The following is a 112,870-nucleotide window of genomic DNA, read 5'->3' as shown; positions in this document are numbered from 1 at the left end:
AATTATATTGTTATTTTGTTCTATCTTGTCGTGTTGCTGCCCTTTATGCATGTTACAGCGAGGTATACAATATAAATTCCACTTTCAAAGGCCGGACTATAAACTGTGGTTGCTTACATCTACATTTTATTGTCTAGCAATGCCAGAGAAAACCAGGCAGGACTGTTCAACTAAAAAAAATTAATTTGGTCAAACTTATATTTTTCCCTTTCAGTATAACATACTGACTGGGAATATATAATTTTTTTTCAATTTTTTGTGAATTTGACATTTTTTTTAATGAAATTCAATATAAGGGCTCAAACCGCTATTTTCCTTTGAAATGTATGGGGAAAAGGCCCGTTTCTTACTGTTTTCAATTATCCGTCATCAGAGAAAAACAATACTTATGACAAAACTACCTATATGAAAGTCAAGTACTATGTTGGTGTAAAAAAAAATGAAAATAAAATTTTTGGTATCTTTTTGATTTTTTTCAAAAAATAAGGTAAAAAAATGCTAAAATAAGGAAAATTGAAAAAATTGAGAAATGCCAGTTGCTAACCGTTTTCAATGAACCATCATTGGAGAAAAACAGCCCTTATGAATAAACTACCTATATGGAAGTTTAGAACTATGTTGGTGTAAAAAATAATGGAAATAAAATTTTTGTTATCTTTTTGATTTTTTTCAAAAAATAAGGTAAAAATATGCTAAAATAAGGAAAATTGAGAAATGCCAGTTTCTAACCATTTTCAATGATCAATCATTGGAGAAAAACAGCCTAAATGACTTAACTACCTCTATGGAAGTCTTGTACTATGTTGGTGTAAAAAATAATAAGAATAAAATTTTTGGTATCTTTTTGATTTTTTTCAAGAAATAAGGTAAAAAAAATGCTAAAATAGGGAAAATTGAGAAAGTTTGAGAAAAGCCGTTTTTTGACCGTTTTCATTTATCCATCACCAGAGGAAAACAACACTAATGAATAAACTATCATATGCAAGTCTAGTACTATTTTGGTGTGAAAAATGATGAAAATGAAATTTTTGGTATCTTTTTGATTTAAAAAAAAAAAATAAGGTAAAAAAATGCTAAAATAAGAAAAATTGAGAAAATTTAAGAAAAGCCAGTTTCTAACCGTTTTCAATTATCCATCACCAGAGGAAAACAACATTTATGACTTACTACTGATATGGAAGTCTAGTACTATGTTGGTTTAAAACAAGAATGTGTCCACAGTACACGGATGCCCCACTCGCACTATCATTTTCTATGTTTAGTGGACCGTGAAATTGGAATAAATTCTCTAATTCGGCATTCAAATTATAATGATGTTATCAAAGGGAACATGTACACTAAGTTTCAAGTTGATTAAATTTCTACTTTATCAATAACTACATTGACCAAAAACTTTAACCTGAAATTTGCACTATCATTTTCTATTTTCAGTGAACCGTAAAATTGGGGTCAAAACTCTAATTTGGAATTTAAATTAGAAAAAACATATCATAGGGCACATGTTACTAAGTTTCAAGTTGATTGGACTTCATCTTCATCAAAAACTACCTTGACCAAAAACTTTAACCTGAAGCGGGACAGACGGACGGACGGACAGACGAATGGAGGCACTATCGTAGGTGGGGCATAAAAATAATGAAAGTACAATTTTTGGTATCTTTTTTACTCTTTTTAAAACAATTCAGTAAAAAAAATGCAAAAAATAAGGAAAATTGTAATATTGAGAAAATTATGCTTTGGCAAACCAAAATGGTATTACATGGATTAAGTGGCAAAATAACATACACTTTTGCAACTTTATTGTATTTATCATGTTTTAGTGAGTTTTTGATGAAAAAAAAAAAGAAAAAAGTTGTAGTCTTGTCGCCACTTTGTTCCTTTGGTTACCATAGCAAGCATAAAATGTACACTATTCATTTCCTGTAGGCCTTTTTTGTACAAATTTTCACCAGGAAAGTACTTAGTTGGAATATGCAAGAAAATTCTCACTGAATTGGCATCTAGATCATAAGTCAATGCCACAGATACCTATAATACAATTTTTTGCTGTACTTTGACCTTTGACCTCAAAGTTAAAAGATGACTTTTGTTTACAATTTTGTGTCGGGAGCATTATCTGTTTGCCCTTTGACAAAATCTTTCGATATTTGGCACATGTGTGCAGCACCTCAAGACAATCTGTTGTGTTCCAAGAACCATCATCCCCAAATTTATCCAAACCTTCCTTTAAGGGAATTGAACCTTATAACAAAATTTCATAGATATCCATTAATTTAAACTGAAGGTATTGTCCGGAAACCAATGTGACTTCAGACAACAACAATGACGACATCATACCATTATACATTCCCAAAAATTGTTTGCGGTCGAATAATAAATGATTAGATCCTCATTTCTCAACCTTATATATTCTGAACTCCCAACTGGCATGACCATCATGACCATGGATCTTTTCCATTTATAATTAATTTTTTTTGGGGGGGGGGATTTCAAATCAAGGACGAAACCACATGAATACATGAGTACATGCACGTATATAATTGATAGTGACAAAATCTATAAATAAGCATGCTATTTGTTTTTGCAAAATCAAATATGATTATGCAGAGTGGTTTAATTCTTTATTGAAGGCTGTACCTATTACTATAAACTTTTACATTGTATGGTCTCTTAATGGAGAGTTGTCTGATTACAATTATGCAGAGGCGGATTTAGGGGGTCATATAGGGAATCACTGAAGAGTGACTGGAGGGGGCCCCCTTAGGTCAGTCAATGGGCCCCCTTATGAAAATTTCTGGACCCGCCACTGTTATACTACATCTTCTGATTTTTATTGTGTTCCATAGCAGTTTCTTCAAAACCTTTGGAAATAGAAGCACCCTTTATCTTCATCACCTGGTTTGTATAAAAGTCAGAATATGACAACAGAGAATTATTTCCATACATCACAATGATTATGGCCTAAAGAGAACTGTGATAGGTTCATGTAGCCTTGAAATTGGCAATCATATCAAACCTCCTTTGTTAATAAGACGGATAACTTGGCCTGATTAAATGTGACATATACTTAGCAACAGTGTTAACATAACAATTAGTTTATTCTGTTTAGTAATTCAATCCATAAATTTTGATCAAGATTCAAATGCATGTACTGCACAAAACAAAAAATAACAAGGGCATACTACATTGATACTTATAAGTTTGTTCTTTTTTGTGTACATATTTCTAAATAGCACAACAATGTTAACACAATTATTTTAAAAAATACAATTTTTGACTTTTCATTCCCTTATAACAGATTTGTTTTAATATAAATTGATCCCATTTTCTGTTACTCTGTAATAATTTGGAACTAATTTTATCAACACATATATATACATCTTTTTAGAAATTCATATAAACCCTTGCATAACATAAATGACATGTATAAATATTTGCCTATATAAACACATGAAACATGATAAATATCTAAATAGTTTCAGAAAATTTTGAAATATTCTTTCAGATACCCAGTAATATTTTAAAAGATAAAGATTCATAAACAACTTAGTTGATATTCTTAAAATTGTCCTCTATCAAAATTGTCATTTTCAACATTGAGGTCTCTCAATTACTAAAGTAACTTCTAAAATATTACCAAAAGTCAAACATATACATAACAAACTTAATAGGTATTGAAATGTTCTGTTGTATGAGTCTCCCAAACTGGTTACAGTTTCATGTGTGATTTTCTTTAAGCTCAGTCACCTGAAAACAAATGAAGGAATAGTCAAGCTATACATTTCTACATCAGTTTTTTGCTTGAAAATGTTTTAAATTAATTATATTAAATAAGATGAATTTTAATATTATATACATATATTCAAGTACACATATTTGAAGTTTAGTATAATTTTTTAGAAGATTTCACATTCAGGAATTCAAATATATTTGTAGTGAGAGATTAAAACCCTTCTTGCATATCTGGAAAATACACACTTGGTCTCATTAATTTTTATGTGTGTGTCATCTGTGTTTTTATTTGTTCTTAAATTAAGCTGACACTGGTCATATTAAAATGTTTAACAATTCATTTGTTATGCATTCTTATTCTGATTTACATTATGTACTGATGTAATGTCTAGTTTATTTACAGGATTTAAGATTTCACATACTTTATCTCATATGGTACTTTATCAAAATATAGATAAACACGTAAAAAATGTACTTTAAGAGATACTGGTACTCACTTATGAATTTTCATATTAATGCAGTAGGTTAACTTCAAAATCAAGTTGATCCATTTCTCTAATTATAGGCTCCTCTATATGTAAGTCTGTCATCTGATGTATCTTTTATCTGTTTAACGAAATAACAGATTATAAGGTGATCAATTATTCTTTGAATTGAATTTGGAAAATTGTATTTAAAATCAAATTAGTTATTTTCTTATCTTAAGAACCAGTGAAAAATATATAATGAGCTGTTAGCATCTTACTACATTAAAACATTCAAAGTTACAAGACTTTTTTGTATGATTAATTCTATTTTTAAATGGACAGGTTAATGAATAAAATGATCTAAATGAACACTTTAAAGCAGAAAGGTAAATTGTGATTAACTTATTACTAAACAACTTTACTTGATTTATTTGAGTCAAATTAACCTGATATGTTATGCGTTTCAGGATCACACATGTACATGTACAAATGTATCTAAATTCTAATGACAAGATCTCAAAATGTGCTAATTTTAAAATATTTTTTTCAGTTTTGAACTAAATGTTAAAAGTTTGAAATCCTTGCAATTGTATCATGTATATATCACATGTCTAAATTAGTTTCTAAGGACACGAAGGACAATAAACAACAATTTTATGATACAAAGGTATTGCTGTCCCAAAAGTTCCCATCTAAATAGTGGATTAAGAATCTAATTATCTTAAGATTTGATATACAAGTTTTATTTTTATAAATAACTATATATGTAATCATGATAACCACTTTTCAATATATGTGTGTCTTTCATATGTCATAAAATATAGGTACACTGTATATGTAGCAATCAAAATTACAGAAAATTTTAATTTGACGTTCCTGATTTTTAACAAATTAAGCTTACTGTTTACATGTATATCTGACATAAACATACATACATGTATGACTATCCTGATAACTGTAGGATTGTCTTTACTTTTATAAATTGTGACTTGGATGGAGAGTTGTATCATGATCTATCATTGACACTCATGCCACATCTGTTTATACATTTATCTATTCTACATGTACATGTACATGCAAATGTATTCAGTTGTACATGTAGTCGCATTTTGCCTACATGTACATTCATTTTGGCACATGGACATACCTTACTGACATGTACATATTAATGATAAGCATAATAAATAAGGTGACAGACATGTATGGTCTGTTTTGTATATGGAGGATAGTTGTACATGTGATTTTCTCATTGGCAATCATAATGATCATAACCAAATCTTCTTTTTTTATGTAATGTTTGAGTCTGATACATGTAGTTTTTTTTGTTTTTTTTTTATTTTAAATTATTATCCTATTCAAATAATGTTTAAACATGATGAATAAAATTGTATAAAATTGCTTTCAGCACAGATCATACATTTGCAGAGAATAATTTCACATTGTAACTAAAAATAAAAGGGAAAGGGGGGATGTATTAAAATTATTGAACGGGCCATATGATTTATCCGAGAAGTAATTTAAAACTTTCATAATTTAAACTATTACCTGTTCCAACTGGTATAACTGTCGCAAAGAATTCTTTTAAACACTATCACTATCATCTGCTTCAAAGTGATCCGCCTTTCCAGTTTTCAAGATGCACAAAATTATGGCATTTAGATCTTTATAGTTTGCTTTTGGTGTCCATGATATACCATGTACTGAGTCTGTTTTAAGGTGGGAGAAAACTGTATAATTTCCAGCATTTGTCCAGCTGAATCATCAAAAACTACTCACGAATGGCTTTAAATTCCTCATATTCCACATTTCCAGCAAATAATACAATAATTTCAGTCTTATAAATAATCTTCATTCCCGTACAGATATAATTTGTAACTACCTCTGTCTGGAAGTGATCACCCGTACATGTATGCAACAATCTCCTGGTGAGGGAAATAAGTTTCCCAACACCACAAAGTTATGTACTTTTCTTAAATCTAATCAAAATGTTCAATTATGTATACAAATATACAACAGAAGTTCATTTTTCTGTCAAAACTATGGGGGTGTTTGGATATACGCCTAAGGCAGACTATGATTACCCATAGGTACCTATGGTTTGATATTTTATATGTAAAATATCAAACCATAGGTACCTATGGGTAACCATAGGCTGCCTCAGGCGTATATCCAAACACACCCATTACCAGCTGGTCACAACCTTTATCGGTTTTTAAATTGAAGAGCATCACTTTTGGTATGTCTAAACACCAAAAAGACGAAAATAAACTGCTGTTTCCTGACAGTTTACTGCATTAGAACATTTACATATCAACAGATACCAAAGATGTTATTATCATTTCCTGTTGTATTCATGGTCATCTTTTAGAATATATATATCAATTGTTATATTGTAGGCTGTTTTTGTTGAGAAATTAATACCCCTATTTCCCTATATAAGCAGTCAAATTTACTGAAAAATCAAATTCATTTTTTTATACATAATAACCCAATATGACTTTTTAAAATGTCATTTCCCAACAAAACAAGGTGGATACATTACAAAAACACATTTATCTCAAAAAGGCTGTTGAACAAAATTTCCAAGTTCTGCCTGGTTTTCTCTGGCATAGCCTCTTAAAATATTACAATAAAAACAATGTCATTCTTAATTTTGTTAGCCCGTCCTTGTAAATGTCGATCTTTCACAAAGAGATTTAACGGCCGTTCGAATGAAAACTATACTAACAAAGTACAATATAATTTACGAGGTATTTTAAGTTCTGTTGTAAATATGGAATACTTACCCATCATCAGGAACATATAGATTATTACCAATAAACACAAATAGTCCATTTCAAAACACTAGGCCGTAAATTACTTATACTTCTGTGAAAATTGTAATGACTAAAGAATCAGGTACAAGTTTTTTGGTAACCAAACGCAGTTATCTGAATATTTGTTGATTGCTAAACATTCTTTATAAATATTTATTGAAATGATAGGTTAATGATAAGGATTAGATAATTAAAATAATTTTGTTGTTGTTAAATTTGATTCACTGATCATTGTTAAATTTAAAGGATGAAAGAATAGAATTTCTTGTTCTCGTTCGGAGCTAAGCAGACCTTTTGTCTTATTAAATATTTCTATCGTAATTAATATATAACTTGTGTGAGAACATGAATTTTGAGAAATAATCTGTTTACAAACTTTGATATATTGTAAAATTTAAACCACCACTAGTTTACCTGTTTGCTATGTTCGAATCATCAACATGGCTTGCTCATGCAACTTTTCGTATCAAAAGTTATTAAAGGTACCAGGATTATAATTTAGTACACCAGACGCGCGTTTCGTCTAATTAGTGACGCTCATATCAAAACGTTAAAAAAAACCCAAACAAATTCAAAGTTAAAGAGCATTGAGGATCGAAAATTCCAAAAAGGTGTGCTCAATACTGTTAAGGTTATCTATTCCCGGGATAAGACAATCTTTAGTTTTTCGAAAATTTGAAAGTTTTGTAAACAAAAAAGTATAAAAAATGACCACATAATTGATATTCATGTCAACACAACAAAGGAGTAGGTCCGGTAAGAGCACTTTTTGGCCCCAAAATATAGCAGTTTTACAAAATTGTTAACATGTAAACTTTTAGTTATTAATTGGATAGTAAAATGGTTCTGCTACATAAATAAGGGCTGTTTTTGACAATACAATGCACATATATTGGGTACAACCACCATTAGGCCATGCTAAATTACTGAAATCTTCACAATTCCAGCATTTTAGTTAAATTTTGGACGGTTTCCGTGTAAAACGAAAGTGGCCGCATTCGTGTTCATCCAAAATATTGAAATATAAGTTGTATTTGATGATAATACATAACATATATAAAGATTGAGGATGAACACGGATGCGGCCACTTTCATTTTTGACAAAAACCATCTGAAAAGGGACATTTTTTTCGCATATTTGGTAGATTTTTCATATTTTAGCTTGAATCGGATCGTTTTTAATGACTAAATGAGTTAAAATCTTTCACAAAAAATAATTGAATCAATTGAAATAGACACTTAAGTGTTCAAAAAGTGGTCGAAATATTTCGTTCGATTAAACTGAAATTTGAGGCCAAAATCGGTCCTTACCGGACATTCTCCTTTGTTTTAAATTATAATTTTATACACAACCAGGACAAAGGTTTTCTCAATTATATTGTTATTTTGTTCTATCTTGTCGTGTTGCTGCCCTTTATGCATGTTATAGCGAGGTATACAATATAAATTCCACTTTCAAAGGCCGGACTATAAACTGTGGTTGCTTACATCTACATTTTATTGTCTAGTGTGACATATGTGAAGAGTTGTTAATTGTATAAAACTCGTAATACTATGTTCTTATTCAGATATGTCTAAAGAGTCCACAGATATTAAAAGACTTTTTTCTCGAGCTTACAACTTTTCTGGCAACATTGTTTTTTAGGTATTGAAATCGTTCCCAATAAGATATGGAAGAACCGTTTAACAAATGATATCAGATATGTTCCTTACGTCATAACTACAATGCCCTTCCTTTTCATGAATGTAACCTACCGAATTAGACTATTTACCGGATTTGTTATAATATAAGCAACACGACGGGTGCCACATGTGAAGCAGGATCTGCTTACCATTTTGGAGCACCTGAGATCACCTCTAGTTTTTGGTGTGGTTCGTGTTGATCATTCTTTAGCTTTTCTATGTTGCTTCCTGTGTTCTATTGTTTGTCTGTTTTTTTCTTCTTTCATTTTTGGCCAGGCGTTGTCAGTTTTTTTCGATTTATGAGTTTAGCTGTCCCTTTGGTATCTTTCGTACCTACTTTGTTTAATATAGATAAGATTTTTTCAAATTTATAAATCTTTTTGAATTAAAGATTGAACAAAAATCGACATAAATCTAAACGTTTGAGGTATTTTAGGTGAAATCGTTTAGTTTCTCATGTTTTATTACATAAGGAAACGGATATTGACAATAAGAGAGAAAGAAAAAAATAAAATAAATGAAACGACAAAACTGCTTCTTGTGCTGTAATGGGGTGCATTTACTTAACGCAGGCCAACAGATATAGTTGTTTGTTCAATGCATTACATTAATTGCAATAAGCTAAATTTAGGTTTGATCAACGACAGTACGATATTGGTATATTTGTTTAAAACAAGTGGCTTTGATTATCATGATGACTTAAGAGCAAGTTATGGTTAAATTGTACATGTACACCTGATGCAGTTAAACCGGTATATGTAATGTTTTGTTATTTATTTCTTTTTAGGGCTACCTCCGCCTGTGTATGTAATGGACTGAAACTTTTCTGGGCTTATTTACTTTTCCTCATTTCAGATTTGATCAGCTTTTAACTGTTACATTATATACGGCAATTTGTTTTCTGTTGTCCCGAGCATCAACAATGCCTCACTACTTGTTAAAATGTGATTCCATTGCAAAACAAACCATTTTTGTTATAATAAGTAGTTTATGGGAAAATAAATCAATGGAAGGCAAACGCCATATAACGATTATTTTCAATTCTAACAACTAATGTAGTGTTTACACTTTGTAACTAAAATGTTTTGTCCTCTGTAGATTTATTAACATTATTTTCCAACGAAATGTAAGTGCATTTAACCTAATGATCACAAGTTATTGTTGCACTGTTATGTCGATACATACATGAGTAGAGGTTATCATGGTAGTCGTCATTCGAAAAATGCGTAGCTTTAGATGATTTTGCATTTTATTCGGGACATTCCGTTTTAAGGTTTCTTCGAAGTTCATTTGTTATATATAACCAAAACTACACAATTTCAGACATTGTCATAAATATTCAAGCATGAGCTCCAGCTTTTACCCTAAATAGATTTTTTTATGATGATTTTTTTTTGGTAAGGTATTGTCTCATATTCAATTTCACTAAAACTATGGGAAAATGGTCATGATGTGTTAATTTGATATATCCTTGACGCGCTAATCATATCAAAACATTTGAGAACTGAACAGTCAAAATTATTTTACCCTAGTATTTATGTATAAAAAAACCTGTATACTTCTTAACAGATTGAAAAATGTGTAATAAATGGATTCCAATTAGGAGTTATATAATTGGTTTATCCTTCAGTTGTTGTATTCACACCTAAATACAAATACATTTAAATAAAAATACGCAAAGTAACATAGCTTTATTATTATGATACATCCTAGTGTTTTGTCTTGTATGTACATGATACTTTTTAATTGATATCAAATTACTATAGATCTTATCTAATTAGAAAAATACGCTCTATTTGAACAAAAAAAAACATTAAACAATAAACTGTATCTACCTTGTATATGATATGTATACGAAGCTTAATAATAATCATAGTACATTGACAACAAAACTATCTAGAAACAAACACCGTACAAGAAGCCAGTTGAAATCATGTGGTCGGAAAGAGAAAATTCAAAAAAAGGAATTAAGACCATATATCCATTTTTATTAACTCACCTGCATTATTAACAATAAAATATGGCGAGGAAAGCAAACCATTGCGATTAAAATGACGATTAAAACCACAATTGTCGTTAATAAAAAAAATGTATTATGATAACATTCAAGTTCTACATTTACAAAACACACATATTAGTTATAAAAGCAAAAGTAGTATAACGCTGGCAAATAGTCAGGAATTGATTAAAGCAACATTTGTGAATAAAATGCTTCGCCATTTTCCATTAAATTCCAAAAACCTGCATTCTGACTAAATGATCAATGACATATATATGTTTATCTTGCAATTTGGTGTCCTACTATACAGATACAGCCCTACATATATCGCTTTAATGCTCTGCCCACTCCCAGACTGAGTATTTTATAAACCTGCGTGACTTCAGAATGTGTATTGCAGTCGCATTCCAATGACGTTCAATTGTCGATTTCAAAACTTGAATGTGTATGATTGTGTAACAAAATCAAACATGTCAATTTCAGCATGCATGTTTAGTGAATGTCAAATCTGGAGCGTAGGTCAACCCGTACACTTCTGTTTCAAATTGGACAATGGTTTTTTTATTTGTTTTAACTATTCAAATTAGTTGTTATGTAAAAATAAATAATTATTCACCTGGAGTGATGTATTATTGTTGACCACTCGATATTCTTTTTTGCGAACCCGTCTTCAACTGAATGTATGATTACTGTATCGTATTACTACACGGGCCTCAAGGAATTTGAATCGAAAATAAATGCGAAACATGTGTTTTTTAGTGTCTTTCAAAACACAAATAATATAGAGAATTAATTGCAGGATAAAGACAATAACTGTTTAGTGTCTTTAAATATCAGCAGTTTTTGTACTCGCCTCTAAACAGGTGTAACAGCTTGCTAAAAGCTCGCATACACCTTGTTTCATAGCCTCGTACAAATACAGCTGATATTTTAAGACAATAATCAGTTATTGTCTATAAAATTCGACTAAACATCAGCCAATCAATGTTAGATCTGTAAATTTGCTTTTGCAAATTGTTTGCTCTTCCATCAACGGGATTCGAACTCATGCTACTGAGATATCGTGGCACCAATCGCCTTGCTTTGTTTCGATGCGCTAGACCACTCAACCTTTTAAATCTCTATAAATTAACCTAATATCGCTATAATGTATTTAGCAACTACACAAATATTTTGAATATTATATACAAATAACTAACCAAGCATTAAAATTAAAGTGAGATACTTTTTTTAAAAAGTAAAATATATTTACATAATTGCGTAGGTTTACCCTATATGAATCGTTTATCACGAAAATGTACTTATACATGTAAGTATAAGCAATATACTCTGAAATGATTTTGAGATGGAATCTGTGTTTATGATGGTTATACTTTATATGATCATTATACTAGGTAAGTATTTAATATTTACGACAGTATATGATACCACAAACAATGATAATTCTTTACTGCATTGATTTAGTTTACATTAAATCGTTACACCTCTTTGTTAAAGATCATGACGGGCTTACTGAACTATGGAATATAACTGTCGTAAGGATAAATATCATATTAAACCATCTAAGTTTCACATGTTACAGTATGAAATGTTAAGGGAAATTACATGATTTCGAAACACGATTTTAAATGTGTTCAAATAATTACTCATGGTATTAACTTTTGTTAAAGACACAAACTATTAAAAAATATAACAATAACTTACATACTTCACATTTGTACCTTTTTGAATGCAACTTCAACATTATATCTAGCATGCGACACCCATGTATAAAATTGAAAAAGGAAATAGGGGATGTTTCAAAGCGACAACAACTGGACCATAGAGCAGACAACAAACAAAGGCCACCAATCGATATTCAATGTAGCGAGACACTCCCGTATCCGGAGACGTCCTTCAGCTGTCCCCTTAAAAAATGTGTATACTAGTACAGTCATAATGGAAACTTGTATGTTAAGAGTTAGGAAAAACCATACGATACGCAATGTTGAATTTCGTTTTGGTTGCGGGTTTGTATCGCTGCTTTAAAGACAAAATGGTGACCATAGGATGCTTTTTGTTCAGGTCAGGTTGTTTTCCCTTTTTCACATTCCCCATTTTCATTCTCATTTTGTTTCCGTGAAAATATTATTTAAATTAAATGTACATGAAGCGGATCCCTCTTTACCAATAATATTGAATTTTAAAATCTTTGGTAATGCGTGCATGCATTGAAAAGTAGGTTATTATACATTTTATATGCACTGTTTGAATTAACTTAGCATAGGTGTTAGGTTTATAATGGGAACTTCTGATTCGGGAAATATTTATCTCGGAAATCAGTTTAGTAAGTATACTTATGGACACTTATAACAACTCTGAATTTGCATTGTGATTGAGTATTTGATACAGCAAAGGTTTGTGACACAAAAAAAATGTGGTAAAAAAACTAAAAAAAAGATAAAATTGGACATATACCAATTATGGTACAATATCCGAAATATATGTATATTGGAAGAATCAGTCAAATTTAGAAACCCCAAGAATTCATATTTTGCTCAAATACTTTTTAGTTAAACCATTTCTACTTAACGTGGTACCTAACACTGAATGAAGATAACTCTGTAAAATCAGCAGAACGTTTTAATGACATTGTGTTGTTAAGGGAATTTTAAGCTTCTCATTGATCAAATTAAGTGTTCGTCAAACTGCTATATAACCAGTGTATTTTTTCTGATTAAGCGGTTGGTTCAAATTTTTTGAAAATTTTATATTTTTGTCAAAGGATCAAAGAAAATATTTTGTCAAAATTTAAAGAAAATTAAACGAGACAAATAAATTTAAGTTAAGCTGTTGGGTACCACCTTAAAGGGAAAAAGAAAAACATTGTTTCCATTTACCAATAATGTAAATATTGAATTAGGTAATATATTTAGATCTGATGTTGTATTTATTTTCAATCTAAATTTTAATAAATTGAAAAGTTTTAAAATAATTCTGTCACTACAATTAAAGTTAGGCGATTGACTAACAGGTGAAATCAGTTAAAAACACTTAGTAATATCAAAATTGATATATACTTAATATGCCTTTCCTTTTTTATTGTTTTGAAAAATGTTTGTGTGCTGTATTGAAACCCCCTACTTTGCAATTTGTTTTACATGCACTCATATTGAAATTGCGGATGTAATCCAATTTAATCATATGTTCTTAGCGTTGTTTTCAATTAAAACTTGTTTATATTTATTCGTTTAGGCTTATATTATATTTGCCTTTGGGTATGAAGGAATTCAAAGTTCAAGAGTCAATCCTTAATTAAGATAAACTATTAGCCGCCCAAAAACCGTTTTGATTCAATGATCACTGAAGAGCATTTATTTTCGAGATCCAAGTAAGGTGAACGAAATTTTGCGTTATTCCACCGTTCCACTAATTTATTGTTTTCTGTTTGGTATTAAATTAATGATTAAGATCCATAGTGTTACATTTGGTGATCTGTTTGTAAGAAATCAATCCTATATACATTGCAGTAATTTATTTCTCAGTCCTAAACACAAAGACCTGAGGTGTTTCAAAGCACCATAATGTTTATGCATGTTGTTTCAGCAGTACATGTTGATTATATGGATATGTTGATCACATGAAAAATGGGTAAAAGATTGAGTGGTAAACTTCAAGTGATGTTTACCTTTGTATCCAATGAAATGTTATGTAAAATTTTGTATCAAATACGTGACAGTATAAATCTTACTCATACCAAGCATTTCATTATTTAAACATATCCATTCAGCACTTTTATCATAAAGTTAAAATTTAACAAAGACTAATACGGGTAAATCAATTGTGGTGTTACACCAATACACTAAGAATCTTTTTGAAAGATATCACTGCCTATAAAAGATCCACTATTTCAATTTCAGTTAAGCAATAGTGTACATTCTTAAGTATAAAAACACCCTAATAGTTAAATGGTTAAACATGTAAAAGATAAACATTTGTTAACATTTTATATTTGCTGTACACACGCATAATTGCCTTTTTCCAGTTGAGCAAACAATGTGATAGGATGAATTCAGCTAAATTCAAAACTTATATTCTAAATCTGAATAGCATCACTAGACCAAGAATTTTCCTACACATAATTGATGACTCTTGCATATTTGTTTATCGTTTAACATACCCAATTACCCAATACTGAATAAATACAACGTTTGCAAAAAAAAAAATCAGTTAAAATACAAGTGAATGGATCCAATCACCCATTAAAATTTCTATGACGCAAATTCTCATACATTAGTGGTTGAAAATCGTATTTGGAATATATCTGTACAATTGCACACCACAATTGTTTGTTTGGGGTCAGTTCTATCGACATGATGAGAACAAGCGCTTGTATTTGATTTAAGAAATAATTCATGGAAGCCATAGCTTATTGGAAATTTACACATGGCCTGGGACGTGATATTCGAATTTTATCCTGAGCGTTAGCGAGGGATAAAATTAACGAATATCACGGCCCAGAACATGTGTAAATTTCCAATATTCTATGGTTTCCAAGAATCATTTCGATTCTAATAGGACAACTACGATCATTAAAAAAACTTAAGCGAGGTGGGTAAAGCTGTGTGTGTGTAGCTGTTCTATGTTACTCCCTGTTAGATAAAGCTCAAACATTGTAATAAACCCGTAGCTTGCATGGATTATTTCGTGAATAACCGCTAAAATAAAAATCTGTTTCATTCCCAAAACCAACAATTGTCATTTTAATTTACATGTTGTCTCGTAAGCTACCGTCAAATCCAATGATGACATTTCGTAACTAAGGAGCCGCCATGTTGACTTGCTGAAATCAGTAAATATGCGAATAATGCAATAGAATATAAAATCAAACAAATCCTACCTTGATAATCAATTTTAATACAATAGTAAACAACATTTCAATGGTTCACGTAACAGAAAACTTTCAACTCTGGCGTTTTCATTTGTATGACGTCATGTTTTGAAATGACTTAAATGCGCCAAAAACATTAATATACTTTCGCGAAATTTTTGTCTATTTTTATTTTGTTGGTTTCTCCGAGTTCTTGTGCATTTTAAAATTGTTATTATGCATCCGAATAAGAATAAAAGTGATTTTGGCTTTTTTTAATTTCAATTTTTAAAACAATAAATTCGGCAAAGGGTTTGCAAATAGGTTTCAATACATGTGGATTTACGTGGGAAGTTTATTGTAACAGCCATTTTTATGTTCACCACAGAGTCTGCGCTAAGTATAGATATATCGAGAATTTTATCACAGTGTTGTTTACAAAGCGAAAGAAGCACGTCATATTATAATTGTATTTTGATTTTTCAATTAACGCTCAAGTGACTAATTACAATTGCACATCATGTTTGGTTAATGTATATTCGCTAACATGCACTTCCATCTTACATAATGCTAAATACTTGTAGAACCTATTGCAATTAACGCTCCCTTCTCCAAGTATAGTCCAATTCTACAGTCTTCGATTACTCTGCGGTGTGCTGTAACTCAAGGTACTGCATCTCATATTATATGGATTAAAGATAAAGTAATTCACGACTTTTCGGAGGTACAATCGCCGATGAACCTCTGACAATAGCCAATGTTCAACAGTCTGATGGAGGCAACTACGTTTGCCGGGGCATTAATGCAGATACTGTTAACGTTGTGAATACACATACCATTACGGTTAATCCTGTTGGTAAGTGCTTGTGTGCATTCATTTTTTTTTCTGAAAACAATTGTTGGTTAAAACAGACGGAAAACATTGCAATTGTCCATACTCAAATCATTTAATCTGATTGTTCGTTCCATCATTTAATCAAACAAGATTTATAAGGAGCCTGGACCTGTATTTGATTGAGATGTTATGCTTAAAGCATTCAAGACCATTCCCTTCCACTGAAATGAAAATTGTTTTTTGAAAATTAAAGGGCCCAAAAAATGAACCTCTTATTTAATATCTAGATATAAGAGAGATAGCAATTATTATGAATAGGAAGTATAAATTTTATGCATATATTATAAACATAATGTCTGTCATTTATTAGTATGATGTCAATATAAGGTCAGTAGTAAATTCGACAAATTTTAATGACCTAAATATTTTTTGGAGGATCTATAATATTCCAGAAAGAGACATGATATACAAAGTTATATATAATTTAGAGTAAAATCCAAAAAATACTGAATTAGGTGTAAAACATCAAACGAATGATAACAACTGTCATATTCCGGACTTGGTACAAGAATTTTTAAATGTAGATAACAGTGGATTAAACCATGTTTTAAAGCTAGTTAAAACTCTCACTTGGGTGACAGTCGCAGAAAATTCCATTATATTGACAACGATGTTTGATTTTTAGAAATTTGATTGTATGTATAAAAGTAATATTATATTACTAACACCTTACGAAAATATTTGCTACTATAAAAAGGAAATAAAAGTCCTTTTACGTTGAGAGTAGCAAGAATAAAAAACACACGACTATTTAATGTAAAGTGGCTACAACTATTGTGTAAGGGGATCAACATTATGAAGGTTAAGTTGACCTAACTGTGTTGAAAATCGTGGATTCAACCTGGTTTTATAGCATTAATACACATTAGAGCAAGATACATACAATTTACAGTTATGTTTATAAATGTTCAAACTATACGTATATTCATAATAATTTTAGGATCAACACCTGTAACAACTATTTCACAGTCAACATATAATAAAAAAAACGGAAAACAGATTATTCTGGGCTGTTCAGTCATCTCACCAAACAGTCCTATACAGCAAGTTCAATGGACACTAACCAATTATGTAGGACAAATGACAGATCATATCCTCGTTTCAACCTCAAATGAAAAGTTTTCAGGATCAATAACATCTAGTCCATCTTTGACCATTAACAATGCGGCATCTACGGACGACGAAACGTACAGCTGTATGACCAGAAATCTGGTTGGGACCAGCAGAAACAATCCGACAACAACTCTTACTGTTACAGGTAGTAGGTTTATTCTATGTTGTGTAAGTGTACTAGTAATTATTTTGAAAATAAGGATACATGTATGTTGTATAATCAAAATGAGACCAAATTAGTTATAGTATCATGGACAAAAATAAATTGTCTTCAACAATTCATAAATCCATTGCTACAAAATTTGAAACTATTAAAAAGAGAAAACTAACAGTTTTTACAGTCTTATTAAGACTACAGCAATAAATAAAACGCATGATTGCAGACACCAATAAACCATAACCACTGGATTAAAGGCTGCTTTTTTTACAGACAAATGTTGCCAATTTAAACATATTTTATTGGTTTCAACCCTACTAAAACCATGTTTTCGTAGTCAATTAAAGTAAGGTGGAAGGCATTTTTAATTTATAAACATAGAAAAATATCCAATCATACATCGCAATGGATTCAGGATGACAGACCCAGAAAAATTAGGACCATGATTGTGTCAAAATGATTGTTTTGCAATAAAGAGACAAAAAGGTCATACCAAGAGAAAAATGTATTTACTAGCAGCGCGAAATAATTTATGAAAGTAGATGTACACGTGTGAGATACTATCTATAGACAACTTCTCATGACTTGTTCTCACAAACGATCGAAATATCTCTTTGTTGACCAATTGAATAAAGTTTAATGGACTATACGCTCCTGTCATTTGAAGTTTGAATCAATTTTGTACAAATTCTTTTATTTGCTTCAAGTAAGTTTGTTTCGTCTTTCATATTACTTTTCTTCAATATCTGTCTGAAGGGCTAGATTAAACCTTCTACCTAAACAGCAACACATGGATATCAAGTGGTAATTAACTGTAATATCGTATCTGCTAGTCATTCATTGCTACATTTAAAAATGCCTGTACCAATTCAGGAGTCTGACAGTTGTTGTCCATTCGTTTTTGATGTGTTTTGTCATTTGATTTTGACATATGATTTAATTTTCCTCGAAGTTTAGTAATTTTGTTGTGATTTTACTTTTTAGTTTCTCAACTCTACTGGTAGAGTTGTTCCCAATGCTAAGATTTGACGGATAGACTATATAAATTCAGGATGTCGAGGCAGGACATCATCAAAACCTTCGTTAACGATTAATTTTGCTACAACAGCTAAATATATTTTTGTGTGTCTGTACATGTCGTAGGAACTAGCACCCGTAATAAAGGAACTGCTACAATTTTTGCAGATTATTACTTATGTATCGACAGAATGTATTAATCAGTGATGATTTCCGCTTCCAAATTGGCACCTTCTATTGCTTTGTAGCAACATTAAGCCATCAGCACCTGCATGTGGAGTCATATATCCCAATCGATACGATATTCAAAGGACTGTTTTTCCTAGCTTGATTTCCTTGAAGAGGGTTGCTGCTCACAAGGAATTCATTAAACAAGGAGTTCCCAGTGATGAAGTTGGAATCATCCTTTGGTAAAATTTACCACCACTATCACGAGTTGGCCATGGTTGACGGAGTGGAGGACATTCATAGCCTCAATCCCGGCCTTTTTTTTACCCAAATGTGACCTAACGAATCAGACTTATCACCGGATTTAGACTTAACGACGTTTGCAACACGACAGATGCAACATGTGGACGGGAATCTGTTTGCCCCTCCGAAGCAGTCTGAGATCATTGGTAGGGTTTGTGTTGCTCAGACTTTATTTATGTTGAGTTGCGTGTACAGTTGTTATTTGTCTTTTTCGCTTTTAACCATTGTCAGTTTTTTGTCGACTTAATAGTTTGAATTTCCCTTTCGCCTCCCTTTTATCAAACGGTACCTGAATTTCGATGTGAGTATTGCTGGTGTCCAGAAGTCAAGAAAGACATACGGAAGAACGAACGTGCGTAGATAATTATGCATGAGCGGAGGGCAAAAACTTAAAATAAACCTCGGTTTTGGTGTTTTGTTGTGTAATGTTTTGCTTTTGTGTCTTGTTTTATAGACATTTGTTTCCATTGTGTTTTTTTTTATCCATGTCGTTGTAAGTTTATATTTGAATATCACTTTCATATTTTCTTTTGATCACTTTTTCAATTTTCATGTATTATTTTTTTTAGATGATTAAGAAAAAAAACCTTCTCCTTACCTTGTGATTGGGATTGTTGCAGTATTTATTTTGAGATCGAGTGTCAAGTTGAAGATGTATTTCTATTTGCAGTTGCTTGGTTGCTGTCTAAATACCATTAACCCATTTTCTCCTTTTATTGAGAAAGATAATGAAGATAAAGACGCCCCTGATTTGCCATGTTTGCACCAGGCATTAACTACTTTATGTTTTGAGAAAAATAAAACCTTAAAGGTTATATCATGCATTTTTAAAGTTTTATGAATTAAACATGTTCTTGTATTGAATAAAATAAAGTTGCTAAACGCAGTTTGCTGTTGGCATTGGAAACATCTGAAACAAAAGCAAACATGTTAATCAATAGCCTGTGTAATATAGTTATATGATATATATATATATAACTGATACACTATATAAAGTTTAGGCATCCGAATTGCAATTCTGACTTTATATTTATTAGAGACGTTCAAATACAATTATTTGAAAGCCGAGTGTACATAAACACTTGTTGAGCTAAATAGAATAACAGGACCTAACATCATAGCCTAAACCAAAATTGGAGAGAGTTACAATATTGGTTAATAAATTGTATATACATCATATATAAAATGTATATTCATCATATATAAAATGTATATTTATAAATCAAAAACTTTTCACAAAAAAGATCAAAAATGTTTTGAATATACAAAATTTAAGAAAAAGTCTTTAAAATACAAAATTTTATTAAGTTAAAATAAATGCAAAATTTGATTTTGTTGTAATAAATTCATGCTATATTGATTCCATCCAGTAATTATAAATGTTCATATCTGTATTAAAGTAAAACTAATGACACTAGTGCAACAAACAAAAAAAGATCGCTTCCTATCTATCGACACTCTGTATTGACACAGATTCAGTTCGAAATGAAAATACGACAGGCTAGAGGGATGGAGTCGTTTATGAATTAAGAAGATTGGCCAAATAATGGTCACAATTTTTTTTTTATAACTTTTGTTCTAAAAAGCTTTTTTACAAACACGGTATATCCATTGGAAAACAAAACTAGCAATTTTATGCAACAACTTTCTCAAATTATTTATAAAACTAACTAGAATAAAAGGATTTCAATATTTGTTTCAAACTCTGATAAACACAGATGAACGGATAACAACAATAACAAAAAAACAACAACAAAACACTTGATCTTCATCATCTTCTCACTTCCAATTTTGCAAAACAGATATATCGCAAAATATACAGAGATCAAACCAGCTGCATTCAGGTAAGTAAATTTCATTGATATTATAATGTCAGCAAAGAATTCCAAAATAGAATTTACAAATCCTCTCCTTTGCAGTCTAAAACAAATTAATTGCTATAATATGTGAATGCATAACAACTTGACTTTCTGTTGAGTTTTAAAAGATGGGTGGAAAATATCAAAAGGATAGTCAGAGTCATAAATCAAAAACGAACTGAAAATGTCATGGTAAAAAACAGACGAAAAACACGCCAAAGGACCAAAAATGGTCGACAAAACTCAACACAGAAAACTAACAACTGAGCAAAATTTTCATAAACGCAAGTGTTCTGGAATAATAAGCAGGTTACGCTTTACTTTTGGTGCTATTAGTGTTGCTCGTGTAAGTGCAAAACCCGATGAAAGTATTTTTTGTAATTTTCGTAATGAATTGTAAGGGTTTCTGACGTTATTCTCCATTTAAGAATTTATCGTCCTAGATAAACTCATGATAGATACTCATTATCAAATATGTTTGTCTCCGTCTACGCACATGTATATCCGAATGTCTGACTTGTTATCTTGCATTTTATCCAAATTCTTTCTCATGTTTGGAAAATCGTTTAAAAATTTAAAAAATGTGACGTCACTTTGAACGTTGAACTGGCTTTGGCTAACTCGGCTGTGTATTTCTATGTGCTGGTATTTAGGTTGCTTTATGTAATGAATTCTTTTTTATTCTGTAGTTAGTGAACACTTCGGTTTTATCATGTATATCAATTATAAAGTAATTCTATAAGATTTACTGTTTGCAAAAGTATGAATTTTCTAAATAATAATAATGCTCTTATCCCAGATAACCCTATCCCTATTAGTCACAACTTTTGGAACTTTTGGTCCTCAGTGCTCTTCAACTTTGTACTTGTATTGGTTTATCTGAGCGTCACTGGTTAGTCTTGTGGGGACGAAACGCATGTCTGGCTTATTTAATTTTACACCTGGTACCTTTTGTTGGCTATTATTCTTGTGTTTCTCTGTCCTATATTTTTTCCCCATTTATTTGTATTGTAGTCCTGTCATATAATGTTGATGTTAATGTTAATGTTATATTTAACATTGCCATTAAATCGGGGGGGGGGGGGGGGGGGGTTGGATTTTCACAAAACCAGGTTCAACCACCATTATATGCCCCATTTATGGGCATTATATTTTATTGTGTGTGCGTCCAACTGTTCGTTCGTTTGTCCGTCCGTCTGTCCCGCTTCAGGTTAAAGTTTTCTGTCTAGTTAGTTTTTGAGGAAGTTGAAGTCCAACCAACTTGAAACTTAGTACACACGTTCCCTATGATATGATCTTTCAAATTTTAATGCCAAATTAGAGATCCCCCATTTTCACTGTACTCAGTACTGAACATACAAAAATGATAGTGATGATTGGGCATCCGTGTATTGGGGACACATTTTTTTTATATCCTGTACCAAGTCAGGAAAATGGCCATTGTTATATTACAGTTCGTTTCTGTGTGTGTTGCATTTTAATGTTGTGTTTCTGTTGTGTCGTAGTTATCTTATATTTGATGCGTTTCCCTCAGTTTTGGTAACCCGATTTTTTGCAATCGATTTATGAATTTCGAACAGAGGCTTACTACTGTTGCCTTTATTTGTTGGACCAGTTTGACCCAAAATTATAAAAAAAAGTGTTGGGGTATAATTTTCCACCCTCCTTCACAATCTTTTACTAGTATTTTTATCCACATAGCTTTTAAAGCAGTGAAACAACTCCTTATATCTATCATATCCAATCCCCCCTTTTCATATGGACCAATAATTGAATTTCTTTTTACTTTATCTGGTTTATTATTTGAACATCGGTATACTACTGTTGCCTTTATTTATTATCCCAAACAAATTTAAAACACTTTGTTTTCCATTTCTTTTAAATATTTCTCTGGAAGTCTGCAGGCAGATCACCAAAAAAAGTAAAAATGGGCACAATAAGTGTTTTCATTATCATTTTTTTCCAAAAAAAGTAGGATTTCTTTTTTCTCAAATAATGTATTCATCTTATCAATTTCATTTTCCGAATTTAGTTTTTCACATTCCTCTCTACAATGTCCAAAATAAAAGCCAGAAGTGTTAACTGGTCAATTTCTCCAGTTGATATCATTAGTTACATGTATGATTTACACCTTTATTTTTTTCTTCAGTTTCTGATTTACAATTTCTATTCCAATGATTAGTCTTTACTTCTTAAACAAGGAAAGTACCGTTATATTTAATATTGAAATCAGTTAAAATTTTTATTGATATCCTTTGATAAAAAACACTTGTAATATTTAATGATACATGTATCAAGACTTTTATGTTTAATTCTGAAATGTTTTGATAATTTTTGTGTTTCATGGGAGTGTTTAACATAAGCTCAGTGATGAGTACGAACAAATTACTACTGTAACATTAATTATCTATATGTTACGTTCGTTTCATTTCTGTCAGATTAATGCACTCAATACTTGTGAATACAACCAATTTAGTTTTGCTAATTAATGCAATGCATATATACACACAAGTTTCGTTCGATTTACCATTAGACAATTGTAAGAAAATACGGTCTAATAATGATTCACATTTCAATAGTCACCCACACAAGAAACAATTTTCCGCGTCAGTTTTTCTTTGTTCTAACTTACCATATTCAATGAAATTTGAAACGAAAAAAGGAAGAATTTGTCCAAATCTGAGATTTTGAATTGTTGATTTGAAAAAAAAGCATATCATCAAAAATTTCAAATTCTTATTGTTTTGTGAGAAAAAAATCCTTATATTTAAATGATTTTTTTTGTCTGAAAACTTAGTTTATTCTTATTGGCATGTCAGTTTCAAGCTATTTGTTTCCAGATTTGAAATGTTAAAAATTCATATTAAGCTTTAACATGGATACAGGGTAAAAAAATGACAAAATATGAAAAATTCCATCGAGAAATATAATGTAAGATAACACTGAATATTGCTTTTTTTTTATCTTCGGTAACGTATGAAATAATTATAGATTATCGATATCGTTGGTTATCTCAACGAGATTAACTTATTAGCTTGATCCCGTACGATTAAAGTAAGAAAAGCAATCCAGTTAAGAAGACAAATGCTTATCTGTTTATCTCTACTCTACATGTGACGACGTTGTATATTTCATTGACAACAGGCACGCGCTGTTTTAGTTTCTAGCGATAATTTTTCACATCCGCTGGTTTATAAAATAGCGATAAAATATTTTATATACATTTACTACATTAGATATGTATAAGAGAGAGTGAGATAAAGAGAAAATATTTAAATGGAATTATAAATTACAGTAATAGTCATATTATATATAAAAACAATTAGTCAGCAATACATCTAGTATACTAAAATATTTTCTATATATAATCCCTTAATACAATGTTCCAAAGCGACGGGGTAATATAGAGGGAAATCTAAAACCTTATCGAGCATGACTAATGAAAAAAAAGTCAGATTTAACGAAACAAATATATACCTTCAATCTTGAGTTTCGCGTAAAATTCATTTTAAGTGAAATTACGCGAAATTCATGTAGCAGGTAAATTCCGTACACCATATAAGAGAGGGGCGAAAAATACCCGAGGGAGAGTCAAACTCATAGATCGAAAATAAACGGACAACGCCATGCTTAAACTGAAAAGACAACAGACAAATAACAGTACAGAAGACCTAACATAGAAAACTAAAGACTAAGCAACACGAACCCCATCAAAAACTGGGAGTGATCTCAAGTGCTCCGGAAGGGAAAGCAGATCCTGCTCCACATGTTGCACCCGTCGTGTTTCTTATGTTATTACAAATCTGATAAATAGTCTATTTAGGTAGGTCACATTCGTGAAAAGGGAAGGGTATTATTCGATATCATCTGTGAAACGGTTAGTTCATAACGCGTACGGTCAACCAACTCGTGATGGCGTCCGTAAAATTTAGGAAGGGATGATTTTAACATCACCATTTAGAACTCTTAGTCTAATAGCTTCCTTGTGAGTAGCAATATTCTATCAAGGAAATCATGATAGGAATAACGTATCAATTAGGAATGAATGAATACTTCATTCTCTTGAAACAATTGTTACAGAGAACATATACATATTAACAATATACAAACTTATATATAGTCACCAAATTTTGTATTATTTACTGAGAGAACATCATCTATATAGCGGAACGTACAGTTAGATAATATTTAAAAATTTGGTGACTATGCTGAACGCATCTATCCCATCGAACTAGAGATAAAGGATACAATAGTTAAGTCGGCCTCATATTTTGACTTACATCTACAAAGTGACAATGAGGGTATGTTGAAAACAAAACTTTACGAAAAAAGAGATGATGTCAGCTTTCCAATTGTGAATTTTCCATTTCGGAGTAGCAACATTCCAGCAGCACCTGCATACGGTGTATATATCTCCCGATTGATACGATATTACCGTGCTTGCATTTCCTATCATGACTTTCTTGATAGAGGGCTGCTCCTCACAAGGAAGCTTTAAAACCAAGAGTTCCAAATGGTGAAGTTGAAATCATCACTTCGTAAATTTTACGGACGTCATCACGAGTTGGTTGACCGTTATGAAATAACCGTTTCACAAATGATATAGGATATGTTCCTTGCGTCGTAGCTACAACCCCCTTCCCTTCCATGAATGTGACCTACCGAATTAGACTATTTACCGGATTTGTAATCACATCAGCTACACGACGGGTGCCACATGTGGAGCAGGATCTGCTTACCCTTCCGGAGCACCTGAGATCATCCCTAGTTTTTGGTGGGGTTCGTGTTTTGTATATTCTTTAGTTTTCTATGTTGTGTCATGTGTACTATTGTTTGTCTGTTTGTCTTTTTCATATTTAGCCATGGCGTTGTTAGTTTATGTTCGAATTATGAGATTGACTGTCCCTCTGGTATCTTTCGTCCCTGTTTATATAAAGAAACAAACTATATAAAAGAGGGACGAAAGATACCAAAGGGACAGTCAAACTCATAAATCTAAAACAAACAAACTATGTAAATAGTACACATGACACAACATACAAAACTAAAAAATAAACAATACAATACAATAATACAATATGCTTTTATTTCAAAAACACTCCGTCACATTGACAACATGAACCCCACCAAAAACTAGGGGTGATCTCAGGTGCTCCGGAAGGGTAAGCAGATCCGGCTCCACATGTGGCAACCGTCGTGTTGCTTATGTGATTACAAATCCGGTAAAAAGTCTAATTCGGCAGGTCACATTCATGAAAGGGAAGGGGATTGTAGTTACGACGTAAGGAACATATCCGATATCATTTGTGAAACGGTTATTCCATAACGGTCAACCAACTCGTGATGGCGTCCGTAAAATTTACGAAGGGATGATTTCAACTTCACCATTTGGAACTCTTGGTTTAATAGCTTCCTTGTGAGCAGTAACCTTCTATCAAGAAAATCATGATAGGAAATGCAAGCACGGTAATATCGTATCAATGGGGAGATATATACCCCGTATGCAGGTGCTGCTGGAATGTTGCTACTTAGAAATGGAAAGTTCACAATTGGAAAGCTGAAATCATCTCTTTTGTCGTAAAGTTTTGTTTTTCAACCGACCCTCATTGTCAATTTCTAGATGTAAGTCAAGATATGAAGCCGACTTAACTGTATCTGTAGTATTCTTTATCTCAAATTCGATGGGATAGATGCGTTCCACATAGTCACCAAATTTTGAATTGTTTAGTGAAAGAACGTCATCTATATAGTGGAAAGTAGAGTTGAAGGATATTGCTAACTTCTTATCTTTCTTCCTAAGAAGTTCCTGCATGAAGTCAGCCTCATTATAATAAAGAAACAAGTCGGCAAGTAGAGGGGCACAGTTTGTTACCATTGGGATGCCGACAGTCTGTTGAAAAACACGTCCTCCGAACGTTACAAATATGTTGTCAATCAAGAAATCAAGCATCTTGATAATATCGGTTTCAGAGAATTTTTTGTTTGAATGATCAGAGTGATTCTTTACAAAGTATGATTTATCCCTCCCTAAGACAAGATACTTGTATCTACGTTGGCCCTTATTTTTTATGAAGCAAAGTAATACCAACTCTTTCAATTTGTCTTTTAGTTTGGAATGTGGAATACTTGTGTAAAGAGTAGAAAAGTTTTAATACTGTTACAAGATGAAAGAGAGTCAGATTGTATGTACTCTAAAAGATCTTTCGAATTTTTAAGTATCCACATCTGATTCACGCCACCTCTAGAATAGGCAGTTTCACAAGAACTTTGAAGCCCGTCTTTGATTGCTGATAAAATAGATGTTAATAATTTAGAAAGAGGTTTCGTGGAGCACTTGGAAGACCCAGCAATATACCGTTGTTTGTAAGGACACTTATGTAGTTAAGGTATCCAGTACAGTGATGGAAGATCCAGTTCTTCATCTTTGGTTGAAATACCAAAGGAACAAAGAACAGACCTATGATTATCCAGGATTTCCTCTTTGGTAAGTGTCGTGAGGGTATATGTTGAGTTTCCAAGTGAATTGTCCATACCTAATTCGTTTATCAAGCAATTAACGTAGTGACTTTTACAGACAAAAACGATGTTATTTGGGGCTTTGTCTGCGGGGACAACAACATATTTATCATGGAGGTCGGATAAGTGTTTAGCAACATTTGGGTCTTTAAAGATTGACGTAGCATGGGCATTGATGGACCCATTCAGTTTCTTAATTCTGATTTGTATTAACGACCTCACTGCTTTAGTCCATTCGGATAGTGTCTACGTCTTCCTTTTCACGTTTAGCCCATTGCCTAGCATAATCCTCGACTGAGTCCATCAAAATTTTAAAGTTGTATTTCCAATTGATGGATTTAGGCTCACGATATTTCGGACCTTTCGATAACACATTCCGTAGAGAAGTGTTATTAACAATGTTAAGGTCACCGGTAATAACGTGGTCAGCAGGATTATATGTGAATTGGGAACTAGCACAAGTGCAATCAGGAAGTTTAGACTTGAAGTCGTCAATATCGAGATTCTGCAAAACGCGTTTGTAATTGAAAATTTTAGTTGCAATAGGTTTGGTATAGGTATATAAAATTATTGGTACAGACTGGTCTTTGAAATAAGGAGGTATTTTCGATTGAACTAATTTATGATGAAGGATATTGCCTAGGTTGACGCCATCGAGACCTTTGTTGGCAAAGGAAAGATTTAGAATAGATCTTTTCTCTTTTTCATCTTTTCCAATGCGAACTGGCTTGAAAAGTCTGTGACTTGCAATATCCGAAATTATAGCTTGAAGTTTGTATTGGTTTGAATGAGGGTTTGTAACAGTGGATTCCAAACATAAATTGAACAGAGAATGAAGTTTTGAAAGGGGTAATGAATATATAACCTACGTCATTTTGGAAATTTAAAAATTGTACAAGCGTTTTTGTGATGGGTTTAGACTGTTTTATTTTATAAATTTCAAGATTGTTATACATGTTATAGTTTAATCAGAGTTGATTGTTATTCCTTTTGCATTATAGTCATACTGATGAAGGATATCTTTTATCTGAAATATTTATAAACAATTACATTAAACGTTTCATTTTTTGTTGTTACCGATTTCGTTTTGTACACTTTTAGACATTTATATATACATGTATATGTAAACACATGGTCTAGATTGCTGGTCATGCGGCTACGAGATTGGTGCTGTAGTGTCACACAGGTGTGAGTTCAAATCCCGTTTAGGGACAGAAATGTGTCAGCATAAAAATCTAATTCTAACACTGTGAGGTGTCATTTGCAGACCAATATAGATGTGAGTATTAACTCGGCAACTCAAACACACTGAAATCCAGAGGGCATATAAACTGTATGGTTGTCACTTGTTTAGACTTGTATATAGATATAGGAAGATGTGGTGGGAGTGCCAATGAGACAACTCTCCATCCAAATAACAATTTATAAAAGTAAACCATTATAGGTCATTGTACGGCATTCAACATGGAGCCTTGGCTCACGCCGAACAAAAAGCTATAAGGGCCCCTAAACTACTAGTGTCAAACCATGCAAACGGGAAAATCAACAGGTCTAATCTATATAAAAAACGAGAAACGAAAAACACGTATAGATTAGATAAACAAACGACAACTACTGTACATCTGATTCCTGACTTAGTATGTATGATATACTATGTATGAGTTTTATGTATGATATACTTATTTCTATTTACTGTATAATGAATTGAATCATTATTCCATATGGTATATGCAAATTGTTAAGTAAGATTGCGGACAAATAAACATATTGTGTGTAAAACATTAAAATATAACATCTCTACACGCTTTAAACACATGTCTTATGTCTATTTCTAGATTTGCCTTCCGTGACAAGGTAACACTTAGACTATGGAAGTTATATCTTTATATATCGGATGCATGTGGTCGTGTAAATATAATTACGTAGGTTTACCCTGTATGCTTCGTTAATCATGACAATGTACTTAGAAGTATAAGCAATATACATCCTTTTCATTTTAAAATGGAATATTTGTTTTTGTTGGTAATAATCTATATGGTACTGATGCACGGTAAGTATTTCATATATTTACAAATGCATTTATTTCCCCATGAATACATTTAGTTTAGTCTATTGATAAAGTTTACAGTCCATCAACCGTTATATTTCTTTGTTACAGACCTTAAAATTACAAAAAAAAATTACGGATCTATTGAATTAAATGGTCGTAAGGATAGTCATTTATGTTTCAGTTTAAAATTTTCAGGTTAATAGAACGATGTCGAAACTCGATTCTAGTCTTTTAAAAAGTTTAAAATATCGATCATTCTATACATGTGTACGAGTTTAAATGCAACTTTAACAAAACATGTCATAGGACATTCATAGATTTTCTTGCTATGTTGAAGACTGATTAGTGACTTTCTGCTGTTTTCTGCTCTTTGGTCAATCGGTTCTCTTTGGCACATTTCCCTTTTCCCTTTTCCATTTTCTCCCTTTAAAACATGTGCATGAAATTGTATCCCATTTTACTAATAAAAGTCACTAGGAGATTCTTTTGTAATGCGTGCATGTATTGTACAGTATTTTGGTTATTCAAATAATCATAGATGCTATTTAAAAATAGATTCTCTGAATTCGACAGATCCATGAATATCATTATTATTTTTGAAACAAAATGTCAAATCAGTGTATCTTATCTTCGCTAGCCAAGGGTTGCGATCCAAGAACCTTCTCTCCTACGGTAAAATATAAAGGCTATAAAAATATAAAAATATGTAGGATACGCGGCCGGGTGGTCGGGCGGCTACCAAAAGTGTCCGTTCATTAAAATGGAAACGCTTTGACGAAATCCTTCAAATCTAGATATGCTGTTTCCTGTGACTAAATTAAGATCAAGTTCAATTTCCACGTGTTCTTGATTTGAAAACCTTTCAGTAGCAAAAGTGATTGTTCTATGACTTTTTCAGTTTGAGGTATATCCCTTTGAAAATAAATGGTGTAAATGATAAGTATATGAATAGATAGTCTATTTCTGACTTATAATTCATGTGTTGTTACAAATTTCGGTGTTGCTTTTTTAATTTGTTAAAGTTGTGTGTTTTAAAGGTAGATGTCACAGATGTTTTTTGTTTCTTTTTAAATTTGTTTTGTGTGTGTGAATGTTTAATTCTTACTTGCTATCATGTGATTTGGTCTAGATTTGCAAACATAATTTTCAGTAGATAATAATCGATGTTTATTCTTCCTGTTAAACCATACCAAATTTATATAGTAGATTTTTACCAGAACTATATATACTCATTTGTACATGTTTTTGAATTAGGACAATGTAATATGTTTCACCTTTTGTCAAAATAACAAACATGCGGTAATTATCAACTAACAAAACTATAATCGGAGTGACAGATTTATCTTTGATTTTATACCCAGTTTTCATTTTGGTCAAAAATCAAACTGAAACATAAATTGAACACATATATAGCTTTCAAAAGCTGAGTCTAAACATGTATTTAATTTTTGGATTTAAGGGTCTCGTTTCAAATTGTTCTAAATCAGGGTTCAAAATTAAACTTTGTTTGATTTCAACAAAAATATAATTTATGGGGTGCTTTGAAATGCTGAATCTACCCATGTATTTAGAGATTTTGGATTTTTTGCTCCTTTATCTAAGTGGTAAATATTGAGGTTCAAATGTTTTGTTTGATTTCATCATCAATTGAATACTTGTTTTTTATATGCTAATTCTAACACTGTACTTAGATTTTGGGTATTGAACCATAATAGGAAAATGTCCAATTTCAATATTTCAGGTCTCAAAACCTATGTTATGTAAAATATTTAATCACAATCCGAACTCAGAGCTGTTTTAAGCTTAAATGTTGCGTCTTTACTTGCTCAACTGTTCAGTGTTCGACCTCCAGCACTTTTTTGATATAATGCAGCTAGTTAAAACTACAACCAATCATTACATCATGTATCCGATAATCTATATCAATCAAACGAGGGTGGAAAGGAGGATGATTGTACATGTATCGTTACTCATGCCTATCAAAGATATAGAGGAGCTATACCATACAGAAATGTTTGAATGTTGTTCAGTGGTTGTCGTTTGTTGATGCGGTTTAAAAGTGTACCTCGTATCTTGTTTTTATATAAATTAGACCGTTGGTTTTCCTGTTTGTATGGTTTTACATTAGTCGTTTTTGGTGCTGTTAGGTGACAGTCCATGCTCTGTGTTAGAGGCCTTACTTTGACCTATAATAAATATACCTTTTACAAATTCTGACGTTGGATTGATAGTTGTCTAATTGGCACTCAAACCCCCTTCTTCTAATATCTATATAAGCTTTGAAATGTTGACGCCTGTAACATAACAAATAATGGTCTTTCGCAGTTATTTACGTCCAAAACAAATCTCCGATATACATTTTTGTTTAAAACATGTTCATCCAAGCAACCACCAAAATTTAGCCTTATAAAGTAAAGATTCCGTGATCTACCAATAATATCGTGTTTTTGCGGCCAATACTAGACTGTAGCAATGGAAAGTATCAAAGGTGCAATTTAACACACAAAAAATCTTGAATAATTAATCGTCCTTAACCTAATATTGGCATATATTGCAGACTCCGTTTGAAATTGAAAGTAACTTTAAGTTAAGTTACTTCTATATAGGAAATTTGGCTTTCACTTTCGGCTATGAGATCCGAACACGTGTTCTTCCTGTTATGGGTTGGTTCAGCTTTACCCTACACAATATGAGTACTTGACAAAAATATTGAAATTTTACTATTAGCAAAGTGAAAAAAATCAATAAATCCGTTATTTTAGGCAAATAGGAGGATATCATACCTAAGTCTGCCATTTTGTTTTCTTGGGATGTGCCCATTACTTCATTTAGACAAAGGTGTTGTCATCAAGGCCAGCACTCACAAAACAATATTTTATTAAATTATTTCAACTTCGCGTGATAATGTCATAGGATTTTGTCCCCTTTTCAATCAATTCTGTATAACATGGTATCACATTTTGAGTGTATTTCAAGGTTATGAATGCGTTTGTACTTTTTTAATGACTTTTATGTTAACTTGTGATCATAATTTCAACAGTGTTCTTCAACAATATACGATACAGTTAATACGACAATTTGATATGGTTTTTCCTTGTGGTAATTTTCAAATAAGTGTCCATTAAATCATATTGATATAGATAAATTCACCTGTATATAACGTCCTTGAAATAAAGCATCTAACAAGAGTATCATAATGTTTAAAATTTTGGCTGGGCGTCTGATGATCGGAAGCCTTAGAAAAGTCCGTGAAACATATATGTGTTAAAATAAATACGGAGTTGAATAAATAACATATTTATGAATAAGTATGTGGAATTCCTACTTTAATGTAGTTAAAAAAATATGAACTAGTTTAATAACATAAAACATATTTGTACATTTGTATATACATATATATATTTAACTAAACCCCTGGTCATCAGCTATATATAACTATAATATAAATAGTTATCCCACACTATTTGAACTATTTCAATGATAAATGCTACAAGGACAACAAATACAGGTGTCGTTATAATTTAACCATTTTATTGATTGTGGCGCGGGCTCTGTTATTTTATAAATATTGTGCATCCTCTTCGTTATCGACATGAGCATATGATCCGTGTTCCATTTAATCTGAGGACAGTACTGATTCAGCAAGCATGTGCTATTATTTCTGATCTTTAATATCTTTAATGTGTCGAAAAATTATTTAATGTAAACAGGATTTACCTTATTTCATAAACTTCGTTGAGTATACAATTTTATTTTGTTATGATTTCTACTGATCTATTGTATGCTGTCGTGTATATATATTGCACATGTCAAACCATTCATTTTAGAATGCACAATACCTCTACAATATAAATTAGATTAATAGCGTGATGATACATGTATATAATTTTGTTTTAAGTTAATGAATCACACGTAATGAAATCTATGAAAAAACAATATATTTCATGTCGCTACTTATGAATGGTTGATAATTCTTACAGACATAACTTAAACACATGCCGACATGCATGGTTGAACCTGTGAACAAACATGACCATATATTTGGCTTGTAAACAATTAACAATTTTGCTTACAATATTCTGTATTTGTTATATAAGTATTGTTTCAAAACATCTAAAATTGATTTAATTGTGACTTATTTGATACTTTATAATAAATCTACTTGTTTCTAAGATTATCTTACTGTTATTGTTGTTAAAAAAAAAATCATTTCAATAGTATCTGAAATTTTTTCAGTAAAAATTTCAAAATGTTGTTTTTTTGTCTTCTTTAATGCTTTATATGATAAAAATGATATTATTGTTAGTTTATAACAAATATCAAAGTATGTTGGATTTCAGTTTTGTGTCCTGTTATTAAATTGTCAAGACTGATACTGGTTTAGTCTATACCAAGGGAGCTCATTGATTTCACTACTATTTTTAGAAAGTATGTATTAAATGAGCAATTGACAAAAAATGTTTATTGTCATCTTTTTCTTTACAATGCTTATATAAGTTGTTCTCAGTAATTTTCACTTTTTTATTAGTTCATTACATGGTGGAATGTAGTGAATAAGTTTTATTTGAATATTTTCAAATATTTATCAGTGAGATATTGAAAAGTAAAAACAAAATTATCTTAGTTTTTGTCAAAAAAAAAATTCCCACATAAAAAACTGTTTTTTATGACTTTCTTTTAAATTTGACATTTTAGAAAGTTCTCTTGTACTCATGAAGTGAGTTATTGTCTTGTACATAATCCAATTTTGTTTATATCTAAGTTTAGATAGGATAATACTTTCAGAGATTTTACCCTGCCCATCAATGATATCATTCATAGTAATAATATCGCTTTTTCCTCTATCCTACGAGTTATTTTCTGTTAAACCTGATATTATCATTTTCCGGTTTTTTTGGAAATTTGTGTTTCATCCTTTTACACTAATCTAATTTTTGATTAGTTGCTGGTAAATGTCTTGTACATATTGTAACTTGTTATTATCGATGTCTTTAATATCCGTCTTAATTCATTAAAAATACAAGAGGAGTTTTTTCCAAATTTGTTGAAATGATTTTTGGAATGATTATCTAATTACCATTTTTATCTTCACTTAATTTTAGAATCCAACTGATATGCAGTGATACTATGTAAGAATCAATATCTGTCATCTTAAGGTAGCACAATACAAAGATTTTATAACTCCAACTCCCAAGTTTTAACATGCTGTAACTTTCTTAATAATGCTTGAAAATTTATAAAAGTGGTAGTTTTGGATAGCTAACAGATTACTCTTTCAAATTAATACAATGTTAGTATTATGCAACAATTATGTAACCAATTATAATGTTAACTGAGTCTAAAATATTTTTCACCAAATTTCCACTTTCAAATGAAATTAGCTTCTGCATGTGTATCCCTAGAGGGTTGATTTTATTATATGTTGTTCCTATGGCCATTATCTACAAAAGAGTGTCTCAGATTTCAGATAGAATGTATAGAACAAATTTTACACCTAATTAAACATTTTCTTCTTTTATTTGGTTAGGATGTTTACACTAATTAGAGATTTATGAGAGAATGGAACACCATAGAGACAATCTGAGACACCCTTTTGAAGCCCATGAAGTGTTGATTAAGATTTGGTTAAAATTTTCTGTATAGTTAAAGAGATGCTAGAGCTAAATTCATTCAAGTGAACCTACCCATATTTTGCCACTAACTGCATAATAATTGATTACATAATAATTGCATAATAAAAATATTGCATTCATTTAAAAGATTGATCTTTTATCTATCTATATATACCTCTTTTATTATTTTCTATGCATTCATAAGAAAGTTACAGCATTTCAAAGGTTAGTGATTGGAAGTAAAAAAATCTTTGTATTGTGCTACCTTAAGTCCATCTTAGTTTGATCTCGAAATTAATAATTAATGTTTTCAAAATCACATTTAAAACAACAGAAACATGTTGGTTGAACTCACACTATATCTCATATTTGCATTCCCGTTTTGAAATCTTTTACGTAATTAAATCTCATCTGATGAAAATTGAATTTCCGTTAGTGAACACAGAATTTAACGCTTAAAAGTTTTATCAAAGTAGATTTCAAATCAAAACACAACAAGGTATACTCCAGAATTATTTCTAATTTAACATGTACATTTTCATATGAAATCCATACAAAACATTCTGAATACGTTATTTCCTCCTTGATAATTTCATGACAATAGATTCTTGAAAAAACAAGTCACGTTTTAAGAAGCGAATTACTGTCAAAAGGCATCTGATAAGTAGATTTAAGTATGGCTCCACCTTAGAATCATGCAGAGGGCGATACAGTGATAGTTGTCAAATTGACTTGTTTGGGCTTCATATGTTCTATTTTGATAAAAAACTAAAGAAAATAACAATTACACATGTGTTGTACATTTGGTTGCTATGGTTACGATGGCACCATAACAACCCTTTAATTTCAGTCCTAAAGGTTGCATTTCTGTAAATATTGACAATGCAATTTCCCATAGGAACTCCTGTTACGGCTAAAACTGTACCACTTTTACTATGAAGTTTTGAAAAAAATCTTATCCTAGAATTGAAAGTTCATATGCACCACGTGTTTATTTACTGGTAACATTCCCAAGTTCTGTCTCTGCGATATGGAACACAGAGAGCATAACCGGGAACCAGTATGTAAACAAAATTAATTTTCTATGAATATTCAATTTCTCCCCAAAAGAGGCGTGTTTTGAGCAACAGCTGTATTTACAAAGTGCAACCTATAATCTTTAAAATTTCTGTTTTTCATCACAGATTGTTTTATCAACTGCTAATTAATTTCAATAAAACAAATACATGTTATCATCATGATCATAGTTCCACATTTGTTCTAAAATTAAAGTTGATAAACAGAAGTTGCAACTATGGCAACTCTTGGTTCCATGGCAACCGATTGTTGCAGTTTTTCATTTTCTTAAAAGGAGTGAAAATTACGTTTTTCAAATTCTTCCAAGAGCAGGGTCCTATGGATAACATGTTTGTTTGCATTTATTCATTGGACCTTTGTCTATAACATATCAAAAATAATCGTTTGTAGCCTCCTTTAGATTTTTCAGAAATTTTTTTTTTTTGTCTCATTTTTTTTGGTATTCTTTTTCTTACAATAAGCTAAATTGTTTTCATGTACATTTATAGCACAATTCATTTGATTGTGTCTTTTAAGCATGTATAACACATAAATATTGAAACAAAGTAAAGAAAACAGTTACCTATTTATCATTATCATCAAACAATGTCAAATCAAACTACCAGTTCCCATGGAAACAGAACACACAGATTTTAAAAATTACACATTTTTGATAAATGTATGCTTTATAATGATAAAATTTTAATCAAGCATTTTTTTTTTAAAATTTTCTCCATGTAATACATACATTGTAACATCAAATTATTCAAAATAATGAAAAGACGGAAATTTGGTCGTCATAGAGACAAATGCCTAGATTTACAAAATCTTCGATTAAAATCACTTAAACAATATTTGCTCAAACTATCATTTTCTGTACAAAATCATTGTAAGGAATAAAAATATTAAATATTGATGCTATACTTAAATCTTTCATACAACCCTTTGAAGATATTTGTCCACCCCCCTCCTCCTGGATGTTAACTCTGACGATTAAGCTCTATATTTAATCAATGAAAGCTTTTCAGATATGTTTGTAGTGCAAGAACTAATCTTTAAATCATTAAAAAATGAACTTATTCCTTAATTTTTGTCTAGAGAATTCAATGTGTAATTTGGACAAGAAAAGGGGGTATAAACCCTATCAATATTGTAGTAATGGTTCAAGATAAAGCTCAACACTGTTTCTAAAAAGGACAACCAATTAGTTGCTCTATAGGATCAGAATACACATGTATCTCATCAACTAAACATTTTTAAAGGTCCATGACAATGACCCATTGCGGTCAAGGTCAGACAGACATGTACACCTAACAATTGTTCACTTCGAATTCAGTACACTAAAGTAGTTTTATCTTGTTTTGCTTATGATAATTGAAAAACATACCAAAACACAAAACTTAGCATTTACCAATGAATAATGAAAATGAGGTCAAGAGCAGATCAAACTACCTGGTAGGTATATTTTTTATGGTTTTGTTTAAACATGGAAATGTTGTCAAGGAAAAGGGACACCTGACAGAAGGAAACTTCTTAGCATAAGGTATCTGCAAAAAAGATTTGAAGCACCCATGTCTTCTCCACTCTAAAATATAAAAATTTATACAAATAGATTACACTTCTGCAGCCAGATAGTAGTCAGTAAATCTTTAAGTCTCCCATATATAGAGCTCTTTTTTCACAGGCAATACAAAAATCAGTTAGCATTATTTTCTTTATAATTCTATAAAAATTTAGTTTTTACAAATAGTCAATCAAGTCTTTTCCTTTAAGGATGCAGACACACATAAGCCAATTCTGTCCCTTCTAAACAAACCACTTGAAGGATTAGGGCAAAAATTGTATGGCCTAGTCCTAATGTCAGATCAAAACTTCTTCAGGCTATAATTCACCCAAAAGGGTAGTATGTCCACTGTCTTATTGATATCTTATAAAATGCTGCTTCCAAGACATTATACATGTAATATGTGACTGTGATAGTTCTATGTCTGTTATATAACTCAAAATGTAGCTCCTCTAGAAAATCTACAAAACAGAAATGAAAATATTATAATACATGAAAATTAGCTGAAGGACGCCTCCGGGTGCGGGAATTTATCGCTACATTGAAGACCTGTTGGTGACCTTCTGCTGCTTATTTTTTTCTATGGTCGAGTTGTTGTATCTTTGACACATTCCCTTTTTCCATTCTCAATTTTAAATTAATAATGGTACATGTATGATCATGTTTAAATTAATTGTAAGAATAAAAATCACAGGAATCAAATGTCATACTTATAAACGCCTGTTTACTCAACAAGCATGTGACATCAAAACTTGAAACCGTTAAATTTTGTTTAATTGCTTTGGTAGAGGAAAAAGTGAAAGTAGACAATCAGCATAAATAGTAAACATATTTTTCTATGTTTATCTGATCCAAGTTTTCAAAAAAAAAATTGAGTCTTTAAAGTGTTGTTGTAATATATGTATTAGTATTTTAAGTTCTGCTAAGTTTAAGTTTTCATTTATTGACAAACCTGTGTACCTGTGTACCCGGATACAGTGATTTTCACTATTTCATGAGACTCTATCCAAAGTTACAAGCACATTGATTCAACTTATACATATATGATATAGAGTTACAAATGATATATATACATTTATATATTGGTCAAAGTTTCATATCAATGAAATTGAACGTTTTCCGCCTAGTTGAAATCTAATGTACTTTTACAATGTGTGTATAGAAATCAAAAGGATCAGTACTAGTTCAGTTGAAAAAAAAGACTTTAAAAATATGAACAAGAGAACAAAAGTGGCACAATCTACTAACAGTTCTCTTCTTGTTTTGACAACTTAGTTGTCTGATATAAGAATATCTTTAAAACATATTGTCTATTGGTTAATTACCATGTATACAATGTATCACTTTCTTCATGGTTTAAATTTCTGCTTTAGTAACTTTAAATGACACTGGATGACTTGTAATAGGTACCTTAAAAACAGATTAATAATAAATATTCATATGTTTTTTTAAATTAAGCTAAACAAAAAATAAATAAATATAGAATATGGAGTTTAGTATGGCTTTCATTATCACTGAACTAATATATATATGTGTTTAGGGGCCAGTTAAGGGACACATCTGGGTGCGGGAATTTCTCACTGCATTGAAGACCTACTGGTGACCTTCTGTCTGTTCCATCATGTGTCTTTGGTTGGGTTGTTGTCTCTTTGACACATTCCCCATTTCCATTCTCAATTTTAACCTTCATACCTTTTTGTCAAAACACATTTTTGTATATATATTGGCTGAATTAGGAATAGGAAAAAAAGTGAAATACAAATGCAATTCCAAGATTCCTAAAAGTGAGTCTGGCAACAGTAATTATAAAGAGTAATATAGAGTCAGTGATGTCCACTGTGATAGATAACAAACAAAGTCAAAATAATGTATGTATAATTTCAGTTGCTCACTATGACATATTAAGAAAAATAGTTTCACAATGCAGAGACATCATGACATAGTAATCAAGATATTGAAGATTTCTGAAAGATTCATACAATCCAAGTCCTGGTCTTTCATTGTCTTTGTGTAGTTGCATCCATAAATTACCAATATACAACTACATGTAAATGGCAAACAAAAATTAATACATATTAAAAACCAATTGTTCAGAGAACAATTGAAGGTCTTTCCATCAAAACAATGTATTTTGATATGAAAAGTTGTGAAACTAAGTTTAAAATGTCATTTCAATCGTCAAATGATAGCTCCAAGTAAGCTGATTCCAAAAATATATTGTTTCCATACATTTTTTTTAAATAAGGGAGATAATTTGTTACTTCCGGTTTGAAAAATGTTACTTCCGATTATATTTGAATATTTACTTGACACTGATTCCAAAAATATCTGGTTCTATATACTTTTATATTAATAAAGTACAAAAAAATAGCTATTTCCGGTTTACAAAAGGTCACTTCCGGTTGTTTTTTACAAGGTTAAATGGTTTGATACCTTTTTCTAAAAGTTGTATATCTTTATCATGTATACATATAGAATAAAAGCAAAGGTCAAAATCTAGAACGTCAAATTAAGCTATGACCTTGAGATCAATTTCAAGGTCATAAACCAAGGACCTCAAATCAAAAGACCATAGGTCTTTATTATATTTAGTTAATGAGTTATATCACCAAACGCGTATTTTTATATACAAGAGGGGAGAAAACTCCCTTTTACATTCAATGTACGCTTGCAATCAAAATTTACATCTTACGACATGTCGCAACTAACAATTTAGTAAAAATAATTTGTTGATATCTTATACAGTCTTTGGATATAAGTGAAAATAAGCCAAATTCAAATATTAGAATATGACCTTGACCTTTGACCTTGACCTAATTTTCATTTTTTGGGACCAAGGACCTCATATCAAAAGATCCTAGGTCTCTATCACTTATGATTTATAAGATAGAAATTCATATCACTTATATCAGATGCATAAGGGGAAATAACTCTCATATGGAGCGGTCATATCGCTTCGGTCAAAATAGGACAAATCATGCGAAGGATATAACGAGCAATTTTGTAAAATAAATTTGTCATAATCTTTTACGGTTGCGAAGGAGATGCGCTAACAAGAAAAACAGTGTTTGGGGAGATAACTCCTACAAAGAAAAGTATTCGTATACGCAGGGTAAATTTCAAAAGCGCATAAACTGTTCGATATCATATACCAAATATCTAAGCGACATATTGCGAAACAAATGTTTATCGCAAGAACAAAATTAGGCGGAAGAAAAAAAAAAAAAAAATAATCAGAAGAAAAACAATAGGTCTTTCCACAGAAAAGTGGAAAGACCTAATAATTCAGTGCATGTGGTTGTCCTTTGTTTATGTACATATGTACATGTACTAACTAAATGTTGTATATATTATGTATATATCATACCGGCATTTGTTTTTTACATACAAAAAATAGATATAAATCAGACTGTTTAATAGTTTTCTGTTTGGAATGCTTTACATTTGTTATTTCTGGGTTATTTATATTATACTATACAGTATGGATTAACACATTGTTGAAGGATGTATAGTGTTAATGACAGTAACATAGAAAGTATGTGAATGTAAATTGATCTCTAGCATGTCTACCTGTTACATATATCATGGTAATATCGGGTCCGTTCGTCCTAATAACATGTTCACCCTGATGTGTTTGGATTGCAACTGCAATTCAACAGGATTATCTTTCTTGATTTGCGAGTTTTGAATTATGAATTATGAATGATCCTTCTCGGCTTTCGTATATTACAACTCGCCTGCTCACGGCAGATATATGTCATAGCATCCATCAAATTTCCATTACTTATCTAGTGAGAAAAACATGCCCATCTGAATTTTTATTAGGGTATAAATGACATTAATAGTAGTCATTAACAATTATGGTTGAAAATATATTATTTTTTACTCAAAGTATGTCACATAACCAAATATCTAGCATACTGGTAACATAGGGTAAATCACTTTTTCTTCATATTGCATGATTCTAAGGTGGAGTTATACTTAAATACAATAGATCCAATATTGTATGCACATTAAAACCAATACATTGTAGATTTTAAACATTGCAAATAATCATTCGAAATGAAAACCTTGTAGGGTCATGTGAAGAGATACACAACATATCTATCTGAAATTGATTGAACAGTTGTTGTCCATTCGTTTGATGTGTTTTATCTTTTGATTTTGTCATTTGATTAGGGACTTTCCGTTTTATATTTTCCTCGAAGTTCAGTATTTTTATTGATTTTACTTCCTTTTTTGAAACTGAATACAACGTTCGAATAGTTTTTCTTGTTTCAGTGGCAACTGGTTAATACTACATGTATGTATAAGTGTAAATATTGAAAAAAAACCAATTTATTATGTAAGAACAGTTTTAATTTTCAAGCATATTTACACGCAGTTAATAACAATGGTTGATTAAATCTTTTACTGACTTAGACTTTTTGTTAAAAATAAGACAAATCATATTTATTGAGGTTTTAAAACAAGGAAAACCAAAATGATGAACAAAATTTCCTTAACATAAAAACCCTTATTAAGTGTTTAACTTGAATATGAATATCGATCCCCCGAATTAAAATTCTTATCTCAAAGTATAATTTTCTTAAGAAAGGATTTTTTTGAATAATTACACCTTATGTAAGAATCATGGGTTTTGATTGGTTGATAGCCAGTATTTTTCACCAATTTACTGTTATCAAATGAATATCGTGTTTTTTTTAACACCGCCGTGGTCTTGAGAATGAATTTATCACGCCTTACGGCTCGCAAAATTTAACATTCTCTCGACTGGTATTTTTCACAAATACCCCTCCTTAACATGATATATCTGTTTAGAATTTGATTGTTACTGTCAAAATTATGCAATTTACGTCTTGGTATTTGTTTGTTTTAGTGAAATGTATACCAGTTTTATATGGAATATGATATTTTGAAATTTGTTATTCCGAAAGAACATAAAAATAACATAATGATAAATCGGCAAAAATTTGCAATGTTTTTTTTTTTTTTTACTTTTGACCTAGATTCAAAAGATATTGCATCATAAATTTATTTTCAGAGCGGACAAAACAGAAAGTCCAGAATATAAAACTTCGAACAATATAAATTAAAGCCATGGTTTAGTTGGGTGTATTAAAGTCTTCAACTAGGAGTCTTTTTGAAATATATAACTCGCCTATATAAAAGTTGCTACTATTTCAATTTTAATTCCAACAAAAGTGTACATGCTAGCTTATACATACTCGTGTTTTACAAAAATTTGTAAGGCGTTTAAAGAAACTGAAAAAAATTTGCAGTGATATTCGCAGTACATTTGTCTAGATGAACAACACAGAATCTTAGTCAAATGCCAAATTGATATTTTGCTTCAATGAAAGAATTTAACGGAATTAAACCAGATGTTGACAAATTGTCAAACTATTTAACATTTTTCTTTATATTGTGTATCAATTATATTTTCAGCACATTAGAAAATAAAATAAAATGATAATTTACATTTTTGTTTGTTTGAAGTTCTACGTTCTGATATTCAATTTTCAAATATACTGCTCAAATCCACTTCATTTGGTTGATATTTGTCTCATTGGCAATCATACTCCTTATTACAAGCATCTGTAGAGCGGAAAAATAGAAATTCTTATGTAGACGAAACGCGCGTCTGGCGTACACAATTGTAATCCTGGACTTTTGATAACTATTTACACCACTGGGTCGATGCCACTGCTGGTGGACGTTTCGTCCCCGAGGGTATCACCAGCCCAGTAGTCAACACTTCGGTGTTGACATGAATATCAATAATGTGGTCATTTTTATAAATTTTCTGTTTCCCAAACTTTTAATTTTTGAAAAAACTAAGGATTTTCTTATCCCAGGCATAGATTACCTTAGCCGTATTTGGCACAACTTTTTGGAATTTTGGATCCTCATTGCTCTTCAACTTTGTACTTGTTTGGCTTTATAAATATTTTGATATGAGCGTCACTGATGAGTCTTATGTAGACGAAACGCGCGTCTGGCGTACACAATTGTAATCCTGGACTTTTGATAACTAAACTGCAAGCATGATAGGTATGAGAAAACAACCTTGTTGTCTGTTTCATGGTACTTCAGTTTAATGCCAATAAGAAGTACATGAAAGCACTTTCCTTAAGGTACAATCATACTTGAGAGCTATTTCGTCGTTGTGATCACTGCTAGTCATTATTGAGTCAATTCTGCAAAACATGAATTGCAGTTGAACGGACATAACACATTAAAAAAAACATAGCTGGATACTGTTAATTTACATTAAATTGTCGAAACACTTATGCAATTAGTTAATATGTAAGAGTACTGAAAATGATTTTATGCTTAATTATGTTTAAATTTATTAAAACATTATTTCAAGTTAATTTCTAATTTACTTCACTTTTTATATACTTCATTTAATTAATGACATTAACTATAATCATAACTTCAAAACAGATTTCACCTCAGATCGTTATTCGGAATTAAGAAATAAAATTACTATTATATATGAATGCAAATTAACAAATCCATGAACTTAACTTAACTCCATGTTAACGATATCAATTGTTTTTAAAGCTTCATCTCAGATTCCTCCTGGACCACCATCTATCGACGGACCTCAAGTCATAGTTCTTAATTCACAGATAACATTTACATGCACGTCTGACAGAGGAAGTCCAACACCGACTGTGAAATGGTTCTTCGACGCCACGGAAATAACAACTGGTATTTCTACAACTACTGCTGGTACAGCAGTGACAACATCTCTAACGTTTATTGCTACCAAAAATTATCATTTAAAGGTTTTAGAGTGCCAGGCTGAAAATGGTGTTCTACAAAATCCACTTTCTACTACTAAATATATTGAGGTACACTGTAAGTTTCACTTTTATATAAGATGTTGGACATTGTAAGGTTTATAGTCTATCGGTAGACACAGCTTGTTTGTTGTCTAGTAGACTGCATAACATGAAACAATAAAAAAATCTCAGAATGACGTCATTTGATATTTTAATATTGCATCGGATATAACACACGAAGTGCAGTTATGAATAATACAAAAAGACGTGTATATATGATAGAACTGGTGTATTGAATTAATTTTTTTTAACTTCCATGTTTTATTTTGTAGTTTTTATATGCATATACATTGTTACGACACATTTGTCAACGTTTACAGGTTTTACTACAACATTGCAATTTGAGGTTGCTATTTTTGTAAATACAATAGCATATATGAACAATGATGAATACACATTAAATCTCAATAGGTAAATACTATTTTTCCTTTTCATTTAGCAGGTGTTTATAATTTCAGCATCATATTGACTTTGTTTAAATGCATGGAACTGTAAACTCTTGTTCATTTGCCTTTTAAAGGGGCACTAGCTACGAGATATATAAAAAATCTAAAATATGATTTTTTTGTTCAATCATTAATGAAAATGAAATAGTGAAATTATAATTCACTTTTAGCAGCTAAAATGGTTCAACTTTGTCAAATTAAGATAATACAAATTGATATTGACTTATTCACTTGCAAGTGAATAATTCGACCTCGTTAAACCTGTATTCATGTGAACTCCAATTTAACCCCGTAGAAAGAGATAGAATAGTGCATGTATTGTCCGTGTACGGTTATTTAAAGGAAAAGAATGTCAACATTGAAAGTGAAACACAGGTAAATAATTTGATCGACTGATTCGATCCACAAAAAATCATTCTTATTTAAGAAAAAAAGACGATAAACATAAATTTTTAATCTATAATACAAAATTGAGTAGACCTATTAAAATCGGGTGCAGACCAAGCATTACATAAAGTAAACGCAAGTTAACGCGGCGTGCACATATTTCGTTAGTTAACTTTAAATTTCGCGTTTACTAGTAAACGCCCGTTTACTTCATTTACGTTAACGCGGTCAAAATGGAAATTTCTAATGTCTACTCGAGTAAATGCGCGTTTACTCTGTGTCTGTTTAGTCAGTAGTAAACGGCCGTTTACTTCAGAGTTCACAAGTTTAATTTTACGTGCACGTAAAAGTAAACGGGCGTTTACTACAGATTTCTAAATTGTATTTTTATGTGCACTTGAAAGTAAACGCGCGTTTACTTTTCGCGTTAACTAATTGTGTATATTATAAAATAATCGTCGCGTGCATTTGTACATTTATTTATGTTGTTAAAATGACTTAATATTTTACGTATTTGTGTTTTAAACCTTAACATTCAAAAACACTTTTTATTACAAATATAAACATTTATTAATTGCAAAAAAAAATCTCTAACTTCAGTAATGTTTTTGCCAGATCTTCTTAAACTTAATATCCTCTCACGAATGTAAACTGAAAGTCTTGTAGGTTTTACAGTTCCAGGACGAATTTCCATTTTGTGCTTATATGCAATTATTAATTTTCAATAAATTAATTAAAGAGGTGTCATTTCATTAAATGCAATCGTCAATATGTTGATCGAAAATGGACAGATGGATATTTTGATGTACCTTATCATGTGATATATTAGGTCAGTGTATCCAGGATACGAGGACAATCTGCGTTAACGCGCGTTTACTACAAACAGTAAACGGGCGTTTACTTTATTATACAAAATTGGAAGACACGCCTTTTTCGCGTTAACGCGAAGTAAACGCCCGTTTACTCTTTACAAAATTAGAAGACGCGCGGTTTTTGCGTTAACGCGGAGGTAAACGCGAAAGTAAACGCCCGTTTACTATTTATGTCTACTAAAATTTCGGAGTTAACGCAGAGTTAACGCGGCGTTTACATGAAGTGCACGCGAGTAAACGCCGCGTTAACTTTTAAGGCCCGTTTACATGTAATGCTTGGTCTGCACCCAACTGTAACTGCACGAGTTGCTAAATCTTTTAATATCTATGTGTATATTTACATTGCTTATATATATGGTCATAGAAGGTCAACTCGAAATTTAATTAGATGGCGTCATTGCTAAAATTCACACGAAACGAAACTAAATCTTATTGAGACCATGGCCTGTAAATTATTTATTTTATACTTTTGACGGTTTGGAAAAATGTTCAATATTGTTATAGATAAAATATGAGAATTTGAGTCAAATTGGTGAACATAAATTTGACAGCTAGTGCCCCTTTAAGCTTTAAAACGGATAAGTTTCTGTTTGCTGTCCTTAATAAAATCGTTCCGCTTCCGTTTATTACGTTATTGATCATATGCATGCCATTATTCATTGCTTTTTTATATGTGATACAAATTGTAGTTGATATAGATGAATAGCCAAAAAATCTTTAGATTAAAAATACAGTCGTCAACCAACTAATAACTTATGACATGATATACGAATATACATTGTACTTTGTACGGTTCTTCGATCTAGACGAAAACATGCACGGGAATACTATATAATACAGTTCTCAGTAATCTTTGTAATCACGATCAATACAAACTTTTTTGTTATATTATTACGTTTCTAATCATAATTAACATTTTATCAATAATCGAGTGAAATAACAACAACCGGCTCTCTGGACCGTTTCGTCACTTTACAAACTTAATCACATGAAAACATATTATTTAACAGCGGAAAAAATAAACATTAAATTGATTGTTCCTATGCATACAGACTTTTGTTCTCTTTAACTATCGCGTTGTTTATAAAAATGGCAGTGTTTCTAACAATACTTAAAGAAAAGCACTTAACATAGTTTTTATCATTTGCGAGAATTTCAACAGATTCCTCTAGATTCAAAATCAAGTTCGGCTCACGATTAACATAACAGAGTGCTAGAAAGTGATTAACACAACACAGTTTGCTTTTGCTTCTCCCACAAACTGTTCTGTATCGATCCTCATAGATCCGCATCTACATAGTGAAAGAACAGACATTTCTGCACGATTGAGGTTTTATCCAAAATAAGTTTTACATGTATATTTCAGATTAAATGTTATATATATGTCTGCAAATTCTTAAATTTCGTTACAGAAGTTTCCCCTTCAGTAAAAGAAATATTTGAAGTCTGTCTATCACATCTAATGACAATAGTTCAAAAAATGTTAACGGTACTACAAAAACCGAATTTAAACAGGCATGTTTGTTCCTTCCTGAGAACTTATTCAATGAAAATGGGTAATTAATGTGTGAAAAAGACAACAGCGCGACCAAAGAGCAGAAAGCAACCACAAACCAATGGGTCTAGACGAAAACATGCACGGGAATACTATATAATACAGTTCTCAGTAATCTTTGTAATCACGATCAATACAAACTTTTTGTTATATTATTACGTTTCTAATCATAATTAACATTTTATCAATAATCGAGTGAAATAACAACAACCGGCTCTCTGGACCGTTTCGTCACTTTACAAACTTAATCACATGAAAACATATTATTTAACAGCGGAAAAAATAAACATTAAATTGATTGTTCCTATGCATACAGACTTTTGTTCTCTTTAACTATCGCGTTGTTTATAAAAATGGCAGTGTTTCTAACAATACTTAAAGAAAAGCACTTAACATAGTTTTTATCATTTGCGAGAATTTCAACAGATTCCTCTAGATTCAAAATCAAGTTCGGCTCACGATTAACATAACAGTGTGCTAGAAAGTGATTAACACAACACAGTTTGCTTTTGCTTCTCCCACAAACTGTTCTGTATCGATCCTCATAGATCCGCATCTACATAGTGAAAGAACAGACATTTCTGCACGATTGAGGTTTTATCCAAAATAAGTTTTACATGTATATTTCAGATTAAATGTTATATATATGTCTGCAAATTCTTAAATTTCGTTACAGAAGTTTCCCCTTCAGTAAAAGAAATATTTGAAGTCTGTCTATCACATCTAATGACAATAGTTCAAAAAATGTTAACGGTACTACAAAAACCGAATTTAAACAGGCATGTTTGTTCCTTCCTGAGAACTTATTCAATGTAAATGGGTAATTAATGTGTGAAAAAGACAACAGCGCGACCAAAGAGCAGAAAGCAACCACAAACCAATGGGTCTTCAACCCAGCGAGGAATTCCCGCACCTGGGGGCCGGCTTCAACTGGCCCCTTAACAAAAATGTATACTTAGTCTAGTTTAGTGAAAATGAACGTCATACTGAACTCAATAACATTTTAAAAATGAACTGAAATAAAATTCATTCTACTTAAAAGCCAGAGGCTTCTGACTAGGTACCGGCGCATATATACAGCGGGGTTAAACATGTTTAGTGACTTATCAATCTCCCCCTATACCTTCAACCAATTTAAAAAAACAGCTACGCACAGTAAAATTCAGTTTAAAAGAAGTTCAATGACAAATTTATTCCATCAGCAGTTTTTCAAAAGTCTTTATTCCAACGATATTTATTTTTTCTTAAATATGCCACCTAGTTTTCGGTTCCATCTTTTGATAATCTTTCAGCATTGAAGCCCCGGTATCAACATATCGTTGCCGATGCACTTTCGCGCAAGATGTCAAAAAATATTTCGAGTGGTCACATCAGCTACGACTAGTCAACGTAAAATAGCCATCCTCTTTAAACGGCAAACGGTATGTTTTTCCAAACATTTATTCCCGCCAAATTATATTCTGCTTAATAAAACGACAAAATGTTACACGACGAACGTACCAATGTCATACGACAGACAATAAATGTTGTGCGAGCATCGTACGAAATCTGGTATTCGTGAGACAATTGTACGACTGTATCACGAGTTTCTTACGACAGACGTGAGATTATCGTACGACAGTCTTGCGATTGTTTTATTAAAATGGTTTAAGTTGGTACCCATGACAATGTGTTTATCATGCGACATTCGCACGACTGTGGAAGACACTTTCACGACAGCCACAAGACAGTGCCACAAAAAAATCGTAGAGCAAAAAAGGTGCATGTCTTTTTTTTCGTCCCAAGGCACGCGACAAAACATCGTGCGACTGTCGTACGACGATCACAGATGACCCGCGATTTGACCAAATAATAGAGTCAATGTCGTGGTGGTGCATAGATGTGTCGTGGATTCGTAATGACAAGGGCTTTACTGAACAGTCTTCAAGTTTAAAGAACACCACACCCTGATAGTTGTACTTAACGTTAGTCTGTAATGAATTTCCTCTAATTTTAAACTTTTATTCGGACCATGTCATAAGATCAGAACTATTTTCGAATTCTAAGTGTATATATCAAATTGTTTAACTACCACTATGAATCATGCAATTCACCGAGATCAATACAGTCAATCCATTCATGTTGTAGCAAGGCTTTTTAAAGGGAGCAGGTTTAGTATCATTAGACCGTTTAATCCCGATGCAAATGTTTTCACCTGTCTTAAATCAGGAATCTAATGTACAGTGGTTGTCGTCTTGTTTATGTAGTTCATACGTGTTTCTCGTTTCTCATTTTCATATAGATTAGACCGTTGGTTTCCCTGTTTGAATGATTTCACACTAGTAATTATGAGGGCCCTTTATAGCTGGAGTTTCGGTGAGAGTCAATGCTCCGTGCTTAAGGCTGTACCTTGACCTACAATGATTTACTTTTATAAATTGTTACTAGTACTTGGATGGAGAGTTGTCTCATTGGCCCTCAAACCACATCTTCCTGAATCTATTTAAAACAATTCAGAAAACAAAAACATCTTGTATATCAAAGTAAAAGTATTGTATCATGTTAAATTAAAGAAATTGATATGTGTTTTGCTTGCAGAAAAATCAAAAATTCCCGTTAAACATTCCTTGCAAAGTGTTTTGATCATAATGTAATGATTACATGTATGTTTCATTATAAAACATTATTTTGCTTGACTTATAGCAATCCTGCCTGTATCTAAAATTGACCTTCATTTCGAAATGAATTGAAATTCATAATACGTGTAACACGAGCTTTCAGAATAAAATGCACAGGTAAATAACAGAACAACTTGATATACTTGTTAAACTTGTTTTCATACTACTAGATTAAAAATGTAATTATAAGTATTGAATGCGTCTTTTACTTATTCTATAGGGTTCTAAAGAATTAAATTTTCGTTAATATTTAGATTATTGATTATTTTGAGTGCCAAAATCTAACCAATCCTGATGTACAAATGATTTTAATTACGAAAGTGATATAATTGCATTCTTATTCAGCACAAACAAAAGTTAAATTGTTACAGTATCTTTATTCTCATATTATTCACATCTTATATAAATGAATTACATAAAGGCATTTATAATCACTAATTGCAAATGACATGGCATTTTTGTTCTGATATGAAAGAAGAAATATTTATATTTGTAAGGATTTGAACAATATATTAGTATCTTTTCCTTGTAATTCAGCATATTTGATAAAAAAAATCAACCAATACTTATGTACAAAGAGAATTTAAATCAAATACTGGTTGATAATTTGCACAAACAAAAAATGTTGGCACATTTAAACATTGCTAACACAATTTTTCTATATTTTTTGTGATATATGTCATTATTTGAACAAGACAACCAATTATGGTGTAAAAGTACTAAAATCAAATGGCGGTTCATGATTTTCATTAAAATGAAGATATGATTGCATTTTTATTCAACTCAAACAAAAATAAAAGTATTTTTATCCTTATATTATTCACATCTTTCATAAAATTAATTATCTTAAGTCATTTATAATGACTGATTGTAAATAACATTGAATTATTTCTTACATAGATAACGAAAAAACAATGCAAACAAAATTTTAGAACCTTTTCCTTGAAAATCAGCACATTTTATAAAAAACATCCAATCCTGATGAACAATATATACTTGAATGGCAGTTCAGTATTTCCTTTATGATAAAGAAATAGTTGCGATTTTATTTAACACAAACAAAATTAAAGTATCTTTCTTCTTACTTTACTGATATTAACCACGCTTTACATCACATAGATTAACTAAAGGCAATTATAACTTCTTTCAATATAAATTAAAGAATCATGTACTTGAGTCGGTCAAGGACAGTATCTACCAAAGTGTTACAATAAGCAACGATCTTGAATAGGGGTCCCATATTGATAATATGACTTTAAAGTCAAATAAAACTGTAGGATTTTTACGTAGAAAAATGAAAAGCAGCACACGTTTACCTTACATACACCTCTTATGTCTGTCGGACCATCGATTACTCCACACCAGTTTGGGATCCCTACAAACAAAATCAAATTAACCAAATTAGTACGGTGACAAATAAGGTAAATTTGAAAATTTAATGGACCGAAATAACTCACGGCTAATTTTGGTCTTATTTTGTAGGTATATATAACATCCTTTGATTAAGGCGTGTCGTAGAGTGTCAAAGTGGTGCAGATTTTTGAAAACTGCGGTCAAAGGTCAAAAGGGAGGATGTTAAAAAATCGAAAATTTTTGACATTTTTCACAATTTCTCGGTAGTCTTTCATGTTAAATGAGAATTTGTTTTCGATGGAAGCATGCGCTAGGATTGCTCCACAAATAAATATAGTCACATTTATGTCTGATTACCAGATATTAGTGATACATACCATCGCTTGCGACATATAAGAAAATGAAAAACATAGTTTTATTTACGGAAATTATCAACAAAAAATATTCATAATTATGATATAGCTATGTAAAAAAACATGACCACCTTTAAAGATATTTTTGGGAAAGTTTATTAAAATGCCACAAAGAACAGACGAGAAATAAGAACTGTAAAGTTAACACCCGGTCCATGATGTTATGCAAAAAATGATGAAAATTCTGGGCTGATTATTTGAATTTAAAATGATGTTAGAACTATAAATTTAGTCTTCATGTGCATGACACTATAGTGTATGAAGTTTGTTTTTATTCTAATAAATAAATCAGTACTAGACCAATAGCACATTGAGGAGATGTGTCCCCCCCTTTTTTTTTTATAAAACAACGACAGACATGGTTGTCGTTTGTTGATGTGGTTCATAATTGTTTCTCGTTTCTAGTTTTTTATATTGATTAGACTGTTGGTTTTACACTAATACATGTTTGGAGAACTTACTGTTCGGTGTGAACCAAGGCTCCGATTTGAAGACCGTACTTTGACCTATAATGGGTAACTTTTACAAATTATGACCTAGATGGAGAGTTGTCTCATTTGAACTCAGACCCGATATACATGTGAGCTACCAACAAAGATTCACAGGGATATTACGCTTCAAAAATTGCTGTCTGTGTATAAATATAATACATTAACACTAGACATCAATATGCACATCAATTTAAAAAGGTAACGGAATACTAGAAGAAGAAAATGTTTGATGTCATTGTATGGCGTCGACAATACTAATGAGTTTATTCAGACCACCATGTACTGATTGACCATTGCTTCTGGGGTCATTTTGATCCGCGGTGAACTGATTTTCACTGCAACATATGTGTGAATATAAGAACCAGCTAGAATGACAAATGATACATGCATGTTTTTCCCGAACCCTTGTAATTATTGTCCTTTCCCAATTTCGATTACAGAAGGCGTGTTGCATCCTGTAAGAGCGCGAACTGCTGTTGGCGTGCCAGACATCAGGGGTCCAATAACTAAAAAGTTGCATATGTCATGAAAAGGTAAAAACAATTTTGTCGCCTAGGTTGAAGAAACGCCTCCAGTCTAAAATCTCAATTCATCATGTTTGACATCTGAGGAAATCTAAGAAATAAAACAGCTGTCATGATTTTGATATGATGCAACCCTTGGAATAACTTTTCGATATCTGTTCATTGGCAAAACGAGGCTGCAACATAATTCTTATATCTGTCTCTTCAGGATGTACTTAGGTGAGGTTAGGTAAAAGTTAAGAAATTAAGAAATTAAAATTTACAAAATTAGCTGGTAGAGCATCAATTAAGGGTTAAGATAAGCTAAAAATATTGATAGGTCATGGACCTTCTTTTCGAGATATTTGAGATTTAAAATATGGCGAGAAAAGACTGGCTCTGACTTTTACCTTATATTTGCATTGTTATTCTTTGAGTCTCAAAACAAAAGAAAGAAAATCAAGAATCTTCTAAAATGTTTGTAAATAACCTTTCATGAGCTATTAAGTCTTACATGAAAAATTGGATGTTATGGGGCAAAATATTTAACATTGTATTGTATGGAAAAACACCAAGGAGTCCGAACATTTGACACAAATTCCAAAACATCACCTAGTAAGTACATCCTTAAGTCACTTACAGATCCTACACAAAATTACTTCACAGTCTATAGATTTTGAAAAGATCCCGCTAACAATAGTTTGTCATATTCTTGCAAATCAAAACCATTGTAGTGCGATAGTGCATAGTTACAATGTACATAGAAATCTTATCAACCCATGTATATTTTCAGGTGCACAAAGAAATTTCTTATAATCTTTAATTGATCTGCATTCAATGACTTGAAGAACTAATGTTTATTGCTGATTCTGCGGTAAGGGCTTTGCTTATTGTTGAAGGCCGTACGGTGACTTATAGCTGTAATTGTATGTGTAATATTTGGTCTTTTGTGGAGATTTGTCAAATAGCAATTATACCACAGACTTTTTTTTATTATTGTTTTAAAGCAGTCATTGGCCAAATCTTATCAACTGTTGTACCATTTTACATGAAGACTTTGGACGACACCAATACTTTCTATCTGATCAGGGGTGTACTGATTTTTTATAAAGGAATATCACACAATGTAGCTAAAGTATACATTTTCGTGTAGTATCAAACGAGAGTGTATTGTAATCATTATCCATTCAAAAATAATTGTCATCTACTAACCAGGCAAAATATTTTAGAGTTTGGAATACATTGTAAGGATAGAAATAAATTGAAATTTTGAACGTATTCCCTTTAAGCTCTGTTTGAAAGTCTGAACAAAGCGTTCCGCGAGTCCGTTTGTCGCAGGATGGTAAGGTGCGCTCTTTATATGCGTTATTCTATTCATTTTAGTAAATGTTTGAAATTCTGTAGATACGAGTTGTGCTGCATTATCACTTACTATTTGTTCTGGCAATCCTGCTCTCGCATATATAGTCCTTAAAACTCTAATTGTCTGTGTTGAAGTGGTACTTTTCATCGGTACAACTTCAGGCCATTTAGAAAGAGCATCAATGACAATCAAGAACATCTGATCAAGAAATGGTCCAGCGAAGTCAATATGAATTCGTTTCCATGGACTTAACGGCCACTCCCATGGGTGAAGTGGTGACTGTTTCGGGTTACGATGGTGCTTTTGACATCCGGAACAACTTTTTGCTAGTGATTCTATTTCAGAATCAAAACGTGACCACCATACGTAGCTCCTTGCCAAGAATTTCATTTTCACTACTCCTGGGTGCACAGAATGTAACAGTTCTAAAGTTTGCTGTCTAAATTTTGTCAGAACAATAGTACGTATTTCCCACTGTAAACAACCTTGACTGATTGACAGGTCGTTTTTCCGGTTGAAATACGGTTTTAAGTCAATATCATCATTGACGGTCCAACCTTTTTGTACTAATTCATAGACTCTTGATAAAATCTTGCCACGCGCAGTTTCTCGTCTAATGTTGTTGTTTGTTAAGCTTAAATGTTCTAGCTGCTTTAACATGAAAAAGTCAACTGCATCAAATTCCTCACCCTCTGCTTCTGTAGATTCCTGTGGTATTCTCGAAAGCGCATCTGCGTTCGTGTGCTTGTTAGTGTTTTTATAACCGATGTCATATGTATATCCACTTAAAAACAACGCATATCTCTGTTTACGTGCTGCTGAAGTGGTCGAAATTCCCTTTTTCGGATTGAATATTGACACATTGACATATTGTATGTTCTATCAAACTTTAATATGTCAAAACTTCTTAAGTATTGGTTGTTCCACGTTTTTGTGTGAAAATTTACTGTTGGTGATATATATACTTCTTCTACCCGACAGCTATCCGACTGTACACGACCTTAACCCGACCATTCACGACTCCTTAACGACTCAATCACGACTCAAACTTGACCACTAATTGGATGCATATTCTATAATTCCGACCAATTCACGATCTCTACACGATCTTTACTCGACTAGCTAGACCAAATCAACTAAACTCGATCTCACCCTGATCTCGGCCAGACTAGATCAACTTGATCGTATAGGGGTCGTAGGGATAGTCGGGCATTGGTCGGGTATGTACAAATTCAGTAAAAATAAATCTGATTTTTTTATATCACCCGATGCAGCAGAGGAGGCATTATTTTTGTGATTTTACTTTTTTAATTGTTACCATTGTCCGTCCGTGAGTACGTATACGTACGTCCAAACAATAAGTTCCCGTTCTCTAATTTTATTTTGCCTCAACCAAATTTTATGAAACGCAATACCATAAAACACAGATCAAGTGCGAATTCGGATGGTGTCACTTTTACCATTCTTGAGTAATGACCCTTTATAACGTTATATGCAAGCTGGACATTATATGTGTCCAATGGACACGCGTACGTTCCCCGTTTATGTAGTTAGATTCAGTAGTTCACAAGGTCTAGGTAAACTTTTACATTTAAACAACTATATGGAAATAAAGCAGTTGGATTGATGGGCTAGGTGGTTTGGGCTCAGATAGACCGGTAAATAGTTGTGACGGAGCTTGAATAGACCGTAGAAAACAAACAAAAAGGGGTAGACAGCAAATGGTGCCGAAAAATCTAGATGATGCAGTGGCTGACAAGGCGACAACTGTGTGGGCAGTTTAAATAGTAATCACAAAAATACTGAACTCCAGGAAAATTTAAAATGGAAAGTCCCTAATCAAATGGCAAAATAAAAAGTATGAGAGACTTGCAGGAGCTGAACAAAGAGGACCCAATGTTTATAAAAACTTCATGAAAGTAGAGAAGAACGCTGATTTGTTCTTGGAGTTTTACTGCTCTTTTCTTAAAAATGTGACTTTTCACTGAATAAGTACTGATGTTAGATAGCAATATACATAAATATTACCATCCCCTTTTCCTTGCTTTCTTGCAAATTAAGCCTACTGTTTGTGTCATATATATGCACTATATGTTTGCAATCAGTATTTTCCATAGATCTGATACCCAGTAGTTGAATGATTAAAAATAACTCATTTTGGTGTATCCATGGCAACAACCTGCCTTTTTTTTACTAATAATATTGAAAAAGGGGGCAAAGATGTCACATATTTTCCCAAAATTTGGGCAAAAATAGAATTTCGATCCCCTTAAGAATTCCTTTTTTGAAACTGTCTCAATTTTGTTTTATAAAATTTGAATCAAAAAGCGTATGAAAAAAGGTGTTTGTAAACATTCGACCGTACGGTGACATATAGTTGTAAATTTCTGTGTCATTTGGTGCCCTGTGGAGAGTTGTCTCATTGGCAATTATACCACATCTTCTTATTTTTTTACTACAAAAATTTCTTGACATACGGAAAATACAGACAGTCAAACAAAAATAGCCCATTAAACAGCTAAAATATAATAGAGATGTTCTTAAACACTAACTTTGAAGGCTAAATTAGTCACCAGTTGTCTTATAATGAATTTTAATGCACAAGTACTTTCAGTTCTTGAAAAATCCTCTGGGGACAAAATGCAGAATCCACTTTCCTTCCGAAACACCTGAGATCATCTCAGGTTTTATTGAGTTTCGTGTTACTATGTTTTTAATTTTTTTTATGTTGTGTTATGTTCACTTCTGTTTGTGTTCTTGTCGGCTTTCGTTTTCGCTATGTGTTGGTTTGACCTTCGAGTTTGATTGTTCCTTTGGTATCTGTGTTCTCTCTTTTAAAATTGTACACCTCCTTGACAAAGTACAGACTCGTACTGTACATGGAGGAATTTGTGTGCAGTGACAATATATTTTTGCAGAAGCAAGTTATATGAGTTAATCAGAGTTGCACACATTTTTAGAGAATCGTGTAGCAGCCATGTATACTCGTGTATGGCCGAGTAGAGATCGAAGAGTGGTCGAATATGGTCGCGTAGAGATCGGGTATTGGTCGAGTTGGTCTCGGATGAAAAAAATATGGAAGTCGCAGTGATCATGAAGCGATCGGTCATTGGTCGAGTTAATCTTGACCACATATCGTACAGGGTGTCGTTGATCGGGAAATGATATTAGTCGAACAAATAAAGGCAACAGTAGTATACTGCTGTTCAAAACTCGTAAATCTATGGACAAAAAAACAAATTTGGGGTAACAAACTAAAACTGAGGGAAACGCATTAAATATAAGAGGAAAACAACGACACAACATTAAAATGTAACATACACAGAAACGGACTAAGCATAAGACAAAATCCGATCAGAATAACAAATATAACATCAAAACCAAATACATGAACTTGGTATAGAAAAGTACCGTGACACGTCTTATAGTTATGTGAATTCACACTCAAATATAAGAGAAAACAAACGACACAACGGAAACACCACGTTAAATGATCGAAATGATCGAGTACTGATTGGTAAACTATTTGTATTCCGACCAAACTCGATCGCTACACGATCCTTTCCCGATCCATTCGACCGCTGCTCGACGAATTCTCGATATCTTCTCGAGTGACTGCCTTCTGGATCATTACTCGAATGTTTTTGACATGTCAAAAACTCTCGGGTAGAAATTCAGTTTGATGAAGACCAATGTAGACCACCCCGAACATTCTTGTCGATTGAGACAGACCAGTCTCCCGATCGCTTAATTTGTCTAGATCGAGATTGATCGAGTTGGTCTGATCGGCAGTGTGAACCTAGCTTAAGATATGTAATTTTAAGGCGTGTCTTGATGTTTGGAAATCTCGTGACCTAACATTGAAGGGCAGGGTCTTAATATTAAAATCATTGATTATATCTAAAACATTTGTAAAATAGGGTTCGAAATCGAAATGCGAGGTATACCTGAAAAATATAAAAAAGAAAAAAACAATGTCATATGGAATTTTATATAGGAGGGAAAAGTTAATTTAATTAAAAGGGACGTGTATTGCTTACCAGTAGAGAAAGGGGGAATTTGTATGATCAATATAGACTCGTTCATTAAATTTAAACAAATCAAAAGTATACAAAAGATTTTAAGATCTAAAACCGATAACTGGAACACAATAGCCAAATGGTGGCTACAGAAGTTTGATATCAAATATAATTGTGATAATTTTTTAGCAAAATGTTCGGATTTACGAGGATAACAAATGGAAAATTTTCCAAAATACTATCATGATTTAATTAAAACGTGGTCAACATTTTTAAGTATATAAAGTCCAATAAATAAAAAGATATCCTAAACCAACAACTTTTTGGAAACATGAAAATTCAATACAACAAAAAACCTTTTTTTCTCGCTAACTTCGGAAAAGTGGAATTCATACAATAAAATATATTTGGGATGAAGAAACAAAAAATATCAAAAGCGACAACTTTATATACAATATTCTTAAAGATAAAAGAAACTGGATTTCGGAATGGACAAGGCTGAAATTAGCTATTTCAAAATTGTTCAAGGACAGACTAATAAACGTCCAAGTTGATCCCGAACCCCCCAAAAGTGGTTAAAATACATTTGAATTCTACGATAAACAGAATAAAGTAGTAATCCCAAGTGAGATATCTTTGCAATTAATCCAATATTCGTTAAATTTAGATATAGTTCCAAACTGTCATATACAATGGAATATTCAGTATAATTCGAAATTACCGTGGAAAAAGATCTGGATAAATTTAAATAAAAGTATGTCCTCTAGGAAAGCAAATCAAATTAGCTGGAAAATTGTTCATAGCATTATCTATACGGAGCAAAAACTATTTAGAATCGGCATATCAAATAATGGCAAATGCCATTTTTGTAAAACAGAAAACGAAACTCTCACACACCTTTTTTTACAGCTGTAACATTATAATGGTTATTTGGGAACATATTTTTGATGCGCTGAAAAAATATAATGATCTGAATAACAAAGTATATATTCCATTGAGCGAAAAACTTATCATACTAGGAATGTACGATTACAACGAAAAGTACAATATCATAACTAATACGATTATGAATATACAGTTAAATGGATTATTTGGAAATGTAGGAATATAATCAAATATCAGTCTAAAAGTTTTAGTTCCAGTCAATTGATATTATGTGCAAATCGGGAACTGGACAGTTTAATTGAATCTATGGATAAATCATTATCTTCCAAAAAAGAAATTTGCAGCTGAAATAAAACTTATAATAAATCTTATACATTAGTAAGTGACTTATTAATTTGTACTTACTTTCCTTTCCTTTTTAGAACATAATACATCCAACGATAGAAATATAAAATGCACGCATTGACATGTCGAGCATTTGACCTATAAAATCACTGACCGACACATTACAATTTAATCCAGGTGTTAAAAGTACAAAAAATTAAATGTCAATTATAAGTAAAGGTAAATTGTTGTGTAGATTGCAGTATATCTTTTGGGGACTTTTGATGTATTTCATTTACTGTAGAATGTTATAAATATTTCATACGCAAACTCTGTCTGTGTAATAAATATGAATTTTCAACTTATGTATGCATAAATGATGGATCATTGCTAACACTAGGCCCCTTGTGTATACTTTTTTTAAGTTATACAAGGTAAATTATATTAAGGTGTATTTCAAGTCTTAAGAAATAATAAAAAAAGAAGATATGTAATATACTTTGACAGACGGTACCGTAAGATTGAAAAAAATGTTACATACATTTGAAAATCGTCCAATTCACTCAATTTAAATGTTTATATGATATTAAAGTTTGATGTCAAATAAAAGCTTAGACATCACTCTTTCATCTGATACCAATTGTTTTATGATATCTTCATTCGGAAATTCATAATAAACGTTCCCGTGTTAAAAAATGAAATAGAAAAAAATCCGAAAATCACACTTTAACGCGATTTTACAAAAAACTGCACCGTGTGAAAACTCTATGACAGGGCTTTAATGAAAGTATAATGTTTCCTCTATCTTCATGCAGATTTTCAGCCGTGAGGGATTTCGGTCCATTTAACTCTTTAAATAAGCTATTTTTCCCGATTTGTCACTCCACTAAATAGAGCAGATACAGCGTAAGGCAACACGATAGGAGTTCACGTTGTCAATAAAATGGAATTCGTTGCGTCTGGAATACCAGGTTTCGCTAGCTATAAACCAGGTTCAATCCACCATTAAAAAACGCATGTACCAAGTCAGGAATATTCGTTTGATGCGTTTGAGCGTTTGAGTTTGCCATTTGATTAGGATTTTCCCTATCGAATTTTCCTCGGAGTTCAGTATTTTTGTGATTTCACTTTTTAATGATGATAACGATAGGTCATCAGGATCTGTCACTGATATGATAAACGTCTTGAATGGGAAAACTTGCAATCCCGCAGAACAAAAGCAAATTTTGTTTCGATTTAAAGGTTTACTTTGGGGTTGGTTGAAGTCACTAATGACGTCCTGAAACAATCGGACAGGCTTACTAGAGGACAACTTAAGTTTTGTTTTTTTATATACTAGTAAAGACTAATTTAAGTCTTTTTTCCCAATCACTATTGCAATATGGAATGATCTCCCGGAGTCAATTTGCACGTCATCCTTAAAAGGTGGTATCTCTGCCTAAACATTTGGAAGATCCTGCCTGTTTAACATGAAGCTACAATAAATTTGAAGTTGGACTGTGGCAATCATTTTATATATATATATATATATCACAATTTTAGACCTCCATTTTCGTTTACATAGCACTACTGTTCTAAGATATTCCACACTTCGGTATCAGAATCTTTCATGTACTAGGAAGAAGAAGACGAAAATGTATAATGTCAGATTGTAACTGACATTGCATTATTACTTTTAAAAAAAGAAATGTTTGTATTGCTAAGCAATGCAAACATAATTTAAGTATCTTTTCATTGAAATTCAGCATATTTTAGCGATTTATAAAAGCGATATAATCAATTAATGTCGAGAATAATATAACATCCAATGGAAAGGAGTTGCATAACATCTTCTAATGGATAGAATAAGTACACCGACATGATTATGTACACTATAAGATATTGTTCATAAATAAAAGCTGATAAACAGACATGGTTGAAATAGTTCTATGGGGGAAATATATAACTTTCCCTCGTATTTTCAAACATTCTCATCAGATTGTTTTTTGCAACAGTTACTTTTGTTAAACATGTTAAAGTGCATGTGTCTTACAGGAATGACTATTCCAGCATTTTTTTCTAAAGTAAGAATAAACTTAAGATTAGAGCAGCGCTTCGGAACAGCTATTCCATCTGTTCAATACGATATGCAATCGTGTTATATTGATTTTGTATGTTTATATATGTTGAATAGTTTCACCAGAATCCCCAACTTTGACTGGACCAACCACTTTAACACCAGGACAACAAGGTAGATGGACATGTATTTCTGCCAATGGCTATCCAGCTGGTGTAATGACCATGAAAAATAAAAATAATAATACTCAGTTTACTACTGAGTTTACATCTTCCACTGTATTAGATCAAAAATCCTATGATGTGACCGGTACCCTTACTTGGAGCCCAGTGATTGTTAACAATGGGGATACCATTTGCTGTGATGTTACACATACAACCACATTAGGCAATACTCCACAGACAGTTTGCAGACAAATTACTGTATCTCGTGAGTACTTTTTATTTGAATATTAACAGCTTATTTATTGCAGAGAACACATGAATAAATTAAGACTAGTATTGACCGTCAACACGTTAGACGATGGCATTATTCTAATGTATTTTATCACATTTTCATTGATAATTTGCTACTAGTATTCATAATTTACTAAAAATGAAAGACACTGTAAGACATTGTAAAAATTCAATATTTGTTTTTTAAAATTACAGGGGAACTAGACTAACACTCAAAATTAAAAACACAGCAGTATCACATAACAAAAAAAAATCATTATGCATTGGAAGTAATAGTTTAAATGTTTTTTTTCTACATTCTCAATCATTGATAAGAATGTATGGTTCACCAACCAAGTCTGCAAGCTTAAGGTATCAGACACTCAAATAGTATAACAAGTTAAGATACACATTTGTTAACACTTTATAGTTACTGTTTAAAAAGACACACACATTTGAAAAATGTTTTAGATTTACGAAAGGTATGCGAAAGGATAGGTTTTGCAAAATTTTAAATTTACAGTCTTACATGTCTTAATCTAAATACCATTATTTGACTGAGAATTATCTGAAACTGTATTGATTACTCTCGCATATTTTTTAATCTTTTAACTCTCGTAATCATGAATAAATGCCACATTTGTAGTACTTACGAAAATGAGAAAAACTATATTTACATACAAGTGAATGGATCTAATCATCCATTAGAACTTTAAAATTTATGATACAATTTCGAGTACATTATTGATTGAAAAAAAGTAAACTTTTAGTTTTTTTTATTGTCTTCCCTTTAAGCTTATAGTTATTCGTGACATTTGTTACACGAATTCCTAGCCCATCTTTTAGACTGAAGCAATCACAAAATTGGGTTGATTGTGAGGTATCAAACGGGATATGTAAACTCATCTTCGAAAACAGGTTAGGATGAAGATTGGTGTCTGAAATAACGTTCAAATCCGCTCCTTTGTTTGGCTCTGTTATAAGGGAAAAAACTGTTGTTCAGAGGTTTATCGTCTGTTGCTGTGGTTCACTAGTGTTTTCGTTTCTTTAAATATAGATTTAACTGTTAAATTCCTCTTTGAGAGGTTTTACACATTGTGAGTCAATGCTTCAGTGTTGAAGGCCATTCTTTGACCTATAATGGTTTACTTTTACATCTTCTCATATCTATTGACAATGCCACAACATGTAACTCAAAAAAAGTATATATATAACACCATACAGAAAAAGCAATGAACAACACTAAAAGAGGGACGAAAGATACCAAAGGGACAGTCAAACTCATAAATCTAAAACAAACTCACAATAATCGTCCCAAAAACCGGGATCAATCTCATAAGCTAAGGAAGGGTAAACAGAAAATCTATTTGGAACTTATCTGCATGTTCACAACTGTTAGCTTGGTTGCTGTTCCATTGATATGTGCAAGACAAACACTTACATTAGTTGTAATGCTTATTATTTGTAGAACCTATTTCAATTAACGCTCCCGTAACCCAGTATAGTCCAAATATACAGGCCTCGGTTACTCTAAAGTGTGATGTTACTCAAGGTACTGCATCTCAAATAATATGGATTAAAGAAAAACTTCAACTGAATATAACCGGTAATTCCCGATTTTCTGGCGGCACAGTCGTCAATGAATCTCTGACTATAGCAAATGTGCAACAGTCTGATGGTGGAAACTACGTTTGCCGGGGCATTGATGCTGTAACTGGTAACATTGTGAATACAAATACCATTAATGTTAATCCTGTTGGTAAGTACCTGTATTGTATGACGTTTTTGACGTGACTTGGCCCTTCAACAGTGCGCAATTTTAACGCATGTTTCTAACGACAAGCGCCTTTACGGTCGCTGTTTTGATGGTCTTCTAAAAAATAGTTTTAACGACATATGAACGCTGTCGTGTCTGAGAGAACCCTTTCCCGATATCAACAAGAGATGCAAAACGTTCTGCAAAACAGGAAATACGTACGGTCAGAAATACGGAGTGCTTTGTTCATTTTTCATATAAAAATTATTTCTGAGTTGGTAAAGCACCCCTAAATGTATTGGCAAGTTCATAGGTTCACTTTCCCTCTTCTATCAACATATCTTATGATCAAGCAATACCTGCCACACCAGCTCCTGTCGAAACAAAGTGTTCAAACCATAGAGATGCAGACTAATTGACAAAACATTGCAAATACTAATAATGATCAAATGCAATGCTATAACTATGTTGTAAGCTTACATGAATATTTTACACATGCTATAAATACATAATATTCATGTAATAAATATTGTTAATAAAAAGTAATGTGTAGTTTAATTAATTACTTTATTAAAGGTATTGTAATCTAATTAATTACATTTCAAAAACCGTGTAATGTGTACATGTAATTGATAAATTTTGCAATCTAATGTGTAATTTAGTTAATTACATTCCAATGTAGTTGGCTCCAAGTCTGATAATAGTTAAGTATTTTTCATTTTCACAAAAAAATTGATTATAAGAAAGTTTCAGTATATCATGTCAAATTTCTTTAATTTGAGAGTTTTCCTTTTGTTACAAATGTAGCTCCATGTCTGATGGTGAACTAAAAATGAATGTCTCAGAAAGTGCTGAATTAGTTTCCATAAATGACAGATGAATCGGGCCAAGTTTAGTAACTTACAGTAAACAGACTACTGTAACATTGATGCACTCGTCGAACTGTTTAAAAGATTTAAGTTTATGACCAAAAATTTATATACAACTTCATTTATAAATTAATCTGAATTTCATAGCGCGTCATCACAATAATGAAAGTTATAAAAAAATCTATAACCAGCAGATCTATACTTCTATAAAGAAGAGAATAGATAGTTTACCACAGAAATCTTAAACGGAAATTTTGACAATTTTAAACAGAAGAGATTTGAAAATAAATTTAACTTTTAAATTAGATAAATACTGAAATAATTTTAATACCTCGAAGGTGTAAAGAATAAACCAACAATCTCAATCTTTAAAAGTGTCTTCATTGCACTAACCGACGAGTTCATGTTTACAGTAGAAACAGTGGATGTGACTCCAATAAATTCATTATCATTGTAGTCATGAATATTTATCGCTTGTATTAAATTGATAAAGATTTTATCGAGGTCGCACCAACTGTTTCTACAGCTATGATCAGTTACATGTAACATGATCTCGTCCATTCGCACGACGAAGCCATAATGATTGTTTATGACAGAACACACATTCTAGATTATGTATTTTTGTTTCCGTCAGTTCGAAAGTTTTTGATCATTTCAACTCCTTTGTATTTCATAATATGTGTCATGAACAAAGACATATGTTCGATTGAATAATGATTTCCTCGTAACAAATGATAGAAATTTCGGAGATCTCGTATTTGATCCTTTACCGTAAAAATGAAAATGCCAATGACAAAGGTTGATTATAAAAAATGTTTTACTGTGTTAAAAAAAACTTCGACTTAAACAATGAAAACTTACACGTTGGACATAAAATATTTTGTCGATGAAGAAAATTAAATGATGTCACTTCTGAAATAAATTTGTCGATAACGTAACTTATTCTGACGGCAAAGAAACGCTAATTCGATCACTACTCTGTTACGGGCTGTAATATTTTCATTTAGAAATTTATATACTTTATCAAATAATGGGCAAAACAAATATCGTATCATAGTTCTATGACTTCCGAAACTCTAGTCCTATAGCATGAGACCTCGGACCAGGCTGAAGCTAGCGAACAATAACTACCAAACAATAATCAAGCGTACAATAAGCTGATGTATCTAGAAACCGAAAACAAAAATAAGACAGCAACTACCGTTAAATGAAAAAATGTTTAAAAAGGTTGACATTCCGTCCATATCTTGCAATTTCAACTCTATCGTGAAATTGTATTTATCCCAACCATTAATTAAAAATCAAGTTACATATCTTTTTAGGCTAATATTCAGTACCACAGTAAATATGCATCTGTCTACGGACTATTTGCAGGTGTAAGACCACCAATACATCGACTTTAATTTAGAAAAAATGTAATAGTAGTCCTTCCCTGTAATACAATAGTACCTTCAATGTTATTGTTTAATTAAACTAACATACACATTTGCCCGGGGAGTCACAGGGTATTACTATATAGGTCTTGTAAAGGAGCATCTTTTGCGTAAATTATCTAGTGGTGCTATGTTCAAAAATCTGAAAGTAGGACTCCTAATTTGGCCAACCGCACTGTTTTTCCTTTTTTTTTCAAAATTTTGTGACTTAGTTTCAGATTTTTGAACATAGCGCCACACGATACCTTGCGTCTGTTTCTCCTCTACAATATATAGTCATACTCCGTGACACCCCCCGTTATTTTTCTCTAGAATTGATGGAATAGGCCAACCCCCCTGTTTTTTCATATTTTTTTTTAAACTAAAAGAATTTTTAAATTTATTTACAAACATATCTTAAAAAGCTATAAATCATCTCAGTAACGAAGTACTCACTACTGAGCTAGCGACATCCTCGGGAAGTTAAAGTCAACCAGCAGCGGTATCGATAAAAAATAAAAAATAAACAACACTTGATAAAGTCCATACATTCAATACGAAACAATCATATTACAAAATGCGCTCTAATATCATATGTTTCATAATATTGAACACCATATATGCTTCACTTAGCAAATCTCTTTAACATTATATATTGTATATTGCTATTGGAAATGAAACTAAATAAAATCGTTGAAAAAACTTTAAAAAATCAAATAATAATTTGCAGATGAAGACGAAGACAATATCATAATTTATGTCGTGATTGGAATTTTGGCAGTATTGGTTCTATTTGTTTTACTTGTTGTGATGATACTATACAGAAGAGGTATGTTCCCTACTGAAATGTACTTTATGTATTTCCTATCAGTAACATGTTTGCTTTTTTTTTTATCATATTTAGTAACTTTATTTACTTATATTCGCAGTTTCCAAAACTAATGCATTCTAAGTAATATTTCCAAAAGCGTACACCAAAAAGTTATAATTGGTTAAAACCGTAATAATTAATAGTTATCAAAGGTACCAGGATTATAATTTAGTACGCCAGACGCGCGTTATTCTACATAAGACTCATCAGTGACGCTCATATCAAAATATTTATAAAGCCAAACAATTACAAAGTTGAAGAGCATTGAGGATCCAAAATTCCAAAAAGTTGCGCCAAATAACCAATAGAATTTTAACCAATGACGTAACGTTATGTTCATTAAGTGTACATCCAATGAGATTACTCATAGGCCTTTAGGTTCTGTAAAGGCAAATTGTACATCATATCAATGAATGTGTTATAATTAAGCTTTAAACAAAGTAATATTTCTTTATGTCCTATCTTTAAAATTGCTCAGTGGTAGGAATTGTTCTCTTTCTGGCTGTCAATTGGTACTACTGTGTTACATCATTTTATTTGTTTTAATTGTTCTCAAACAAAAATTGGACACCAGTATGATTCCGCAATGATGATTCCGACATTTATAGTTACTCAACGAAATATGTCATATCTGGATTTGATAACGAAGTTTATAGCAAGACCTATGACACAAAACTTTCAATATTCTACTTCTGAATTAATATGTTCATTTTGTCTGTTTCTATACTTTAAACAGTTTAAGCTAAATGTTCGTCTTTTCAGCTCAAATACGCTTTAAAAGAATCTATAAAACAGACGTACCAAATATCTAGACTTAGATTTTTATGGCCCCGCAACGAAGTTGTCGGTGCCATATAGTTTTACCCTTGTCCGAAATTCTGAAATTCCGCAATACGGGGCCGTAAATTCCGCAATTCCGTAATTCCGTAATTTCGTTATTCCGTAATTCTGTAATTCCGAAATTCCGATATTATACGGAGTTTTTTTTCTAAACGCCTTCAGATATTGGACTGATTTTTGGTATGTGAGTTAACCATGATAAGTTACAGATCAAGTTTAAGTTTCGTTCCGCTCCACTAATTTTTGGCCGAAATTACGGGCTTTGGACTTTGATAAATTATTGAAAATCACAGTTATACGGACTTTTTTTCTAAATGCCTTCAGATATTGGGCTGATTGTTGGTATATGAATGAACCATGATGAGTTACAGATCAAGTTTAAGTTTCGTTCCGCTCAGCTAATTTTTGCTTTAATTACAGGATTTGGACTTTGATAAATTGTTGAAAATCACAATTATACAGACTTTTTTTTCTAAACGCTTTCAGATATAGGGCTGATTTTTGGTATGTGAGTTACTCACGATGAGTTACAGATCAAGTTTAAGTTTTGTTCCGCTCCGCTAATTTTTGCTGAAATTACGGGCTTTAGACTTTGATAAATTATTGAAAATCACAGTTATACAGATTTTGTGTCCACATGTGTTATTGAAATTGCAGATTTTTCAACTTTATGGGACGGGGCCATTCGTGTCGCTTTGACACATCTGGTTGTATTTGACAACGCCATTGCTACGAAGAAAATAAGACGAACACGCAAACAACAGTACAAAATTAAAATTTTAGCAAACTAAAGACTAAGCAACACGAACCCGACCACAAATAATTAAAAACACGGAACGATAGAAGGGAGTTCTGTAAAGAAATTGTTTTGCATTAATACGGCATATATGTGTTTAGGTCGAGAGAAAAAGAAAGATAATGCAAAGTGAGTACATATATCGGAAAGCTCTTAACATTTATAATGTTTTAAATGTATTCCGCATTAAAATTTATTGTCTTCAAAATAAAAACATTGGTTTTTATCTATCGTATAATTACGTGTAAAGAAAACCTGATCTCACAATAAAATAAAAGCGATTTCGATATTTGGTCTTAGTTTTCTATTAGTAATCATGACTTTCTAACGGAAATACTACAGTTGTCAGCGAATACATGACACAAATATATCATGTAAATAAAAACAATAACTATTTGAAATCATGTACGTCTAACCTGTTAGTGAAACAAAAAATACCAAAATTTAGGGGGAAAGTCTAGAAAAACTGGCAAAATCAAATCCTATCAATCAGATTGACTGATGCTTTTTATTTGACAACTTAAACCATTTAACTACTTATATACATGTATACAGATGTTATTCTATTAACTGCCATTTTAGAAGCAAGTACGTATCCCAACAGACAGCTATTTCCAACCGGCAGGATAATGCAGGTAAAGGAATTAATTTTCAAATATCATCTACAGTTCAATTTCATATCAATTAAAAACACCACTTCATTTATTTGCCATCTGTCATCAAAGTGAGACGCAACATAATAAAGGCCATTCAAAGCTCATACTTATAATCCACGGACACTTACAAAGCCATTACAAAAAAAAAAAAAAGCTGCGAAGGGCCGAACAATTACAAAACAAAGCACTACATAGAACACGAGAGATTTATCAACATGAACCTAACCAAAACAGGAGTGCAACCACTTTCTCCGGATTGATAGTTGTTAGCTCCTTAAGTTGTAAATTGTTAAAGGAGATAGCTGAGTTGTGTTTATGTTCCGATAATCATTTTTCATGTAGAAATCTTTTTTTTTTTAATTTTTCTTCTTTTTATTATTGACATTATTTCTCATTCTTTTTCGGTTTTTCTTGATTCATTATAACTAAGCAGTTGATAAATACTGGTATCATTTACAAATAAAGTATCAAGAGTACAATGATAATAATCTTTCAATATCTCGTTATACATGTTATAAACTAATAGATATAACCTGATGACTATGCTGAAGTTTTAGTATAGTTTTTCTGATTATACTATTGTATGTTACAATTGAATTTATTTTTTATTTTGTGATAAAGTTTACATTTATCTATAGACTTTATTCATTTGTATTTATCTCATATTGAAATTGTTATCATTATTTTTAAATAATCAGTTTATATTGCTGAACATTGTAAACCGCGATATGACGCCCCTGAACTCCGTCTGACTGCAAAGTTCTAACTCGAATTCAAATACGGAACTATTGACCATAAGTTTAAGTAAAGGGTACCTCTGGTTTACTGTTTGCATATTCGTTATTGAAACCTAGTTTTGTAGGACCGCACTCTTTACAATCGAAGAATGATTTAAAATGCTGAAATAGGTTAATGATAGCAGACATACTATTATTGCAAGATAAATCATGAGTAAACCTGACATGAAACTCATTAAAGATATAAAAGGCTTAACATTTGAGGTGTCAAACACTTTTACGACCACATAAAACTCATTAGTTTGCTTGAATCAAAATATTAGCAAAATAGTATACAAAATAGAAGACATTATAACCAAAACGTTAATTTCTGCTAAATATGTATTTAAATTAAAAAATGCCAGTAGATAACATATTATCTGAAGAAATTAATCTTCCATCACTGTATTGGATACCTAAACTACATAAGTGTCCTTAGAAACAACGAGATATTGCTGGGTCTTCCAAGTGCTCCACGAAACCTCTTTCTAAAGTATTTAAATCTATTCTATCAGCGATCAAAGTCGGGCTTCAAAGTTATTGTGAAACTGCATATTCTAGAGGTGACTTTTTTTACACTTTACAAAAGTATTCCCAATTTTAAACTAAAAAAAAATTGAAAGATTTGGTACTGCGTCGTTTCATAAAAAAAAAGAATGACCAACGTAGATACAAGTATCTTGTCTTTGGGAGGAGTACATCCTACTTTGTAAAAGATCACACCGATTCAAGCAAAAAAAGCTCTGAAACTGACCTTATCAAGATGCTTGATTTCTTGATTGAAAACATATTTCAATGTATTTGTTACGTTTGGAGGACGTGTTTTTCAACAGACTGTCTGCATTCTATTGGGAACCAATTGTGCCACTCTTATTGCCGACTTGTTTCTTTATTATTATGAGGCTAGCTTCTTACAGGAACTTCTTAGAAAGAACGATAAGAGGTTAGCAATATCCTTAAACTTTGCCTTCCACTATATAGATAATGTTCTCGCACTTAATAAATTCAAAATCTTGTGACTATGCTTAGCGCATCTCTCCCATCGAATTAGAGATAGAGGATACAACAGAAAACAAAACTTTACGACAAAAGAGATGCTGACGGATATATATATCTCCTAATTGATTCCATATTCCTGTGCTTGTATTTCCATCAGGATTTCCTTGATAGATGGTTGCTGTTCACAAGGAATTTATTAAACCAAAAGTTCCAAATGGTGAAGTTGAAATCATCCCTTCGTAAATTTTACGGACGCCATCACGAGTTGGTTGACCGTTATTGAATAACCGTTTCATAGATAAACTCGTATATGTTCCTTACGTCGTAACTACAAGCCCCTTCCCCTTTCATAGATGTGACCTACCGAAATAGGCTATTTATTGGGTTTGAAATAACATGAGCAACACGACGGGTGCCACATGCGGAGCAGGATCTTCTCACCCTTCCGGAGCACTTGGGATCACCCCCAGTTTCTTGAGGGGTTCGTGTTGCTCAGTCTTTTTTTTCTATGTTTGGTTGTATTTTTTGTGCTATTATTTGTCTTGGTTTTTTTTAATTTGAGCCATGGCGTTGTCAGTTTATTTTCGATTTATGAGTTTGACTGTTTCTCTCGTATCTTTCGCCCCTCTTTTATCAGGATTTAGCAAATAAACTCATCATAGATACCAGGAATGAAATGTTGTAATTGCGCCGGACGAGCGCTTCGTCTACAAAAGACTCATCAGTGGCTTTTTAATCCAAAAAAGTAAAAGAGGTAAAAAACAAGTACGATGTTGAAGAGCATTGCGGAACAAAATATCCTAAACGTTTTGCCAAGCAAAGGTCATCTATTTCTGAGTTAGGAAAACATTCATTTGGTACTTCAAAAATTCAACATTTTGTTAAAAGTTAATTTATAATTATGAGCATATCAAGAATAACTGATAGTGATTAATTTAGTACTGGAACAATTTTACATGTTATTATTTGTTACAGATTACAGTACACATCGAGATCGTGACAGGTACGTTTGTTAAACAAATACAAGTATGTCAGATAATTATATTAGAATTGGTGTATCTAAAAAAATATAAAATAACAATAGAGCATTCACAAAAAACTACACGTTTAATAAAAAAAATAAAAGCAGACACGAGGTCAGTAATAAATAACAGAGACAAAATAAAAATATTTAATGCTGAACTTACAATAAAATTTCAAGAATAATAAACCATATCAAAAAATAAAATCACAAAAATACTGAACTTAGAGGAAAATCAATTCGGAAAGTCCATAATCACATGGCAAAATCAAATAACAAAACGCATCAAAAACGAATGGACAAGAACTGTCATATTCCTGACTTGGTACAGGCATTTTCAAATGTAGAAAATGGTGGATTAGACCTGGTTTTATAGCGCTAACCCTTTCACTTTGATGACAGTCTCATCAAATTCCGTTATATTTACATTGATGCGTTAACTAAACAGACACAATGAAAAAAATAGTCAGAATATGGGTACATCAGTTATCATCGTATAACAACTTTAAATGGAACAATTTAACAGAACACAAAAACACTTATCTACAAACACATTCATTGATTTGTGTGTCTGACGTCAGAAAATTTTATACGTCTCATAGATTTGTCGTTCAATGTGCATACAAACAATTTAAAATTTTAGTTAGGCAATGTTAACATACAGGGTTAAAAAATCAAAAGTATGTAAGAATCAGATATTGGTGATCAGACACTTGATGGTCTTTGCAAAGCATCATGTTATCTCCCTCTAATAATTTGTGTGTTAGTGTATAAGTATGGAATATTTGACACACAATATGCAAAAAACAGCAATACATTTGAAGTAATTTGATATATTGGTTGAATCAAATAGGTCACGTCATCACTGACACACCCATGATTAATCACTTGTTTATTATAAAAAGTAGAACGCTAATGATTATTTAGGCATAATGTTGTGATAATGTGCAAGTAATTACAAATATGTTAGTACAACCATGATTGCACAGTCACGTTTCTATTTGGTCTAGTACAACAACTCTGCTATGGTCTAGCAAAATCATGATAACGTAATTGGCATTATATTGAAATCAATGTTTATAGTAATCAAAGGTACCAGGATTATAATTTAGTACGCCAAACGCGCGTTTCGTCTACACAAGACTCATCAGTGACGTTCATATCAAAATATTTATAAAGCCAAACAAGTACAAAGTTGAAGAGCATTGATGATCCAAAATTCCAAAAAGTTGTGCCAATCACGGCTAAGGTTATCTATGCCTGGGATAAGAAAATCCTTAGTTTTTCGAAAATATCAAAGTGTTGTAAATGGGAAATTTATGAAAATGACCACATTATTGATATTCATGTCAACACCGAAGTGTTGCCTACTGGGCTGGTGATACCCTTGGGGACGAAACTTTCACAAGCAGTGGCATCGACCCAGTGGTGTAAATAATTATCAAAGGTACCAGGATTATAATTGAGTACGCCAGACGCGCGTTTCGTCTACATAAGACTCATCAGTGACGCTCATATCAAAATATTTATAAAGCAAAACAAGTACAAAGTTGAAGAGTTATCACACTGCCATTACCAAACCTGATAATCGAACTTACACAGAATCTTCAACTGTTTATCATTGGCGACCTTATCTTGATACTTGATCAGTAATAATCAGGAATAAAATGGAATACTTTATATATTTTTTATTATCTATAGAGATTATGAAGGGTTGGATTATAACAGACGAGAGGTGCATGTATATAACACATCACAAGACCATGTAGAGTATAGTCATTATTCGACAATACCAGCAGATTATGTGTTTGAGGACCCAAACCATACAAACTTAAAACGAGAAAACACTTACTTGGAACTAAACCATTCCAACTTGAAACAAGACCATACTTACTTGAAATTAGACAATACTTACTTAGAACCGGTCAATTCTATTTTAACACCAGACAATGCTTACTTGGAGCCAGGTCAGATTAACATTGAACCCATAAATGGAAACTCAATGACGTCTACAACGTAGTACACATTACGATCAAAATGAAACGTCTGGACATGTATGAATGTTTTGATAAAGTAGTGTAAAAATGAAGTTGAATGCTAAGTGTATATACTACTATGTAAACATAACATTAAAACTACTTTTTCACTGTCTGGTAATGTTTTTTACATGCGGTTTCAGTGCCTGAAAATGTTCTAAAATGGAAAAGGATTCATAATACATTTTCCCCTAAAATCTTCCATCTTTTTGAACAGTAAGATCGGAATCTGTACACGAGGAAAAGGGGAAATTGCTAACAATTCAGTTTTCCAATAAAAGAATCAACATCAGCCACGTTCTACAGTACAAGGAGGTAATATCCGAGATTCCTCTTTATTTTAAAAATCAGTCTGTTCCTATTGTATTCTAAATTTACATAAAACTTTTGCATCTTAAGTATTTTACTCTAATCAAGCAATACAGGACGTTGATGAAGAACAATGCAAAAACAGCCCTATGAAGTTTGACTGTTCCCACTCGCATAATATTCGCAGCCCTTCTGACCCTGTTATTACTGGGGATCTAAACATAGCTCAAAATTAACATCTCCAGAATGTGTTATCTCATGGTCTTAATTTTGAAGAACCTCAACACATCAATTTGAATCATAACTTCAAACTGATTATGGATTTCATTCAGGACTACGCTAGAGCCCGGGCAAAATCGAGAAGAAATGAAACTGGACACTTTGTCAGGAAAACAATCGGGTCACACATAAAAAGTCACATTCATAAGTTTAAAATTCGAAATAAAGAGACTGTAAAATGTCTGTCTAACATTTCTTCACAATAAGTATGCTACTATTCCTGCCAAAGTTTCAAATGATATTGTCTATGTATGTAGATCGTACTTTTGCGAGTGCCTTGTAGAGGACGACATAAAAAAAATCGATGTAGGATAAAAAATAAATGAATTCATATAGTGTTTTTCACAGACCCCCTACCCCCTTTTAACTTAATTTGGGAAAAATTGATTGACCAATAGGGATATATATATAAAATCGATGTAAATTAATCAGCAATTTTGACCCCCACCCAAACTATTTGCATTCAGTTGTTTATCAGTCATTGATTTTTATGTCGTCCCTAAGAGAATCACACCTTCAATGAATATTACATTGAGCAGCAGGTCGTTGAAATTGCCTTGTTTGTATTGGATCCATAGGCTTAAACAAAAATTCGTACAAACAACGACACATTACCGGTTCATCTGCATTGCTCAACGCAAGCAAATAAAAAAAAGATACTGCATGTATCTAAGGGGGTCGTCAGAAATAATTTGAATATTGTGTTGCATATTGGTATTAACCATATGTGGATTATAAAAAAACTCATAACAGCTTCAGGAAAAGTTTTGATATCTTTCTCCGAAATTATTTCTACGTAAGCTTTGATTTTTCAACCCTGCATACCACCATTCCGTATATGAAATTGAAAAATCGTATCACGGTAATCATCCACATGCTTTTTAACATGAAAATGGTACCATGCGCTTTTAATTTATCACACGGTATAGTTTGTTAAACATTTTAAAAGAGAGAATGGATAACATGCGCAACGGTGGTAAAAGTGATCAGTATGCTGGAGATTCTTATTGACAACATATCTGTTGAATTTGGAGGTAGACATTTTCAACAAATTGTTGTCATTCATATGGTAACGAATTATGCGCATGTCCTTGCCTATCTCCCTCTGATTTTCATATTAGTCGGAGTTCCTTCAGACACTTGTCAAACACAACAAAATCAAAGATGTCAGATCATTTAATTTTGCATCCAGATATATAGTCGACAAAAATCCATTAAATATTTTCCAGAACTAGAAATAAAAGAAGGAAAGGACACGACTTCTTATGCCTCATTGTTGACTCATACCTCGAATTTGACATATGCGGTCATCTCAGTACTAGATTCCACAACACACGAGACGATTTATATTTTGAAAATATTAATTTTCTCCACCTTAGACGTGTTAGTACCAAATACCACATTCACCTGCACATGTGATATACAAATCCCAACTCCGTCGGTGATCTAGAGCTTGCAGATGATAATCAGATATTGCAAAACGTCAATGAGCAGCAAGTTGATGAACCAGAAGTATGTCAAAACACGTCTCGTCTTTTTTTCTAAAATTGATAAATATTACGTATCAACTTCGCAAAGAATATACGACAGTCTTGATGCCAAGATTTTAAGTACTAGCGTTGATTTTCGTCTTTATAACGTTTTATATTATTGTATTTTTGTTTTTGTAAATCATTTCCTGTTGAGAATTTTTTTGAAGTGTCTATTTAACGTGGCTCGGTAATTGTTCATCCTGTATATATTCGTTATTGTGCTGTGGTTAATTCGTATGTTCCTGTCTTTCATCCTGGCTAGTGTGGTTTGTTTTTATGCATATTTGTTTTTTTTATAGTAATTTAAATTGCTGTATCCTTATATTTTGACATGTTTGCATATTACGTAAGTCAGATTATTTCACACATCGATTGGTCATCGATGTTTGTACAAATGAATAACATCAATGGGCCGTTGGTTTTCTCGTTTGAATTGTTTTACATTGTATTTTCGGGGCCTTTTATAACTGACTATGCGATATGGGCTTTGTTTATTGTTAAAGGCTTTACGGTGACCTAGAGTTGTCAATTTCTGTGTCATTTTGGTCTAGATCTCTTGTGGAGAGCTGTCTAATTGGCAATCATACCACATATTTTTTTTTATATATATATATGCAACTGTCATACAAGTGAGACCAGGTTTAATCAATTTTCTACATAAGAAATTGTCTGTACCAAGTAATGAATATGACAGTTGTTATCAATTCGTTTGGTGCGTTTGAGTATCAAGTCAGTATAATGATGGAAAATCCTTTATCAGTAAAAAATTTAAAACAACGCGTTTAATAATTTCTTGTGTCCGAAGCGCTTTTCTGGATTTACATTCATCAGGAACGCTTAAAGCCAAACATTTGAAATCCGAAAAAAGATAAGTACCGAAAATCGTTGAAGAGCTATATGTAAAACAAAACTAAAATAAATAGCCAAATTCATTCAAAGTAAACTTTGACTGAGGGAGTTGAAACCTTAGTTTCATAATAATTTCAAAATTTATTAACGGACAATTTTAGTAAAGTTTGTAAAATCATGTCAGTACCGAAGCACTAACTACTGAGCTGATAATACCCTCGGGGACTGATAGTCCACCAGCAGAGGTATCGACCCAGTGATGTAAAAAATTGAAAACAACACGTTTAATAAGTCTCGATACAACTGATGTTTGTGAAATTGCATTATTATTCATATTTCGCCTTCGGTCTCAAGTCATGAATTAGCTCTACTTCTCTGTGAAGGGTGAGGCTTACGTGTAATATCTCTGTTTAAAGAAACAAAATATAGCCACCAGACCTTAGATGGCCAGTGATCTTGACCCTAGTATATAAGCACCTGTTCAATAATAACATGTCATTATTTTTCTAGAGGGTGTGAAGTGAACACAACACTTCACTTTAATTCATTTTAGTTATTTTTTGTTTATCTTAAATTTCGGAAGTTGGAAAGTTACTTAAATTATATTTATATTGTCTACGATGTACGACAAGTGCTGATGTGAATGAATAAACAATTTCTGGTCTGCGATGTATGACAAGTGTTAATGGAAATGAATTAGAAATTTCTTGTCTACGATGTATGACAAGTTTATTCATTAAAGTTTTTGTCTCCGGTGTACGGCTTATTTATTACTTTATTCATTTTAATACTCCTGTTTGTTGAACAGGTAGAAAATAACAGGTGTTTTTTTTACCTGAAGGTCGTTTGTACTCTCCAGAATTTGCACTTGTTTTACCTGTACATGTAAACATTATTTTAATACAATAGCTGAATTTGATAATACAAATGCATAAAATTCGTTTTGCAAGATGATGAAAATGATGTTGTCATTAATGAGGTTGCTGATAAAATTAAAGATGATGAATTTGATAGAAAAACTAATGGTAGTTTTAATAAACCTGGTAGAATTAAAAGGCAGTGTCAGTGCAAGTGACAAAACACATAAACCTGTCAAAAGAAAGTTCAAGTACAGTCCTTCTGGTATAGCTGCAAAATCTCTCTTTTAGGAATTTCTCCAGAGGAGATAGTAGTTTTGATGTATAAAGTGAGCATATTTACAATGGGCATTGATACATTAACTTAGGTTTTATAAATACAGGTGGTAAAGAGATTGTAAGAACCATTAGGTGTGAGACAGTTTCCCGGCCTTCGACTAAAGCAGAGGTTCTAGAAAACCCTGCTGTTGTATCCCCTTATAGTTCGACCTTGTCATTATAGGCATACTTTAATGAAGGTTCAGTTCAAGATCTTAATTTGGACTACTTTGATAAAACAGTACATGTATCTTCTCCTGGAGTTTGTACTAGGAATGATGAAAGTCCAGCCCCAGCTGATACTTCCTTTGATCCTACATTAGGTTGTTCAGATGCCTTTAGGTCTCCTCTTAGTGAGATTAATGGTCCAGTTTATTTGTATCTCCACTCGTGTTGAACACAGAGTAGAAACTGGGTATAAGTTTTCGACTGGTCTTTGTAAGACTATTATTGCTGCCATATTAGTAAAATCATATCAGGATAGTATCAAGTTGATAATGGAGAAATACTTTCAACCTGAGAATCGTCAAAATCTAGGGTAAATAAGGAGATATGAATGACACTGCCTAAACGCTCAAAATGTGGATTCAAAGATGCAGGAAACACAGTGATACTTTGTTTAGGGGTTGACACCTATTGTTCAGTTGGCTAATCTTTGTTGTAAGAATGCGCCATTAAATCTTAATAATACACATAATTAATTGTTAGATTCTATTTGTTTGATAGATCAAAGTTTTCTAGTTTAACACAAAGGATACGCTCAACTCTTCGACCTTATCTAAATGAATTTTTACCACTTTGTTATTCTGATGTTTCGGTGGATTCATCACTTTTGGTTTTGATTACATGAAACAAATGAAGGAACTGTGTGATTCCTATAACAAATCCTAAATTCCTTGAAAGGGGGTCTAGGTCTAACAATTATAGTACTCTCAACAGTTATGGGAGATACCAATATCGGTCTATAAACTCCAGAGGCTCAGTCGGTCGACAGGGTGGATGGCAATTCCCCTCATTGAGAGGCAGAGGGAGAGGTTTGCAAATAGGGAACAGAGGATCTCAAAGGGGTCACAACTCTAAGAGAGGGTTCTAACAAAAAAATCTTTCTTTTAGTAGATCAGTTGAGAGAACTTAATTATTTTGAGTTGGAAAACATTCCATATGATCTATGGATATAAGATACAATGATGAATAGTTATAAAATTGAATTTGATGTTATGCCACAAGGTTCATCTTTTTAAAAGAAAATACATTTCCCTTTACATAAGGTTGAAATATTTCATAAAAAGTCATAACATTGATAGCTAATGGAGCTATTAAAGAGGTTGAATCATTGTATCATTAGTTTATTTCCAAAAGTTTCTTAGTTCCTAAGAAAGATTGGTCTTTAAGGCTTGTTTATCAATTCGAAAAATTTAAACAAAATTTTAAGCAGGCCTGGACCATGTATCATTTGTTTAGATGTAATTCAAAGGGATGATTATCTTACATCAAGTGATATCGCAGATGCATTTTAAGCTTTAGCATAAATAATAATCATGATAATTTCAAGAAATATTTGCCGTTCATGTGGAAAAGGTTCTTTATTTTAGATTGGCTTTTGCACCAAGAATTTTTTCTTAGGTTTTTAAACGAGTCTGAATTTTTTCGAAAAAAATTGATGTTTATATAACATTGATGATTTTTTTTTTTATTATGGATCAGAATTAAGATAGTTGTTACTGTGATTACAGAAAACTTGGTGCAGAAGCTTGATAAATTTGGTTTCAGAATAAATTATAAGAAGTTTATCCTCATTCCTTCAAAACACATTGTTTTTGTTGGTCTTATTATTGATACTGAGTTATTCAAGATTTGTCTAAAAGATGAGTCAAAATTATCTCCATTGGAAAAGTTTTTAAACAGAAATGTGTAATTGTAAGATGTTTTGCATCGTTTATTGTGGTACATGCATTAATTTGTTGGTCTTGTGATACATGCTTTTAATGCAGTATCTGTGGGACAGTTCCATTATAGAAACATGGAGAGAAATAAAGTTGAAGTATAGTTAATAGCGGGATTTTAACTCTGAAATAATTATCACACAAGAGTCAAAAACTGATATGTTTTGGTGGGTTAACATTTATTGTTAAATCAGAAAATGAAAATCCGATAACACCTATCCAAATATTTTTTAGAATATTTAGATTGAATAAGATGCCTTATTAGAATGTTAGGGATCTAAATTTGAAGGACAATTTCCTGGGAGTAGATGGAGCCTATCGGAACTATCATTTCTTATTAAATACAGAATTGTTGGCTATATTTTTCATATTTTAGACACAAAGAGTCTTGCCATATTGGTATTCTATATGACAATACAACTGCAGTAGCTTATATTAATGAAATGGGAGGCATGACCTCATTGTCACTTGACAGGCTTGCTGCAAATATTTGGGCTTGGTGTTCAAAATGATACATTTTTACACAGCTCATTATATTCCTGGAAAGAAAATTTGTATGCTTATCATATATCTAGAAGTTTTACAGATTGAACATAGTGGCAATTAAAAGTAGAAACCCTATTCCGTTTTTACCATCTGAAAAGTATTCAATTAAGAAACTGTGTTCTTTTTATATTGAGTGTTAAATACTACCCTATCTATGGTGAAACAGACTTTATCCTTCTTTGGAGTAGATTTTACTTAATATGTTTTTATTGACCATATGTTGAAAGGTTACTTAAACCTGAATCTGCCAGTGAAGTGCTAGATACTCTTTCACTTGGAAGGTGAATTAAGTGCTAAATAGTTTTAGTTGTTAATAGAGGAATTTACATTGAAGACTTTGACTTTAAAACTTGTGTCTTTAGTTACATTGACTACAGCTGCCAGAGCTCAATCTTGATCAGCTGTAGATTAACATTATATGTCTTTTTAATGTATTTTAGTCAAGGACATGGCACTATAGTTTTTCATATAAAGAAACTTTTGCAAAATACAAGACCTGGTGTTTGCCCACCTAATGTGTTGTTCAAGCCTTTTTATAAACCAGAATTTTGTGTTATTAAGACCATGATTAATTATGTTTTGCATACAAAGATGTGAGGCATACATCTTGTCTGTTTTATTTCTTATGCAATTTTTGGTATAGTTTCAACTTTAAGCAGGCATTGATATTACAATTTTAAGTCTCACTTTTTTAGAGGGGCCTCTCCATAAGCGACTTTTAAGCCTCATGATGTTCTATTAAAGACTTTTTGGCTACAGCTACAAATGTATTTTACTGGACATGTGAAAAAAAATTTAAGTGATTAACAGGGAAGTAAATATTTTCGGTACTGTAATTCCTGGATGACCTAGTGATTTTTTTATGCTTTGTTCAATGTACCATTTGTGTAAAAAAAAATAGTTTGTGTCTTAACTTTAACCAGCTAATTCATTACTTGAGACCGAAGTCGAAATATGAATAAGAATGTTCCTTCATCCAAGCATATCTTGGATGTGCAGGATGAAGGTCATTCTTAGAATATGAGCATGAGGCTCTAACGTAATTACTTCCCACCCTAAGGATAATTAGCCAGACCCACCCTTTTCCTATGTTTTTTTATGGTCGACACAAACTTACTGTAAATTATGACAAGTTATTATGTAACAGGTGCTAATAAACTAGGGTCAAACTCATTGGCCATCTATGGTCTGGTGGTTATAGTTTGTTTCTTTAAACAGAGATATTACATGTATGCTTCACCCCTCACAAACAAGTAAAGCTATTTTATTAATTTTGAGCCTCAGGCTCATATTCTAAGAATGACCTACCTCACGCACATCCAAGATATGCTTGGATGAAGGAACATTATTAGCACAATGAATTTACGATTAAAGAATCATTCAAAAAAAGACATTCGCCTATATTTTAGCTGATCTTGTAATTTAAGACTTCGATTTACAGCTATTGAAAGTTGACATGTAATGGTCAAGATAATTTACAGTGCATAGAATAAGTAATCCTCGTTTGAGATGAATTTTACATGAAAGGACTTTACGAATTTGCCTTTGTTATAACTGTACAAAACAGGTGTAAGTTATGGTGGCCGAATGCGGCAATTTTGCCGTTTCGCGTTTTCTCCTTTTACTTTCACTTTCACTTTCACGCGTAATCGAGAAATCCGGATATCGGGAAACAGGGAAATCGAAAAATCAACTGAGCGAAATGGAGATACTGAAAAAAAGAGAATTCGGGGAATTTGTCTTTGCTTTTTCGATTTCCTTATTTCCCGATTTCTCAATTTCTCAATTTTTTTTCGCCTTCTCAATATCTCGTTTTCGCGTTTGCAAAAGGGATAGGAGAAAACATTTAAATGAGAAAAAGTGAAACGGCCGCATAAAGCGACAATTGTTTGTTGATTTTGAAAAGGTTCTTGATTTACTACAATTGTTATTTTCTTCTGCAATTTGAAAATTATTTATGTAAATACGTTGAACGACTATCTTTGAAACTGAGGTTCATTAAGTTGTGTTATAATTTCTGATGACTTTTCTAAGTTTTGATATGAGGAAAGAGATTGCAGATACGGAGACATTTAACGCAACTTCTATTTTGATCTGTGTTGAATTACTATATTCGATACTGATACGCATCAAATTGTGTTAAAAACATTGGACACTTGTCTTCGTAATTTTGAATATAAATTTGTAATCGGTGTTGAATTTCAGTTTTTGAAATTAAAAGGTGATCCTGACATAAAAAGAATTAATATCAATGATTATGAATCACTTTAAAGCAGTTTGCAGACGACAACAGGCACTTATTCTAAACTTGAAAAACTGTTTGTTATTGAAACTTCATCAATAAAAAATATATCATGATTAACAAAAAGGCCTGTAGAGATTTTTAATATCATCTTTCATAATAAGCATCACAGCAACTTACACTATTTTGTACATAATGATACTATAATAAATATAAGTTTCTTTACACTTAATATGATATTAAAAATTGTTTCCTTTTCATCATGGCAAAATTTGGGATAATTTGCTAGTTTGCTAATAGCGGCCATTTTGCCTTATCATGACGGCAGCCAATACAATAGGATTATATTAGCCCCTTAAATAAAAATGTCAATATGCCAATTCCTATGTCGAATGAACAATTTGTTCGCATATAATATAGGTGATTTGTACATGTATTTAGGCGTCTGCCCGTGTACAAATGGACTTTATCTACTCTGTCGGCCTTTTTCGTTTTAAATCGGAAGCATAACCATAGTATAATTGCTATATACATGTACGATCATATTTTAAAAATGACGGAAAATCGCAAAATAGAAAGATTAAAAACAATTATACATATGCAAGAGGATATTGTTCATGATTTGTTTGCATATAGGGAAACACCTTGTAAGTTGAATTTTAAAGTTAAATAAATTTTAACTTACCTGCTTTCTTAAGTTTTTGGCCAAATTCTTTTAAAAACATGATGATTTCAATCTTCCTATTTCGTAAAAAGTCAAATTTTAAGCATTTTCCCTTAGAATTACATTTGTTTTGCAAATATCCGCCAAAGGAAGTTTTTAAAGATACATTAGTTTTAGATACATGACGAAAAAGGACTGGATTATCCACATATCTAAAATAAATAAAATTGAGAATGGAAATGGGGAATGTGTCAAAGAGACAACAACCCGACCAAATAAAAAACAACAGCAGAGGGTCACCAACAGGTCTTCAATGTAGCGAGAAATTCCCGCACCCGGAGGTGTCCTTCAGCTGGCCCCTAAACAAATATATACTAGTCCAGTGATAATGAACGCCATACTAATTTCCAAATTGTACACAAGAAACTAAAATTAAAATAATACAAGACTAACAAAGGCCAGAGGCTCCTGACTTGGGACAGGCGCAAAAATGCGGCGGGGTTAAACATGTTTGTGAGATCTCAACCCTCCCCCTATACCTCTAACCAATGTAGTAAAGTAAACGCATAACAATACGCACATTAAAATTCAGTTCAAGAGAAATCCGAGTCTGATGTCAGAAGATGTAACCAAAGAAAATAAACAAAATGACAATAATACATAAATAACAACAGACTACTAGCAGTTAACTGACATGCCAGCTCCAGACTTAAACTGACTGAAAGATTATGATTTCATCATATGAACATCAGGCACAATCCTTCCCGTTAGGGGTTTAGTATCATACCATCATAAAATATATGAGAAGAACATAACCCGTGTCATGCCAACAACTGTTTTTAGAATAAATGTGTTTAGTTCCGATGCAAAGACCTTATCAGTGACTCAATATTAACGCCAAAATATGCAATCTTTAATGACTTGACAACAGTATCGTAATTATATCCCTTCTTAATAAGTCTATTCAAAGGTTTTGTAAGTTTCTGAGGTGAATACTGATACCTTTGTGCTTTATAAAGAATATTACCATAAAAAATTGGATCTGAAATACCTGAACGTATTAGAAGTCTGCATGTTGAGCTATATTTACGAATGATGTCTTTATACCGATGATAGAATTTAGTTAATGTTTTGACTAGTTTGTGATATCGAAAACCCTGGTGTAATAATTTTTCAGTAATACATAAATTTCTCTCATTAAAATCTAAAACATTGTTACATACACGAGCGAATCGTACAAGTTGAGATATATAAACGCCGTAAGATGGTGACAAGGGAACGTCACCATCTAAAAACGGATAATTAACGATAGGAAATGAAAAATCATCCCTTTTATCATAAATTTTAGTATTCAGCTTTCCATTAGTGATATAGATATCAAGATCGAGAAAAGGGCAGTGGTCATTGTTAGTATTAGCTTTATTTAAAGTAAGTTCAACAGGATAAATTTCATTAATATACAAACTGAAGTCGTCATTATTGAGAGCCAAAATATCATCCAAATATCTAAAAGTATTATTAAATTTGTTTATCAGATGTTGTTTCGATGGGTCTTTGCTTATTTTTGTCATAAATTGTAACTCATAACAATACAAAAACAGGTCCGCAATAAGTGGTGCACAGTTAGTCCCCATTGGAATTCCGATAATCTGACGATATACGGAATCCCCAAAGCGAACAACAATGCTATCTAGTAAAAATTCAAGGGCATATATAGTATCAAAGCATGTCCAATAAACATAGTTTTTTTGTTTATTGCTACTAAAAAATGACCTAAAAGAGTTTGAACATATATATTCACATTCTGATTTTTTGAATGCCCATTTAATTAGGTGTATGAATTTTTTCTTAATGAAAATGTGAGGCAATGTGGTATACAGGGTAGAACAATCAAAACTTTGAACAGATTCAAAATCACCAATATGAGCATGCAATTTATCAAGTACTTCCAACGAGTTCTTGACACTCCAAAAGTAATTCATTCCACTATTTTCGAAGGCCTTATTTGAACAATTTATTATCAGGTTTTTAATTGTGCCAAGTGTGCTGGTAAGAAGAATAGACAATTTAGTAGTTGAACAATGGCTTGAAGACGAAATAAATCTATATTTGTAAGGGGTTTTGTGTAGTTTCGGAAGCCAATACATAGTTGGGACTTTCATTGTATTTGGCTCTGCTTGTAAAGCGGTGGCTAAAAGTTTATATTTGTTACCGATTTCGTTTTCTGAAAATGGAGTCAGTTGGAATGTTGGTGAATTGATGATTTCCTTTTTCAGAACCTCAATGTAAAATTTACGTCAAACAATAATAATATTATTAGCAGCTTTATCTGCCGGGACAAAAACAAATTCCTTGGCTAGTTCTTTTAGTTTATGTTTGATACGAGAAATAGGTTTATTGTGGTTATTGTTTATAGTAAAATGTTCTTTAAAATGTTGAATACGTATATCAACTATCTTCATTACTGAATTAAAAAATTTTTGTCAGCTTTTTCCCGTTTTATCCATTTCATACAGTAAGTATGGAGTGAGTCGTGGATGATATTACGACACTCATTCCAATTAATAATTGACGGGGGACGATATTTAGGTCCTTTACTGAGGAATGATTTTAACTCTCGGTCTTGAACGATGTTAAGATCTCCTGTTATAACATGGGAAATGGGTCCATAAATATATTCGGAATTACTGCTATTACATCCATATTTTCAATCTTAAGCTAAGGGAAGTAATTTGATCAAAAGGGACAAAGTCACGTGGTGCAAATCATTTGAATAAAATACCTTTGATTTGCCATATGGTAAGAAAAAGTTATAAATTATAGTTGGTTATCTCAACGAGATTGGTTAAATTTCTCTCTTGGGGCGGTAAGAAGAAATTGAGAAAAACATCCGAGTTAAGAAGGCGAAGGGTAATCTGGTTATCGGAATTTTACCTGTGACGACGTTGTTTTATTTCATTGACAACAGGCACGCGCTCTTTTAGTTTCTTCGCTGAGAAAGGAAATTATCAGTGAGCAAGATCAAAGGAAAAGTTAATATAATAGCGATAGAATATTTTATATATAACTGAATCCATTTCTAAAAGGGAAAATGCATTCTTTTCCTCTTTGAAACATGTCAACCATTATACATTCATGTACTAGTTAAAATACCAATGCAGATCGACATATTTAACTGACTTCATTGAAAAGTTTGAATAATTTTGAAAATTCTAACACCCATACCATTGATATATCACTAGCAGTGACATTGAAATTTCCCCAAATTGTTTTTTGATAAATTATAACAGTTTTGTCTAACAGAATTGGAATCATTTTTAGATCGGTGTATACATATTTTGGTCATTGGACCAGAATATAAAAAAACGGGTAAGTTCTCACATTGAATATAAAACTGGTATGGCTGAATCCCTGCATGAACCCATCATTTGAAAACAACACAACAAACTGTTATTTGTATTTACTTGCATAAAACTGTTTATGCTTGAAAAAGTCTGGTCTCGAGACCAAAAACAGAAACACTTTGGACATCAGGCGTCAGCGCTAAGTTGTTTATATTTAACTAATTTAAACAAACAAAAATGTTACATTCACGCAGATGATAGAGCTGTTGTCCACCAGATTTTGGTCTATAGACCAACTAAACGAATGATATCAAATAAATTAGTATCAATCTTATTTTTTCTGGTTCTTAGACCAAGAACAAAATTGAATGTAAAATATAATGCGTATATCGCATTTTGGTTCTTAGACCAAGAACAAAATTGAATGTAAAATATAATGCGTATATCGCATTTTGGTTCTTAGACCAAGAACAAAATTGAATGTAAAATATAATGCGTAAATTGCTTTTTGGTTCTTAGACCAAGAACAACGTGAAAACGTTACTCTAATCACACTTATTCATAGATTAGAAAGGTACGTACATGTATATCATAATCAACCGGTAACATTTTCGTTTTCAAATATTCAATAAGAAGATGTGGTATGATTGTAAATGAGAAAACTCTCCGCAAGGGACCAAATGACATAAAAAAGCTATAGGTTTACTGTGACGTATGGCCTTCAAAAAAGAGCAAAATCCATACCGAATCTTCAACAATAAAAGGCCCTGAAATGATGCATATTTCTGGTAAACAAAAACGTGTACCATACCTGTCGAAGTATTTATTTAAAGATGAATTTCATATAAAAGTTTCTTTTTTCAGATCTATTGATTACTTTGAAATTGCATATTACTTTGGAACTCTTTATTTGAAATTAGATTTATTTTTCTAACGATTTTGTGAACCGGTCGTATGTATCTGTCTTTAATATTGAAATGTGCGTTGTAGATACTAATTCGCTTCATCTAAGATGGTAGAACACTTAAAGTCAATGATATTTTCATATCATTTATCAATTAAACATCACCATCCAACTTCAAATGCAATTAATAAGCATAATGAATCAAAACGTGGCTGATTATTATTGGTATTTTCCATTGCTTTCCTTTTGTTTTTCGCAAATTTCTGGTGTAAATGATAAAGAAATCCCCATCTTTGTCACAATGACTGCTGTAAATTCCTTACGCAGAGTAAAGCTATATGATACTTTCTATGACAATAATTAACAACTACGCATTATTTACAATATCTATATTATTTCTATAGGGACAACAATAATAATTCAAAAAAACACATGTTCGTCAAATATTTCTCCACTTTGGCTAGCAAGTGCATCATAGTTTTCCTCCAATGATGGTCATTCTTCTTTGTTTCAGCTAATCGATCTATTCTGTAGAATTTTTTCCCGCTCTCACATACTTTAAAGGGAGATCTTTGACAAATTTATCAACATCATACTTTACTTCATAGCCTGTAAAAAAATCATTTTTTTTTTAAAGATCTGAGTCTTAATCAATAATAAATTGTGGACTAATTTACTTGAATGTTGAAACTATAATGATACTAGTAAAGAGTAACTGACTTCGATTAATAAGATGTATTTTTGTCGGTTCAAAATAGTACCCCTGGCCATATAAATTACTGATAAATACAGGAGTATGTGTGATTATATATTATATAGCATGTAATGCTTTTATCGGTACTTTTTCAGATAGATTAAGTGTCATAAATCCTGGTTTTAGAATACATGACTACATGCCAATATCTTCTGCTCTGGTCCTTGTTAAATTAAGTATTAGATTTGTGAAGTCAAATATGCTTGACCTGACGATGCAACGCCTAAAAGTACTAAAAGTAGTACTTTTGAAAAAAATCTGTATTACCGTAAACTTATATTTGACGTTCTCTTTGCAAATGGATTTAAAACAAAGTTCATAAACTAAAAAAGTTTATTAAATAAATATATACCGAAACGATAGTTTAGTACAAGTGCTCCTCTGTAAAAATAAACGTCAAGTCTTTTTTGTTGAATTGTTTCATCAGGATAGCTACCATGAATTGAAAACTTTTACTAATATGATTATTTTTCAACTTATATGTACATGTGTTGATTGAGTACAAAACATTTCCACTTTTATTTCTTTATACGACAGAATTATCTTTGTGCAGTCTGATATTATATCTGATAACATTTGCCCCCCAAATTTTGTTTTCATAAAACAGTACTTACCTTTTCCTGTCTTCATTAGTATTTTTGCAGTATACCAACACTTGTCTGGATACCAAAATGCTTCAACAGACGTACCAACTTCAAACTCCTACAACATAAATGAAAAATAAGCATCTTACAACTGCACAAAACATATGATAGAGTTTATACCACACCGTGTATTTCTTTGTGTCTAGACCCGAAAGATTGACAAGGTTTAAAGACATGGCCGACTAGTCTCCACCTGTCCAGCAGTTAAACTCGTCCTAAAAGTAGGTTAAAAATATCGTACAACATGTATTGTCGTTATCTGTAAACCTTTTAGCAAATCTTCTATGAAATTACATTGCCAGATTTATCTAAATTCGGCAATACGCATCATTGGAGTATTTTGTTTTTAAATTTTCTTATGATCCCACCTGCCAACTAATATGGCCCGCATGGCTAAAATAGACTTGGAGTAAAGCACAAGTTTTGAGATTTTTTTTTCAAAATTGCTCTGGATAGAAACAAATATTAGAGAGGCAGAAATGTCCAGAATGTTCAAATTTGCCCACTGTCTATTTACGCCAATACTGTCCAGAATTATTCTGTAATCGGAGATTTTGTTATAGTTGTTTGTACACATTTTTTATTCTTTTATTTACCTTTGAACTCATCCTTCTTTTCTTCTTGTTTAAGTTGTCACTGTGACTGCAGTCATTTTTTAGTTTTTGTTTTGGATTCAAATCTCTACCAGATACCTGTAAATATATACAAATATGTTGTGTATATCTTTTTAAGAGATATTATGAAAAGTTTTCTAAAGACAATGGCACGTCACAGACAGTTACAGTAATATGTAGTCATTAACAGCAAACAAACTTAATATACAAATCTATATTGAACAAGAATGTATCCAAAGTACACGGATGCCCACTCGCATTACCATTTTCCATGTTGAATGGACCGTGAAATTGGGTAAAAGATCTAGTTTGGTCTTAAAAGTTTCAAGTTGATTGGACTTTAACTTCATCAAAAACTACCTTGACCAAAAACTTTAACCTGAAACTCACACTTTTAATTTGTATGTTCAGTGGACCATGGAAATGGGGTCAAAAGTCTAATTTGGTTTAAAAATAAGAAAGATCATATCACAAGGAACATGTGTACTAAGTTTAAAGTTGATTGGACTTCAGCTTCATCAAAAACTACCTTGACCAAAAACTTTAACCTGAAGTGGGACGAACGGACGGACGGACAGACGGACGAACGAACGAACGAACAGACGGAAGGACGCACAGACCAGAAAACATACATGTAATGCCCTTCTACTATCGTAGGTTGTGCATAAAAACTTAACGTACACTTGATATAGACTGATATAGATAATAGTTGATGAAACAAACGTGACGATACACACGTTGGAACTAAAATTTATAATAAAATATAATAAAAAGGAAAAACTGTAAAATTATCCAATGAAAATCATTCATTTGCAAAGCAAATGCATATGAATAACAGAATCAGACCAAATTAAAAAAAATGAGAAATTATGAACGCAGGGGTCAACATTATTTTGTAACTTGCATCGAAAGAAGAATTACGTACGAAACTCAACACATTTTCCCGATTTTAAGTTAATTACGTTCACTCAGACCAACAAAGTGAATATCATTTGTTGAACAAACAATTAACAAAAATTAAAGGACATTTTTTTTTAATTGTAAGGTAAATATATACGTAGGTTATAAAACTTACAATAGAGTTGTCTACTTGGCTTTTGTGTTTTTCAATATGTTGACATCTACTAGATTCTTCAAATTCCTGAACTTTCTTTTCTAAACAAGCTTTTGCTTCTTCCTGTAAAAACATCATTGTTTTCAGAGTTTGCGTATTGAGAACATTTGAATAAGGAATATTTTCTTATTATGTTTAAATACAAGTACATAACATGTAAGATGTTTATTGTATAAATCATTTTTCTTTGTTGTCTCTGGTATTTATTCATGTTATTCTAAGCTGGTAAATATGTTTGATTAATTATGTAATGCAAGATCAAGATCATCAGACTGCATGGTCAATTGAACAACTCTTTATGCATCATTAATGTGATCTGATAACTATCGTAAGTCTGTTGCAGAATATTATTCCATATATCATCAACAAAATAAGCGTTTTGTCAAAAGGGCTATTACAGCCCTAAAAAACAGAGTACTCAACTTACCAATTTATTGTACATTTCTTCCAGGGTTTGGTATTTTGTTTTTTCAACTTGTAGCAGATTACTAGATTTTTCATTTTTATCAATCTGCTTATCCAAGACAACTTTGAGTTCATTCTCTGATCTCCTCAGTTGCTGTAATTTAATTTCAAGTGCACTGCATTTTTTCCTTTCTTGATTCAACAATGTCTCGAAGTCCTCTGTTTTCTTTTGTTCTTCTGTCAACTTTGATTTTAATGTTGATGAAGTAGTTGCCAATTTTTCTCTTTCGGCAGTCAGTTGTTTTATTTTACATTCACTAGATAAATATAATGAAATGCTCAATAATTTAATGGGTTAATTCAAATAAGCAAAGGCACATTTTAAATGCTTGTAATGGAGGAGGAGTGAACTATTCTCTTATTACTACAGTTAAACCAGCTTGCAACAGAAATTTGAGAGTCTGCAGGTATATAATATTGAAAATTTCATCAACAAATGAAAACCTTAAAATTTAAAAAAATATCTCTTAACAGTTATTAACAAAAGGACAGTTTTGAAATAATATCGTAAACTAAAATAAATCAAAATGGCAGTTTTGTGCCGCCTGTAGGAATTTATAATTTAGATGCACGTTCGGAAATGCACCAAATGATGTTCAAACATTAAAGTACGCAATCATATAAATCAATGATATTTGGAAATCCCGTGAAATGATAAAACTGAAAAAAATATTGTCATAAATGGATGCATGAAACTTATTCTGTATGTTCGTTTAAAATGCTAACATACTTTTCATTGATCTTTCTGTCAACATCTGACGGATCTGCTTTCGTTTTCCCAATCGTTTTCTTTCGATCTGAACTTACACTGCAAAATAAATCCAGTGATATTATCTAAGTCGGTAACTTCATTACTGATATACAATGTATATACAGTGTGAGCTCTTTTCTGTAATATTTCAATATACCGGGTTTTTTTTTAATGAAAGGTGGGCTTATTATCATAAATATCGATGAGATCTTTGAAATTGCACTTTAGCCCAATTATACATTAAAAACAAAAAAAAAAACATAAGTCTACAAAATTACAAGGCTGCAGTCTACATCAACCACCAAATACCCGACCTATCAAGAAGGTTGACAAGATGACTTTGCGATTGACATTTCATAAATACATTTTTTGGGGGGATTTAGATTAAACGAAAGATCTTTGGTAGTCTTTGTATAACTTATTCACAAGATGTATATAATGGAAAATTAAGAGCTTGATAAAGTGCATGGAGACCGCCTATATTTGTAAGGCTATGTGTTGTCTCTAGATAATTTTAGTTTATTTGTGTCGTTTGGTTGCTGTCTCTCATTAACATTGCCTGTACATTTTTTTTATTCTTGTCTTGGTGTTTATTAGGGTTTTTTTTGTGTTTTGTTTTCGTGAACAATTTTATAGGTGATAAATTTTTAAAAATTGGTATGTACATTCCTTTTTTCATAACTCATTTTTAATATCATAATATTACAAATGAGTTTCCTCAAGGTTGATGAAATGCTCCAATTATTCCTTAAACTGTGAATTAAATTACGAAAACCACGGTTCTTTTTTTTTTTAATAATATTCCCGATATAACGTAAATGTATGCTGAATGCCTTTTTTATGAAGCATATTTTACAAACCAAGTTACAAATATAAAATCAACATTTAAGAAAATCATGTAGTGCAGTGAATTTTTTTTCCCAGTACACACGACATGATTTGCATTTATTTACCTTTCTACTTCTCTCTTAAATACTCTCCAGTCTTTTGTCTGTAAAGTTTCTTCCAAAATATGTATTTGGTTATCACTAGAAAGCATTGAAAAATCTCTCAACTGTGTAATCTTTAAGGATCCTCTTGGAGTATTTCTAATTTCATTCATTTCGAAAGCGGAACAGAATTCTAAAAATTTTCTCCATACGGAATCCTTTGATTTTGCAATTTTTAAAACAATCTTGTACTTGTTATGAAATTCTTCCGCCTTTCTGTCCATCCCTAGAATGGTACATATAATATCTTTCCATTGCTTTACTTCACTACTTTGCATGCAGCTAATATCTGTATCTCTTACTAATTTTGTTGCTTCTTTTCGAAACATCTTTACTAAATCAACAAAACTTGTCGGTTTTCCTAATGTATTAGATGCATTGTGTTCATACCCTAATTGTAGCGCCAACTCGTCTGGTAATTTGTTGTATAACCGACATGTTACCATGCTAATAGGCTTCGTTTGGCTTGCGAATAAACATTGTAGCGCATGTCTTGTATGATTACTACCTAAAGTTTCAACTACTACTTTGCCAGGTTCTTGAAGAAACTTTGACAAATTACCTTTATCAGTAGTAACATCGCCGACAATGTTGCCAATGAGAATTGTATGACACATTTGCTGATTTTCATAAAATTGTTTTAGACAGTGAGCATGTTTCGTGTCCAGATTTCGAAAACAGCGATCATCGGCGGGTATAACTAAGTTCTGAATATGTACCTTTAATGCGTCTCCTAGAAGAAAACAAATGCTATCACTTTAGAATGGAAAATCAACAATTCAAATAACCCGAATAATCCAGTCGTTCTATTACGATCACTTTGATCACTCCAGGAGGACAATGACCGTAAGGGGGCGCTGTAATTTTTCGAGTTCAAAATATATAAAAAAAAAAAAATATGTTGTTCATTTAATGAGCAAGTGTTTGAACATTTGATGTAAAAGTAATATTTCTGAAGTTGATATGGTTATAGTTTCCAGTACCCGTATATGCAATAAAAAAAATAACATCCTCGGAGGACTTGCCTCTGGAAGTGATCCTTGTAATCGTGTGTTCGATCCCCAAGTTTGTTCAAAACTAAGACTTGCACATTATTTTTCTTAAATGGTCATTAAACAAAAACAGCAACTAGAGATAAAATATGTTTGGCGATGTCAAAATAACAGACAAGTATACAAAAGAAGATGTGGTATGATAACCAATTAGACAACCCTCCACAAGAGACCGAATGACACAAATTAACAAATATAAGTCACCATACGACCTTCAACATATAGTCAGTATAAAAGTTAATATTAAAAGTTTCTATACTTCATACCATGAGTAGCGCCTATTAAGAGAATGAAGATGGTATATCATACCTATTAAATAATCGTCCAAAATTGACTGCTCCACTGTAACTGGTGTGCTATCGGAAGCGTCTTCTGTATTTATGTGCGCTTCAATGCAAGAAATCACGCTACGTTCTAGAATATCTTCAACTGTCGATGCATCTGTTGCAAAAGAAAAATATACATAAAATTTTCGCATCGTAATTATGGTTTTTATTCAAATAGTTAATAATTTTCATTAACATTTTTAACTTGTTCTTGGTCTCTTTCAGTTTTATTGTAAAAGCATATATATTAAGTGCAATTATAGATTTTATATTACTTGCATACATATCTATTGATTTTTGTTTGCCGAATTCACATGACTTGTATTACGACGCAGCAGATCAATTGTTTGCAAGAAGGAGGAATCAAAAAATACCTTCAGAACTGTCCATTGGTGACAATAATTTCTTTTGGACTGGTGATATTGGCGTCGAGGATTTTCTTTGCACATTATGCAATGTGTTTACGTTGTTGTCGGTGCTGGTTAAATCCTCCCCTCCTGGTACATCTATTCACAGAAAAAAGGCATTATCTTGAATTAGATGTTTCGTATTTGTCACAACAATAGAATGGAACTTTGCAAACACAATTGTTATAATGTTAATTTTAATGTATGTTTTGTAAAAAAAAAAATCTTCAACAGATACCAATTTCTTGTATCATTTTTGTCCGGATACTCGAACAAAATCATAACGTCCGCGTCATGTTTTATGCTTTAGAACTTCATGTAAGTTCAACGAATAAAATTGACCACATGACCCATATTATGATTCAGTGAATAGTAAAAAGACCTCTTAATTATAACAGAAACAAAACCAATCTCTGTTGCAAGAAGTCGGTGTGGCAGGAAAACTGGCAATTCTGGTACGATAAGGCCTGTTTTTGGCCCCCCTATTTTCCCATTTTTCAAATTCTGTTTTGGAAAGCTACGTCTTATGTTAGAATATTCACTGAGGTTTGAATTTTTGTTTGGATGATCTTCAAAACCACTAATACTAGCAACTGGGTAAGGTGAGTGGGTAAACTTCCTTTTATAATTCAGATTTTGTTGTTGATGACGTCATAAATTTTGATGATTTATTGCACTAGTGCAATATTAGAATTTATTGCACGATAACTTTTGGTTACTTTCTGTGGGAAATATTATATTGCTATGCAATAATATTGGTTATGGTAAGAGTTTTTCAATCCGAATTTTATCATATTTATGGATTACTTTAGTAACTTGATTTCACGAAAGCGTGTGTAAATATCAAATATGTATTAAAAGAATCACATCTACCTGAAATATTCATATTAACTTGGTTCTCCGGCTGATCAATGTTATCTGTTGAAGATGTCTGTAGCTGATAATTGTCTACGTTTGCTGTAAAAAATTATATAGTTAAAACTTGTTTGCTACAGTTATATTCTTCAGTAAAAAAAACGACAAGTCCAATTGGACAAATAAACACAGAAAAGCACTCACACGCACCCCACTAGTACATTGTTGTAGGCAAAGACAGCCAATAACCCACCCCCTTTTACCTTTTTTTCTTTCCCCCCTCCTATCACGAAATAAAACACATACAAAGACTTGACAAATATACGAATAAAAGCTCATTGATATTATCATGCCAAGACATTGCCTCCGTTGAAATTTTACAAACATCCCATAGAGCAAATAACACGGATGATTAATATTGACCATTTGGTATACAAGCGTCACGTACATGCAGTTCATAAATAAATTTGTTGAATACAATCAAATATTTAACTACAAGTACCAGCGGGTGTCGTAGGAGGTCCAGCGGAGTTTGGAGCGAGGATTACTAGTCATGGAAATACGGTATTATCAATGTTTGTTCATGGTAGTCATTTTTTTAAAAACAATATCAGCCTCTTGACATCGCCAAAAATTCAATGTTTAAAATATATACGACAGCAACTAGGGCCTTAGTTTGATTAAGGATATTCGCTTCTCTTTTTGACAATAACTAGCTTTTTGATCAACTGGTATAAATTGATAGTATACTAATAACTGAACCTAGGCTAAAAAGCAGGAAAAAATAATAGGTCCGCGACTTTGTTTTTAAGATATAATCAATTGAAAATTTTGCGGGAAATGATTCTCTCTTGGAATGCATACACATTTAAAATTGGTACCTTTTTTCTTTCAAACACTATGAAAAAATAACAAGAATTGTATAAGATTTTCATGAATGACTAGTTTAACTATATTTAATAAAAATATGAATAAAAAAGTAAGGGTTGGTAGTGTTTTTTTTATTGGTACTACATGAATAAAACTAGAGGATTCCGAATATCGGACAAAATGTCAAAATCAAGAGTAGCAGTTGGCAATCCTCGGAGTCACCGCTACTCTCCTTCTATCTTTAGATGGAGGTACGGAATCGGCCGAGTTGTGACGAATGCAAGAGAAGCAAATACTCATACATATACTATGTACTCATGATACAAGAACAACACACACATTTCAAATACATTTCTCACCTTTCAAGGAGTTCCATATTTTCATAAAACCTGAACGAGTCTTGACAGCTGGCCCAAAACCAAGACCTTCGCATAAGTTTTTCAAACTATACATTTTTGCTTTTCCAGATTCATATGTAACCTTAAATTATAAGAAAACATCATGTTTTTGTGAACGTTGACAAACATTGAACATGAAGCCAACAGTCGTATTTCTGTATTGACGAAAACTAATATACATGTATTGATTGATAATGTGTTAAGTCTAAAATAAAAACAAATGTGAATTGTATGACCGTTCCACAATAAAATGAACAGTTGTTACTTCACAAGAGTAAATGTAATAAAGAATATGCAGCGTATTGATGGATTAACATTAATAAAAGTAAACTTCATTCTGAAAACGAGAGTTGAGATATTTATGTAGAGAGATGTACAAGATCAATCAATGATTTTGTTTATAACACTGACATGATGTCAAGGAATTCAAAATCTAAATGTACTTGCCCTAACATTTGAAGATGTAATTCAACAATGTTCAATACAGAAGAAGAAAACAGTTTTACTATTTCAGTTTATATTTTTAGAGTTTCCTATGTTTACAACTCCAAAACAATGTGTTAAGAAACAATAGTATACATGTAGTACACTAATTGTGTTAGTGACGTCCTTAATATAAGTTAAATGCAACTTTTAATAGAAAGTTATCTACTCTATACTTAAAAGTATCTCTTTACTTTTATGTATTATTTTGATTTGAATATTTTTATTTGCTTTCAATACAAGTTTGTTGAGCTTGTAGTTTTTTTTCCGATGGCTTTTCTTATCCACAATTGACCAAATAAAATTGTAAATTACTAAAATGTTTATATAGTCACCTTGATAATTCCAAATTCTCTTGTTGTTCCAACATTGTCGATGTCCTCAAAATATCTACCATTTTCCTCTACACAAAGTCTTCCGTTTTCAATCATGATTTTCCATCTCTCTGAACCCGACATTATTGCGTAATATGACCGTTTGATCTCGATTTAGAAAAAAAAATAGTGGACTGCTACAATGTCACACCACTGGTTATATTTAATCGCATTGCGAAGCCACGCCTGCTAGACACGTGCGCATTTTTTACATGTATATTTTTAAACCATGTGTTTCTTACTTTCCAATTAGAACATAATGGACTGCTGTATTTTTTTATCGGCTCTGTGTTTAAGCGTGTTGTTATCTGTTCAAACTTTGAATGGTGTCAAGACGAATATAAGAGAGAACTGCAACCCAGTTTCAGAGGTAAGTCAATTTGAAATATTCATATCTTTAAAAAAAAATTTAAAAAAAATGATTAATTCAAAAATATAGAGGTTCACATATATTATTATAATTAAAATGTTTTAAATATTCATGATCAAAGACTTCAAGATACATTTGGGTAGTTATTGGCGTTTTTTTTTTAAACCGAATGTATACTCTACAGAAAAAAGAGGGGTGTAAGGCGTTCGCTTATATATACTTGGTTCGGTCACATTCTAAAATTGCCTGTCCCTATTCGTGAACCTGTAATTCAGTGGTAACGTTGTCGTTTGTTGCTGTTTTACATATTATTTTGTTCGATCCTTATTTTGTACATAAGTTACGCCGTTAGTGTTCTCGTTTGAATTGATTAACATTTGTTTTGTTGAAGGCCGTATGGTGACATATAGTGGTTAATGTCTGTGTAATTTGGTCTCTTGCGGAGAAATGCCTTTTTTGTAATTATACCGCATCTTCTTTTATTATGATTTATTGTTGTGATTATATCTTTCACTCCTTTTTAATGAATTTAACATATTCAATGCAGACAGATCATACAGTATATATCACTTTTCTTTGGGTATGCTTTAATATTTAGATAAGGGAAAATTAGTGGACCTTATTAACCTAATAAATCAAATAAAGGTTAATCTGGTATTCTTGAGGATAAACATCGATTTGCTAGTTACACGTGGGTAGCAAGACTAAAATGTTTCCTTTGTTTTTTTATATATACAAAAAAAATTTCATGGGAACTGCACATGTTTGTACCTTCCTATTTCCATATACAATTTCCTACGGCCTGTGACGGTGAAATTTCCTAGCACTGTATATTTTAAAATACGCTGAGCTTGTTTTCAGTCACAGGACTGATATCAAATGATAAATTTCAAAAGTATGGGGTCAGGAGCGGACATCTAATAAAAAAACCACTTAGACAAGTTTATCAAGTTACGAATTTTCACAAAACAGACTTTAATATAATCCTGTTAATAGTAACGTATTAATCCTCCTAAATGTTATAATTGGAGAGCTAATCGCATTACATGTAAGTGTTTTCTTGCTTTGAGGATGTGATCGCGGGTGAGATTTTTCGTTATAGATCGGAATACTTAGTATACATACATTACTTTTACGGCAATTTTCACCACGGGGCGCAGCTTCTGTAACATTTTATCTGGACATTGCATAACTTAAAAGCTACGATCCACACATTCAGTGGGATTACGTCTTAAGCAGTGGTGATTGTTTCTTTGCTATTTGTTTTAGCTATACTGTAACAACTGTTTAATAAGCCTATATAATATTGTATGAATACAGCAAGACGACAACTCTAAATAATAAAAAAAAAAATGGGTAATTTATTCAGACCTACAGTTACTTTTTTTTTCTATATTCCAGCACATGCGATAAGATTTTGTTTAATGCGCTCGTATTGCTAACCCCCATTTCCGTATTTTTCATGTAGTGTTTTAAATTATTTGGTAGTTGTTTGTTTTTTCCGTTGTTTGTTTTTTAATTTCTTTTTTGCTATGGTATACAGTCGGTACTTATTTCCAACTTATGACCTATCGTCATCTGAATAATGGATATTGTTATATAAAGTGATTTCACTCTCCGTATGTACATGTGTAAATAGTATTTTATTTCATATTGTTTAGTGTATTATATCTAAGCATGTTATAGTCTCTGATAATGGCTCTCAATTTATTTAGTGTTAGTTCAAGTTACAATGTATTTATTTACATGTACTTGTTGAGGGGTGAGACTTAAATAAGACATTCAATTGAATTAAGAAGAAAACGTCACAATTAACTTTTCAACCAATCATTTTCCGAGAACAGATTTTTCAATAGTGAGGAGAATTTTATTTTTCTCACACCGGTCAGGAAATGTGAAAATAGCACCAAAATTAGAGAACGACCATTAAACTTCAAAGGGGAGGGGATTATGATTTGTTTTTGAATTATGCAGACATTATTTTGTATCTTTTACCATGCAAACGTTTTCTTTTAAAGAACACTAGAGGTTAAGCAACCAACAATAAATCAATCTATCCATTTAGAGCGATTTTTTTATGTACAATTAATTTATCATACTAAGCTTTTATCTCATTGCAAGTTTTTAGACGGCAGTTTGAGAGGAATTATTCGCGAATTTACGACCACGCCACAACTGTAAATTAAATGACAGATCCATACAGTCATACGCGACATTGTACCTCCATTTTTTTAAATTAAAATTTATGTACCAAGCTACAAAAATGTAGGAATATGGCAATTGTGTTTTGAATTAACTTGTTCCGTACACAGCGTTTGATTTTGTCAGTTTTTTACAGACTTCCTCTTTTTAGTATGTCTTGTAAATTATTTTTTATTATATTTCTTTAGTATAGTAAAAAAAAAATTTAAAACGAATCTATATCTGTATATATCTTTTACTTTGGTCCTTACATATATATGTAGTTGTCTTATTGACACGTTTTATTGCAGGCTGTGAATAAAGTTGATCAACTAACGACACATGTCACCGGAGTTTTAGCTCATGGACAAAATAAATTTTTCACCTTTCTCGACTGGAACCAATATGTGCACGACTCTAACCTGACCATGAATATCCTTATGCTAATTCTTCACCAGATTTCAAAACTTATGGTAAGTAAAACACTTCACAATTTAAACGTATAATCAGGCAATACATGTGTGACCTCGGGTGGGGTGAGGGTGGTGATGAACACTCCCTATACTATATACAAAGTGATAGCGCGTGCCGCTTGAATTGGTCACATTTCCAGCTTGAAAATATATGAATATATTTGAAAACAATCGGAAATAAGGTCAAAAGAGTTCCAATTACTTGTTGTATGACACGCCCTGTATTTTTTTCACATCAAAAAGTCTCGCCGTAGGTAAACATGACATAAGGAATAGCTGATTCTCAGATTTGAACTCCTATGAACACATCACACAAAATCATACCAATAAAAAGTTGCATTTATCCTAGGCATTATATGAAAAGTAATACATTTTTTGAATCGAAAGTATTATGTAAAGGATGAGATAACAGAATCCAAGCGGCACACCATATCAATTAAGTATTGAATTGGTTTCGAGTTTTACTGTTATCCACATTTCTACATATCTTTTTAATTTGTTAAAAATAATTAATCTATACACCCAAAACAAATAAGTTCGTCTGATTAGCCATATAATTTGACAGAGTTTTGTGCTTTTTGAATGGTTAGTTGTTATATTTAACATAACAAGAATGTGTCCAAAGTACACGAACGAACGAACGGACGGACGGACGGGCTTACGGATGCACAGACCAGAAAACACTATGCCCCTCTACTATTGTAGGTGGGGCATAACAATTGCCATTTTAACTTGTTGCCTTTGAAATCGAGTTAATGTGCCCCCAAAAAGTTTTATGTAAATCCGTAATTTTTCCATAAATTGAATTCTTTTTTATTATATATAGATGATTATCATTAATAATCTCGCTGCATTTTCATTGACAGTCTGAATTGTCTTCTTCGTAGACACTCGTTTAATCATTTAAAAAGTAGAACATCTCTTTGTCTGAATAGGCTGATCCGAGTTGACTTTGTAGATGGTTTGAGTTGATCTATGGACAATCCAAGTTATCATGCACCGTTTCACATCCACGAACTTATCTAACGAGCCCTTAAGGATCACACACATTCACAAACCCTTACGATTTGGTCATTTTGCGACAGTTTTGACAGTTTTAATGAATTGTTCGGGAGCCATTTACGGATTATTACGAGTGATTATAAGAAGTTTATTATAAAACGATGTGTCTATAAGGTAAAACTGTGGTAAGATACTATACTGAAGTAATTTTATGATTATTGTTCTTGTAGGGTAACAAGTTACCGCCTATTTTGTACTTGCAAGCAGATAATTGTTGGCGGGAAAATAAAAATCGATATGTATTGGGTTTTTGTGAACTCCTTGTTCACCAACGCATTTTCAATGAGGTAAGTTGCAATTTACAAATCATTGCGATTCTTGTTACTTTATTGAAAGGAACAGTTACCCGGTGGTTGTGTGGGTATATACATGAGCCTTAAAGGTGAAAATAGTTTTACGCAAAAAAAATATATATATTCCTCTTACCTCCGCTCGGCAAATTTGTTGAGGACTTCCTCTTCACTTCAAGAAATAAGTATTAGCTATTGCTAGATTTAAACGGTGTGGTTATTTCAAGATTTAAAACGGTTTGGTTTAAGGGTTAAAACTGTGGGAAGTGTTAAACATAATGTATAGGCAGATCCAACCGGGGGAGGGGTGGGTATTGGATAATTATAAGGTCCTGTGATCCCTCAAATCCTTGAAAATATAGTACATTAAAACTCATCAGCACTGAATTCTTATGTGTTATTATTACTCGAGAAATAAATACAATGATTTGCTTTATTCGAAATTGTATGGTCTTGAGGGGCGGCAGGACATTTTTCGGGGTGTTTATAAGCTCGGGATTTCGGGATTTACGCTTTGGGGACCCGGGAATTCTCTTTCCGAAGTTCGGGATGTCGGGATTTTTTTTTTTAAATTCGGGACCTCGGGATTTCATGTTTTTAAGCCCGGGATTTTGGGATCAGAACCGTCTTCCCCCTTCTTTTTCACGAGGAGGGACTATAAATGTAGGACTGGACTTGAAAAACGTAGCCTCTTGTTATACTATATTAATGGTTTGTATATATTTCCTCTCTAACATATTATAATCAGTGACATCTTAATAAGGATTAATTATCTTGTGTCAACAATAATTCCACAGATAAAGATGCTAACCACATGGGGTCATTCACATCAAGTAGATAAAAAGAACAGTGCACAGTATATACATATACATTGTATCTTACCAGACTATGAAAATATATGATCAATTGACACATTAATTATTGCCTATCCATATAATTACCTCTGAAATTGCACACATGTATGTATCATTGATTATAGTTTATACATGCTAATGGTACGTCTGTCTGTAAAACACTCATTTACAAGACCCCCTTTTGGGGATTTTTTGTGTGACTTTTGGTTGATCATGTAAGTTATGATGCCTGTAATATAAGGTTTTAGCATGGAAGTAAAATACTTCTACGATTTTAGTTAGAAATGTTTTTCCCAGTGAAACTTATATTGAATAGAAGTTATTAATATCTTAATGAATTAGGTGGAACTTTTTTCTAACCAGAGAGCTAACACACACATCTTAAAAATAGGCTAGTTGACTCACAGTTTGTATAAGTACATGTACATCTGTTTACAAAATGTATTATGGTATACCGCTGAACGTTAGTCCGTCCGTCCGTTGTCAACATGTCGGATAATAACAATCTGCATCAAACATTATTTATATAGATCTGTCTACGTGAGTCTCTTTCTTTTTTTATGAATTTTAGATTTTACGTGTTCAATTAAGTTATAGGAATTTTATCCATTTAAAAGGGGTATTTTCCAGTGTTTTCGGATAATAACTGTCAAATGCTTTGAACATTTTTCATGATACTTTGGTGAAGTGTTTATTGAAGTATGCTATCGATGTTATATATTATGGCAATTACCGTTCCTAGTTGTGAGGTTATAGTCATAAAGGGATGGGGATTAGTCAGTTTTCGGACAACAACTCAAAAAGATTTCATGAAACTTTTGAAGGCTGGTTTATATCTATCAATATAACATCCCTTGAATTTTTTTTTTATATAAATTTATAACATGACATTTAGGAGTACTGGAACTTAATTCTTTGAAAATACTACGGGCGTATCACGTGCTCTTTATTCATATACATTTTGACTTTCAATACGATGGGTATTGTAAACTCTTAAAATACAAGCAATTTGGCATTTTACACACTTATAATGTTAGTTCTTTCTAGCATTACAGGTTAGCGTATTTAAATCACCAATTATTTTACTGTTACAAATAGCAAATTTTCTTTTCAGGTGCATTTATCATTTTTACCAGTAGGACATACACACGAAGATGTGGATGCTGCTTTTAGCCGAATAGCTGAAACTCTTCGTAGGAATGATGCTGAAACAATGCCTCGTCTGAAGGAGATGCTTCCGAACGTTAAGGATATAGAGGCTATTTATGACATTCGTTCATGGATAACATCAAGCCTTAACGACATTCGTAAGCATACTAAACCTTTGCATTATAAGTTTATCCGGGATTTAGCAACACATAATGTGAAAATGCAGTACAAAGCTTTCCAAGACAGCGAATGGAAAACTGAACATGGCATTATTCAACTAATTTCCGGGAAACCTAATTTACCAAAGGGAATACCAAAAGTTATCAATCCTCAGTTCGAGAAGATAGATATAAATAAGATCAAATCTAGAATACCACAGTGGCAATGTCTATTCACTGATCAAATAGAACATACAGAGCAAAAGTGGTGGGGAGGATTTCTTGGACATCTAGAAAAAATTAGAGACAGTCTGCCATACAGAAGGACAAAAGTTCTATCAAAGGCAAAATGGATTCTCCCTTTGTTACCCAAACAGCAATTGAAAAGACAAAGACCATCCGTTGATCAAGACATTCCAGCAGAACTAAGGAGATTATTGGAAAATGAGCGAGAGGAATGTTTTGTAAGTCGGTCTAGTTCTTATCTATATAAGTTTTCACATTGCTCATTTTATATATTAATCAATTTAATCTCTAGTTTCATTGTATTGAAATAAAAAAGTAAAAAAAATAGACCATCACAATATAAATAATGCTTTAAGTCGATGTGAAAAGTTTGTCCGTATATTATGCTTTCCAGAGTTCATTTAACTAAAAGATAAGACATAGTTTATCAATATAGGACACAAAAATACTATACGTCACCTTTTTTTTTCGCTATCGTCTTCTGTTATATGTTAAGTCAAAGATCAATTATTTAAAAATCTGCATTCGATGTTATTTTCAAAATGTAGAAACGTGATTTGTTCAAACAAACTACAATGTATATGAACTCGTACATTTCAGGTGCAAGTACAGTCAAAACAACAAAAAAAGACATCAAAAGGAAATAGAAAAGAATCAGAAGGTATAATGTAATTTGTATTTTGTTCTATCATTTGAGAAATTTTAAGTATATTGGAGGGTAAGTATGCCCAAAAATTATCGTTTACGATCGCGACAATTGACAAGAATTTTTCCGTGAATAGTCACGAAGGTATCGCCATTTTCAACCTCATATTGATATCTTCCTTTAAAGCTGAAGAAAAAAAGATGAATATGCATTAAGCAAATTTATGTAAATATATCGTTTCTTCTATTTCAGAGAAAACATGCCAAGCAAAGAAAAGGAAGAAGAATGTTAAAGAAATTTCCAGAAAAATTTACTCTTCATATATTTATTTTTTTAAAATTAAAAGTTATTACCAAAAACATAGATTATACTTAGCGATATATTTTCTTTTAGAATCATTGTTCATGTATTTTTTGATAGACGAATATTTGCATTTAGTGTTGATATTTTACCTCAAAATATTCCTAAGTCTTTGGGAAAGAATTGTTACATCACATATCTATCCTCCTATTTCAAACCAACTTATATATTATTCAGACAGTTGTCAGTTGTAATTACAAGTTTCGAACACATTTTAAATATTTCATTAATAAAAATTGTTTTATTCTCCAAAATATCTTAGTAGTAACTTATTGATAACATGTGAGAGACCCAAAGCGCTTAGAATGACATTGACAGTGAATCCTAGATGTGTTTTGTGTTTTTTATTATCTGGCTTTTATTCGTTGATATTGATCTTTTGTTTTTAATAGTAAATACTAAAAATTCTACCGAATCATTTTCTTCTTCTTTTCTTTTTTTTTTGGTTTAAAGACCAGTTTATGAGTATCAAACAACCTATAGATTGGTTTAATTGTTTGGTTGTTTTTTCTATATGAATAAGAAAATACATGAATATTTGGTCTTTAGACCAGAATAATACAATATCGTTTGACAACATTCGTTTTGGTTGAAAGACCACAATATTTATTCAAAACATTTGTTGATTAAACATTTGGTATTTATTAAGTTTGTATTGATGTTTTTTTTTACAACAATAAAAAGTCACTTCTTCAGTTTTGGTCTAACGACCAGATAGCAAATTTTATGCTATGTGTACATGTTAAAAATGGTCTTTGGACTAGTATATTGAAGGAAACATTTCATAATAAATTTACAAGATATTGTAAAATTTGTAAAAATTCTATAGCCAATATGAAAAATCTAATACTTAAGTTAGTAATAAAGTATTAAAAAAGCATTTAATGTATTAAATTAATCTTAAAATGGTTTACAAAGATAAAAAAGGAAAACAATGGATTTTCCCTTTTAGAAATGGAATCAGTTATATTATTAACTAATTATGTTTGTCTTTAAAAAATACTTTTAGAAAACGTTTTGTAGAACAGCAGTTGAATCAAAAGTATTAGCAATTCATAAGAAAAAGTTAGATAAAGACAGAATATTTAAATGGAATTATAAATTACCTTAAAAGAAACTCATATGTTAAAAAAAAAAACAATTAGTCAGCAATACATCTTGATAATGCAATATTTTCTAGTAACCCCTTAAAGCAAAGATCCCTGTTAGGGGTTGATATAAAGAGGGATTTTAAATCTTGACAAACATGACTAATGCAAAAAAAAAAATTAAATTCAGATTAGAAGAAACAAATAGATACCTGCAGTCGTGCGTTTCTCTAAAAACTCATTTGAAGTGGAAATACGCGAAATACACGAATCAGGTATCCACTGTACACCAATCGTGACCTATACTATTAAAATTGGTATTCAATTCGACCAGGAACATAATGGTAATATTAATCATATGGAAAACATTTTTTTTTATTTTCAAACAACACCAATACTTGTATATAAGTTATACAAAATTGCAGTCTTTGATTCGTCGTTTTTACGTAATGCGGGCTTATGAATTGGAATGTGTTATTTTAAGTTGTAATGATATTCACTTTTCTATATCATTTCAAAAATTATTTCACCTATTACATACTGAACGAAACATAATACGAAAAAGAAACGAATTTGACCTTAAATGAGATATAAATTTGTTCATTATTAACATATCGCTGACCTTATCAAATTCTTGTTCTTTTATTGAAAGAACATTCCATACCGTTTATTAAGCTATATATATAGAACGATTAATACATGGCCATTTCCATATCGGCCCGGGTATCATCCCGAGATCCCAATATCAGGCCGAGACGTAGTCGAGGGATATGGCTCAAGGTATGATACCCGGGCTGATATGGAAAAGGCCATGTATTAATCACTTTATCATATACTTCCGACATGTATGACAAATTAACAAATAATTAACTTTAAGAAAACAGTCAAAAACTTTATAAAAAAAGTTAAATTTTGATTCCAACAAAAACACTATAATAGACGTATAAACACTTGTATGCAAATTTGTCGGCCATTACGTAAAATCACACAGGTTCCCGTAAACTTTGACATAACAATTCAAAAAATTGACTTCACAATAAAAAAGTGATTATTGCTTGACGTCAGAAAGTTATTCGGAGGCGATCTAAGGTCATTTGGAGACAAAATTCAGCTAAATACCAAAAGTAAAAATACGTTTATTGCCCAACAATAACATCACTACCTCCATATTTATTCATGTTACTATTTCCAATAAAGGCATTTTGAAACATTGACAATTTGAAAGAGTTTTACGATCATTGCTACTCTATGTTTGTTATATTCATAATTGTCAATGGCATTTGTTAGCAAGTACTAAACTATTCCCACAAAAGTTCCGGTAAATTTTGACGTCGTCATAAAAAAATATCTGACGTCACAATGAAAAAGTAAACACCCGACACCAGAAATACTGGAAGTAACTTGCACGAGAAGCACTATTATGGGTTATGTGCACGAGATGCCCCTGATATGGGTTGTCAGCCCGGTGTGAAATTATGGCTTGTGTACTTCCACTCATTACACATATGTAAAAGCTATCATATTAATGCTAAGTATATGATAAATATATATATATACATTCATAAAAAAACTATTTTTTATTTGAAGCATATCTTTAGGTCCTCTGGTGTAAACAAACTATATAACCTACGTCATTTTGGAAATTTGAGAATTGTACAAAAGTTTTGTGACGGGTTTTGACTGTTTTATTGTATAAATTTGAAGATTGTTATTATTTATTCAGAGTTGAGTGTTAGTCCTTTTTACATCGTAATCATACTAATGAAGGATATCTTTTATCTGAAATATTTATAGACAATTACAATTAATTTTTCCTTTTTTTGTTATCAGTGTTGTTTTGTACTCTTTTATGCGTTCATATTATTAGCTATATGGTGTGTTATTGACCTAATACGATATAGATGGAGTCAGTAAATTCCATATGGGGTGAGAGTTCGAATACCGTTGAGTGACAAAAATAACTAGTAATCCTGTGTTAGGATGCTAACACAAAAGTCACCAAAACGGACCCCACATCATTGTTCTGCGGTATCATTGATGCCAAATAATGTGTGTGTAAAGTTTAATTCAATATGAAGAATTACATTTTTTTTGGGACATTTTTGCTGTTTCCATGGCAACGGCGGCCATTTTGAAAATTTCAAACTCAAAATTAAAGTCTACACAAGTTAGGCAACATTTGTTATAAGTTTCATTAAATTTGAAGCATTTTGATTTTTTTAATATTTTTGCTGTTTCCATGGTAACGGCGGCCATTTTGAAAATTCCAAACTCAAAAGTCAATTCTACACAAGTTAGTCAACATTAGTTATAAGTTTCATTAAATTTGAAGCATTTTGAAGTTTTTCATATTTTTGCTGTTTCCATGGTAACGGCGGCCATTTTGAAAATTCCAAACTCAAAAGTCAATTCTACACAAGTTAGTCAACATTAGTTATAAGTTTCATTAAATTTGAAGCATTTTGAAGTTTTTCATATTTTTGCTGTTTCCATGGTAACGGCGGCCATTTTGAATATTCCACAGACAAAGTGCTGCTGCAAATTGTTCTCTCCATAATTATATACCATCATATACCATTAAATGTGTCTAGAATAAATTTAACTTTGATGTTCTGGAATGTTCCATGAAAATTCACCCCCCTAAAATTATGCCAGGAGACCCCCTACTGAAATAAAAAAAGTTCCATGTTGAAGCAGACATGTGTCTCTTAATATTCATAGAAGTAATCATTATTCCATCTACTCTACATACAGTAGGAAATTTAAGAAATGTAAAAAAAAATTGACCCCACCCATCTTTGAGCCCCCCTAATTATGCCAAGATGACACCCTGGTATCACGGACATTGGGTTCTGCAACCCCCATGATGCAGACCCATACCCAGAAAAAATATAAAGTTTCCATCCTCTACTGCTTCCCAAAAAATGGTAGGACAGTTTAAGGGGTCAGAAAGAGAAGAATAAGAATAATAACTAGAATTGCCATTGCAAGCAATAGCGGATGTCACCCTGGTCCACCAATTGCCACTAAACAGTAGCCATGGTAACGGCAGCCATTTTGGAAATTCCAAAGTTGAAAGCCGCATCTAGATTAATATGCTGTAACGTTTTATACATTTTTGAAGAATTTTCAAAATTTAACTTTTTTTGAACAGTTTCCATGGCAACATTTGAAATTCCAAAGTCATACTGCTGCTTCATATTGTGTTCCTCATAATATTATACCATTATATAACATTTAATGGCCGTAGATTTACTGTAACACTAATGTTCTAGAATGTTCAATTACATTTTTACATTCTTTCTGTTACCATGACAACGGCAGCCATGTTGGATATGCCAACCCTCGACTGCACTTCTGCATATGGCCATTAACATTTTGGTATAGTTCCATAACAATTGGTCCATCCTATTGTCAGAAATAGTCTGGACAAAAAAGTGTGGAATAATAATAATAAAAAAAAGAATCGTACAATAACAATATGTCACCCGACCTCAGTCAGGGTGACATAATAACTAGAATTGCCATTGCAAGCAATAGCGGATGTCACCCTGGTCCACCAATTGCCACTAAACAGCAGCCATGATAACGGCAGCCATTTTGGAAATTTCAAAGTTGAATGCCGCATCTAGATTTACAAGTGAACATTTCTGTAACGTTTCATACATTTTTGAAGAATTTTCAAAATTTTGCTATTTTTGAACAGTTTCCATGGCAACATTTGAAAATTCCAAAGTCATACTGCTGCTTCATATTAGCTCCCCATAATATTATACCATCATATAACATTTAAGGGCTGTAGAATTAATTTAACCCTAATGTTCTGGAATGTTCCATGAAATTTTTCATATTTTTGCTGTTTCCATGGCAATGGCAGCCATGTCTTTAATTCCAAAGTCAGGTGCAAAACTACACATGGTGATTAACATTATCTTATAGTTCCATCAACATTGGTCCATTCAGTTCCGAGAAATAAGCTGGACAAAAAGTGCGGAATAAGAATAAGAAAAAAAGAATCGTACAATAACAATATGTCACCCGACCTCCGTCAGGGTGACATAATAAGAAACGATACAAAAACAATAAGTCGCCAAAAACTCCGTTTTGGTGACTTAATAATCTAATTCTAAAAATGTTGGGTGTAATGTTCATACTTATATATTTCAATATATATTTATGTAGTTAGTTATCAAAGGCACCAGGTTTATAATTTGATACGTAAGACCACGGCCGACACTCTGCTAACCGAGAGATTGGTCGGTTAATCTATATTGAGTATTCGGCTATATCGGCGGTTGGTCTGTTAATCGGGTTGGCTAAAGTCTGTTAATCAGGTGTTATCGAGAAAATCATTGAAAGATCAGCATGTTTCATTGTATAACTTTTTAAATATATTGTTATCATAAGAATTATTCATGTCTAACAAAACAATTTAATGTACTGAATGCAGTGGTGTAATTATTATTTTTCTAGCTTCAATGTACGATCTATAAAATGGAAAGGCGGGTTACTCATCAATAAATTTATACACATTTTACACACACATAAAGTACACAAAATGACACGTTGGTTGAATTTACTTGCATGCAATATTTTGAACATTGAAAAAAGACAGGCATTATGTTTGTTAACCATATTGATATCATTGTGTGAAAAATCTACACGAAAATCTGTGTTTTCGTAACATAAATCAATTTTTATTTAAAACCTGGTCTGTTAATGGGTTGGATGTATAAAACCCGGTCTGTTAATTGGTCTGTTAAGAGTAATGAATGGCAATAAAGTATAATTTTATTGCTATATTGGCTGTGATCGAATCAAATGGGTAGCCTCAAGACGAGCGGCTAAAATAAACGGAAACAGCACATGGGCAGTGAAACATAAAATATACGGAAACAACACATGAACAATGAACAATTTAGACAATGGAAAATGAAAATTGATAAAAATGGTTTCAAAAAGTGTAATATTGTAGTAATATTAATTTCATCCAAGAATGGTCCCATATATCATGTGGATTCTGTTTAATTGTCATGAATGCCACCAATTTGTCATCTACATTTGTAACCAGTATATAAATCAGAGATAAACGTCGTAATGTAACTCAACATCACTAAGTAAAATATATTGGGATGCTAAAATATAAAGAATGGAGAAAGAATAATGAGTAAGATAAATAAAATTGAAAAAAAGTTACATAACAATTTTAATAGCACAGAAATAAACAACACCCCGATCCGGACCCTCATGGTATACACGAGAATCTGGATGGAGACGTAGAATATAGAATAATAGATAAGAACAGTAGAGACTGATGCATTGCTAAAAAAGGAGAGAACAAATAATATTTTTTAAGAATACAGACATGAAACCCCTGAGTGTTGAAACAGTAACGGATTGCGATGTACTCATATTGGTGACAAATGCTAGAAGTTTACATGTGGAGTTCTCCTCTGCACTTATGTAAAAAGGAACTAGAAATGGAATGAAATGAGTTAAAACTTAAGATAACCTTATGTAGCAGCATTCGCTCCTTTCCATGTACTTCTTTAGAATGATTTGTAAACAACATATGATAAAGTAATAGAAGAAAAGAATCAATTAGATGAT

At 31.9% G+C, this 112,870-nt stretch overlaps 4 protein-coding genes and 1 long non-coding RNA gene across 5 annotated transcripts; 2 read left to right on the top strand and 3 right to left on the bottom strand.

Moving 5' to 3' along the window:
• Window positions 1–3,079: 3,079 nt before the first annotated feature.
• On the bottom strand, window positions 3,080–6,231 carry LOC143078258 (uncharacterized). Its single transcript, XR_012979135.1, has 3 exons — window positions 5,745–6,231; window positions 4,230–4,338; window positions 3,080–3,747 (listed from the first exon to the last, which is right to left on the bottom strand). It is a non-coding gene; the product is annotated as an uncharacterized LOC143078258 (long non-coding RNA).
• A 23,259-nt stretch (window positions 6,232–29,490) lies between these two features.
• Window positions 29,491–74,606, top strand: LOC143080083 (uncharacterized). Its single transcript, XM_076255759.1, has 9 exons — window positions 29,491–29,624; window positions 44,427–44,726; window positions 62,152–62,463; window positions 63,937–64,227; window positions 67,236–67,334; window positions 69,114–69,141; window positions 69,595–69,647; window positions 72,419–72,446; window positions 74,166–74,606. Exons 1-9 carry the CDS (start codon window positions 29,576–29,578, stop codon window positions 74,482–74,484), a joined length of 1,479 nt encoding a protein of 492 aa, XP_076111874.1. The 5' UTR covers window positions 29,491–29,575; the 3' UTR covers window positions 74,485–74,606.
• Window positions 74,607–88,661: 14,055 nt separating this feature from the next.
• On the bottom strand, window positions 88,662–93,922 carry LOC143078257 (uncharacterized). The gene is made up of 7 exons (XM_076253175.1): window positions 93,583–93,922; window positions 92,609–92,686; window positions 91,841–92,135; window positions 91,375–91,476; window positions 90,282–90,377; window positions 89,656–89,743; window positions 88,662–88,896 (listed from the first exon to the last, which is right to left on the bottom strand). Exons 1-7 carry the CDS (start codon window positions 93,894–93,896, stop codon window positions 88,811–88,813), a joined length of 1,059 nt encoding a protein of 352 aa, XP_076109290.1. The 5' UTR covers window positions 93,897–93,922; the 3' UTR covers window positions 88,662–88,810.
• Window positions 93,923–93,952: 30 nt separating this feature from the next.
• On the bottom strand, window positions 93,953–99,075 carry LOC143081000 (uncharacterized). Its single transcript, XM_076257232.1, has 7 exons — window positions 98,345–99,075; window positions 97,488–97,608; window positions 96,277–96,360; window positions 95,371–95,502; window positions 94,980–95,111; window positions 94,146–94,351; window positions 93,953–93,979 (listed from the first exon to the last, which is right to left on the bottom strand). Exons 1-7 carry the CDS (start codon window positions 98,465–98,467, stop codon window positions 93,953–93,955), a joined length of 825 nt encoding a protein of 274 aa, XP_076113347.1. The 5' UTR covers window positions 98,468–99,075.
• Window positions 99,076–101,249: 2,174 nt separating this feature from the next.
• LOC143078256 (uncharacterized) lies at window positions 101,250–107,052 on the top strand. The gene is made up of 5 exons (XM_076253174.1): window positions 101,250–101,407; window positions 102,640–102,756; window positions 104,728–105,384; window positions 105,767–105,827; window positions 106,065–107,052. The coding sequence occupies exons 1-5, from the start codon at window positions 101,363–101,365 to the stop codon at window positions 106,364–106,366; spliced, it is 1,182 nt and encodes a 393-aa protein (XP_076109289.1). The 5' UTR covers window positions 101,250–101,362; the 3' UTR covers window positions 106,367–107,052.
• The last annotated feature ends 5,818 nt before the right edge of the window (window positions 107,053–112,870 follow it).

The sequence above is a fragment of the Mytilus galloprovincialis genome, chromosome 6 (assembly GCF_965363235.1).
Source record: "Mytilus galloprovincialis chromosome 6, xbMytGall1.hap1.1, whole genome shotgun sequence".
Taxonomy (NCBI): Eukaryota; Metazoa; Mollusca; class Bivalvia; order Mytilida; family Mytilidae; genus Mytilus; species Mytilus galloprovincialis.
The sequence above is the reverse complement of the archived record's forward strand: the minus strand, read 5'-3'. Positions and strand labels throughout refer to the sequence as shown.

Coding starts and splice junctions, on each gene's coding strand:
- LOC143080083 (XM_076255759.1), top strand. CDS start 29,576: ATGGAATATTTGTTTTTGTTGGTAATAATCTATATGGTACTGATGCAC. Junction 29,625..44,426: donor CTATATGGTACTGATGCACG/GTAAGTATTTCA, acceptor TTGTTTTTAAAG/CTTCATCTCAGATTCCTCCT. Junction 44,727..62,151: donor TAAATATATTGAGGTACACT/GTAAGTTTCACT, acceptor TATGTTGAATAG/TTTCACCAGAATCCCCAACT.
- LOC143078257 (XM_076253175.1), bottom strand. CDS start 93,896: ATGCAAAGTAGTGAAGTAAAGCAATGGAAAGATATTATATGTACCATT. Junction 92,687..93,582: donor TTTAAGAGAGAAGTAGAAAG/GTAAATAAATGC, acceptor TTTATTTTGCAG/TGTAAGTTCAGATCGAAAGA. Junction 88,897..89,655: donor ACTAATGAAGACAGGAAAAG/GTAAGTACTGTT, acceptor ATTTTTTTACAG/GCTATGAAGTAAAGTATGAT.
- LOC143078256 (XM_076253174.1), top strand. CDS start 101,363: ATGAATATCCTTATGCTAATTCTTCACCAGATTTCAAAACTTATG. Junction 105,385..105,766: donor ATGAGCGAGAGGAATGTTTT/GTAAGTCGGTCT, acceptor CGTACATTTCAG/GTGCAAGTACAGTCAAAACA. Junction 105,828..106,064: donor AAATAGAAAAGAATCAGAAG/GTATAATGTAAT, acceptor CTTCTATTTCAG/AGAAAACATGCCAAGCAAAG.
- LOC143081000 (XM_076257232.1), bottom strand. CDS start 98,467: ATGTCGGGTTCAGAGAGATGGAAAATCATGATTGAAAACGGAAGACTT. Junction 96,361..97,487: donor AATATGGAACTCCTTGAAAG/GTGAGAAATGTA, acceptor AATTTTTTACAG/CAAACGTAGACAATTATCAG. Junction 94,352..94,979: donor TTTGGACGATTATTTAATAG/GTATGATATACC, acceptor GTTTTCTTCTAG/GAGACGCATTAAAGGTACAT.